At 43.4% G+C, this 111,017-nt stretch overlaps 4 protein-coding genes across 4 annotated transcripts in view; 2 read left to right on the top strand and 2 right to left on the bottom strand.

The window, feature by feature from the left end:
• The first annotated feature begins 12,344 nt into the window (after window positions 1–12,344).
• CDHR1 (cadherin related family member 1) lies at window positions 12,345–58,888 on the top strand. The gene is made up of 16 exons (XM_067299826.1): window positions 12,345–12,570; window positions 21,022–21,167; window positions 22,013–22,063; window positions 23,406–23,495; window positions 24,018–24,104; window positions 25,836–25,952; window positions 27,627–27,770; window positions 31,490–31,568; window positions 34,393–34,493; window positions 36,261–36,464; window positions 39,409–39,561; window positions 43,237–43,401; window positions 45,562–45,629; window positions 48,682–48,910; window positions 49,855–50,109; window positions 56,585–58,888. Exons 1-16 carry the CDS (start codon window positions 12,438–12,440, stop codon window positions 57,125–57,127), a joined length of 2,565 nt encoding a protein of 854 aa, XP_067155927.1. The 5' UTR covers window positions 12,345–12,437; the 3' UTR covers window positions 57,128–58,888.
• A 2,523-nt stretch (window positions 58,889–61,411) lies between these two features.
• LRIT2 (leucine rich repeat, Ig-like and transmembrane domains 2) lies at window positions 61,412–64,894 on the bottom strand. Its single transcript, XM_067299509.1, has 3 exons — window positions 64,785–64,894; window positions 63,637–64,418; window positions 61,412–62,226 (listed from the first exon to the last, which is right to left on the bottom strand). Exons 1-3 carry the CDS (start codon window positions 64,892–64,894, stop codon window positions 61,412–61,414), a joined length of 1,707 nt encoding a protein of 568 aa, XP_067155610.1.
• Window positions 64,895–73,709: 8,815 nt separating this feature from the next.
• Window positions 73,710–84,846, bottom strand: LRIT1 (leucine rich repeat, Ig-like and transmembrane domains 1). Its single transcript, XM_013961483.2, has 4 exons — window positions 84,725–84,846; window positions 81,714–82,180; window positions 77,188–77,493; window positions 73,710–74,695 (listed from the first exon to the last, which is right to left on the bottom strand). Exons 1-4 carry the CDS (start codon window positions 84,844–84,846, stop codon window positions 73,710–73,712), a joined length of 1,881 nt encoding a protein of 626 aa, XP_013816937.2.
• Window positions 84,847–99,932: 15,086 nt separating this feature from the next.
• Window positions 99,933–111,017, top strand: part of RGR (retinal G protein coupled receptor) — a 20,373-nt gene continuing 9,288 nt past the window's right edge. Inside the window, exons 1-3 of the mRNA XM_013961484.2 lie at window positions 99,933–100,011; window positions 103,851–104,007; window positions 106,076–106,197. Coding sequence (XP_013816938.2) covers window positions 99,933–100,011; window positions 103,851–104,007; window positions 106,076–106,197 — 358 coding nt within the window. The remainder of the gene's footprint in view (window positions 100,012–103,850; window positions 104,008–106,075; window positions 106,198–111,017) is intronic.

Below are 111,017 nucleotides of genomic sequence, written 5' to 3'. Positions count from 1 at the left end.
GACAATGTGGTGCAGGCGTGCCGTGTGCACTGAGAAATGCTAAAACCTATTTGCATCTTGGAAGCTTTCACAGGAGATAAATATGCCTGGGAAGGAAGATGCTTACATACAAAAAAGCATGAAGAGCTCCGTCAGCTTACAAATGCTCTTAGAGAAGCAGTGTGATGGTTTGAAACAAAACAAAGCTCCGAATGAGATGAAAGATAATGCAGTAGTGTCTGCAAGTCCCTCTATAAAATGCTTTTAACTTACTAACTCTTCAGTCAACTTTACGTTACTTGGGAGACAACAAATGATGGCAATGTCACTAGGCTCTTATCTTGAAGTTCTTCAAATTTATCAAGGTTAACAATTAAGCCCTATCCTTTGACTTAGTTAAACATGTACCAATTCCTCTTATTTCTTCCATAAAAATCTCCAGATGAGTGGAAGATGAAAAGAGATAAAAAAATCTGAAATGAAGTCATGTCTAGCAAAGCAATATGTATAAGGTTGACCTTAACCTTGTAAACTCGGTCTTTGATGATCTTTGAAAGGAACTCCCCTAGACTTCCATAGAGATAAGTCAAGACTGACCAGTTTTGAAAACAAATCCTGAAGTCTGAGAAATTAAGTCAACTGGTTCATTGTAATTTTATTTTAAAATGCGCTTTGCACTTTTTTCTGTCTATTGCACAAAACTGCTTTCTCTCTGCTCCCTTCCCCAACTTTCTTTACATGCTTTTTTCTGTTTCTTGACATGTTTTTACAATTTCTGGTTCAAGGTCTTCCTCATTGTCTATTCTCACCAACTGGAAAAGTCATCTTACATTTCTTGGCTTCACTGTCCCCCACCTATTCCTTATCTATATGGGATCCCATCTCAGAGCAATTCCTCTACTCTGAATTTCCTCAAGTTTTTCTCCTTGTGCTGAAATATTTTAATTTGACTCCAGGAATTTCAGTCTGTAAGACAGACCAGACTCCAGACTGTTAGAAAGACCAGTTATAAAATAGTGGGGCATTGTATTTGTTATTTCCAGGCATCTTTTTTGTGCTAAGGACAGTTTCAGTTACAGGATGCAAGCATCTCTGTTTAAAAGCACCATATAATCATCTCAAAGTCACAGTATGAATAGGGATTTTTCTGTCATTTAGTCTGGATTTTAGCCTTCACTGTGATAACTTCCGGATCTGCTAAATCACATAATCACAATCTGAATCCTGCAATTACCGCATGTGGAAGGCTGTTCCCTGATATTTTATCCATTCCTTAGATTAACGCATGTTGTTGGGATTCTTCCTATATAGTTCTATTGATTTATTTTATTAACAAGTTGTTGTAAAAAATGATAACAGTGCCTTGAGATAAGTACGTGAAGAGGGTGGGGAGGAGAAGGTAATGGCACGCTGCTCATAGGCAGAGCTAGTAGGCATGAAGTTGGCTTTGGGCTCTAGCCAGGTTAAACTACTTGTTTTGACAACTCTGAGAACCAATATACTTACAGACTATTGATCTTATAAAAGTCTGTCCAATCAAAGGCTAGATAGTTGCTGGAAAGTATTGGTAATAGTCCTATGTGTTTTTGAGGATTACTTCAAAACTGAATATTTAGTCCTCTTGTTATAAATTACAGTTTGTTGAAATGTACTTTGTTTCCTAGGTTAAAGACAAGCGTTACTTTGGTATAAGAGGCTCTCGAGTTACTCAGATTTCCTCTTGTTGCTGAGTTCCTAAGCAAAAGTGGAGGGTTACCTCAGCCGTTTGGACCTCCCGGTCCTCACCAGGTACGTACCTTGGTAAGTTCCCCGGGGCCCAGTCTGAGAGCTGTTGCTTGGTGGGACTCCCCGGTGAGAACGGTGGAGGCATATGCCTTGGTTCTTAGCAAGAGGGGCCATAGGCAGACCCCTCTGCAACCATGATGCCACACATTTACCTGTATAAAATCCAGGGTCTGCACATCCTTCCCTCCGCCACTGAGACTGAAGTGGTGCTTCTGTCTAGAGCTGATCCTCTGGCCAGGGCTGTAGTTCACCTGTTATCTTTGCATTTGTGCCGTTCCTGTGCTTAACTGCTGACCTTGGTTATGTGTGGCAATGAAAGGAGCATGTTTAATTTTCATACATTCTCTCATTCAGCAAATCATATTACTACCTTGTAAGCAGTGTCTGTACAGTGATGTCCATGGCACGTGCACTAGCCAGAAGACTTACAGAGATAACATAAGTTTTTTATTGCCCTGCCTTGACAAGTCCCGTTACTTTTCTCAGCTACACTGACTAAATTATAAAATCTTGATTTGTTCATTATTCATACCCCAACTGCATGGACTATGACATATATGTGCTATTTCTACAGGCAAAACAATGAGTAATAGTAGTTCTTCCATAAATACCTTGGACTGTCTGTCTGCTGTTAAATGGCCTCTTTCAAACAGGTCTGTGTCGTGCTCCGTGGCACCACATCTATCAGTGGTCATGCTGCCAGAGTGAATATGGGGCGTATAAATATACCAGCATAGTCTAGGAACTGTTCTCTGTTTATTTTCCCTGAAAAAACAAAATGAGTAGAGTCATCTTTGTCAATGATACATAGCTTCCAAAGGACCAAGGTTACTGAATTGTAAGTGGATTTTTGCAGTGGTCTTCAGTATTCTCTAAGCTAGTAAGGTGGCTTGGCAGGAACTTTCATTACTGAGCTGCTCTGGCAAATGTTCTCCCTTCCCCCATTGCCCACAGAGCCTGTTTTGCAAACTCTTTGCAACCCTTTGGCAAGCTGCAATCAGGAGGAGGCATATCTGAGATGAAGCACTGGGAGAGTTTCTTTTCCTTCCCAGGAATTCCCCCAGACCTTCTTTGTTGCCACCCACAGTAAATGATTGTATAATTCACAATAAATCATGCAGGCAAGTCTGAATCTGAGATTTTTGTTTCGCAAATTAGCATTTTTTCCAATAGAAAGAATGCAATATCTCTTTTTCCCAAATTCACCTACTTGGAAAAAAATCTGGTCTGCTGGGAAGCACTTTGATATCTGTGTCTGTGTGAAAGTCGCTAGGGTAATGCTAAGATTGCTAGGTATTTGCTGTCTGCTCTCCCTCTGTTTTCTTCCCATTGATGTTTCTTAGTTTCTTTGGAGATAGGGACATGACGTCTGTGCTTCCCTAATGACCTCCAGCAGCTCTGTCTAAAACTGTGTCATGGCCTGTAGTGCAATTTGTGAAATAGCGGGGCTATCTGACCACGCAAAATAGTGATACTGTGTTTTCAAGGTGACTGACAGTTTGCCCTAAGGAGCCTCCGGTACCTCCTGTTCCTAGACTATTACCTTGGCATGTTTGCTCTGCTACCTGGTAACTTCTGTTGGTTCCTGATGCAGTATGATGAGTCATTTCTCTCAGTTTGTGCCGAGCAGAAATGCTATCAAAAGTCCAGTAAATTGGGGCCTGCAGAGAAAGAAAATGGGTTTTACATTTAGGTATATGTGTAGAGTTTGGCCTTTGAAATATTCCCCCAGCAGGGGAACATTCTGTTCTGACCCAGCTACATCAGGCAATTTGAGGAGTTAGAAGCAGGAAAAAATAGCTTTATTTTGTGCCTTCTGAAATACTGACTGTACATACCTCCATAACCTGACCTTGATCTGTGTGTTTAAACAATAAAGCGAGTATTTCCTCCTTCAAGCTCTGGCTTGTAACCTCACGAGAACAGTTCACTGGCCGTTGTTGGAATGAGACTTCTGGCTTCCTTCTACCTTTTCATGGCAGTGGCAGCCAACACAGGTGAATGTTTTTACTGCAGGTAGACTTCCAGTTTTGGTTCTTTTTTTGTTTGCTTTTTAAACCTGTTACCCCAGAGTTCGTCATGATTATAAAGAACATTTTCACTGGGTGTGAGAGGAGCTCTATGGCTGTGTACCTTGTTGTTCTCTTAGAAAGCCTCACTATCCATTTGGAAAATATGAGAAGTTTCCTCGTATATTTTTTGCTATATCTGTCAAGCTTATATGAGATACATAAAAATAACCTGAAAGAAGTTTAAAACCTAGCACAGGAACTTTACATATCTCTAGAGCTGTGCGTGGGTATCCCACGTTTAACAGTGGGACTGCTCTGAAACAGCTGGTGGCAGGGGAACTGTGATTATTCAGGGACATGCTTTCTTTCTATTAATTTATTCCAGCAATCCTTCACAAGTGTCTGACAACGTGAAGCTTTCTCGGCGTATGGAGAGCTAGGCACGGCGCTGCTGGGGAACGCCGGCTGCGCGGGCTGGGAAAGGCACGCCTGCCCTTGCACGTCCGTGGCATGCCGGTGGTGCGAGACCTCCGCGGGGCCTCGTGAGCTGCTCCCCTCCTGCAAGAGGTTTTCGCATAATTGTGCTTGACCAGGTGTGTCCAGGCTGTAACCGTGCGTAATCGGAGGGGTAATGAGAGGTGCTTGCCAGGGGGAAAAAAGGTGAATCCCAAAGGATGAGAGAGACTAACTTTGCTCTGGATTGGATATGGGATCAGCACCGTGAGGCTGGAGGGTGTGTGTAAAGCGAAATTTGTGTGCAGCAAACAGGATTCGGTGCAGAGCTGGGAGGAGGTTTGCAATTTTGATCTCTCTGGCTTTCCTGTTTGTTCCCACCAAAGACATCCCTTTCTCTCCTTCCCCCTCTGCTTGCGTTGCGTCAGGGCTGTAAGAGAGCTGCACGAAGAGCATGCCCGCTCCTTACTAATGGCTGGAGCAGGGGCAGGGGCAGGGGCTCTCATTTTTTTAGAGTCAGTAGAGCAGGATGAAAAACAAAGTTTTTCTCCCTAGGGAGGATTGGAGGGGATCCATGTTTGCGTTTCCCCTGAAATTTTCAGTTTCTTTATGGAAAAATATTCAGCAAAATATTTATGTAAAATACCAAAATATTTCCAATCACAGTATGGTTTCAATGCAATATGAACGTTTTCCAAAGAAAGAAGACAGACATGTTTAAGGTCAAAAGGTGATTTCCATATTAGAAAAAGAAGCAAATGATGACTGGAAATTTTTGACTGGTAATAATAGTTAAGACACTTTGCCAAAGCCCAAGACAAAAGTTTTAATGTGCCAGTCTTTTTAATTTATAAGCTTTCTGGTTTATTAATAGACAGAATGGATCAAAAGTAGACCACGGTCTATGCAATTCTCAAAAACAAAGAAAAAGACAAAAAACAAAGGACTTCTGACACCAAGAATTAAGCAACTTCCAGAAAACCTGGCTTTTGAGAGGAAATTAAGCCTTCTCATGCCGTGGCTTTTGTTGCCATGATTTTCTGTATCAAGGAGGAAGGTAACAGGCTATGTCCTTTTGAAGAAATTGCAATTCAATTGTGAGTTTAATTATTTTTTTGCCCAAACTTTGTCCAAGAATTTGTAAAGGAGGCAGCCATTTTGAGTGCTCCCATTTTTGTTATCCAATCTGGGACACTTCAAGGGGGTTCAAGTAGAAATAACACTTGACCCTTGTAGTCACCTCTAAAAATCTTTTGTTTTCTTCCCAAGAATGAATAAACTTTTTCTTCTTCTGCCCTTTTTTTTCTTTTTTTTTTTGGGAGGGGGGTGGGGGGACAGGACACAGAGGAGGGAATGGCTTCCTGAATCGGTTGAGTTACCAGTTTTCTTCAGGATATGTGTTTTATTCAGGCTTTTACCTTTCTCCTGTATACTACTGAGATTTAGTGTAGTTGCCCAGTGGAACTGTAATACAAAAAAGGTGTGTAAACAACTGAGTTATGACTCCAGTTGTTCTACTTTTCAAACCAAACTGTATGTATTGCTTTCTGTGGGTTGCTGCATTCTTAATTTTTCTTTTCTTTCAGTTTTTACTGCTGAGCTGAGAGAGGTTTATAAATTTGTCCAAGATCATTAATGACAGACAGTCACTGTCTTTTGATGTCTTTAATGTGAATTTAATGATCTTGGGCTGATTATTTATAGATTGTCGGTGGTAGAGATGAAAACTGGACTTAGACCCCATGAAGTCAAAACTATCTATGAGATCATTTTACCTTTCAGATGTAAAAGTGTTAAACTCATTCAGTTAGTACCAAGAGAATAAGGTGGTGAGAGAGAGAAAGAGGTCTTTATTGGCTTACATTTGAATCTTACAGGGCTATCAAAAATTCCAAGTCATGTTAACAGTTTGGCATATTCGTGTCAGCCCTACTCATCACAACCTCACAACAACTCAGACAGAAAGCACCGCAGCGGACAACAGCGTGCTTAACGATTAGGTGTTCTGCTGATTGTGTCGATGGACCAGGCCCTTCATCTGCTGTATACATCTGTCATAAAACTTCCTCTGTTCTTCCCGCTGTAAAGAGCAGGCATTGCTTGTGCTATTTAGAGTCTAATCTAAATACAGGCAGTGCACACAGGTCCTTCACCAAGGGCTTGCCAAACAAAACAAAGAGAGCTCTAGCCTATTTCTAAATGGCTTGCATGCCAGCTAGAATCTAATGTAGTTTAGTAGATAATAATCCTCTTAAAAGGTCTGTATAGATCAGTTTGTTCTAAGTGGAAAAGCTAACAGATAGCACAAAAAGAGTGGGAGCAGACTGGAGAAATGCGTACAGTTTTGTATAGGAGGTAGCATTTTTGTTCTGGCAGCAGGAAGGATTCAGAGTTTGGTGATCATGGCCAAGGTCTCAAACTGTCAGGGTCTCGGGCTTGTGTCTGTGATTAGATTTAACCACTATAAACATGGGACTATTTCTCTTTTGCTATTCCTGCTGTGAAATTGTATTGTGAGTCTGCCTCCCTCCTATAGGTGGCAATTCAAAACATAGAGCTAGTGGCAGAAGGTGACGAGATCTAAGGGACTTTAGGCTCTGCTCTCCTGCCATCAAATTGGCGCAGCGCCTCGCTCTCAGAAGCCAGACAGAAACTGTATTTCTGTTGTGCTGTGTTAGGAAAATGCAAAGGGAAGTTTGCATAAAATTCTTCACAATTAAAATGTGAAAACAGTCATCTGAAATAGTCATTGACGGTTGTTCTTGGATTTACACCATCATTTATGCTCTGTAGTAATGGAAGTTGGTGGACAGCGATGATGCTGTGCCCCAGTACAAATCATCTCCCTGTCTTGCGGGGGGGATTTTGAGGGGGAGGGATGATGTGGGCTGGACAGGCAAGGTTTTTTAATGAGGTTTTGTTGGAAGGGAACTGCACATTTAACTTTATCTTAACTGTCTGCTTATACTGGCTCAGCTTTGCTGAAATGAAGAGCACTATTACCTGCCCAGGTCCTGGTCAAAAAGCTAACATCCAACAACAAAGTGGATTTGTTGCATTTACTGTATTTTCGTACATCCTGCTGCTGATAAAATATTTGGAGAACAGCTTGAACAATTCTCGCTTGCGCGACGCTGTGAGACTTGCTGGTGACCTGACTCCAGAGGGCAAAGAACGGCTCGGCTGCAGCTGCAGCTCCATCAAATTCGGGGCATGTGGGGCGTACATCTACCTTACCTGTTACGCATGTCTCGGGCCCACCCTTCTGCCCTGCCTTTGCCCACGTCCCATAGCAAGTAAATTCTTACTTATTCTGTTCTAAGTTCTTATTATGTTCTAAGTTACTTATTATACATAAGTAGGAACTCCCCTGTCCTATTTGAAGGAGAAGGGTCTTAAAAATGACTCCGACTCCAGTTCTCTCCTTTGTGGCTATTGCATCTAGCAATTCTGAGTAAATTGCTCTGTGCAGAGTGCCTCCAGGTATCACTGACCTCTCTTACTGCTCCTTTTAGTCAGCATGTAATTTAGAGAGGGAAAACCACAGTGTGATTTGGACTCTTTCTGCACATGCTGGTTTCCGTGAAGTGTAGAGCACTTTTTATATTGACTTTATTTACACACATACATGCACACGAAAAATGCTGAATATTCTTTTCCAGAATAACTCTTTATGTCATATGTACCCAGCAGAGGAGGAGGAGCACAGGAAGGAGAATGGCTTGAGTTGTTACTACATGAATGTAAACTTGGTTACTTATCAAAACTGTCCAGAGTCTAAAACAGAGGGGTTTTTTAACTCAAATGGAGACAGGCATAAGATCTGAAGAGCATACCTAGTAAATACAAAGCAGAGCAGGAGAGTGGAAGATAATTTAATCTCTCTGTTGTTATTCCTTTAATTTTATTCTGCTCTCTATTTTTAAATTGTGTGCATATGTAAGCGTAAGAAAACTGATTGAAATGCAACACAGTCAGAATCTGGCATTTACATGCCAGGCAGGCGCTCCCCAGGTAGGCAGCTCTAATATGATTGCTCTGAGGTGGAAGGGCCACCCACACTGTGGAAAGCACAGTTTATCGCCATGCCTGCTCTGTCCACCCGCTCTGCTCAGACTGCCAGCCTGGGTGGAAATTAGTGCCAGCTGGGATGCTGGTGACTGGATAAGGGCATTTGCAAACTGCCAGCTGTGAACAGGCCTCCTCCGACTCTCCCCGCGGAGGCACCACTGAGCTCAGTGTTGATATTGCTGTCCTAGAGGTAGATACCCTTGGGAGTGCGCCTGCCCCTTCTGCTGGCGAGAACTTCCTTGTACGTGTTGCATAGCGTGAGGGGCTGTGGTCGTACGGTACTTTTTGTTCCAGGCTAAGACTGTCAGGAGCAGCTGTTCCCAGTGTCATGTGCCGCTGTCGCCCCTTCCCAGGTCTTGCACCTCAGCACCCAACCCTGGGGGGCTGGTGCTGTACCGATGACTGTTTTAATGCTGGCATTTTATTCAAGCTTGGTAGCCTGAGTGAGGGCTGGTGTAGATAACAGCTCAAGGCCACGTGTTTATTTCTAGGGTTGGCATCTGTTGCCAGGTCTTGTTTGGCACAGATTTTGGGTTGGGCTTTGGGATTGAGCTTAAGAAGCCTTGGAGGGGCCCAGGATTCCCATATTCCTTCAGGGAGGCAGAGGCAGGAGAAGGGCAGCTGTCAGTACTGGTGGAAGCCCATTTTTTTGTCAGGTATGCTTGATTAATGGAGACTAGTTCTAGGCTCAAGTCTGGGTTTTGGATTACGAAAAGTAAACATGTTTGGGTGCAGGTTCCTCCAAGATTCTTGAAGGTGCAGGGAGGAGAGGAGGGCTGGAGCTGGCGGGGGAAAAATCATAAAAATCAGTTGGGTTTCATCAACCCTATTAGCTTTGATGAAGGAGTATTTTCTGTGAGGAAAAAAAAAAATCTGTCAGAATATTGATGCCCAGCTGTACTGGGTGTATGACTAAGTGCACAAAGGCGTACTAGCTGCATTTTCATGCTCTAGGGGGATTAAGAGCTCAAACTCATTAAAATCCAGGAGGAGTCAGACATTTTGCTTCCTTGGAGATACTGACTCTAGAGATTTAGATCCCTTGGGGCTGCAGCGAGGGGAACGGGCAGGTATTGACTTTGACTGTTGACTTTGGCTCCCCACCGCTTCTAGGAAAATACCCTGTAGAAAAATGTGTTATCAGTTCTGGCTTGGGGAGGCAGGTGGGAGGAGGTTTAGGTGCTGTTTATGGTTTTTCCTGAAGGGTAGGTGTTGCACACGCCTCATGCTTCCCAAGTGACTGATGTTTCCGCTGCCTCTTCTGGCTGATAGTAAAGCACCGTGGCTTCTTGGGCACCGTGCCGGTGTATTTCTGTGCTTTTACCAGCTGTACAACATGACTGTTGACAGCGGTGGCAGGGTTAAATCTGTATCACGGTTTATGTTTATATCTGTTTTCTATTTGTGAATCCCTCCCCACCCAGTTTTCCGCTTTGGATCGCTGTATTGTGAATTTAAAGGCGTTAACAGTAGGTTTAGTTTTGTTAGTTGCCTGCTGCAGATTCCCCTGAGGTTTCTAGGGCACTGTTGAAGTCACCGTGCTGGTAAGACATGGAGTTTTCACAAATGCTGCTGTATAAAAATAGTCAGAGAGTCACACTAAAGGCCTGGTCTTGTAGGAGATGCTTGGAAAAAGAGAAGGAGGGCAAAGACAGTGATCCTTCCCCAGGTATAACTTCCCAGCTTCCAGCAGGTAATAATTTAGTGCCTTCTTGAGCCCAGGTTTGCATCAGTATCATCATGTTCGATAGTCACTCCTGGACATAATCTTCATGAATTTGTCTAATCCCTTTTGAAGCCTTTTTAAGCTTTTGCTGTCTATGCCATCCTCTGGCAAGTTCCACTATGGATGGTGAGTTTTTTAATATTTTGCACAAAACTTCTGCATTTTCCCCTTCAGGGAGCCTTACAGTTAACTTGTTCTGCAGGCAGACGTATCCACGCAGGAGCACCGTAGATCCTGGGGGCTTACAGGGATGCGGGAAATGCGCAGGAGCATCGCAGCAGTGTGTCTGCTGCAAAGACTTCTCTCCCCATGGTCTCCTCCGTCATTCATTCACGCTGCAGTTTCGGTGACCGGTGGATAAGGTATGCTATAAATATGCACCATGTTCTGGCTGCTGAGGCCTTCTGTGCTGTGGAGCCTGGGTGTGAGCGCAGGGCTGCCGGGCAATTGCACCCATCTCGCCTGCACCCCCTGTGTGTGCATTCAGCACCAGTGTAAAGAGATTATATCTGCCAGGAGGGAAGTGTAGCTTCTATCCCATTTAAAAGCATTGCAATAGAGAACTCTTTCTTCGATTGATTTCTTGAATGTTTCTTCCGTGCACTCTGTTAATTAAAACCAGAAATGAAAACTCCATTAGCACAGCCTTAAAGGCTACTTTAAGTAGCCTGTGCTACTTTGCCTCAGATCACGTTTAAACAGCTAAAACACTGTGTATACATCTCCCTTACAGAGTCTAGTTATTACCACTGATCAGGTTCCTTTTAAGCAGCCAAAAGCTTTGTATGTGAATGTTTTCCCAGAGTGGCTGTTTTTTTAATCTTACAATTTACTGTTTTTATATATGTGTGTGTGTGTATATATATATATGTATATTTTTTTATTAGTACAGACACTTTTTATGTGCAGAAAACCAAAACAAAGCAAAGAAAAAAAGCTACTTTCTTAATTTTTTCCATGAAACACTTTGTATGTTGGTTAAAATTATGGGCTGATGTAAAAGATGCTTTGGAAGTCTATGAGAAATCCACTTATTTTAAAAATTATGTGATCAGGCCAGCTCACGAAAAGAATATTTTGACTTCTGCATTTTTATTATGCAATTTTGTGTATTTTCTGCTATCACCAATATGATGGTTTCCTTTAAAACACTAATAGTGATGCTTACTGTTACTTGTGTTAGATTTTCTTCCTTTGTAATTTCTCAATATTACCAAATCTAAAATAAAGAAAAAAAAACTCTTTTAGCTCTAAAAAAGATAGAGGACTGAGTTAGAGAATAAAAGATAGAGTTCAGAAAGAAAACAACTTTCAGCTTTACCTTCTCTCTGGCTTGTGCGTTTAGGCAACACAAATACAGTACTAACAACAGAACCTCTGAGAGTTACGCTGATTCCTCCAAATCTCGTCTCAGAAATGAGTCCCATAGCTCCCTGCAAAGTAATTGGTCTAATTAGGTGGTAGGAAGGAGCTTCTTTAAATTCCTCAGAAATTAAGACGTGTCATCCGCTTAACATCTTAACATCTGTTACTGCCTCTTGCACATTTCTCCACTACCTCAGCCTGAAGGACACTTTCCTAGTCCCTTCAGAGAAAATAAAATAAAATAAACCCTTGAAACAGAAGACTTTGGCCCCTTCTTCAGTGGGATGAAGCATGTAAGGCATTTCACCCCCTCCTTATTTCTCAGTTTGGTGCACGTTTGCCTGGGTGAGTACAATAATCACTTTGTTAATTAAAAATATAGGGGGATACAAGCATAACCTTAATTCCTGTAGTAATCCTTACTGGTGTGGTAATGTGGTCCTGAAATATTTTCCTCAGAGACTGATCCCTGTGCAAATGTTACCCACTGTGCTTATATATTTGCCGTTTTGTTTCAGATGGGCTGTTTTGAATCTCTAACAGTCAGTAGAATGACAACTAATTTGTTGTTTTTTGTTTTGTTTTGTTTTTAACTTTGCTGTTGTCTGGCAGCAAGTAAGTAACAATTTAATTATGGCTAATTGCTCATGCAGTAGGCATAATTTTAAGACAGAATATGTTTACAACGTCGGGTCAGGTTGGCGTTGGGAAAGTTTCAGACTCGTGCATAGAGTAGGGGAGAAGCGTGCAGTCATTGCAAGCTGAAAAGGTTAATTTTGCAGTGAAGCTGTCTGGAACTGAGTGGGATTTCTCAGAGACATCCTGCTGGGTGATGGTTCTTTGTTTTTTACTATACTCTCTCTGTTTGCTGCTGTGTGAATACTGGTACAGTGGCATGTACAAGTAATTTAATTCAAGTATCTGTACATATATAATTTTGAAAGTCCCTCAGAGCAACTGATGTGTTATGCACTCATGCTATTCCCAAACCAGCTTAAATTTACTGAGAGTTAGGGTAACAAAGCCAAGTAACTTCCGTCTGTAAAATGCTTTTCTGTGGCTTCTGTTTTGTTTTAATTGCAGTTCAGGCAAATTATGCCCCCTATTTCTTTGATAATGGAGACAGAAGCACAAACGGGAACATGGCACTTCTCAGCCTTTCAGAGGACACACCCATTGGTCAGTATTAAAATTAGTATGTTTAACTGAATAGAGGAACTGAAGCTACTTGCTCTTTTGATTAGCAAAGTATGTTTTGTTGCAGGTGTTATTACATACTGTGGTCTTGCATGTTTTTTTTCTCAAGCTCTTAATTGCCCTCAATTTAAAATGACATGTTTAAATTGTAGCTATAATTTAAAACATGTATTTTAGCTTTCCCATTCTTGGTCCCCTAATTTATTCACAGTACCAGAGCACGGACCTTTGGGACCAAAAATAAATTCATGGTGATAAGGGGTTTCTTACCAATTCTGCAAATGTTTATGCAAAGAAAGCAGAGTTTCTAATAATTTTATTGGACTTTGTATCACCAAACGCAAGCTGTACATTGAAAAATAACAGATGCAGGTTTTTCTTCAAAAAGTTATTATATTTTTCATGTTTGCAGTACAAATGGTAGAAAATGTTTCTACTTGGAGTGAAAATTGCTTTCTCTAAATATCTCACTTTTTTCAAAAAGTTTGGTTGTGTTATTGGAAATTCAAGAATGGATACATTTTTTAATTTTCAAACATCAAAAACATAGCTTTGGAGGGGTCTATTGAATTTGTTCTCTTTTTTTTTTAATTTAGTTGCACTAAGAAAAGTTTGCATGAAATCAAAAACCGTGGTTTGTAATCAATATTTTCCACAGGGAGCAGGAAGTGGAAGCTATAACTATAGTTTACAATTTTTTGTGTAAAATATGTCACAGTGATAAACACCTCCTTTTCTGCACGCAAATGCAGCACTGAGGTTTTGTTGTAGGGTTTGCTCCCGTTCGTTTGCGGCTAGGAGAGGCTGCATCAGAAAAGCTCTTAGCTGGTGCGGAAGGCGCCTCAGAGCAGCCGTGTGAGCTGCGTCGGGCTGAGAGGAGCCACGGCTGGGCGGAGGGGTGCGCCCAGACCCTCCGCTCCCCTCCCCGGGGCCGGCGTCCCTGGCGAGGCCGCGGTGCGGGCAGGCTCCCCGGCTCAGCAGCCTGCGGGGCGCTCCCGGACGGAGGAGCGCTTGCCGTCCCCCGGGTGAAGCCGTGCGGGACACAGCTCCGGAGGCGCCCCGCCGGTCGGACACCAAACGTGGGGGGAAGGACGGCAGAAGCGACAGTGCGGAAGTGACACATCGAGCGGACGAGCGTGACGAGAACTTGCCTATGATGCAGCCGGGCTTCGCTGTAAGCTCGGTCAAGCTCAAATGGAAAGCTCAGCTGAAGGCCGGCGGCAGCGCGGTGGCACAAGCAAAAGCCAGAGGCAGATGGGGAAGCTGTGATTTGCACAGCTGTGCTGATCGCTGGAACAAGATTAGCCAGTGGAATCACTTGTGTGCTAGTGTAGATGAGGCTTGTAATGCCGGGCAGCCCCGACACAAAATGGGACCTTGCGGCAGTGCATCTGAGGCGATGCTCGCCGACTCCAGCTCCGAGACCTCAGGCAGTGAAGCTCGCCTGCCATCAGACTCCCATTCCCTGGTGCAGCGCCGGCTCCCAGGCACTCACGGAGCGTCAGCCTCTCCCTGCCCCAGCTGGCAGCCTGCGTGGTGAGCCTCCAGCCACCTGCGTGGCCACGGCGAGCTGAAGGTGGTGCGGAGCTGCAGCGCAGTCAGAAGTGGCCTTCCTAGCAGCACCAGAGCTCCACAGGCTCTCTCACATGACCGCACTTACTGCAGCAGTGAAGTGCAGCGGGCGATTTCCTAGCACCAGGACCCAGCATGTCTGGCCTGGGGCTGCAGGCTGACAAAAAATGAAAGTGTGCATCCCTACACAGCGAAATGGTGGTGTGGCGGAGCATAGCCTGTGTTAGCGTACCTGTAAGTAGCCTGAGTAAGAACGGTGATAAATATGTGATAGCACGGGCTTTTGTAACATTAGCAACCAGACTAAGTACATAGAGGTCCCTGAAGAGTTTATGTTTTGGTTGCTATCGTGATACAGCTCAAGCTGCTCAGTCTTTAGTGCTGTTGTTTCTCACGTGTGCTGGCTTCAGCCAGAATGTGTGTTTACATTGGCTGGTCTGTACTTCAGTTTGCTGTATAAATGTGCTTTAAAAGACAAGAGGGAAGTAACTTCTGGCCTAAATCTGCGAAGGTGCCACCAGAAAGGTTTCTCTGAGGTGTTGAGTTTAGGCTGGAACTTCATAAAGGACCTAGAGAAACCCTTGGAAAGGGAGATAAGAGCTTGCTTTTGAGAAATCTCAATGTGGTGGCCTTGCCACACAACTGCCAGTGCTTCTTTGCTCTGTAATTCCTAGGCTAACCTGACTAAAATCTGGGAGTACTGCAAAGTCCTCTTATCTGAAAGCACTTTGGGAAGTTCCCTTCCAGCTCCAGCTTCTGCTAGTGGCAGAATGAGAAACAACTCAACAGCGTAGACTTACCTGTGGCCTGAGTCAGCACAGCAAGCCCTCATGGGATGCTTTGGAGGAAGGATCCCAGAGGAAGGCACACAGGACACAGCGGCTTCAGTGTTACTGTGCCTGGGTGACAAAACAGGGAAATTAAAACTTCCGTGTATTTGATTCTGGGTGGCCTCACTCAGCACTGGTTTAGGCACTGCAAGAAATGGGCGTGTAGCCATTAGGTCTTCTCTGTGCTTAGATAAAAGTTGGAATCATAGTCGGATACTTTTCTTGGCTGTGCTGCAGCAGCAGCCAGTGTCTGATCTGAGCAATGCCATGAACAGCAGCTTTAATAGACCATTAGGACTTTTACAGTCTTTGGCCCCGCTGGGATTATAAGCAGTTGGCAGTGTTGTGTGATAGGTTCCCAGGCATCTGTAGGCAGGGAACGTTCAACATTTTGGAGCACTGAGAGAGGAGAAGATGAGCTAACTATGTGATTGTAGAAAGAGCAGTTGCAGTGCTGCAGCTGCAAGAATGCATCAAATTCAGGAAAAACACAGTCTTGTGTCCATATCATCCTTAACTTGACCTTCTTTTCGCTTGTAGTATGCTGCCTATGTAAGGTAGTGGTGATCTGTCACGTTACATACCTAGTGACATAAGTTATCATAAAGACAGCAAATGCCATTTCTAGGTGAAAGTTTGAAATTGTCTGCACATTTCCAGATCCTGTTTAGAGTCCCAGAGCATGAGACCCCTTGAGATAAGAAGGGCCAGCAGAGCAGCAGGCCCTCCCAGTGCCAGATTTAGGAAGAATGGGAAAAGTTATGGACTGAAACACCAGTTGCAGTTTGTGTGGCTGTTGGGCAGGGCAGGTGGGGATATTTGGTGATTAGCTCTTTGCTAAGAGTTGCCTGTGTACGTACAAAATATACATGTGCCCCTAATCAAGGTCTTAGTGCGTGTGCAGGATGCTATTTCAGTTTGTTTGCTTCATCCTACCTCATTAATCCCTGCAAACCGTCATAGCGGGGCACTGAGAACAGCTGCAAAGCAAGGGATTGAAGCACACTTGTAAGGCTGAAGTTCATTACTTTTTCAAAGTCCAAGCATCATCTGAGCTCTGGAGATCTTTGCATGCCTCTCATCCTTGAATTTTTCCTTTCCATTTCACTCCATACCAGAAAGTACGCACTCCCTCCCCAATTCTTCTCTGTGGTCAAAGCTACAACTCCCAGCTACCTACCAGGTGGCTTATTTACCACTTGAGATCCCTCCACCCTTCAAGCTTCCCTTGTTGTTCCTACATGCTCCTGGTCTGGTTCCTTCCCACTGTCTTCTCCTGGCTGTGGAGACCCGCCTCATGCTCTTTGGTATCTGTCGTTCCTTCTCTATTTCTATCACCCTGACGCAACTGATGGTCCCCAAACTGGTAAGAGTCCCTGCTGTCAGATTTCCTGGTCCTTCCTTCAGTGCTCAGAAATCCCACCCTGGCACTCTGCTGTCTCTCCACATGTATTTCTGTATCTCTTCCATCATGGACATAGCTGAACCTGCAAGGAATTTCTTCTGCACACAATTTATTTCCAGCCCTCCTCGTCACAAAAAAAATTATTGAGTGAAAGAATTAACATGCTTCTTTTCTCAATTACAATTCCTTGCTGACTAGACACACCAGACATGGACATTTTAGCCCAAACTTTGCCTTGAAATCTGGAGACCCACCAAGACCTCACATTCAGATGACTCCAAAAAGGCTAAATTGTTTTAAGTGGCACAAAAATATTCATCTTCTTGCAGAAACAGAAGTATCTCCCCTAGGAAGATACCAAAACTGAATCGTTAAATACAGCCTGTCTTCCGCATCATTATAGCTGAGCTCACACTAGGCGAAATGGAGCACCCCCTGCAGAATAGTGTTTGACAGAGATACACTGACAACTCGCAGGTCATATGGCCTTTTCCTTTGTTTTTATGCTTTTAACAGGAACTGCAGATATATCGGGAAATCACCCTCAAATTGCTTCTCCTTGGAGTTGGTTACCACGGGTCCCACAGGGCCACCATCACGGGGTGGTGTTTTGGGCGCACCACTGAGCACTTGCCACTGTTTCCCCCACCCTGAGCTGCACAGGGTTACAACCACAGTGGCGAGATTCAGCTCATGCCGTAGCCGCTCCTGGCTTTCGTGCTGCTGCTCTGTGGCCATGTCTCTGCTTCATCAGTCAACGCAGTGTGGTGGCAGATGCAGCAGTGATGCAGGGAGGGAGCTGAAGCAGCCTGGGTGTGCTCAGGAAGCAGGATTAACTGGTAGTGAATAGGAAAGGGGTGTTTTTTGAGGCAGTCTTGGTGCGTGATCCGTGTTCTCCAGAAGCCTGAGATCCCCTTTGCTCGGGGTGAACTTGCAGCGTAAAGCAGCCATCTGTAGGCTTTGTGTTAGCAGCTGTTCATTGCCTTTCCATGTGGGGAAACGAGCAGGCTAATAACCCCTGGCTGGCTGGTATTTGCTGTGACTTTAGGAACAGAGATACTTGCACTGGGAGCATGCCTGTGGAAGTCCCTCTCAGCATCTTGTTAACAGATGTCAGCTGTGGTGGCAGAGGGGGACCAGGCGAGTCGAACATGAGTCCAAAATGTGTTTGGCCTGTTTAACTTGGCAGCGAGGGAATGATTCCCAAGCGTCAGGCAGCAGTGGGGGACAGTGTGTCTTCAGCAAGACGGCAATACTGGCTCAGAGCACATGGATAGAAGCTGGCCGTGAATAAATCTAGGCTGGAAATGAAGTAAGATGGGGCAATGCCATCATGGGGCAGCCATTCAACCTAAGTGGTTGGGCAAAGAACAAATGACTTTTAAGATGGAATAGAAAAATGGAGTGAACGTCTAATGTGGCTCCTGGGAACAAGCAGTAGCAGGGAGCAACGTGCAGCTCCCCAGGAGTTTCCCCAGTCCCATCCTGCTGTGCCATCGCAAAGGTACTCAGGGAACCTAGAGCTTCGGGTCTGGGCCTGTGCACAACATTTCCCATATCGCTGGTAAAGACTGCTTTATTTCCTTATCTTTCTGACAGGAAGAGGCTGTTTGCTTGGTACTCTCTGATAAGATTTTGGCTGGATTTTCATTTATTTTCTTTTCAGCAAGTGGAGGCAGCATACTGAGAGGAGATTTTTAATTGGCATTAACACTGTGCTGAGAAGTGTTCCCATGGTGTTAATGATATGAGGAGTATTGTGCACTGAAATTACAATTCCATCAAAATTAGGAACTCCGATAGAGCTAGAAGAGAAATTTTGATCAACAATCCAATTTAATAGGCGCACAAATGTTGTGCTTTACAAAAAATGGAGCAGTATCAGCTTTATCTAGAAAACAGAGTACGGTGTAAAGATCAATGATGCCCTCCATTACTTTCTCAGAAACCTCAGTAAACTCAGTATGTGCCAATATCAATGTTTCATCTCACTTTTCGAAACAAGAAAATTGCTGTTTTCCTTATAGGAAAACTCCTAGAAAATGTAGGAGAGAAAATTGTAAGAATAAGATTAGAATAAGCCCAGGTTCAAATGTATTCACCTAAACTTTTGTAATCCATTCTGCTCTAGCACACAGCCTGTGATTTCTGAGGACTGTTTCACAATTTTTGGAATACCAGAATTTGTTAGTTTTGGGATAGTCCCAGTCACAGGACTAGAACGTGTGACTGGTCGTCACTGGCATGCTGGGAAAACTTCAGATATAGGATCATAACACCCATCCCCTGTTTCCCCGCTGGACAGATAGCACTGCTTCAGCAGGTGCACGTGCTAGAAGCATATAACTGAGCATCTCAGAGGGACCAGGAGATCAACGGGAAGAAAGAGCAGTGGTTCCACACTTGCAGAAACAGACTGGACAGCCAGTGGTATAAAAAGTAGAAGGGATAGGAAGAGTGAACAAAAAAAGGGCAGAGAAGTGATTAAGAAGTAAAAAGTCCTCATGGCAGAAGAAGAGTGAGAAGACACGCTGTATTGACAAGAGCATCAATGAAGTTATGAGAGCTGACACCTGAGTTCTCCATCTGGTCCTAGTTAGGCTAGATATTAAGACCAAAGCTTCTGAGAAACAAGAGTAAATGCAATCAGTACTGGTGCTGCAGGACCTTCAACAGCCTTGAAATTTCAGTCTCTTTTATATGCATATATATATGACAACTATATCTGGAAGTGAATGTCTCCTTAGGACACTGTTTTGGAACAATCCCTGTTTATTCCTCTCCTTGCTTTTCTTTGTGCTTACATGGTTCCATTGTTACAGTTGGAGAAATGTCTCATCATTCTGCTCATTGCCTTTCCCTAATATATTTTGGAATCTCAATTTTAGATTTATTGTTATTTTCTACTTTGCTTTGTGGGAAAAGTCTAAGAAAAATGTGAAAATTGTTTTGCAACTTTGTAAAACTGTTCTGCAAATTTTGAGTGATCATTGGCTGCTAAGCCAGCTCATAATAGGGTCTGGTTTTTGTGCTCCTTGGGACCCGTTGGTTTTTGCAGTGTGAATTTTTTTTCTCTACAAAGTTGTCCTATTTCTGGCAATTATCACAAGGGAACTCACTCACAAGTGAGTGTAGATCCAGCATGGCTTGACAGAATCTCTCACTATGCATGTTTTCTAAGTAGCCATGTTTTCTTAGTATCCCCTCTGATGTCTGGGTGTTGCATGTCCATTAAGCCTGCTGATCTGTTGCTTCACATTTTGTATGTCAAGGAATAAGCAAATGAAGTGCTGAAGATTGTATTACAAAACTGGCAGCTTACCTGATACCTTAGCATTACTGACAGGACCTCAAGCCAAAGCATTAAACAGAAACTTATGGTCTAGTAAGTGAAAAACCCCATTGTTGCTGCAGAGATTATATGAGAAAAAGATTATGACTTTTGGTCATAGAGTTAAAATTGCTCAAACTCAGTGTGTCAGAGTAGTTTAAAACTGGAGTCTTCTGGGTTCCCTTTGACAGTGTTATGCCATAACTTTGTTAACTTTCTCAGAAAGGGTTCTGCCATGATATCTTTGTGTCCTGTGTAAAAGCAAGACTTAATGCTAACTAGTCAGTAGCTTAGCTGCAGTGGTGTGCCTTGGGTGAGTTACCTGAGATGTCTGGAACCTGGATATCTCAGGTAACTTACTCAAGGCACACCAGATTACTATGATGTAAAAGAAAACAACAGCACTGTTTTATATTTCAGACCCAGTTAACTGATTCTTGTAAAGTGCTTGAGGCTATTTGGATGAAGATATTAATGCACAGTAAAATGACAGACATGTGAGTCAAAAAAATAAATAAACCCTCGCCACATTCTCCCCCAGGACATATCACTTCTGATAAACAAAGTCGTTTTACTGCAGAAACTGGCACCAACTTCTCAAATGTTTAAAAATAGAAATAACAATCTCTTTTTTGCCAGCTTGTGAAAGAAATACATTGATGAGTTTAGAGAATTTATTCATTGGTATGTGCATGAGTGGGTGTGTTAAGTAGGGAATTTAATGAGGGGGAGCTAAGTATGAAGGAAGACTCTTGCATCTGTTTATTTCTGCAAGTGGGAAAGTCTGCAAATGTGCTTCCATCTTCCGGGCTCCAGAGCTGGGGCTCAGTCCGGTGGGAGTGCTGCCTCCAGCCTCGGGGATCCTCCGCCTGCTGGTTTGCAGCTTCATTGTTCCCGTAGAACAAAGCTGTGTGAGGGTGTTTTGGTGCTGCTGCGATTATCACCCCGTCCTTAAACAGCATAGCTTCAGACCCGCCTGGATTGAGAGCTAGTCAAGAACTCGTCATCTGTGTAAACACTATGATGGGAGCTGTATTGATCTTTGTGCAATTCTACAGTAAAGAGCCCAAAGTGATAGAAACCAGCACAGATAAACTTGATTTAACCAGTATAGTAAAAAGTGACCGTCAGAACTATTGAACTGTCTATTTATCCATATTCCCCAGAAAGCGGGTTTGATTCACAGAAGCTTTGCCTGCCATACAGGGGCTAAATTCCTAAGGAACAGATTAGTGAAAAAATTCACCAGTTGAAGCAATCACAAGGAAATGTTGTTGAATGGCCCAATTTTTCAGGTACCCACGTGTACACTCTGAATGGAACTGACCCAGAAGGAGATCCCGTGACATACAGCCTGGCCTATGAAGCTGGATCAAGACACTACTTTTCTGTTGACGAGCACCTTGGAAACGTTACACTGATTGAGGAGCTTGACAGAGAGGTAGAGTACAATGAAATGGAATATCCTTGAGTCCTTAATTTGATCAATGATTTTGAGGAACAGAGTCAACTTTTTTGCCCCTGAAACATATAATTTAATTTGCAGTTGGAGACAATATATTTCACCCATCACATTCTTTTCCAGTTCACTTGTGCCACTGACATTACTACCAAATTTTGGACAGCTGTCTGTTCAGCATTTGCCAAAATAGAAATTTACTCTTTATTTCTGTCATTCCTCCCCCATATCAAGAGTTTGGGAGCAATTGCAGTCCTCTGATCTTCAGAGAAAATCTCGATTTCTTTAGGATTCTCCTGTCATTAGGAGGAAGTGGAGATTTCTGTAAGCAGTGTTCCAGTTCACTTTTCTAGTTACATCACAGCCCTTTATGTTGGTTAAAGATGTTCCCAGCAATAGTCACCTAAAGGCAACCTTATTCTGGGAATGCAGGCATTGAACCAATCATATCTGCTTTTCAGGGAAGAGTATGCAATACTCAGTAAACCCTTCAAATTATGGTATACTAAGACAGGAGAATCTTGTACCAAAAATATCTTTTTAGGAAGTGTTTCTTAAAAGAGACAACTGATTTTCACTAGCACTTTACAGGGAAACAGGGATTCCCAGACCAACCATCTCTTGCCAATGGCCGCAGGAAGTCCAAGAAGCCCTGTAAAGAGCCGAGTGTGGAGCCTGTGAGGGGGCTTCCTTGCCGCTGCTGTGACAGCTTTGTAGTATTAGCTGTTACTTTGCTGTATCCACTGAGACCTGTTTAAATCTGCAGATCCTGTTTGAATCAGCGCAAATAACCAACTCTCTAACACAGGAATTTTCTTGGTTTGCAGAAGGAAGATGAGATTGAAGTTATAGTCAGTATTTCAGATGGCCTGAGTACAGTAAGTATTTATTTATGCCATAGCTTGTCAAACTGTCACCCCCTGCACCTCTCCCCCATTAAACTACCTTTCAGGAAATATCTCATTTTATCAGAAAGCATAATCTCATTAGAGTCTTAGCTTCTGTTTCAAGAGCCACTGAACTCCCAGTAGCACAGGTCTCATTCCAGCTCCTTGCTCAGCTATTTGAGGATAATTACAACTGCAGGGTGAGCTGAAAGCCTGACTCAAAGTGGCCTACAAAATAATAACAGCTGCCTACGACATTTCACTGTCCACTCAGTAGGGTTTACACCTAAGAAAGAGCTGGAGGCTTTTTGAAGACATTATAGGAATTAGTGTTGGACACCCAAGAGCTGACTTCCTCCTCCCACCCCCACCCCCTGCAATGTTTCTCTAGGATGGCATTAAGATTTGCTTACGCTGAGGTTGTGGGTTTTTTCTTGTCTGCTGCTGAATAAAGCTTTGATCACTTCTAATCATTCAGGGCTTATCTGGGGCGCTGCACCAGCGTCTGATCCTAGTTCTACAATTTTCCTTGTCATTTTCCGTTTACAAACAGATGCCGTCACAGTCAGGATATTAGTCTGTCAAGATGACCTGGGCTTCATCACTAGAGGTGCCACAAAAGTGGGACCCTTTTACTAGCCACAAGACTGGATTAACTACAAAGCACTTCTTCATGTCAAACAAATGTAGTGAGATTGCTACACTGAATGTTTAGGAAGTGGCCAGGTCTTACAGTCCCAACTGCCCTGGCAATCTCTGTAAATAAAGGAAATAATGGGATCACATCCACATCTCCACCTTGCAAACAACGGTGAAGTTTTTTGGTCAAAGATGTTTGCTTCTGTATTTTTAGAAAGAGAACAGAGGCTACGTTATGTTATTGTTAAATATTAATAACATGCATTTGTACATCCAAATTATGCACACTCTTAACAGTGTGATATCAAATGAGGCATTAATGAATGCTTTTGGCAGTCAGGTACCAACTTCTACACAGTCATTTATGTATTCCCATAAAATATATCATGGTATCTTGAATGCCATAAAGAAAAGGAAAGCCACTTTTGAAAATCAGCCCCATAATCTGTAATTTATAAAGTACTCTGAGATTCTTTATTTCTTTTAGAGATATCTGTGTGTTCTCCTTGAAGCCAGTTCTTGTGGATGATGTGATTGACTGCATTTTCTTTCTCATAATCAGTTTTGGTAGTGCAAGGACATTCTGTTAGAACACAGTTTTTCATTGCATTTGAATACACCTTAGTATGCAAATGAACATTTATATGTTGTAAATCAGCTTGATTCATAATATGTTCTTCATATTCCGCTCCAGGTTTCTGAAAAAGTCAGGATCCTTGTAACAGATGCTAATGATGAGAGCCCGGAGTTCATCAATACACCTTACATAGTCCAAGTCCCAGAGGTTGGTTAAATTTCTTTGTATGCTACAAGTATATTTCAATAGAGTGTAAAGAGGAACTAGTACGTTTTAATAAGATAACAAGATTTGCAGGATTAACTTGCACTCTTATGTTTCAGGGTTTTGGGTAGGTATTTAATATTCAGTGTGCACTTAGGGACCAAGTCTGGTAGGGACCAGCTGTTTTCTTGAGGTGTGCTATTTTGTGGGTAAGCTCCAAGACATGAGTCAGTGGAGTTTTTAGAACTGACTGGTGGGAATAGGTTGCACTTCTTTTTGGAAGAGATTTCCTGTCATTTTCATTCCAACAAGTTTTTTTCTATCTTCTTGTTCTTCTCCACTTTCCTCCATTTTTAATCTCTTTCTCTTCTCTGTTTTCTCTCTGCTTTTTGGTTCCCTCATTTGTTTATATTCTTTCTACCCTCACTCCCTTTCTCTTCCTCCTTGCATGCTCATTTTTCATTTCTTTTAACTCACATTGCTTTGCTGGTTCCTTCTGACTCTGATAACTCTTTCTGGTCACAGAACACCCCCTCAGGCAGCAGTATATTTAAGATCGAGGCAGTAGACAGAGACACGGGTTCTGGAGGAAGTATCACCTACTTCTTGCAGGTAAGGTGTTATCTGTGCCTTCAGAAGTAATCTCAGTAAATGAGATCTCAGAAACCAGGATAAAAAAAGGTTTTGAGGATTAAGCCTTCTAGTAGTGTCTGCGGGACCAATTTTGCATGGTGCATGAGAGAGCAGGCTCTGCCTTCAGTGACGTTGCCTGACTGCAAGCAGCTGAGCGTAGGCCAGAAGGTAGAGGGAGGGGCTGGGATTGCCACCAGCGCGCCTGTGGTTGCCAGCAGGACTTCTCGCAGCAGGGCTCCTATTGGACCCTTTTTTGGCATGACAGCCCTTAGAGATAGGGAGAGCAAGTGTATCAAAGTCTGAACAGTAATCTTGTATGTGTATGGGATTTTTAAAGCATGAAATCACTTTTCTGGGAAAACAAAGTGCTTTGGAAACCCAAATCCGCACTTGGTTGTAGCTGGCTGGTGTGTAACTGAGATCTGGATCACAGTGTAATATATGGAATACTAAGTCTTCTCACCTCCAGACAAAGCTGTGCCTGCTTGGAACCAGCCTTTCAGGTGTAGCCCACTGGTGAAGAACAGGAGAGGGCTTCATCTTTGAAGATGAGTTTCATCTTCATTACAGACCTTCTGTATGCAAAAAGTGCAGTGTTTTGCATAATGCCTTTCAAATTCCTCCTTCTTACGACCAGCTTCTCCAGATTTGCTGCAGTTTCCCTCATTCAAGAGGCAACAGAAAAAAAATCCAAAACCAGTTTGTTGCAGTATTTACTTTGGTACAAATATGGAAACAAGTTGGAAAATATTTATATAGCACTAAAGCTAATCTTGTTATGAGCTTAGGCATACTATGAAGAACACCATGAGTGCCTTGCTGAAATTTAGTTTGAATTTGACCAATTATCCTTTCAAAATACAATGTGTCCAGGATTCAGTTTTGCGCAGGGTTTTTTTCCAGTCAGCTGATAGAATATGAAGCTAAGGAACAGTTATTTCCAACACCTATGTCTAGCTAATATGTTTGTGTAGCCAGAAGGTTACTTAATATGTGTACTTGTTGAAGAAATGTTGCCACATCTTTTGGCACAATCTCTGAGAGTTCTTAAGGTGCACAGAAAAGAATCTTGTGTGGGCAGGTAGTGATGACTACCAAAAAGCCCAAGATTATCTGGCAGAAACTATTGCCTATGCTTACCAAAACTGAGATGAGTTTACAGATCTCTCCAGTCAGGAAGAATGGAGAGAGATGTTTTTAGGCCTCTTTTGGAAATAAGATATCTTTTAGGTCCTTCATCTTGGACACCCAAAAAAATCACTAAAACGTCACTGTAAAAGTCTTTGACAATTATCTCTGCATGCAACATTGCTGGTTTTCTGAAGCCAGTAGAACTCTGAAGAGCTAAGGGATAACACCTTTTCTCTTCTTCCTTTTTTTCCCCCCTAATCTTTTTTGTGTTAAGCCTTACTATTTAGTTCCATGCAATGACCTGTGCTAACCAAATTTTAAGATTTCACAATGACATACTAAAAGATTAAAAAAATCTACATTGAAGTTACCGATTTATTTGAATAATGAGACACTCGTGATAGGTTCATGAATTGTTCATAAACACACAGAGGTGAAATTCATCAAATACATTATTCGCCCAAACCATATCATTATTCTAGTCTTTCGCCTTAGCAGATGAAATAAAAGATGAATCCCTGCAGCAATCTTATTTCCATACTTATAATCTTTCACTGTTTCTCCTCTCTTTTCTTCTAGAACATCCATGCTAATAAGTTTACAATAGACCGTCACAGTGGTGTTCTGCGCATCAAAACAGGGGTTGCCCTGGACTATGAAAAATCAAGAACCCATTTTGTCATCGTAGTAGCCAAGGTATCAGGCTTCTCTTCTGAAATGGGAGGAGAGGAAGGGTTGTGTTTGAGTAGGACAGCAGAGGTCGAATAGAAGAAGGGTGACCCAAAGTGTAACTGAAACAAAGCCTAGCATTGGAGTGGGAGCAGCCTCTGTCACATATGGAGATATGGAAGGTAACATGGAAAAATGAGTGAGGAAAGGCAACCTGTGTCTAGCAGCAGAAAAAGTGCTGCTGCTGCGCAACATCTGGAGGCGTTCAGGAGTGGGTTTTCTGCATTTAGCCCAGGACCTGGTGCCAGGACATTGAGCCCCTCTGCAGAAAGTCAGCCGTGCATGTGGCGAGTCGCCTGGAAGGGAAGGTTGGTGTATGCAGCTTCACCTTTGGGAAGCACCAGTCTCAAAATGCAAATGTGAGCGCCCAGGGCTCCCCATGCTGTTGCGGGATGGCCCCGCACAGTCGTGGCAAACCGCTAGCAGCAGCCTGTGTGGATCACAGTGGTTAGCTGCAGTCAGACAGCCAGGGGTGACACACTTATTTTCTGGATCTATCTGTGGATGTTTCTTTCTTTCACTTCTCTGCTGCCTTGTGGCAGGAACTTATTCAAATCATTCAGATATTGCTGAACATCGCTCCTTGCCTCTGTCACCCTCAGCAGTGCTGAGGATTCATAACAGGCTTTAAAAGTTTATGAATTCTGAAATAAAGTCTCTCAGGATCCTTTGGGGACCTGTCACACAGACAGAAACACATGGGTGGAAAGAGGATGATTTTGCAGCTACTTTTGCTGCCTTTCTGGGTTCCTTGTGTTTTAGGAAAAGTGTATAGATCATTTTATTTATTTATTTAGCCAGGCTTCATCTGAGGAGAAGAGCAAAATGTGGATTAGTGCTGTGTTTGCTGCAGTAAGGATGAAAAACCTGAGCATCTCTCTTCAAAAAGATGGGATTTTTAGAATTGGTACAGTGGACATGCTAAACAGTTCACATTCTCTTATATACCAGCATAACTACTGACCTTCAGCTGGGGCTCTGAGACTGAAGGTGTTAAAAGCTTCTGAAATTTTGAATCATCTCTCTAATTGGCTCTGCTGTATCAGTAGCATGAGCAGAGTTGGTTGTAGTAAAGCCCCCAGAGACTGTTTATACACTGTGGCTACCTAGCAGCTTCTGGCTTTGTGCTCCTCCATGCTTTCACTTACATCACATAAGAGTCCCTAGGAGACTTTGATCACATGCATTGTGCAATTTTCCCCTAGAAATGCATTGCCTTGCTGCTGTGTATCATCTTGTTGTTTTTATGGCAAGACTGTATGGGGGATGGAAATCTGTAGGCCTTTGTGGCTAACTTTTTGCATCTGCTTCTAGCATTCTTCTTTCCTGCAAAAAGCTTGAATCCCCTGTCCTGTGTGTCATTGATACAAGATTATATATAACTGCATGCATTGGCACAACCACTTTTAATGTAAGAAATGACTCCTGAGATATTGAGGGCTGTCTGCTTAATCAGAGAGGGATTAATGGAAATGGAAGGACAAACAGAGAAGGAATAGGACAGCAGAGATGAATCTGTGTTGAGAGAGGTAAGAAATTCCTGGGACTGTGCCTGCGAAGGCTTATGAGATGCGTGCAAGGCCGTTAACTGATTTGCAGACATGTTTCAGCAGAGGTACCTGATGATGGCTTCTCTTTTAGGATGGCGGTGGGAAGCTCAGGGGACATAACAAAATGTTTTCAGCCACGACAACAGTTACTGTCAACGTGGAGGATGTTCAGGACACTCCTCCCATGTTCATCGGGACTCCCTACTATGGATATGTTTATGAAGATACCCTCGCAGTAAGTGCTGTTTTCACCTGTGGGAGAACAAGTGCAGCCTTTCATATGTTGGTCAAGTTGGCACCATGGTTTATGGCACAGGCTTTATTAATGATGGGAGCTGGGACCTAAACTCTGACTTGATTGCTAGGAGAAATGAGCTGAGCAAATCTTACACTTGTTCTTATTTACGTCCTTTGCAAATTCACCATGGAAGTCTTGCTGCTGCTGTCATTAAAGACAAAAAAGATTTTGCCCCTTCATGTTACTCTAGACCCAGACAGTGACTAAGAGCTCTTTGGTTGCTGAGATCTGTAGAGGCACTTGCCTGAGAGCTTAAACAGATTACCAGTTACCTCACCTGAACCTGAACACATCTTGCTGTAAGACTTTGTGTATGTCGGTAGTATGTGGTCTCATGGTGCTTTTGTTTCCTAGCTGATGAGTTGTGCAAGGTATGGGTCAAAGAAGAGTTCGTGATTACTGTCCTGTTGCTCAAATGCTGTAGGCTGTGTGTGTCGTCCCCTTGGAATCATCTGGGGAGTTGTAATCCTGCCATCCCCCTAACGAAGGATGCTTTCTGCTCCGTGATGGCTAGATAGACAGAAAGGGCCAAGAAGTCCTCCCAGGCCTAAAACCCAACAGAGTGTCAAGCATTAGGAGAACCATTTATAAGTGGGGACAATGCATCTGTCTGCATGTGTCTGCTGCTGAAGACAGATCATTTCTGTCGCAGACAAAGAATCCAAATAGGACACTGAGGTTCTGGCCATGCCATCCCCTAGAAACTCCTAATGGCAGATTTGCCCCAAAGAGCATATACAGCTTAGCAGATTAGTTTGTCATATCCACCATGTGGCTTCCAGCAACATAGACTTTGTGATGCTGCAAAGGAAAGAATTTTCCCTATATCTAACCAGCTTTCACCCGAATACAGAAGATTTAATTAAAATTTTCTTCATACATAGGGTAAGAAATGGTACCTACTCATAAAATTACCCAACCTTAAACTATTGATCTCTTTGGCAGTGCAACTGCATGCTGGTCACCTGAACTTCTCTCGAGTTTCAGGAAAGGTTGTGGTTTTACTTTCTGTCCAGAACCCCCATGTGTCCTGCAGCCCTTGCATAACCATATATTGCAGTGCATAGACCGTTACGTCTCAGCAGGGCGGGGAAGTCACGCTTGTGTACTTTGCAGATGTTTGCAATGAACGTTATTATGCGTACTGATTTACTCTGCAAAGTTACGTATAGATCTCGAAGTAACTGCCAGGTGCACACAGGAGTTAGTGTTTACCAAGGAAATCAGAAGTCAGTAGATATTAATGCATCCAGCCTGAGCTCGTAACTTGCACCATTGCGATATTATAGTGATGGAAGCATGAACCAGTCCTTCCCAGTGTGGGCTCAGCTGTTAGAATGAAGTCCACACAGAGATGCATAAGCTGATTTTAGTGTTATTTACACATTCAGCATTAATCTCATAAACTTGCTTCTTTTCTCCATGATGGAGTTGTTCTCCAAATGAATATTTCTAACCAAGGTCAGTATTTACAAGTACCCTGTCACCTTCAGAGGGACAGTACTGGATTTTGTCAGGTAGGCACATTTTAATGCAGCTTCCAGTATAAATGATAATAAATACAACTCTGTACTTCCACTTACTCTAACGGAATGTTCCTGCTGTTTGGAAAATTCATGCGGGGATTTTCATGAAAGTGTTACTTGTTGCCGTTTGTGATCAACTGATGATTACTTCAAAGGTCCCTCTTATTTGTGGCCCAAACCAGTAAGGTGTTAGTTCAAAGAGGCCTTAGCCGTGCAGCTCACTGCCACGTCGGTGAGCTCCCTCGCCCTGTGAATCGTCCGTCGGAGTCGATGGGAGTAGTCACGTGAGCAAGGGATCTCCAGCCCGCAAGTTCTGTGCGTGTGGCCCATAGCCTTGTTACCTGCACAGAAAGACAGACAGGCGAGATTTTAAGGACGGTTAAGCCATCGTAATTTCCATTGTAATTTTATGCCCCAAGTGTTGTGTGGGGTGAATTGCTCTGTGATCCCTGGCTTGCTCTTGCTGTCTGTCTGTCTCAGCGTAATTGGGTAGGACAAAAATGACCTGATGACACTCTCGGCAGGTGCCTGCTCCCTCGCGCATTGTGTGGCCGCCAGGCACGCTGCGAGTCCGGAGCCCGCCGAGCCCTTTCCCGCACGCGTCTGCGTGGTGTTGCAAAGAACGCCTCCGGGAGGAAATTCAGGGCCTGGTTCAGAGGCTTCGCTACCAGTGGGAAGAGAGAGGAGGCCTTGCAAGACAAGCCTGAAGAAAAGGGGATTGTTTCTCTCTTTCCTAAGGAAAGGGAGATCCCACTGTTGAGTGAATGAAACACCAGTCTGAAAATAGGAGAAATAGTAGTGGCATTTCTAGTTAAAATTTAGAGGGGTCCATGACCCAGCTTGCTGGGCTTTTGGGTGGAAACCTCTGTTCACCTCTGTTTTGTAAATGCTTCTGTCTTGGCAGTGAACCAAGCTAAACCTCAGGTCACAGATCACTTTCTCACAACCCTCTCTCCAAATCCATGGCTTGCGCCAGGTTCCTGTGGCCGCTGCTGCCTTGCACCCCGCCGCTGGCCGTCCCTGGGGACGGAGGGTGCCATGGCAGCGGGTCTGGGGGCTGGGTTTTGTGGCGGCAGCCACGGTGTCCGTGGGGAGCAGGGCAGCGTTATCCGCCAGCGGCTTGCCGAAGCTGCGCGGGGAGGAAAGGCGAGAGCAGCCGGGAGCTGGGCAAGCTGCAAACCAGCGCAGCCTGTTCGCAGGCAAAGGTGCCGCCGGGAGCCCGCGGCTCGCTGGGGGCGGCTGAGCCCGGCGCCTCGAAGCAGGTTGCTCCTGCCTGCTGCGCGGATGGCGGCATCGCGCTGGTGGCGGCTGGGGAGCGTGGGCTACGCCGCGGCTCCTCGGGGAGCGCGTGGCAGCAGCGACGTTCTCGCTTTGTAAGGAGTTACAGCACGTGGGCTGCGACGCCGCTGAAAGCAACTAAAATTAGCAGCGTAGGGACGACGCAGCGTTGACTCAAGGAGTAGCTGCAAGTGATTTCACGAGCGCACCCCGCTACGTACCAGTTAATTATTAGGACACCTCCTAGTGCTAGTCAGTTCAGGGGCTGACTTGGCTTTGGTGGGCTCCTGTGCAAAGACAGGAAAAATTCACTGAAGAATCTCAGAAAAAAATCCAGCAACCCCAAGAGAGCCCCATCCCTGTCTCCCAAGCTGGGCAACAGGGACTTGCCTGATTTAATTGCCAGATAACCAGCCTTCTTCCCTGGCAGGAATTGTCTAATCATCAATTCTGCTTTCCAGTGAGGCATAACGGAGCGTATAGGCATAGGCAGCATCTGTGTACAAAATATGATGCCGTTAACCTGAGCCTGCTGCCACAGCTGGAGAAACTAGCTCAGCACCAGAACACAAGTCTGATGGGGAGAAAGAGAAAAGTGGAGGCCAGAAGGCACCAGACCCTCCTTGTTGGGAGTGTATCCAACTCCAGGAGCCAAACCGCCTGCCTTGCAAAGCCAAGCGCTGATTTTTCTGGCTCAGAGTCAGGGGCTCTTGCTGCCTTCCCCCTGCAGCCAGAGCAGAAGTACCCACTCTTCCCCCCACACCTTACTGAAGTTAAATTTATTAATGCGCGGTGGCAATTTCGTTGCGCTTTGATCTTACTCACAGACTGCAATTCCCCATTTCTCCCCAGGGCTCCGAGGTACTTACTGTTGTTGCTCTTGATGGAGACAGAGGAAAGCCTAACAGTATTCATTACTGCATCGTGAACGGTGAGTGGACTTGGCTCCCCTGAAATCCGAAGGGGAGTCGAAACTAGATGTGACTTTAAATTAGGATGGAATGTACTGGAGTTTAATAAAGCTGAGGCAAACTCTCATGAAATAGTGTCAGGTGCCTGAAACAACTCCAGGGCCCTGTCTACCAGAAAACAGCCAAGCTACGATTCACTGCGTTTTAGTATCTGCTTCATGGAGGTATGCTGTTCATCTTGGAACTGTTAATGTTGCTTATTTGTTAAGCATCAGTAGCCTGCTTGTCATTTTAGAAAATGTAAAGAGAGATGCATCTGCTGTCACTGAGCATCTCTATCATTTAATTTAAAAACAAAAGACTGCACTAAGAGATCCAGACATGGTATTTAGAGGGATATTTTTATTAATATTGTGATTAAAGTGGCTAAATGGTCAAACCTCTTGTTTCTTGGAAGTAGTGATATTTATCAGTGAAGAGAGACTGGCTGTCCACTGCACTGAGAGATGTTATCAGAAGATTAATGTTTTCCATCAGCTATTCTGAGGTTGTCTTTAGCACATCTTTTAATAGCATAAATGTGAGGCTTAGTTGAATTGATGACTCATTAACTGGTGAAGTCAACAACTTAGCTCAAGATACAACGTTGAGTTTAGCAGTTTTGTTTGGTTCTCTCTTTCTCCAAAACGAGACTTCAGTGGCAACTGTGCACCCCAACTCCCAGGTACGAGAGAGTCTAAAATTCAGTAAGAGAAATTTGAGTTGTAGTTGCAGAGCTTTGCAGGAAGTTCTTCACTGTTACCTTATCTAAACAGCGAGGTCTAGAGAGGATGGAGAAGGCTGTCATTCAGATTTTACCTTTACTTGGGATGGGACTCATGCCAAGGTGCCTTCTCCCCTGATGCAGGGGAAGGAGAGGGTAAAAGGAAGGCAGAAACATTGAGAAAAAAGGTTGCAGAGGAGTAGATGGAAAGAAAGATGGAGAATGAGAAGTAGAAACAAAAAAGTGGGGTAGAAGATGCTAGACAAGGAAGGAAATTGAGGAAGAGAATAAATGGAGGCAAATGAAACAGGGAAAACGTCAAAGGGAAATAGGGTTAATGAGAAGAGATAGTAGATTTCCAAAGAAAATGGAGGTGGAACAGAAAGGGGCTATGAGGAAAAATGGGCTAGAGGAGGGAAGGGGTTTGGAAAGAGTGAAAGATGGAAGGGGATGATATGAATGGCATAAAATGTGACTTCTTGGGAGTGGGTTTTCCTTGTGCCCATTAACACAGGATTTTGTTAGCAGGAAATGAAAGTGGAAAGGAGAGAAAGTGAATATGCATTAGTACACAGGGTGCTGAAGAAATAGATAGGGAAGAATCAGATAAGGAAGAGACGATTGTAGCAGATTTCTGCCTCTGCTCTGCAGACCCTGGCCTTAGTCGTGACAAGCCGTTATTTCAATACTTGCAGGCTGGGTTGCAAAGGGCAAGAAAATACTAATAACAGATATGGAAGTATTTATTCTTTATAAGCATTTTTGATGCTGGGGAGCAAGGGATTGTTTTAGAAAATACTTTAATCCTCTGAACATGCTGTCCTAGGGAAGACACATAATGCTACATACTCTGAGTTACCAATTTCCGTGTGATAATTAGACAATAACATGAAGTATTGTAGCTTGAAACCACTATTGACTTCAGCTTTTTCTCAGTCAGGATGTACTTTCCAGGCCGATGTATCTTAATAATTGACTACCACATGAGTCAATATCTATTCAGCATTGTGTCTAGTGTACTTTAATGAAGTTGCAGTTATTGCAGGTATTAGCAAAAGGGGACAATACCGGATGGTTTAGTAATTATCGCTGAAGTTGAGATAAAGAAAAATGGCTAGGCTTTCATGCCATCATCCTTTATTTCTGAAGGACTGATCTCCTTCGTTTTAAGGGTTTCCCTTTCCTTTCTTTTACTTTCAACAGCAGGCTGTGCCACGCACGTGGGCTGCGGGCAAGCTCTGAGCCGAGGCGGTGTGCCTGCGCAGAGCAGGGCAGGCGCCCCGAGCTCCCGAGGCACCGTCTGCTGTTGGCAGCCGAGGTGAGGTGGGTGCCGGCATCGTGCTGAGACGCTCCTGCCTCTCTGAAAGCTGCCGCAGCCCTGTGACTGATTTTCTGCACAAATTTTTGGAAGTCAGGCGGGGGGACCAGCGTCAGCAGACGCTGCGGAGCAGACTCGGCCTCGATGCATGAAGCGTGTGTCTCACCGCAGATCCTCCAAAAGCCCTTTTCGTTCAGGACAGCCTAGCAGGAGGCTGAGAGTTTATTAACAACTGAATTTCTAAGGCCTCCAGAGATGCTGCCTGCAGAAAGAGTGACTATGTTTCTTTCAAATAGACTGTCAGACTTCTCACCTTAGCTGATATTAGTGAGAGAAATGTTCTTGTTTTCTCAGAGACTTAATTAGGCATTTGCTAATTAAAATGAGGAATGTCTATTTTTATCTGAACCAGTGCATAAAGAAGACAGCAAAATGGAAATGAATACCAAATTTGCACACCCAGCTTCAGAGGTTTAAGGGAACATGGCCACGCTGGGGGAGAGGAAAGCGAGGGCAGCTGCCTGTAAGGCCAGGGCTCCCCCAAACCATTACTTGTGGAGGAAAGCCCAGTTGCCCTTCCTTTGCACATTCAGCATACCATGACCAAGCACAGAAATGCCTCATTTTTGAAAAACGGCTGCAGATCTGCTAATAGACACCTATATAGACATAGATATGCTTAATGAAGTGTATGTTTGATTGCTTATGACTTTTCAAGACACAAGGGAAGGCATGTAATCAGAGCATCTTGGTTTTATTGCAGGAAGTGAAGGTTCTTTTGAAATCAGCAATACAACTGGAGCCATTTCTGTTATAAAAAGCCCAAATCAGCTTAAGAAAGAAGTGTATGAACTAAAAGTTCAGGTATGTTTTGTGGCCACTTGAAAGCTGATGGTCTTAAATACCGTGAGTAGTCATGGTTATCTGAAATAACTCAATTTATATCATGCTTATTTTAAGAGCTACCTCCTGTATTTGAGCAGACTGCCAGCTAGTATAAGTAAGTCAGAACAAGCTGCTTTTGTTTTCTGGGATATTTAGAATGTCTCCAATTTCTTCTTTCAAATGAAGTTGTCTTGTCATAATTTCATCCCTGAGTCTAGAGGATCAAAATCCTATATGTCTGTACATAAATGTGCTCTGTGTTTTAAAATTTTGTTGCTGTACTGGGAATCAATGACTTCTAGTCTCTATGTGCTGAGATAGGTGACTGTTAAATCTATGAGTAGTAACAGGGTTGGGGTAGATCATGCTATTATATTAATATCCACTCCTGAAGCGTAGATGAACCACATAAAAAGACGTGCTTACACCTTGATGAGTTAATAATGCTACATTATTTTAAGCAGTTTCTAAAGGCCAAGAGTTTAAAAATGCAGAGTTAAATAGTGAAAATTGTATTAGTTTTCCTCAGGCAAATGCACATTACAACCATGAGAGTTTGCCCAGGTAAGGACTGAGTTGTCTGAAGACAGCTTTGTGGCCTGGCTCACTGCTAGAGCCAGTGGAGCATCCCCAGGGCACTTGCTCACTGGTGGGCTCAAGTAGGTTGCTGAACTGGGAGAACGTAAGGTGCCTGTGGTCTGACTTAAACTCAGGCGCCGTTTCTTTCCCTGATCTCTCTGGTTTCCTACAGCCTGCTAGTGCTTCACAGATACAGGATTAGTCAGGCTCTGCTGACCTCCGAGTACAGCTGTGGCAACCCAGAGCTCAGTGCAGGCTACCAAACCTCCCTGAGGAACCAAACAGGTGTCGTACTACCCAGTGTGGGTCCCAACAGGTGCCTCAGTTACAGGACAGAAAATGATATGTGGAACTGAATTTAGCATTGCTGTAAACCTGATATCCTTTAAACAATTGAATTTGGCTCATCAGAGATATTTAGGTGTCTATTGTCTTTGGTTTTGAGCACTTTGAGCACAAAGGCTTCTGTTATGAATACCTGATGCAAACACAAGTCAGAGTTTCTGTCCTGATAGAAGAAAGATCTTAGGTTCAATCCAGTGAACCAGGTTGTGTGTTGGGATTGTTGAAACTTAGGCAGATTTGATTGTTCAGCTCAGATAAGTGCCAACAAAGTTTGCTTGTCTGTCCAAACAGTATCTAGACAGCAAAGCAGAATTGTAAATCGGAGAGTAGATCTCAACAAAAATTGTCATTTTCTGTTTCAAGTATTTTCCCATAAGTACAGTTTTCCTCACAGTGTTTTAACGCTGCTGTCCTTTCAGGAATGGGTAAATCAGCTACCTGCGGTACTTCAGCAAATTTAAAATTCCTCTTCCTTTTTTATTCTGGCAATATTTTTGGCCCACAATTATTTTATCAATATTAGATTATCTGAAGAGAACTGTTTTCACCTAGGATGAAGTACTAAGCTCATAAAGTCGGGAGAGTTTTCTCATCAGAGCTTTGTTGGGACTGTTTATTACCAAAATCTTCTAATCATCATAAACTTCAGGGGAAAATGTACTGAGATTCTAGACAAATGTAAGGCTGTTTGTGTACAAAGCTGGTGTGTTAGAGTGATTTGTGCATGCAGAACAATACCTGAACATGGAACTGAGGGAAGAGCTAAGTAAGAAGGGAAAATTCTCTCATCGTTTTTCTCTCTTTCTCTTCTTCCCTCTGCAGGCATCAGAAGTCAGTCAAGAAGGTGACATCTCAGTGTATGCTTTTGCCACAGTGACTATACGGGTGGTCGACCTCAACAACCATCCACCAACGTTCTACGGAGAAAATGGTCCCCAGAACCAATTTGAACTGACCATGTATGAGCACCCCCCTGAGGGTGAAATCTTGAGGGGACTGAAGATTACAGTCAATGATTCAGATCAGGTAAGTGGGAACTACGGGGACTTTCAGTTTCCTGCCCTATTTTCTCCAAAGACAGGAAGCAGCTGTCAGATTGTCAAATGTCACTTTAGGAACCCAGCTGTTTCACCTGAACTCCCAAACAGCTGACAGAGTAAGTAGTTGTGAGATCCATTACCATGGATAGTATGGACTCAAAAACATATTTAGTCTGGCATGTGCTGTTGTTTATGCTGTCGTGATAGCCCATGAGAAGAGTGGTCCTAAACCTGCAGTCCAGCTCTTGTGGCCGCTAAAGTTCAACAGTCCTTATCTACCTCCCCTTTCTGTTGGCTGTATTCAGTAGTTGTCAGTGTAATGTCTGAGAACTTACTATCTTTGAACATTTATTTAGGTCTTCCAAACACTTTAGTAACTTCAAGTGCAATTGCTGTCTGTATCTCCTTGGGCCCCTCTGGAAGAAATATAGTCTGTACCCTTACATTGTCTTTATTACAAGATACTATCCTTCTGGCTCTTATTTTACAGCCAGAGTCTGTAGTCCATGCTTTGATAAATAATTCCCACCGGAGTGATATTTTTAAGTAATCTTAAAATTATGCCGGAGGAGAACTAACTCTAACCAGATAAAAGAAAAGAGTAGAGGACTCCATTCATCTCAGCCTGCTACCTAACTGACCTGTGAGGCCCGTAGATACTATGGTGATGGTTGCTATAGGGATCCCTAGGCTAAATACTGTATGAATGGCATCCATCTGAGTTAGCCTGAGGTTAGGGAGTGACAGGAGAAAGCTTAATGCATCCGAGAACTGTATTACTATTGGAAGGAGTGCTCTTATATAACTGTACTCAGTATTGTGCTGTTTTGACTGTATTGTTGTATTCTATCAAACCCACCAGCTTCTTCCCCCTCCCTCCTGCTGCTCTGCAGCAAGCAGATAAATGACTGCTTTCAAAGCAGCGCTATGTCTATCCCACTGTTGTCACAGGGGCTGTTGCTGCAGAAGGAAAGAAACAAACCCCATCTCTGCTGCCTTGTCTTCCGTTTAGAGACAAAATGTATATGTATTATATAAAGGCTGACAAAATATTCAGGCTGCAAGTTAGGTAGTAAAATAAGCAGAAAACACTGCTGAATATTCTGCATAGATTTCTAAAGAAGCTTCCTAATACAGTGACACACATCACTGTAGGGGAATTGGGTTGGTTTTGTTTTAAGGTATAGAAAGTTATGGTTGACTAAATAGGGAAGGAAATTAATCATGTATCTGTTTTCATCAGAATCTTTGGTGCTTCTTCCTTTGGATGAATGGATGGTGCTGGTAGGGAGGAAGCTGTGGGAATAGCCTGTCTTAGGGCCTGCAGTCAGGTGGAAATACAATCTTTATTTGCAAGAATATCTCACAAAAACTTCTCAAACCCTCCTCATCTGACAGACCACTGCTTAGGGCTCAGTGCTGCTGTGCCCTTCCATCATCCCTGTGTCCTGTGATTGTCCCCTGGGAGTCATGCAACATGGCTTGCTCTGAGCAGATCTGGGTTCGGTTGACATCCCTGTCAGCCTTTGGGGCGGGTGGTTGTCTCCGCCCCAGTGCCACTGTCCCCACAGTCATGTACAGCGCAGAGGATTTACTGTGGTCGGAGGGTCAACCTTCCCCATCAGCACTATTCTCCACAGTCCAGCAGCACTGGCTTTACTTGTGTGTTTGGCTTTGCTGCCTTGCAAAAGGGAGCCTGTGGTCTCCTGTTTAGCTGTGGGGGTTTGTATTCCCAAGCAACCCAAACCACTGAACTTGAATCCAGGATCATTCTGGTTCCCTTGGGGGACTGCAGCTGAATGCTTTTCCCCTTGACGTGGGCTAGGGTAGAAGCAATAACTGCTCATAACAAGGCCTCCAGGGATACAGCTGAAAGTGAAAGTTATCCTGTCTGAAATTCTGGAAATTCTTCATTTAAAGATTCCTCCTAGGGGAGAACGTGGCATCGACCAGTCAGCGAATGGAGCTGGTTGTCGTAGTGTAACTGTGACATTGGGAAATTGGTGAACTGAGAGAGCTGATCAAGTGGGGTCAGCTCGTATTCCCTCCTCCCCTGTTAAGACAGTGATAAGTGAATCCCCTTTTGCCATTTCCCTTCCATGCTCCAGTATGGTTTAAAAAATTGCCTGGCCTTCTGGCTCTAGCTCGCTATTCCCGGATCGCATGCAGACAGTGTTAACTTTCTAGGTACAGCTGCTTTCCTGCTCCTCTCTGACTAGAAGATTTATCTGTATGGTGGGATTTGGCTTCTCACTTCACCTGGAGCTCTCTAATGTGTATGTCTCATTATAATTTGCATAGGTGGAGCTCTGCTCTCCTCCTAGGTTGATGAACTTCCATAAGTTTTAGTGGCTGTAACTCTGGGCTAGTTAATCTGGTCAGTGCAAACTGTTGAGTATCATCTCTGTCTGTTTTGAAACTGTACATCTTGGTGGCTCTGAGTCATTCTAGGCTGTGAGCGGTTAGGCCACAGTCTGGGTTTTTGAGAAGTCCACTGTCTTGCTTTGGCAGTTCAGTTGTCTTTCCCTGGCAGAAATCAGGAGGAGGCAGGTATGACGTGTCTGTTGATGTGCATGTGGTTTTTCTGTTTTTCAGCTGCTCCTAGCCTGCAGCGCGAGGCATGAAGCCCAAGACTCTTCGCGACAACAGTCAGTCTCTTAGCCAGTCCTGCTGCAGGGTTTTTCCATTATGATTGAGAGAATAACCAAGCTTGTCAATCTATTTTAAGAAAAGCCATGTCTGTCTTGTGACCAGAGCTGGAGAGATTATATAACTAAGCTTCTTAGCTCTCTCTTACCCAGGGGGTGGAGAATGGAGGGCTTTAAGCAGCAAGACTCACATTTTATACAGCCTGAAGAAACAGAGCCTATGTAAGCTGTAAGAAATGCAATGGTCACTTTAAACAATGCAATATCTGTTTTTCCTCACAGGGAGCCAATGCGAAATTCAACCTCCGTCTTGTTGGACCTGGTGGCATCTTCCGAGTTGTTCCCCAAACTGTCCTGAATGAAGCTCAGGTTACAATAATAGTGGAAAATTCTGCTGCTATTGACTATGAAAAATTCAAGGTGTTAACCTTCAAGGTACTTCTGTTTTCCATCTCCTCTCTGGCTGTATATATGATATGTGTATGATGGCTTATGTGTATGATGGTATTTGGCTTTGCAGTGCACCTGGAGCTGTCTGATGTTTTGTTAGTGACATTATATTCCATGTAAGTGAAACTCATCCCTCCCCCTGCTTCATCAACTTCCAAAAGGTTTAATGGATGCATCTGTGGGCTAACTTAGTCCAGACAGTGCAAACTGTTGAGTATTATCTCTGCGTGGAAATTGCATATCTTGCTGGCTCTGAATCATTCTAGACTGAACGCTAAGGGTGTTATTTCTGCTCTTATGATAAATTCACAGGATGAAATCCTAACTTCTCTGGAGCCAGGAATTTACCTGCTTAGTCTTAAGTAATTTGGTCCATGATCATGCTTTTGAATTTTAGTTGGCTGAAGATGCCAGCTGACTGGAAGATAATTTCCCAAAATTGCTCGCCACGTTTGTCAGGTGTATCTATATGACCCTTTTCAGACTGATCTGAGGCCACTTTACCCATGCTCCAAGCCAGCTATACAAGAACCAGCTTTTGTCCAAAATCTGGGAACTTGCATTAGCAGCTTCCCTGGTGGATTCATTGGCTCATCAACAAGATAACATAATTATGTAGTTTCTGGTTTGTCAGCTGCCTCTGAATATGAGTATAGAAAACTCAGTTCTGTCTGCAAAGAATGGTGTAGACAATCCCTGTGGTCATAGAAAAGACTGTCAAAACTATATAGCTAAGTACTAACATATGCTAATTTTGATTTTGTACAGAAAGTGGATTTTTCTGTACAATCCAGAAGCCAGACTTTCTGGATTTTGTCGTCACCCTTGCCACATGGTTTGCTTTGTGTCCTTAGCAAGTCATTTCACTGCAATATGCTTGATATCTCCTCTTGTAATGTTTATCAGTCGCTTTGAGCTTCAAAGGTTACAGATGCTACAAAAATATAATGCTTCATATTGTATTAAATGGAAGATTCAGAAAGGGCTATAAAGTGCTACCAAAACTAATTATAATAAGTGCACATTTATTCAGCTTCAACTATCAAAAGACCACTAAAGAAGTTACACATGGCCTCCTCATGAATACTAATAGAAATCAAGGTGGTTAATGTGGTTGCTAGGAACACTGAAAGAATTAATTATTAGGAAAAAGAATATATATATTTTTTTTAATTTAAGCCGTTACTTACTTTTTTTTTAAATGAAATTATTTCTACAGAAGAGAGACTGTAAAGGCTTTGCTACAAATGCAGAGCCTTTGTCTAGATTCCAAATGAAGAAGGTGCAGTTGGGTGATATGGTAGTAATATATGGCAGCAAATACTTTATAAAGACCTCATTGCCTTCTCCATTTCCCTGATAAGTTCAAATCACTGACTACTCCATTTTAGTTGCCAAAGTAGTCCTTCTAGTTGAAATTTTGGATGAAATATGTTCTTATTTCTATTTAGCACGTATCCCACAGCAGCTTTGAAGAGCTATTTTTTCTGTAAGCAGCGGTTCTTCCTCTCTGGTTTATTATTGACCAGTAACGATGCCAGAGAGTAATTAAAGCTAATTTGACTGGAACTGCACTGAAGAACTGGCCGAGGCAATGGCTACTTGAGAAAATCTGCCCTCCAGCTACAGCTTGCCCTTAAATGCAGTTGGTAGCCAGGACCTCCTCCCTGTTCAGCTGGCCAGGAGCTGGAGCTGGTGTCTCTGGGTATGGCAGCTGTGACCCTCTGTGCCTCTGGCCCCTCCAGTCTGGCCTCGTAGAGCAAAAGCAGGGTTCAGGCTCCGCCACGGGGGCCAGATGGTGCTGTCCTGGGGGCCAAACCTCCCATCTCCTTGCATCGTCCCTCCTCAGCCGTAGCTGGGGCCTGTCCCTCGTCTTCTGCAGGTGCTGGCGGCTCCTACAGACCAGACCCAAATGAGGCCGGGGTTGTCTTCAGTTACCAAAGTCAGAATCTGTTTTAAAAGTTCATCTGCCACTTTGAAGATGATACCTCAGTGTGTTGTTCAAGCATTTGTATTAACTGCTGCTGTGTAGTCTTGGGAAGCAACAGCTCTATGCTGTTTTTTCCTCTCCCTGTGTATAACATCATAGCTCTGCACAGTGCATCGCAGGCAAGTGAACCGACAAAGACCCTGCCTTGAAGGAGGGTGTCATTAACCTGTTGACATAGCTGGACTATGGTTGCTAGAAGGAGAGAAAATAAAAATGAATGTAGAAAACGAAGTCAAAATACTAAACCCTCCTAATATATTCTAAGACAGGGGCTGCTTCCATCAGCAAAGATGATTTCTCTGCAGACACTGTAGTTGTTTAGTTCTAAATCCACATACATGTTAAGCAATGAGGATTTTATCTGTGTGCTGCTTTAGGAGCTGAGATTGCTCATGAGGAGGTTTTTTTGGTTTTTTATGACTGTGCCTTTAAAAAATTTTGTTGCTGAAACACCATTCATAGACTCCCAAGCACAGTAGTTATCGAAGAGGTGTAATAACCAAATTCCCCTCTTAGAACAGATTTACCCTGTATAAGTCCAAGCAATCCTTACAACTGAATTTCTCCAAGATCCTTTCACTGTTTATTTCTAATGTTTTAAAATATTTACACAATGGGAACAGCTCCAGCAGATAATATTTGAGATAGCCTTATCCCTGCCTACTTAAACTGAGCCTCCTCTGCCCCCCAAAAAACCTGTCACCTCGAGGTGGTATGTGGGTACGAATGTCTCTGAAGCGGGCAGCGCAAGGACCCGAAGGCTGTGTGTGCCCCAGCGCCCAGTAAGTGGTGTCACTGCTGGTGTGAAGTGAAGTGTCTGCAGCAGGAGAGAGACCACACACCCAGCGAAGGGGAAGAAGAGCTTCAGCAACCCGTTATCTCAGCCAGGTGCAGAGGGGCTTTAGCAGGATATGCAGAGGGGAGCAGGGGACACTGCAAGAGCCCTACTCTACCGCCTGAAGCTCAGCATTCAGTTAGTCATTCATCTCGTTTGGGGGAACCACTGCAACTTCTGTCTGCTGGGGATTAAAACCCATCCAGCTAGATTTTCAGTCGAGCCTCTTGTATCTCAGTTAAGTGCCCTGCCTCTTTTTTGCTCAGTCTCACACCGCACGAGTGATAGGGTTGCTGTCAGGCTTTCTGTTGATGTTCCCCTAATCTGCTGAGAAATAAACAGAGACACAGTAGACACTCTGCTAGTGTTTTGTGTTAGACCAAGAATAAGAGAGAAAACAGACAGTGCTAAGTCCTGTGGAAAAATGCTAGTCCAAGACTTTGGGCGTGAATTATCAAATATGTGCTCAGGCCAGTTTCCAGGCAAGTTGCCTATTGAGAACCCTTCCTCACCAGAGCTGCCCGGGGTGGGCCTTTGCAGGTGTTTGTTATGTCCTCTCTGAGCCATGTTGGTTAGTTGTGACTGGTCACATCTGTTGTGTAAAGTCTAATATGTATACACAGGTTTGAAATCTTCTTTACACAGCTTGATTGCCCATTGCAAGCAGGCACAAATGGTCATATGTTGCTCACTCATGTAGCTCATATTCTCCCTGTTTCTGGCTTGTCTGATCCAACCGGGCTAAAATGCACCAATGTGGGTAGTGGAAGGAAGCTGCTTTAAGAGGTGATAATAGCTACTTTGTAGTAATAAATTCTGTATGTCCTCTTCTTAGCTTCTCGCGATAGAGGTGAACACACCTGAGAAGTTCAGCTCAACAGCTGATGTAGGGATACGCTTACTGGATACCAACGACAATGTCCCGAAGTTCTCCTCCGACTACTACGTTGCCAGGATCCCTGAGAACTCCCCAGGGGGCTCAAACGTAGTCGCTGTAACAGTAAGTTTTATTCAACTCTTAAGAGATTCATCTGTCTTGACCAGCTATTTGTTGAGGCAGTCAAAATCAGTATACTAGCAAGTACCTTAAAAATAGTTGACAATGGCAACTGGCAAATCTTACTCACTGTTCAACTTCTGGACTAAGCTCCAGCTTTCCAGAATCAACAACAAAAAAAAACCAGTTCTGATAAAATAAAGTTTTATTCAAATATTTTTCAGAACAACAATTTTACTTCAGTTTTTAATTAAAGGCCACCTGCTTTTAAGACAAATCACATGGTCAGTGAGTACTAAGAAAGACCCAGTCAAATCAGTGTCTAGCAGGAGGATCAGTTGTGACTAAGTGGAATTGGATTTACTGGATTTGCTTGCTTAAGTATGGGTAAAAAGAAAACAAAATGGCTGCTAAGTAGAGTATTAGCCTCCTCCTCCTGGGAGGAACCTGGCTGCTAAATACATAATTAGACAGTTAACGAAGGCAAGAATATAACACTAAAAATCCCTGTGTAAGGATCTTCTCACAGTGGGGAGAATATGCTTACATATTTTCTAGTATCTCCCATTGTCCTAGGAAGAAAATCAGGATATTACAAGGGCTGGAGAAGTGCTGGAGAAGCATTTCCAGTCATTGTACCCAAGCTGTGTCTATTTAATACAGCAGCTGGAGGCAGATCTCATGCCGCAAAGCCGAGAAAGCTCCTAGCCACGTGGGAATCGGGGGGGTGACACAAGTCACCTCGCAGAGACCTTGGAGATAAGGGTGACGGAGGCAAGTTGCCAGAGATCCCCAACATAGGGTGGCCTCAATTCACAAAGAAAATGAAATGGCCAGAACTAAGGGCAGATTTTAAGGACAGAAGAATGAAAGAGGAAATGAAACAAAAACAATACAAAAAAAAGGAATATTAGAGGAAACTAAAAGGAAAGCTGTAGAAAATGGAGACTCCCAAATACCACTATCTTTGCAGCAAGAGGAAGAAAAAATTCCAGGAGGTGGCCAGCAAAAAAAGGAAATTAAAAAAAAGTTGCCAAAGCAGCAAAACTAGCCCTTCTGAGCCAAGGTGAAGAGGAGAGCACAGCTGAAGAGTCCATGTGGAAGTTACTGTCATGTGGTACCAACCCACTGCTTGACCCATATTCACTGAGTGGGGTACTCCAAGTACTCAGCATGACTATTCTGGCAGGAGTCCCAGCTGTGCAAGATGTTTTAGGCAAAGTTAGGCATTTCCAGAAGAACAGACTGCGGTCAGACTTCGGGGCCGAGGGAAGCTGCCCAGCTCATGTTGAAGAACCAAAAGCACATGTCAGCAAGGCTGCAGGTGTGTTGCACCAGCCATGCAGGAATCAAAGACATTGCTCCAGGTTTCCAAAGAAGCACCAAATACTTAAACAGGAAGATGAATGGGCTGTCCGCCGCCACTGTGAATTTTGATGGCCGAGTACAATGCAATAATATAACGCCTCCTCAGATGCATCAAAGAAGGAGGGGCTTACAGCAGTAGCTGTCACCAAATCAGTGGCTTTCCTAATCCCGAGCTAAGAGAGGAAGCCAGCAAGAGTTCAGAACAAAGATGGCATCCAATATAGTATCTGCATTACTAAAAGTCCCACAGACACAAGAGTGATTAAAACATAAGCACAGCTAAAATATTATGTATAGATTGAAATAATTGCTATGCATTAATTTCATTTAAACCAATTAAACAAGCAGAGACTTAGAAAAAATCCTCTATTTAAAGTAAATAATTTTGGCCAGGGAGCATATATTAATATTTAACTGATAATGAGGGAGACTTAAGAATGGGCAGTTTATTTGTGTCATTGAGATTAGTTTCGTTTCTGTTAAAGGAAGGATCTGTTAAATGTCAATATATGGAGCCATCTAGTGGCTTCCTCCCAGTTACGGCCTCTGGGCACCAGCCTGGCAGAAAGACAGGCATCTCAGCAGCTTTCTTGGGACACCCAGTGACATTTGCTTGTGTTAGATTTTGCAGTTGTATACCTGCATGTTTGTTTGTGTGATTTCCCCCTAAAAACATTCTGGCAAAAAGGAGGGAAAAGCATTTGGATTTTGAAGTAGCCTGTTGTTGAGAGAAACATGAATATATTTCTTTTTGCAATTTAGTGAAGGATGACCCTATTATTTTCTTTTCTTAAGGCTACAGATCCAGATTCAGGACTTTGGGGAGAAGTCAAGTATTCTATCTATGGAACAGGAGCAGATTTGTAAGTAAAAAAAATAAATAAATAAATAAGAAAAACACACAACACCACTATATTTGAGCAGAGTTTTAAAAGAATTTTTTAAAAAAAGAACAGGCAGGCAAAAACAACAGCTGATGTCTTGACCTGCTCATTTCCAAGGACATTTATGCCATGTTCTTTATGAGTTCTGTGAAAACAACAGAAGAACTAGTGCAATCATTAAACATCTGCTTCATAAATCCATGGAGTTTTACCCAGAGAATATTCACCCCCCAAAGAGACATAAGACAGCTGAAGTACCACTGCACAGGATCTGTTCAAATCACCATTTGAAAAATGCTTGTAATAGGAAGAGGAGTTTTTGGTCTGGTTGTTATGAAAAGTCAATTCTGGGAAAAAGAAAATCCTTTACTCTTTCCCCCTCCCTTTCCCTATAGCTGTACAAATAGTTCCGTTTCAACTCTTGTCAAAATAAATCAAAGATGACAAGACTTTCAAGGATATAACCTTTAGCTTTGGAGGCCAGCTGCATTGGGTGTTTAAAGCATTTCTTGTATTTAAACCTAATAGCTCTAGGTCAGAAAAGAAGGGAATCTTATGCTTATTTGATTTCGTAATGATGCCTAGCTCCATCTCCCTGTCTTTGAACAAAGTGTGTGGGGAAAAGCACATGAGGCATCAGTTTCTCCCACACTGCTTTCATCCCAGCAGTTGCCCTGGCCAGTTGGTTGGGGCTCCTCTGGCTTTACCAGCCACCATAGATATTGCTGCTGGAAGCTGCAGCTCCTGGACGTGGGGGGCTGCAGGGAAGAACTTACAAGTGAACAAGCTGCTCAGGCACTCCTGCCCAGAGTCTGTTTTTCTCTGTACATTATCCGTCTGGACTAAAAGCTGAACTCCTCTTGTTAAGGTGAATGCTATTTAGGATGCACAATCAAAGTCCAAAATCCAAGATGTTAAGGGTGAACCTCTTCTGTAGCCAGAAGGATATACATATGGGAGCATTTCCAGGATGAATTATTTTGAGCTTCTCACTAAGTCCTTAAGCTAGCTGCTAACTGGGTAGAGGCAAGCAGGCAAAGGTCATGTCTTACAGTCAGACCTCTCAGGTTTAAAATATAACAGCTGGTGCAAAGAAGCTTGTAAAGGTTGTTGACAAAGGATTTAGAAAAAAATGTGAGTGTAAGTTTATTCTGATTGGTGTTATAGGGATGTTCTGACTCACTGTTCTCATGCTGTTAAATGAGTAAATTAAGCTGTGTGGACATTTTTCCCCTTAAGTATGACTTTCCCCCCCCCCCTTTGCTTGTGCCAGGCTGGCATGGCTCTCCAAAGCTGGACTGATTTCCTGGCTCTTGGATCTCCAGATCTGCTAACAGACAGTTCATATGCAGATTTAAGAGTTTCAGTTAGGAGCATGATTCTTGTGTCTCAGGGGCTACATCAGTACATTGGCAAAAAGATGAGTTTTACTAGAATAAGAGGAATAGTGCTAGCTTTTGAAGATATAGCCATTACTTCAGTAATCCTACATCCAAGCTGCCAGCGGGAATGGAGTACATTGCTGTAATCTCTTTACATCTCAGTACTTCTGTTCTTCATCTCTAAAATGAGGATGAAGAGAGTCCTCTCTGCATGGTTAGGCTGGACTGGGCTGTAAGGAGGCACTCAGCACAGGCACTGTCTTCTACCCTGAGCTGGACAGTACTTTCCACCTCAGCATCTTGGCTTTCATCAGGACTTGTATTTGTATTTAACAGGGTAATGCAAACAGCTGATGTTTCTGGATTAAGTGCCTCTTTATAATCATTCTCAATTGAGCTCTCAGTTGGAATACAGAAATATTTTGTTATCCTTTACATTAATTAAAGGATATATAAAACCTTCCATTTGTTAAAAACCCCACTGTTTGGAGCCTATGCTGACAGTCCATTTAAAAAAGGCATTGTGTTAGTATCTTCTCTATAAATGCAAGCTTTTGCCTGTCACTCTTGACAGTGTCTCATTAATTACAAATGCGTAGAATTGAACTTGCTACAGATAAATCTGAACATTCACTCCACCCCATTGCCGGTCTGTGGAAACGTGATATTTCTGGGGGGGGATATTTTGCCCTGCACTTTCTGGGATTTGAGAGCAGCCATTTTTCTTATCCATTCTGAGAAGCTAAGAGCTTAAATATGACATGCAGCACGCTTCCTTCAGCTATTGAGGGGATATCCGTCAATCTTAATTTATTAGGACATGATCTAATACATTGTCTTTATAAACTGAACAAATAGGCAGTTCTTTAATGTTTTAACACAAAGAAATCACTGTGGGAGAAGGCCATCACACTGAACATTTCAATAGGACATAGGCTTTAACAAAAAATTCAGCTAAAATGGCTAATGCACAATGAATAAAAAAGCTTCACTGATCATTCTCTAGTTTTCAAGCCTAAAGGAACGAGCCAAAAATAGATAGAATGATTTGTGAACTGGCAACTTTTTAGGTCCGTTTTCAGCACGATGCACAAAGATCTCAGCTACTTCCCAGCCCAGATCCTCAGAACAGCTCATCTACATTAAACCATCTGGGCTCAGTTCAGCTCTCAGCACAGCTGAGGCAGTAGTGAGAGAAAGGCATCTCCAAGTTCTTTTCCTTTACCCCAGCCTTGCCTTGATGAGGCTGTTTGTTATTGTGTAGAGGAGAGACCAAAGATCTAGTGAGCTGTATCCTTCCAGTTCTGGACATGCACCTGCTCCTCTGAGCCCTCCCGGTTTCCATGCCACTTCGTTAGGCAGGGAAAGCCGGGCACAGAAACAGCAAAGGCTGCCTCAGGCCTGAGGACTTCCAGCTTGCACAGGCTTTTTTTTTTTTTTTTTTTTAAGGGGGGTGCATATGGCTATTTTGACTTGCAGTGAAAGCCACAGAACACCACTAAGCGTACAGTCCATCAGTCAGCCATGAGTTAGGTGTAGAATACCAATTTTGGGGCAAATTCAAGATTTAGAACCCACCTACACTCCAGGTTATAAACACAGATTAAGTGTCCAAGAATTCCAAAAGTCTTTCCATGCTTCTTTTCCAGGTTCTTAATCCACCCATCAACAGGTATAATTTACACCCAGCCCTGGGCTACGTTAGATGCTGAAGTGAACTCCAAGTACAATTTCTACGTGAAGGCAGAGGACACAGATGGGAAGTACAGCTTGGCTGAAGTGTTTATCACTGTGCTAGATGTCAATGACCACTCTCCAGAGTTCAACGAGAACATCCAGGAAAAGACGATGATCATCGGGTCACCAGTGAAGATAGAGGTGAGACACAACACCATGCGTCACAAAGCAGAGTGCTTTGGAGAACCTCCAGCTCTGCCATTTATTGCTCTGGGATCATGATGAATGGCTGAAAGTTGGCTTTTTCTGGATCTTTATTTTGCACGTATGTAACAAATGGATTAAAACATGGAATTATAGTATTGACAAACTGCTGAGAAGAGAAATATAGTTCTATAGGCAAAAGATAAAATTCAGTTACAGTATTTGAACAGTCTGCTGCAGGATGCTGGATTATACAGTCTTTGATCAGAAGCAGCCCAAATAAGTTGACCAAATAAAAGTACAGAATTTTGAATACTTGACTTTCCTGCCATGCCACTGACCTCAACCTCACAAGTTCCTTTCCCTTCCTTTTGCAGAATGGTATGTAGTGATCCACTACAGTGATCTGTGGAACAGGAGTTGTTTTTTTAAAAAAACAAACAAACAAAAAAACAATTCATAGGCAAAGGAGCAAACCACCCTACATTGCACATATTTGAATGCATATAATCAAGCCTGATTACACAACACCTAAAGCTGCATAAAATAACTACCACAGCATAAAGATTAAGGTAGCTCTACTTTGAAGAGAGTGGAGCTGATCGCATTGCTCTCTATTTACTTAATATTTGTCCCCATTCTGTATAGGAAACTCCCCAGTAATGGGCAATTTGCATTCTACAGATAGGTTATGATTCAGTTTTTCCACTGCTTTAATCTCAAATAGAAATCATTTATACAAAAAGAGCTCTAGTCCTGCTGTTTTTCACTAGAAAATGTAGCATGGGAAAGGCAAAATTGTTTCCAAGACCACACAATAACAGCCCAGTAATCTCAAAGCAGGGATATTATCTGAAGTGAATGCTCAGAAACCTTTCGAGTGTTGTCTTCAGGCAAGATACAAACAGTAACATCTTTGTTCTGTACCCTTCCTCTATCAGGCTATAGACCAAGATGCAGAAGAACCCAACAACATTGTGGACTATTCCATCATGCAAGCAGATCCAGCCAATGTATTTGATATAGACCAAAGCACTGGGGAGATCAAGCTGAAATCCTACATCCGTTCTCTGGACATCATCCACAACATCACAAAGAACAAGGACTGCATATGGTCGCTGGTGGTGCAGGCCAAAGACCGAGGCTCCCCCTCCTTCAGTACCACAGCAGTTCTGAAGATTGATATCACAGAGGAGGTAAGCAAGTATCTTAGAAAAATCCTCATGAGGGATAATCCTCGAGCAGCATCAAAGAGAAGTCACTTTTTGCTTCATTTCTGAGAGCACTTTAAAAATGCTTCAGGATTTGAAGTTAACAGACAAAAGGTTGCCAGCCATCACTACCCCTTTTTTTGGTAGATCTGTAACACGTGGTATTTCTAGATCCTTGTAGTAAAACTAGATTCTACAGCCACAAATGTAAAAGCCATCTTGGTCAGAGAGATTGCAAAGATAGGAGCATAATGTAGTTCAGAGATGACTTCCTTGCATCTGTTTGTTAGAGCTAAATGCAGAGTAGGGTCTGCAGACTCCTGAGAGTAAAGGTAAATCCCAACTGCTGAATTTCTGATATTTTTTTTATTTCAGTTGGGGGTGGGGGGAGTCTTTTCCCCCTACAAAAAGGGAGTGGAAAGTAGCTGTGGACAGCATGAAATACACCAGACCAGTTTTGCAAGTCAGTCTAGGTGAAATGGGAGAAGTGAGCCACCTTTATAGAAATGTTTTAAAGTGCATAGAAATTTGGATGCAAGTTTAATAACTGCAGTATTATCAGCAGACAACACAAGATGACTTTGAAAGACTGTGCACATGGGATGAGTTTCCTGTTATTCAACTTTTACATCCACCAAAGAATAAGTAGCAATTTATGGTGAGCAGTGCATGCTTGCATGATTTTTATTTATTGTAACTGCCTTGCCATGCCTTTAAGTGTGTACCAGCAGGAAGAAATGGGCTTTAATGTGAGGGAGAAACACATCACTAGCCTGACAGTCTCTGGACCACATGCACAGTGGGCAAAGATGCAAATCTCTTCCTGCAGGCAGCAGTTGGCTTTCTTGTTGGTTGGTCAAAATGAGCCCAATGCTTCTTTATATATTACAAGCTCTGTCTTCTGTCTCCTCGTATCCCACTGACATCCCTTATCAGGAGCATTTATGTGACACTACAGCACCTGATAAAGAGGCATCTCCTGCAGAGTGCCCCTCCTGCCTCCTTCCTCCCTCTCCAGGGGTGCCGATTTGGCACGAGGTGTGGGAGGCCCCTTCGCCCCTGCACTCCCGGCAGGGTGTGAAAGGGAAGCAGGCCAGGCCCCAGAGACATGGGTTCCTCTCGGACACAGCTATTCCCGCCTTCCCATTCTTTTCTCCGTGCCAAGTCCCATCACATAAGCTGACGTAGCAACAGCATCTTCCTTCTCCATTTGAGTAGGTCTCTTCAGCAGGACCTGCAGTACTGATCTCATACCATGTCCTCCGTAAGTTTTTGTACTGTTCTCCATTACGTCTTTCATTGCTTGTAGTTATTTGCCTTTTTTTTTTTAATCCAAGAGCATCACAGCAAAATAAACACTCTGTGCTCTGGCAGTCTGCAGTTTAAGTTAGCAGTTTGGTGGGCATTTTTGTATTACTGATTTTGGATAAGGAGGATTTTTTTGAAGGCATCCTCTGGAGGTTTCCTGCAGTGTTAATCACACCAAGTAATTAAACAGGCATATTTTCTGATTAACATTTACCATTGCAATTAGCACAAGACTGCACCCTTCAAGATAGATGCCTTGCAGCTAAGTTCAGCAGTATTGCACATCAAAAGGACCTTTTGCTCTTGGAATAATACAGCAATAAAAAGTTCCAGGGGCTGTTTAATTTAACAGAGTCTGTTTTTATGGAAATTGGTATTGAGTGCTCAATGATTCTGTTTCTCAACAGAATAAGAAAGATATGCTGAAAAACACTCTTTTTTACCATTATGTCTCACTGAAAAATCTATTCCTGCAGAGATTTCAGTGATACCTGATCCCTCCTCTTGATCCTGAAGTTTGGTCTGGTCGAGGGGGATCCCTGTCTCTTCATGGCTCCCCTGAGGTTCTGCAAGGATGTGGGGGCATTTATTTACAGCTCTTCACTGAGGTTTAAGTCCATGTTTAGACAGCATAATCTGTGATATCTTTGGTTCTTAATAGCTTTGGCCACTCCTTTAGACTTGTAAATGTAACTGGTGAGTCTTAGTTTTAGATTGCTGCAACTGTAAAGTACGAACAGTATCTTCTGGGAGTTAATTTGGATCTTTCCTCCTCTCCCTTACCAGCTCCGCAGCCATGGGAATTGTGGCGTGCTGATGGCACTCGACATCCTTTGCTGCATTTGCAGGGCAGTTAGCCTGCTCTCTCCACAGTTACATGGACGTTAGGAAGAATTGGGCAGAGAAGGTTTATGCAATTTAAGAAGTCCTGCCCCGGGCTCATTTTCATATTGCAAAGTGATGTAGATGCAGCCTTCGTGCACACGCTGCCCTTTGGGATGGGCGCCGGAGGGGGCAGCTCGTGTTTTACTGCAGATGGGGAGTGCGCGTCTGCCGCGCGTCCCTTCGCTCCCGTCGCCCTGCGCTCGTGTCGACGCGGCCTGCGTCGTCTGTGATCGGTGCTAGCTTGGCTGCTCAGCCGCTTCGCCCACTCACTTAGGCTGCTAAACATAGCTGGGGAGCCTTAGCTGGAGGCGCTCGTGGTTGAACAGCTCAACCGAACGCATCTGCCCAGTCCCGGTCCGGGACGTGCCACCCACTCGAGCTGCCCAGGGAAGCCCACACGCCTGAAAGGCTCTTGGAGAGCTACCAGGAGGGGGATGCCGGCACGCTGCAAACTGCTGCGGCGGGAGAGAGAAAGGCAGCGGCAATCGGTCAGCGTTTCAGGAGCAAAAAGAGCCCTGGGAATCCTCTTCGGCAAACTCAGGGTTTGAGGCGGCAGCGGCTGTGGGGGAAGGATGGTGGGGATAAGCCCCACGTGTTGCGGAGGGGTGGTCTCCCCCGCCTGCCCCTCGGATACGCAGCCCAAAAGCATCCTGAGAGCCCTCGAACTGCAGCGCTGAGGGCAGCGCAAGGGCGCGTGTCGGTGTTGGGCGGCCCCTCGCGGGCTGCTGAGCCCCGGCGGCAGCCGGGCACCTCCGCACCCATCAGGGGGCAGGTTTAGGAGCTTTGCTGTAGGGGACAGGGCAGCTGCAAGGACAAGAGCAGGGCGACCCCAGATCCAGCAGTGTGTTAGGTAGAAAACAGCTGATAACATCTTTTAATCCAAAATGTTGATTTAGTTTTTTTTAATTGTGTTCTTGTCCCCACCTTGGACTTTTCCTTTCTCAAAGTTGATACGAACGGCTTAGCTATATCCAAACTTCTGCCACAGTTCTTTAAACCCTCTAAATGTTCCCAACTCTTCTCTGGGCCAGTTTTCATTATAACTGAAGTCACAGCAAAAAGCCATCAGAGTATTATCTTTCATGAGCAGTGGTATTTTAACTCCTCTGACAGCTATTAAAACAGAATTTTTCTTCCAGTTTCTGTCCCTCAGAGAGATGATAGCACTTCTCATACCAGCTTTCATTTCACTGTGTATCTGCCCTTGTTTAATGTTTACAAGAAAAATCAGCACTCTTCAAAATGCAATATGCCTCTTAGAAAAAAATAACAGCAAAGTGGTGCTATTTGGTGACCCAGTTCTGATGTGCTGTCACTAACCAATACAAAGACTTGCAGGTGTGCTGAGGGTGCAGGGCTTAGAGCCAAAGTGCTTAAATTTAGATGTCCAAATGCCCCAGACTTTCACTGTAGCAGGATGCTCAGAACACTCTCCAACCCAGGCCATGTGTTAATCAACTGGGCCACAGCAATTACACAGACAAGCTTTTTAGTGACACACACGCTTACCGTAAGCCTCCCTGCAGGCTGGCTAAGATGATGCCACTCCAGGGTGACTTTGCAAGTCTCTGCTCCTGGTTGTCCTGCAGCAAGCTTTCCACTGTAAGCTTGCAAAATGCCTAATGTTTTTACACAAACATCACAAGAGACTCATCATCCAAGGATGAGTCAATACCATCCTTTATATAGTGCAGACCCAGTAACTAGCGTATAGGCGGAACCATCTACCTGTTAATGGTTTTTAGCTTTGATGTTAATCACCTGTTTGTAACTAGAAACTCCAAACAGGTGCTGAGCTTGGTGAGACCTGTGGCACCGAATGAAGCTGAGTTCTGAAACTCTCCATATGATTCCCCATCAAAACATCCCTGGAACTGTTTTACTCTGACAACATAGACAGGTAGTTATATCTAATCCCATTTATTCATGATTTTCAAGTAGCTAGTCAAATAATTGCTACTGATACATAGCATCTTCTTAAGTATATGTCATCTCCTTGTGTTGGTCCTGTACTATTTAGCCTTCAGTGCCATGCTGCAGAATAGCTCTTGACAACAGTTATAATAAATGGACTCATCTCAGGTCATGTACTACTTAGCAGGATTTATCTGACACTTAATTCATCAGACTTTCTCACAGAGTTAAGTGAGCTAGGGTAGAATTTCTGTCATCTGATGGGATTTAAGTGCACAAAATCCATCTAATGCAGAACAACAAAGCTGATCTGAATCCAGTCTCCCCCAAAGTTGTGGGCTGCTCAGCTTTGGGCTTCTAGCTCAGGTCCATCGCTAATTAAATAATGGAAAAACTCTTTGCACAGCAAAATGGTGAAGATTGGTCTTTATCAGTAAGGTAAGGTCATCCATGAATTTCAATAACATCTCTTTGCCCATTTCTCTTTGGTAATAGGAAACATTCAGAATATGGGAGCAGTGGTCTTGGAAAAGGTGTTATAGGTAGGTTGTGAAAATAAATAAGTGAAGTGAAGACAACAGGGGGTGTGCATTAATGAATTTAATTGTCGGACTTCAGGGATCTGATTTCAAGCAAGTAGCTAGTCCTCCTGTGTAAAAAATGAGGAGAGGTGCTCTGAAGCATCCTGTGGGGTACTCTTAGTCGTCTCCCTCCAGAGATGAGGGAGGCTGAGGAGATGAGTCTCCTAGTTTAAAGGCATGCAGTGAGAGCCATCTCATCTCGCTTTAAACATCTAAAAGCCAGATGTTCAAGTTCAAGCTGGTCCCAAGGCTCCCTGTATAGTCACTGTCTTTGACACCTATTTTGTCAAAGACAGACCAGTGACAGCTTGTCTGCTGGAGGTGCCTATTTCTCCTCATTGACCGAATGCTGGGAGCCTAGACCACTAACTAAGATATAGACTACCTGTTGTTAGACATGCAGAGTTTGGGCGAGGATTCCCTCCTGGAGGGTGCCATTTTCTGAAGGATATTCCGGCCTTTCCCGACTCTAGCGTCCGTCTAGGTAACGTTGCAGGAGTGTGTATTTGTCATGAACTCCTCCGGAAACCTATTCTGAGGAAGTCTCCATGCATTAGGGGTGCTCTGTGTGTCTCACTGCTATCCCTCAGTCTCTGATCAGCCAGGTGTTTGTAAGTTTTTCCTATCTTCTGTTTTTTTTAGTGTTTCTGGATTTAGTTTCACATCATTACAACTGTCTCATCTCCTGTGACTAATTTAAACACTTAGCTCCCCTTATTTTACATACTATCTATTCCATACATGTTCTACTCTAGTTCCCTGGTTCTATTTATAATAAATACCGACCTCTTTCAAATGTAATCATGCCTGGGTTGGCCATTTCTCTTATTTTTGATATTTCCAGATCAAGTCCAGGGTAAAATCCTATATTTTAGGCCTCAAGATGCGTCCATGGACAATATTTGGAATTTGCACAAGTGGCGTCCTTTCCGCCATTTCTGTAACAATGGTGATCTCTGCCATCATGTACTGGAAAAGTGTGAAAAGATCCAGGCTCCACCCGCAGGGCAAAATCCGCAAAATTATACGGGGACCTTCAAGATGCACAGTGTGCTCAGCTGCATAGTGAACTGGTCATTCATTTGTCCTTAATATGCCATACGTAGCTTACGTTAGTGCTTGTTTATTTTATTATAAAAACAAAGCTCTTCAGCTCTACTCACATCCGCCACCTCGAAGAGTTTTGATACATCTGTAAAAGAGTACTTGAAAACAGAATGCAGCACAGACCTGCTACTTGTTTGTACAATGTAATTTAAAAAGCAGAGTTTTCTCAAAATCTTTTCAGTGCTGTATTCAGTAGCAGTCCTATAAACTGCATCTCTGTATCACCTACAGCTGGTTTTGAAAGATCATTTTCTATTCATAAAATTCTATTTCAACACAATGGTTCAGCACTATTGTTCTTTGGAAATTAATTCTGAAATGTATTATAACAATGCAGCTGGAGATCCTAGCGCCAATTATTTTCTTGCTCAGGCAATTTAAACAAATACTATGGTGATATGCCGCAATCTGTCCTAATTTGGCGGTAAGACGCCTGTAAGCTTTCGTGTTTGACAGTCATCTGACAATACTGCAGTGTTTGCCCAGGCTGCTGCTATATCTAAATCATCCAAAACGAAATTGGTGATTTGACTCTCACTTTTTTTTAGAGACAACTTCTATTAGCCAACCCTGCTTGTTACATATTTTGGACAAATGAAATTTCTGGGTCGCTGTCTGTCCCATAGTGTAAGTAAGTCACGTGTTTTCTTTGTACTCTTTTACAGACTCCTCACAAAGGGCCTATGGCCGCCTTTTTGATGCAAACTAAAGATAACCCCATGAAAGCCTTAGGGGTGCTAGCTGGCGTCATGGGCATCATGGTGATGATAACGGTCATGATCTCCACTGCCATGTTCTGGCGCAATAAGCGGTCCAACAAAATCATGCCGGTGAGAAGGATCATAAAAAAGAGGCAGACGCACCCGCCCAGGACGGTCCGGATGGAGTGGCTGAAGCTCAGGAGGCCCAACAGCGCCGCTGAGAAGTTCATCGTCAAGGAGGACACCAGGAATGAGAACAGCAACAACAATGCCCAGGCTGGGGCCGCGCTGCCGCCCACCCCCAGCCCACCACCGCCACCTGCCCTCACCTCCGCAGCAGCCGCCCCAACCTGGCATGTGCCCACCGTCTCCGGCTCCCTCACCCCCACGTTCATCAACAAGCAGCTGAAGAAGAAAGGCCTGGGCGGCGCACACAGCGCCCTGGTCTCTGAGCTCAAAATGAAGTTTGAGAAGAGGAACACGGCTCTTGGGGACCTGCACATTTAGGAGATGTGGTCAGTGGTGGCCGTGCGTGAGTGTATTCGTGTGCTGTGGTCTTCCCCATGTTGTCCAACACCCAGCGAGCTGTGAGTGGCTCCTCGCCGTGATGACTGCCCTTCACCTTGTGCAAGTACTGCGTGCCGCGGACCCATCCCACCATGGCCAGCACCACTGCTAGTGCCCCATTGCGACCACGGTTCTTGCAGGTTGTGTGTCCTCCCCATGGCCATCTCACCAGGGCGCCAACCACCAGGGTTTCACCCAGAGCGTCCTAAAGTGACCGGTGGTTTAGGTTGCCTCCGTTTTGGAGTCCTGGATTTTGGACGGCTGTGCCCTGCTGCCAGGGTGCTTCCTGGTGCCAGATCTCACCTGGTCCAGCAGACCGGCTTGAGGTGCCTAAAAACCAATCACTTCCAGTGACCAACCTGCTGGCCTGACTGTGGTGAACGCATTGCGTCCGTGCGGGGGCACCCGTCGGAGCAGGTACACTCTTTTTTGTGTGTAGATAGCTCGTTGGTGGGTTGCTCTTATTGGTTGTCCTAGGTGCGCTGCGTCCTTCGCAACAGCCAGCAGTGCAGCATGCTTGTGGCTGAAGCCCCCTCAATCCTGGAGGTGAGCCGGCGCTGAGAAATCTCTCATTCCCTGCAGCTTTTGCTGGATTTTTCCAGCATATGTTGACATGATATCCTCTGCTTCGGTGCTAGACATGCCCGCTAATAAGGGAGCGGGAAGGCCGCCCCAGTCTTTTATAGCCCAGCTGGGGCAGGATGCAAGTGCGGAAATTCAATAACGGCACTCGCGTGATGCTGCCTCTTTCCCATGCCTCAGCCCCTAACGAGGGGGAGGCCAGCGGGAAAAAGGCATGATTAAAGCAGCAGGGAAGGCAAGGTAAAACTGCGAGAAAAAGTGGTAAGTGAAAAATATAGACAAGTGCTGGAGACTCGCGTATGTTGGTCGGGAAAGTGTCTGGGAAGATTATTTGGTTTTGTACACTCCTGGCAGAAGGTGTTGGGGATGGTATTTCATTGCCTCTCCTGGCTTGCCCCAGGGACTGGTGAATCCAAAATGAGATTCCCTTAAAATATTCTGGTTTGTCTTCTCAACACTTTTGGCTGAATTACGCAACAGTTAGTTAAGCAGAGGGAGGGCAGCTGGTTTTTACAGACCATTTTTTCCCTGTTACATGACAGTAAAAAGACACTGGAGGCAGAGCGTCTTTTTCACTGGATCTAGTCCACAGTTGTGCTCACATTCCTTTCTGGGGACATCTTTCCTCGGACTGGGAGGGCCATCTAGACACTTTGGCACACTGGAGAGGAGAGGGGGAGTAAAACGTCAGCCTGGTTTTTGGCTGAAAAGTGGAAGCATGTGAGAGCTTGACTCGGTGGTTGGGTCCGGCTGTTCCCATCACCGGCAGAGGCGGCGAGCAGCGGCCGGCTGGGAGCGCCCACAGCCCAGGAGCTGTGTTAATTCAAGAGTGTCATCAAGACCCTTCTTCAGCTGCTTTTTGTTGTCATTTCAGCCAGACCAGCAGCTCCCTGCAGGGCTTCTCTCTCCTTAACCCATTACCCAGTTAATGGACACCCTCCCTCCGCCCCAGCTGCCCTTTTGCAGCAGCTTCTTCCCGGCTTCTCCTGCACCGCTCTCCTGAAGCCATCGCAGCAGTGCTGGGAGCTGTCGTGCCCTCCCGGGGCTTCACAGTTGCCTCCTGGCAGATGCAGGAGTTAGGAACAAGCCGTGGCCCTCCAGTTGGCTTCATCCTTTCCCCTTAAGGCATATATATATATATATATATATATATATATATATATATATCAGGCCTGGCTTCCCTTCATTTGCACCATGACTTCATCAGCTTAGGGGACAGCTGGTTGAAAGAGAAATTAGCCATATTAACAGGAAAAATCCTGTATTTTTTTTACTTAATTCAATGTTATTTGTCAGTTTCCTAGAAGGCAGAGGGTGACCGTGGTTGGCGCCTCACCTGTAGGCCGAGATGCACTGTGTTTCCAAGCGGTGCTGGCAGGCAGGGGCAGGCGCTGGTGCCACGGGAGACTTGGGCCCCAACCGCATCTGCCAAAGACGGGGCAACGATCCGGGTGTTTTTGGGGGGGGGGGGGGGGGGAACAAAGTGCCCGGTGCACAAGCTTCCCTCAGTTTAGGACTGTGCAGGGGACTTCTTTGAGTGAGGAAACAGCTATAAAATTCGTCTTTAAAGACAGTTTAAATGGAGTATGATGCCCTGAACTGGGCTGAACGGCAGCAGTTTCCTGGCAGGGTCGTAGGGGAGCGGCTGAGCAGGGCGGCGTGCCAAGGCGCGGGCAGCGCCAGGCACCGATGGCAAATGGGGCAAGTTCCTGCTTGTGCCCCTTGCCCGCTGCACCCGTGCTGGTGATCTGCTTGTGTGCCGCCGACACTTCTCCTGCTGCTTCCTTCCTTTCCTCCGCTGGGTTTTACCGCCTTGCCCCCGGCAGCGCAGTGCGTATTCCCGCTCTTCGGGCCAACCAGCCCGCAACGCAAGGTGCCCACGTCGCCGCCGCCGGCTCCGGCCCTTCGCCCAAGCACCTCCTGGCACTGGTCGGGTCCGAATCGGTTTCTACCAAGTTTCATGAGGAATCAAAAGCTTGTCATAAATCTCTGTGCTACTGTTTTCCTGATGTTGTATCAAAGCCAGTATTTAATGTTCATTCTCAAATGAGGAAAGCCTATAAGGACTGTTCAATTAAGTGAGCTTTAACCAGAATTATAGGCTCATAGTCTTAGAGGTGTATTTAAGAGGGAATAAAGACATTTTACTACTATGTTGAGAGAGAGAGACTTTTTTCCAGTTACTCTGTGTTTCAACTTTGGGGGGGGGGGTTAATAAATTAAAAAAAAAAAAAAAAAATCTGTAAAAGTTGCTTACGCTCGTGGTATATTTCTGCTGACTGGGATATCTTTCCGGTTGCTTTAAGCGGATGGGACACCCGGGGGGGGGGGGGGGCCAGTGGCAGGAGAGGAGGGAGCAAAAAAAAAAAAAAAAAAAAACCACTCTCTTGAGACAGCAATTTACATTTACAAATTACATTTACAATTGTAAAAAAGTGTGATATAGATCTATTTTTTTTGCGCTGCTAATACTCTCAGAATCTGTTATTTATCACCTACTGACTTTCTACGCATGCTCGTCAGGTATTTTTGGTGTGTGTGTGTGTGTGTGTGTCTGTGTGTGTCTGTGTGTCTGTCTGTCTGTCTGTCTGTCACTGCGGGGATGCCACGGCTGAGGCGGGACAAGGCCAGTCGGTCGGTGCAGACCCCGGTTTGGGGCTCGCTCTGCCCCCTGCGCAGCCCCTCTGTGAGTCCCCAGCCCATCGCCCCGACCAGCGCTGGCTCCTCGGCAGCAGCTGGGAGTCAGCATCGATGCTGGGGCAGTTTCGGCATCTCGGAGCTGGCTGCGGTGTGCCCATCTGTGCTGCGCGCTGAGTGCGGTTCGGCGCGACACTGGGGACACCCGCGCTGAGCCCTGCCCGGCCAGCGCAGATGCACTCCCACAGTCAGATTCGTGTGTGATTTTTGACTACAGAAGAATAAGCATAAAGGAACAGCTGCATATTCTGTAAACCGGTTGTTTATTATTTTAACACTAAGAATAACAAGACTGCAAAGTCCCTGGAAGTGTAACAGTGAAAGTCAGCACTGACAAAACGCGCAGCTCATTTAGAGCTGTGCACGAAGGGAGGGACGCAGGGAGCGCTGGAGAGGGAATCATGGGCCGTAAGAAAGAGAGACAGCACAAAAACACACAGGGAGGTCTATCCGCTATCACCAAACACGCCTAGCAAGCCAAAGTGCCACAGAGCAAAAAGTCTCACATTGGGCTTTATCTCTGCTTAAAGCTGAGGCGTCTGCTCCCGTTGTTTGTTGGTGACGGCAGCACAGGGTGACCAGGCTGCGGGGCCCTTGGCCGCCTGCTCTGGTCGCGCTGCAGAGCACGAGGCCAAGCATGAGATGCTCTGGGAGTGGGGGCCAGGCACTGGCACGTGCTTTTTCCCCCCACTTTTTCTAATTCTTTTTTTTTTTTTTTTTTTTTTTGCCTCTAGAGAGAGCTATAGAAATTCTTTTACTCAGTGACTGTGAGTATAAAAAAAAAAAAATGCACGTGCACACACGCACACATGCATGCACACTCATGACATCCCTCCCCGTGCGGGTGCTGTCTTGGGGGGGGGGGTCCTAAAAAAAAAAAGAGCCCAAATCAGCATGAATATGGGCACGCTCTCTCCGGCCATGGGTGCGCAGGGCCGGCGGGGGCTAGTAGAGGTCAGCGCTGTTCCTGGGGCCAGGCTGGGCCTTGCCGGGGTGCTCGGGCTCCTCAGGCGGCCGCGTGCCGGTGCCGGTGCCGGGGCGGCAGAGCCCCTCCTCGCTGCCGCTGGGCAGGCTGTTGAGGCTGCTGTCGCAGCCGCCCCGCGGCGCCCGGTCCCCGCGGCGGCCCCGGCGGCAGGGCAGCAGCCCGCGGGCCAGGCAGTCGGGCCGGGCCTCGGCGGTGCAGGCGTACATGCCGGCAGGCACCGCCAGCACCACGGCGCAGATGATGACCACGATGTGGATGAGCTTCTCCCGCTGCTCCAGCTGGCTGACGTCGCTGCCGGTGACGAAGACGACGCACTGGCCCTCGCGGGGGGCCTGGTCACGCACGGCCACGCACACCTCGTACTTGGTGGCGGGCAGCAGGTCGCCCACGGAGTAGGTGTGGACGCCAGGGCCCACGGAGACGGTGTCCTTGCGGGCGGCATCGTAGCGGCCCAGGTGCAGGGTGTACCAGGTGTCGCTGGCCTCGGCGGCCGCCGCGCACCACTCCAGCGTGATCCCGTACACCGTCTGCTGGGCGATGCGCACCTCCACGCGGGCGCCGCCGGCCCCCGGGGGCACTGCCGTGGCGGCGGTGGCGGCAGCCGTGGCGGCGGCGGGGGTGGCTGGCGGCGCCCCGACCCGCAGGGCGATGGCGACCGAGGCGGTGCCCAGGAAGTTGGCGGCGGCGCAGGTGTAGCTGCCAGCGTCGGCGGGCCGGGCGGCCGGGATGCGCAGCTCCGAGCGCACCGTCTCCTCGCCCGCCAGCTGCGTGGACACTGCGGCAGGAGCGGGGCAGAGGGGTCACCGCCACGCTGCCGCCGGCAAGCCCGCATCGCCCATGAGGCCGCGGCCTCCCTCCTCCTCCTCCGCGACCAGCGCGTTTAATGCAAAACAACTCGTCAAGAGCCAGGGCGAAGCCTGGAGGCACAGGCACGTTTTGGACACCAACCCTGCCCTCCGCTAGACCGGCGCACCGGCAATATTTCATTCTCAGCAGGCTCCGGTCCGAGGGGGGGGGGACACAGTGACAAGGAGCTGCTGGCCGGAGACGAACCGCGATGCCAAGACCGGTATGACGCATCCTGCCGGCTCCCCCCCTCAGGACGCAGGGCCACGGTCAGAAAAAGCCTGCATGTTATCAGCTCAGCGTGCGTTACGGACATGTGCGCAAGGGCCGCTAAAACGCTGGCCGTAACGCACGTGCGAGCCCAGGCTGAATGGCTGAAGCTACTGAGTTTAGGGAGCACGCTGTTAGGCGCACAGAGCGCGTGGGCGCGCGCACGGCGTGCCTCGGTCACGCTGCCCCTACGGAAACCGCAGCTCGCCCTGTGGGAGGCGCTCGGTGAAAACGAGCGCGAGGGAGGGCAGGTGACGGCCTGGCGGAGGGAGAAGGACTGACACTGCGAGGACCTCAACAAAATAGATGGATAAATGCATGGATTTTTTTATGGAGAATAGTATCTATCAGTGGTGGCAGGGGACCGGATGTGGTCAGGCCCCAGGACTTTTGGGGATCCTGTGGTTTGGGTTTTTCTTGAGAAAACATAGGGGAATAGTACAGCAGCACACATGCATTGGGGTGCACACGCTTATGCTCGCACGGTACATTCATAAAGGTATATACATACTTTTTTTTATATATATATATACACACACACACACACACACACACACACCCTGTATGGTGCAATTTTATATATATGTATATACACACACACACACACACACAGATAGATATATACTGAGATGCACATAAATAAATATTTACATATAATACATATTTACACACATACCCATGTGTCTATATATATATATATATATATACAAACACACACCCTTATTTATTATAACACACACACACACACACACACACACACACATGATTGATGTATTATTAATAGTTCTTACATCATATATCATGTTGAAAGAGCTACTAATAAAAATCTACACATAACAGCATAAAAAGGAGGCCCTGCTCCTTTCGTCTTTGACCGAGCTCTTTCCTGAAGCAGCTCTTCCCAGGGGAGCTGCTCAGACAGGCAGTGTGGTAAAGGTTATTTGGGTTATTGCAACACTTAAAAACTATGATGCTCCAAACAGGGTGGGAGCTCGTGTGGTGACTAGCTGGCCTGAAGGCCTGCATACTTTGAATAGCAAAACATAAATAAAAAAATGGTTGCACTTACCGTTAAATGCCCTTAAAAGTTTGAGTGCATAGGTCCACCAGACAGCCGGAGAAGGGCTGGCTTGCACATAGCAGGTCAGGGTGACGTTCAGCCCCACCGGGACCGTCAGGTTGGTGTCAAGGGCAGAGATGAGTGGCTTCATGCAGCTGTTGAGCTCCACTTCATGGAAAAACTTCCCCGCCCTGAATTTCGGGCTTGAACAAGTTAAATAAGAATTCATCAGAATAATAGGTGGGCCAACGGATCTGATAAACTGGACAAATCCCCTCAGGCGACAGTCACAAATCCATGGGTTGCCGTGAAGGGCCAGGACGGCATTGGCAGTATGGTTCATTCCCCCTTCTGCCTGCTGGCTCCTCTGGTAGACAGGCCAGCTGGAGAAGACATCCTTGGAAATGACAGTAAGCTGATTTGAGGATAGATCTAAATAGATCAGGTTGGGCAGATACTTGAGTGCATGTTCAGGAAGGACATCCAGCTGGTTGTGCTTCAGATCCAGGATTTTCAGAGCTGGAGTATCTTGAAATGCTGTCCATGGCACTGAGCTTAATTTGTTCCCCTGCAACCGCAGCTCCTTCAAGGCCTGCAGGTCTTCTAGGCTCTTCAGGTGCATAACCGTGATGTTGTTAAAATTGAGCCAAAGGTACTCCAAGGCACTGACATTTGAAAATGAACCATGAGGCAATTCTGTCAGGTGAGCATTTTCTATCCTAATTTTTCTGATGTCTTGAGGGATGTTTTCAGGGATCTTCGTCAGCAGCGCAGACATACAGAGTAAACTCCTGAAGAGGAAACCAGAAAATTCACCAGGTCACACACTGTGTTCGTGGCTAACAAACCAGTTCTCCGTACAGTTCAACTGGAATTCGAAGAATTATAAGGTACTACATGCAGGGCATGCATAAGCAATATATCCTTCAGTTTGGTTTTACGCCCATTTTCCCACAAAGAATGCAATTAATGCATAAAAATTAGTACATATGCAACTACATATCTGAGAAATGCTCAAGCTAATAATATACAGGTATTAGAGGCAGCATACCATGCAGCCATCTGCTTGGTTTTAGTTCTCACAACAGCAGTGAATCTGTATGTGTCATTTCCGAGGGGCTTCATTGATGCTAGGACTAGGTATCTAGCTTTCTTACCTTCCAAAACGGTCTTTAGAACAAGAGCATCCTGTGACACAAGATGAAAGCGATGGGTTTGTCTTGTGAAAGGCCAGAAGAAGAAGAAAAATGTGAAAAATAGGGGCCATATTCTCCTTTAAGCAAGCACTGTGCAGGGATTGCACCAAACATGCCCACAGCCTCCAAGGAGCAAATCCTATTAGCTGTAATCTTCCTTGACACAGAAATAAATCCTGCCAGGGACCAGACCCTATAGAAGACTTGTAATATGGTTCATAGCCTGTGCCAAAGTGCTAAAAAAAAAAAAAAAAATCACCTCTGGGACCACTTTGCATTTATTCTTTAGCCATGGAGGTTTTGATGAAAGTATTCATTTGGATGGTAATATTAAAAGGAAATCTCAATGGATACCTGTAGCCGAAAGGGCTTCTGTTCCCAAGTGCACACAAGTAGTTAGCACGTCTACATGCTATTTTTTTTTTAAGGGGGAGATCTCACTCAAGCACCAATGTTTTAATGGCATTCATAAAAGTAGAAAACCACAGTAAGGGCCAGACTTCGCAGCTGTAATTTGGCTTTTCGCAGTGCCTTATTTCATCATCAGTCCCAAAAACATGACCACAGACATTTGCCAGGTGTATTATTAATTACACATGGTGAGCGAGAAACCTACTCCTAAAACTTAGTCAATGCAGTTGAGAAGACTTTTTCCAAAAAAAACCCCCAAACAAACAAACCTTTTTAGCTATCCCCACTCTCACACAATGGTACAAAAACAACAACACGGTTGTAGCCAGTTCTGTAGCTAGCCTTCTCTAGGAAAAGGATAATTTTTGATGTTCATATCTATGGGTTAAATATAAAATATCATCAGTGCTATTTCATGCTTTTAAGTAAGTTCACTGGATTCCGCTGTAAGATGTGTGCCTAATGCCTTTCAGCCTCTTTGAAAAACTCAGTTTAAATCTCTAATTTCAGGAGAAGGGATTTGGAGTACCCAGATTTTTTTTTTTTCCTCCCCAGAAATAGCAGTTTTCACTTACAATTTCGGGTGACAGGTGTTCTCCTGGGGCCATCTAGTGTGCATGAGCTTTATTACAGCTTGCCAAAGGCATGACGCTGTTGGAAAAAGGTCTTCTTAACCTCACTGCCAATAAGCATGAAGCTAGGTCACAAATCAAGATTAGCCTGAACCTACTTAACCTCTAACCTACAGCACCAGGAAAGAAAAATATTTATAGTGTCCCGGTGACAGCTTAGCACTATACATGGCTCCCAGGCACGGGGCAATAACGTGGCCAGTGTAATTACCCAAGACGTAGGATGGTGGCTGGGGCTTTTCAGTCAGCGGGTGCTCCGATTTCAGCAGCGGCAGGGTCATCAACAAAACGAACCGGTGGAGACACCCCTGCGGACATTTCTTGATTGCCTCCAGGATCCGGGCAATAGGCTGGGATTTGTGGGCCGGGTCGCCTGCCATTCACGTCCCTCCTACAAGGCCTGGAGAGAGGGTCCAAAAGTACATTGCAGTTAATTCATGTGTTCAGAAAGTCTTTCTTGAAAAAGAGCAGAGTATCATTATGTACTAAGGGTTTATAGCCAGAGTACAAACTACTGGAAGGGCTTTTTTTTTACCCCATGTGCATTTTTGGCCACAGTACAGGGGTATCATAATGCCCGATGGCCTGATAGGCAGCAAGTAAAATTTTAACCACACTTTTCTGATAGAAAGAAATACATTAAACTGAATAAGTGAGTCAGTTAACAGAAAAGAGAATTGCAGTTGTTTTGGTCTCATCTCCCACATGAGCTCTACTCCCAGTCCCACCCATCTTCCACAAGGCTGGAAAAGGCCCTTACAACGAGTGGTATCAGTTGGTACCATGGGCCGATGCCACTGCTGTTTTCAGGCTATTATTTATTTGCTCTTTGACAGGCCATTTCTCAAAATACTCCCAAATCCCATGTGTACTCATAAGATTCAGTGTTAACCTGAGAAATTAATGGTGAATTGCATATCAAAATCAGATGAATTAGTGGGTAGAGAGTCTGAAAAGAAAGAAAAAAAAAAAATCCTCCAAACAGCGTTAGCTACAGCCTTGCTGGTTACGCTCCACACCTACAGGACTGGGGGGTTGTTGTTGCTTTAATTCAGCCCAGTTTATGCCTGCTTGTAAATTTAATGGTCACTTTTGTGACAGCAGATGTCCACTCAGCTCAGCTGCTCTTTAATGTCAAGTGGCATCCTGGTCGAAGCCAAAACGCAGAACAAGCTGTCTAAAATCCAAGCTGTCAAAAATAAATTTCCATAGAGATATTGTCCGCTAATCTATGGGAAGTGGAATTTAAAAGATCACAGTTACTGCCAAAGCCAACGCTGAAAGGGAGCAGCACACTGCGTGCTCCGAGCAACGGCGAGAGAGTCGAACTCCAGCTTGAAACGACGAGCACACACAGGTCTGTAAGAAATCAAGTCCAAGCTGCCCATTGAGACTTGCAGCCCATACACCAGGGCTATCACCACCTGAAATTCTTGCTACGGAGGCTATGTGAGGTGAAGGCTGGAGTAGGGCCTGATAGTTCAGATGTGATGCATGTAAAACCAAACAGTGCAGGACTGAAAAAGCAGCTTTGATAAAGAATAAGGTGAAGTGAAAAGGAAAGGAAAATTAGCTACAGAGGCTGTGACTTATCCAGGAAAGACTGCTCAGGACAACAGTAGGTGATGCAACACGATATCATCGTGAAGGCTTAAAGCATGACGTGTGCTTAAAAGCTGCTCACAACACCAACACCCAGAAAAGCACGAGGTGAAGGAAACAAAACCTTTCCCAGCAAAGCAACACATCAGCTACACAAATGTCTTCAGCAGTCCTCAAACCTGCAGGTTGCTCGTGTCGAACGGCCCTCACCAAGAGGAGGCTGTTAGTGGTTGTGCGTGTGGGTTTCGGCCGAGCGCTGCTGTCAAGGGAGGCGCTGACACACGAGACCTGCTGACGTGCGGCACAGCTTGACCCGCAGGTTGTGCAAACACGCGCAGCCTCGGGGCCCACACCAGGCTCAGTCTCCGACGGCCGCCGCTCCTGGCCTCTCCAACGGGTTAGAGCAAGGCCTGCAAGGCTTCTCTTTCGCAACAGCAGCCGTACCAGCCTGCCGCTCTCTTCCCATCGCCCCCGCCGGCTGCCTCGGGGGCCCTGCAGCTCCAGCCGGCGTCTGTTCGGCCGTGGCGAGGCCTGGAGGGCGTCAGCAAGCAACATATAAAACTGGGTGCGGGCACACCACCTTCCTCCCTGGCCACTGCTGAGGGGTCAGTGCTCACCCCGGGGGGTCTCCCACGCCCTGGGGCCTGCACGCTTATTCCTCAACAGTTTGACTTCTGTCGGCAATTTTAAAATTCTTTTTTCACTTTGACTCGTAGGAAAGTAAATTGGGGGCAATTCTTTTGCTCTGTTCTGGGCAACAATCTGTGTTTTCTTCTCACAGACTTTGAAGCTGCTGCAGCTCCCACTGAGCCACATTACTTTAGCACTGAATGGTGCTTAAAGACACCCTGATAGTTTGCTAGATATTCCCAGAGCCCTGTTGATGTTGAGGCACTTTGATGTCAGGTTTTCAGGGGCTTTTTAACCTTTAGGTTTTATTTTACCATTTGAATACTTTCAAAAATCATTCTTCAATGTCAATTCATTTTTGAAAATATATTGACTCCCTTTTTTGTTTTACTCTCCTTTCTTGACATTTTTCAGTTCCTCTCTGTTTTCTTTTCACAAGTTTTTATACATATGCACATGAACACTTTTATGATGTCCTGCATTTTTCAACCATTTAAAGACCTTTTAGACCAGTCTCTCTGGGCAGACAGAAATAAATGTGAGAGTGATCCCATTTAACATTACAGCTCTTCCAACATGTTTAAATCACATTTTGGAAATAAAGTGTTTATCAACCTGGACAATATTTTGCATCCATGGAATTTGTTTTATACATATATTCAGTTAAAGATATTTGGAAAACCTTTACAATTTAGAGTCCCTATTAGCCTATATTTGAATCTATTTACCAGATAATCTGGATACTTTTTTAGGATGTTTAGAAAACCAGTTTTCAAAGCCTTAACCTTTTCTTTTTTCTACATTCCTTCTTGCACTTCAGCTACTTGCAATACATATTTTTAATCACTTTGGGCACATTATTTCATTTATATTCTGCTCTCTTTCCCCGTTTTGATAGCTGCCTTTCTCCAGAGCCTTTTTAACACATAGCTCTAAAAGAAAAACAAAATCAGCACAGTTCAGAGAGCTATTTGGACGCATTTTTAAAACTCTACTACCTTCTGTTTTGACAATTTATCCTTAATTTTTCAATTTTATACTAATCTGACTTTCCCAGTATCAAAAGATACTTGTCTTTGCCATACCCCTTCAAATCAGCAGCAGCCCATCGAGGCACCTCTGATTCCGCTTGCTGACGCGCTCGGCCAGGCCCCGCTGGCCGTGGCGGGCAGCCAGCACAACCTCCTGCCTAATGCAGGCTGACAGTACCTGTGTTCTGGAGTATAATTAAAGTGGTTCAAACCTAACCTGAGAAGAAATTGAAAAATGGTTTTAAAGTGAGAAAGTAGGGAACACTGTACCCCACGAGCTTCCAAAATATTCTTCTTTTCTTAAGTAGTGTCAACATATTTGAAATAAACCTGAAAAGGCAATAAATTGATCAAAACCTTACGTAAAGGGCTTATTAACAGATGAAATATTATACAAGCAGAAAGAAACCAAAGATAACCAAATGTCAAAAGACAGAGAAAAAATAAAAACAAAGGGCTACTAATGTAGTAATTCCAAAAGATGTTCAAGATTTTAAAAATATGTTTAAGAATAATTTTGGTTTTCCAGGAATGAATATTCTCCTTGCCTGAACTCTGAACCTGCTCCATTCAAATGCCTTATGACCAGAGAGCAGAGCTTATCAGAGTTAACTCTGCTGAAATAGGTGCCTAACTGCCCTTAGATTAAAAAAAAAGAAAGAAGAAAGAAGAAAAAGAAAAAAGAAAGAAGAAAAAGAAAGAAGAAAAATATGGAAAAAGAAGAAGAAAAAAGAAAAAGAAGAAAAAAGAAAAGAAAGAAGAAGGAAGAAAAGAAAGAAAAGGAGAGAAAAAGGAAAGAAGAAAAATAAAAAAGAAGGAAGAAAGAAAGATATATAAAAAAAGAAAAAAAAGAAAAAATAAGGAAGAAAAGAAAGAGGAGAGAAAAAAGAAAAAGAAAGAAAGAAGAAAAAGGAAAAAAGAAAAGAAAAAAGAAAGAAAGAAGAAAAATATAGAAAAAAGAAAGAAGAAGGAAGAAGGAAGAAAAGAAAGAAGAAAGAAAAGAAGAAAAAAGAAGAAGCAAAAAAAAGGAAGAAAATAAAACAGAAAGAAGAAAAAAGAAGCAAAAAAAGAAAGAAGGAAGAAAAGAAAAGAAAAGAAAAGAAAAGAAAAGAAAAGAAAAAAGAAAAGAAAAGAAAAGAAAAGAAAAAAGAAAGAAGAAAAGGGAAAATGAAAGAAGGAAATGGAAAAAATGAAGATGAAAGAAGAGAGACAAAAGGCAAGATGAAAAAAGAAAAGAAAGAAAAGAAAATGAAAGAAGAAAAAAGAAAGAAAGGGAAAATGAAAGAAGAAAAGAAGAAAAGACAAAAGAAAGAAGAAAGAAAAGATGACAAGAGAAAAGAAAAAAGAAGGAACAAGAAAGAAGAAAAATGAGAAAAAAGGAAAAATGAAAGAGGAAAAAGGAAAAAAGAAAATGAAGAAGGAAAGAAGAAAAAGGAAAGAAAGGTAAAGAAATAAGAAAAAAGAAAAAAGAAAGACAAGAGTAAAGAAAAGACAAAGAAAAGAAGAAAGAAGAAAAAAGGAAGAATGAAAAGAAAAAAGAAAAAAGGAAAGAAGAAAAGAGATGAAGAAAAAAGAAAAAAGAAAAGAGAAGAAGAAAAAGTGAAAGAAGAAAAGGAAGAAAAAGAAAAGATGAAAGCAGATAAAGAAAGAAGACAAAAGGAAATAAGAAAAGAAAAAAGAAAAAGAAAGAAGAAAAGACAAGGGAATAGAAAAAAGAAAAAAAGAAGAAGAAAAAAGGAAAGAAAAAAAAGGATAAAAAAAGAAAATAAGTATCTATCTGCCTTTTTACATTCCTTATACCACTGAAAATCTGACCCAGAGCCTCAAATTTCACATTCCATCAGTTCAGCAGAAAAACAGTTTACTTTAAGGCTTGAAATTTCACCCACAGTTTAGCAAGGATGGGGTTTCTCTTCTGCCTGCTACCACACAGCCCAGAGCTCACACAGGCTTGTACCTATTGCCCGCTGTGCGACTCACCAGTCCAGTAGAGAGAGAGGTTGTTTTTGAGCAGCGACAGCAGTTCGGATGCTAAAACCCTATGCCTCTCCTATGCGTGAGTGAGAATCACCACAGGAAATTGAAAAGAAAAATCGCATTTGTTCTATTTGGGATCACTATTCACAGCGCAAAAAGTATTCACTAAAGTTTGTAAAACTTTACGCATTCGTGAACACGACAGGAGGACGCGTTCCTCTCCGCTCCCGGCAAGCGCAGAGCAGCGTTGGCGTTGGCCCGGCCGGTGACTTTGCCCCTCGCCGAGTTACGGGCGGGCGGCAGTCTGTCGGGGCGCCCGCGGGCTCGGAGGGGAAGGGACCCCTGACAGGGACACGCTCAGTCACCCGGCTCATGACTCCAGGCAGCTGAACAGTAAATACCTCTTGCTCGCAGTCAGGGCCCGCAGACCTCATTTACGGGACGGCCCTTGGCTCTGTTCGCTAATTAACTCCCTCCACCCCTGGAGAGCTTACAGCACAGTCTTGATTCTCCTGCATTATATTACACGTCCCGCACCACGTCCGCCTGGACTCCTGCTGCTGATTTCAGTACAGCCCAGAGTGGCACTGCTGCAAATGAGAGCAGAATCAGACCCAGGAAAACAGCGATCCTTGCAACCCATCCCAAAGCATGCTACTGGAAGGATGTTTTTGTTCTACCTTGAAGACACTCTAAAAATCACCACAGGGAATGCAATTGTATAAATAAATAATAGATCTATTACATGCTATGTATTTCATCAGATAATCTATTGTGTTAAAACACAGCATATTGGAAAACGTTATTTATAAACCTAGCAATCTATGCAGTCCAGTGAGGGAAGTAGCATTAACTATTATATATAAGAATTGACAAATTATTCCAGTACAGGATAATTCCCTTATCATTATTGTAAGGAACAAAGGGATTACAGACAGAAACTATTTTAATGTACCCCATGTAGCTAGTAGTTAGGCTGAGATCAAATGACTCATTTTTTCCATCAGGCCCAGTAACATGACATAACTGAAATCCTTCTGGATGAAGAGGACTTGCAAAATCTGTACAGGGATCCATTCCAGCCGGCGGATTTTGTTAACCCACATTGTACATACATATCCAGAATATGCATGTAGATCCTTCCAATACATTTACAAATACACATTTCAAAACAGTTCAAAAAGACTGAGGCTTCATCAGTTATCATTTCAACTTGGCTGGATTCCTCCCTTTCAACATTTGTTAGAACACGTGTATTTTCTTCATGAAGATATTTATTACAAAGAGAAAAACATTATATTCAGTATTCCTACATAGGGGACTGGAGTGGAAAATTATACAACTGGAAAGTGCTTCATGATAAGCACTCACATCCAAATTCCAGTAGATTTGCAGGACTTTAAACTTATCAGTTTATCCTGCTTATGAAAGCACATTCAGATGAATATAGGATGTCTTTTTAGGGTTCTTGAACTTGCAAAATGCTTGAAACCTGTCCATCACCACTGAGACTATGCCATCGCTGGTGCCCTGGTGGACGTACGCTGAAGTCTAACCAGGCAGAGGCCTTACCATTGCATCGCATGCACCAGCTTTGCACAGAGCAGAGGTATTTTGATGCCTAAAGCACAAGCAGCCAGCTGGGCTCTTTTGTCTTCACTACTGGTTTCATCAGGAGAGCTGGCAGCAATGATGGGGCTGCTCTGGGAATTTTTTGCAGAATAGTCTAATGCAACTTTGTCAGACATGGTTACAAACCACTATAATACCCACACGCAATTTGCAGAGTAGGCTACTGTATGGTTTTAACTAGCACAGCTGATACAAAACATACACTGCAGCAAATGACAGCTAGGCCTGATACTGAAAGACCTGTGCGATACTGTTGTTCAGGTAAACCACAACAAAAAAAGCATGGTTAGGGCCAAAATGTCGTCACAAAACACTCCCTGTTATGCATTCTTGGGAGTGGATTGTTTTTTGTCTCTTGATTTGTATCTTTGCACTTTTCTCTGAATTCAGAGCACAAAGCTGTTATTACATTGGACATAATATAAAGAGTTGCTGTACGTCTGCATTTAGTGATCTATTAGGCATCAAGCTGCATGTATCATGTAAGGGTGGTGGGTGTAACAGATAAGACTATCAATCTTCACATTAGTAGATACACTTATATTAAAATTATTAAATGCTCTCCAGGCTGTCAACCTAAAGAACTTCAAAAAATCTGAGAATAAAATAGTTAGCATACTGCAGAGCAGGTACTAAACACCACTGAACATCATGCGCTCAGAAATGTTGCTTAATGTTCTCACACTCAGTGAGTGCACACCTCATTTTGCAAAATTAAGAATCATCCAGGAGAACATGGCTGTTATCACAGAAGTTTTTGATCAGGTACAAAACAGCAAACCCCAAGTGGGGAGAGTAATACGTTCCTGTAAAGCTTGGGCACCATCAGCCTCTTGCATCCTCCTCCAGAGCACGTCAGGAGACATTAGCATTGACACAACAACCTGCAACTTTCGGTCTGTAGAACAGAGTCGTATATACAGCCATGTGTGCTTTCACATCTAACAAGGTGACAATTAGCCTAATTACAATCAGCAAAAGTATTCATTAGGTTGTCCTTCTGTCTTTGGTATTGCTTCTGAGTCCACACTGGAGCGGGCAGACAGCAGCCTGTTAGACTCATCAGGGGTATGTCTAGTCAAGTATTCTCCTTCGATCCCTTTCGCCTTGGCCCCGGGAGACAGGCTTTCAAAGGTGACATAGGAGTCCTGAATTTCCTTGGGTTTCCGCACTAGGCACTTTTTGCAGCGCCTTTTCAGTGCTCCACAGCAGACCACCAGAGTCAGAGGAACGGCAATGACACAGGCCACACTGATCACAACCACATTGATGAGCTTCTGGGTTCCCCCTGCGCTGGCAACTTCTTCTGTGGAAAATATGATGCATTGCTCCTTCCTGGGGATCAGCCCTTTCACGCAGACACACATGATGTATTTGGTCTTTGGCAGCAGCCCATAAATGGTGACCTTGGTCTTCCCTGGCTCCACATTGATCCGCCGCATATCTCTCTCTCCAAAAATGGCATAGAGGACACTGAATACTGTCGTATTCTTCGCCAGGGGCGCCTTCCAGGCCAGGGTGACGCTTTGGTCAGTGTCCCCTATCACCCTGACTGACCTCACGATTCGCTCCAGCTCCTGCTGACCGGTGGGCAGACTCGCCAGGAGGTTTTGTGAGTTGCCGTTCTGTGCTGCATTTTGGAGGACGAGGTTCTCTTCAGAGCCTGCTCTGGCTCCCAGGGTAGGTACAGTCGAGGTGGTGATAACGTACCTAGCCACTAGCTTGTCATTGTAGGCAGCCGCCTCCATCCCGCTTGCCTTTCCACTCCAAACACCTTTAGCATTAGAGCTGGGGTCATCCGTGCTCTCTGAATCAGTGATGATGAGGGATATGAACGCCTCTGTTGCCCCCAGGAAATTCTTTGCTTTACAGATGTACTCTCCAGAATCAAGATAAGAGACCACAGGCAAGCTCAGAATAGACCAGCTCATACCATCACTAGAAATTTCTTGGTGCACTGTAAGGAAAAGTGCAAAATAAATAGACAATCAACAATAAAATTAATAGCATTTTTTGTAAACTATTAAGATTCAATCAGCCAAATGTCTGCTTGATACAGCAGAATCACTATTTCTTTTTGCCAGCAGGTAGGTTACAAAATCAAAGTAAACCCAAGGAAAGGACATTAACACTGAAATTAGGGTACGTTGCAATTTACACTGCTTCAAAGCAAATGGTTGTGAAGTATTTCATACTTTTTTCCTCCAAACAGACATACAGCTTGGAAACAAAACAGAAAAGGTTCTTCCATTTTCAAGAAAAAAAAGTTTAAAAGCTCTTACATAGGTACAGTACTTAAAACAGCGGAGAGAGTGGGATGCAACACAACCTAGTTGAACAGTAAATGCACTTTTCTCTATCACAGAAAAGAAAAACAGTAAAGATTTTCTTCTAAAAGAATCATATGTGGACAAGCCCCTAAGAATCACATGTGAAATATAAGGAGAAAAGTGACCGAAAAATAATATCCTTTTTACTCTGAAATTAGGCTTTATATCAAGCCAAACACATGAAAGTGTGATCTCTTACCAAATTAGACAGCTCCATCGAGCAGTATGTACACAGTTGAATGTTGATTTTCTCTCCTGGTTTACCAGGAGGCTAAAACAAGCTTTTCTCGCCTTTTTGTATTGGGGGGGGGGGGGCATGGGGGGAGCTGGGGTTATGCAGGAGGGAATACCTTCTTTATTTAACCAGCCTCTTTTGGGTGAGCACATACCACCTCTGCCCTTTCCTATTGAAAGGTAAACCAGGGAGAAGTCTGAAAGGCGAAGATAAGATAGGATGCAAACTTCCTCAGGGCCCGAGTGAGGTCAAGTTCGAGCCTTATGAATCAGGACTTGTTCTAATAGAAGTGAAATACAAGAGCAGCAGATGCTATCTTTTGAGTACAATTATTATCTGAACAGGAATATTAAAAAAATATATAAAGCTTCCAATCTTCCCAGGGCACTTCCCCTTTACATGGAGACCGTAGGCTGTTTCTCACTTCTTTCTATCCAGAACACCACCATTTCAAACAGTTGCATTACAGCACTGGCACAGACGCTGCTGTTGCTCAGAAATTGTGTATATTTTCAGGGAACTTTTTATGGAAAAGTACTAAAGTCAGATTTAATGAGGCACAAAATACATCAGTCTCGATGGTAGCTGAAAGTAAACTCAACACACGCTTTCAGGAAAGCATTCTCTATTTTATTTTTTGTGGCTCTCTTTCAAGTCTAGAAGGTATCTTAGCAGCATAATAGGGGACATTATCATTACAAGGAGCTGCTCCACTACATCCTGCACATTGAGTGCAAAAGACCAACAACTTATAAAGATTCCCCAAAAAGATGTTTATTACAAGTGGTTATTACAAGTAGTTCCACTACTGTGAAAGAAAAACGCTCTCTCCCCTGTTTTTGCTGCAGCAAGGAACCCAGTAGCCCTTTGAAGACCCGACATTTGGCGATCTATCAGCTGGGTTTAGACCTTCTGTGAAAGACATGGCTGGACCCATGAGACCATAGCATTTGGCGGGTGAGACTTCAGGTCTTGATCTAAGACCTCTAGGGCAAAAAATCAACAATGACTGACTTGAATGCAGCAAAGATTTCTTCCCTAAACTCCCCATACATTGAAGGACTAACTCACCTTGCCATTTTGTGCCCAGTCATTCTTGTGAATGGAAACGAAAATATGATTGGTCACAAAGACAGCAGTATTCAAAGGCTTCTCCCACAAGAGGGGAAAGCACAAAAGGGGGAGCTGGTCAGCATTTTTTCCTCCAGAGTATTTCCCAAGAGAGCTTGTCAATCCATCAAAAATGAACCATTTCATGGACTCGTGGCATTTTTTACTGAAGTGTTATATCCTTTGGCAGTTCAGTGGCTTTCTTCTCTTTTAATATGTCTGTGCCTTAATGTTGCGTGTTTGCCACGCTTCCTTTTTTGCTACAGCAGATTTGAAGCCCAATTGAATTCACATCAGACAACTCTCTGCCAGAGATATTCACTAACTGATTAATAGTAGCTCTCACAAACCCATAAAATGGTTAAACAGGAGCCTTTTCAGGGACTAAATAACTAACTTTAGACAGCCTCTCACTACAGCTGGACATATTTCCTTTTTCCAGCTCAAACAGATTTACTGAAAACCACCTAAGTCATCTCACCACCATGTAACTGTTGTGAAACAAAACTAAAAAAACTCTTTCACATGTTAGTTCAACTATATTTATCTGATGACATTTACATCAACATGTGAGTAATTTTATAGTCTGGAAAAAATCACAATACTATAGTGAATTATAATCTTAATTTTGCACCACTTTTTTTGGTCTTTTTTCAGTGGGAAGGATCTATTGTCATTTTATCTCTTTGGAAGCTCCCATGTGCTGCACAGTCAATAGGAATTACAGGTGCAGGCCTCACTCAATCAACATGAAAAAAATTAAACAAAACCCACCTGTGCCATTCAGTTGAGCACTGCCAGCCCTTCTCCAGCTGAGCTCGGGAATGGGCACCCCTGTTGTTCCACATCGCAGTAAGACGGTGCTGCCCAGGATGGTCTTTACTTTGGCTACAGACGTATGTACAACTGGGCTTTGACACTTCCTTAGCTCAACTTGGCTGAAGAAGATTCCTGCAAGACTCCGGGGGGTGAAGCATTTCAGCCTGGGCTCTATAAATGCTATGTTAGGCGACTGGAAATTTAGGAAATGAACCATTTCATATAGACTGCAGTCACACACCCAAGGATTGTCTTGCAAACCTGTCAAAAGAAACCAGAGCATTAAGTCACTCCAACAGCACAGGATGGCAAAATCAGCTAGCTGTGGGGGAGGGTTGGGTTGCTTTGTTTTTTGTTTTTTGGGTTTTTTGCTGTACCATCCAGCATGGCAAAGAACTGGAATCTCTTGCTTAGACAGGCTAGGAATTTCCTGTCACTGGAGATTTTTAAAATATTAGCCAGATTGTCAGGCCAGTCGTCGGGCCTGCAATAGGTATAGGTGATCCTACTTGACTGTATGAAGCCTCTTCAAGTCCTGTTACTCTGTTTCTTTCATTATTTTAGGATTCAGTTGTTTTTCCTGAAATGTTAGTTTACATTATATAAGATTAAAAAAAATGGTTTAGGGAATAAATTAAAGAACATACATGTTATGCTATATTAAAAACCATAAATAGACAAAAATTATATTAGGAATGCACACATATAAGGGAGTATATTGAAGTATACACTTCTTTTCAGAGTTCCACAATGTTTCTCATTTTTCCTGCTGTCTCAGTGCATACCTATAGAACTCATATTCCACAAAAAATGAGATATTATTAAAAACAGACCTATGAAGACGGTAGTGAAAAAGCAAAATCAGAACTAGAGCATTGCACGTCCATGAACAGGGGTTGCTGCATTCTGATAAAATTTCTATGCTATCAATCATACTTTAAAATATCCACATTCACCTATGATATGGACAGTTGAGGGTTTCTAATGATTTGGCAGCATTAGCACAGGGGATGTTTGCATCATCTAACTCCAGACAACTATTTGAAGCCTAAGCACGGAGCACAGTTATCTTTGGCATCCGTCCTGCCAAGGGAGTGAGCTGTGCTCCTTCACAGGGGGCTTCGCTCCACCTTCTTCACAGGGAGCCTTGGGACACCCCTCCAGGCAGGCGACTGCCCCAAGTTAAGCAGTATAGCTACTCCCCCTTAATTACCATCAGGAAAACAGAAAGGTTGCCCACACTCATGTGCCCACTCTTGTTTCCGCCTGAAGCCCTACAGCAGTAGTTATGCAAGCGGTAGGTCTTCACACAAGAAGTGAGTTTTGACACAAGTATGGGGATACACCACAAGGCTCCCTGAACATCAAGGGGCTGCTTGAATTTGCTAGAGTCAGCAGAAATGCAGAGTAGATCAAAAGCCACTAATGCCTTAAAGAAACTGGTCTAAAGACACTGCTAGAAAAACCCTCTTGCTTATATCCTTCCTACTATCCTCTCTGGGCTTGCAAAGGGGTTTGAAAGTGGCAGACTTTCTTATAAATGAATATATTAATGTTAAGGAGACTAAATAAAGACTGAAAGTTCAGAGCGTGGCTTTGTTGTTTTATGGCACTTTTGCTCACAGCATACTTCCGACTTCACACACTAGATAACACCGTAATTTATTCCAGATATGCTGGTGAAATAATTGCTTTAACTTTCTTTGCTGGTGCTTTAGCCACTGTGCTGAAATCATCATGGACTAAATAACCAGTAGGGCCATTCTTCGTGGCACTTTACATTATTACCTCTGAGATCTGCTTTTTCTCTCCCCTTCGCAGTTTGAACGAGGATCTCAGGCGGGTTGGGGGAAACCCTTTGAGTGTCCTGCCAGTGCCCTGACACATCCTCTTTTGCTACCCTTGTCTGAAAAAAAGGCTAATTTCTGCCTCTCCTGCACCCATCGTCCTGCCATTCCCCCCTTTCCCATGCTAGTAAACTTTGTCCTCTCTGGCTGCCTCTTTGCGTAAGAGAATAAAATGTGCTTTTAGCCAGCCAGGAGTGGAAGCACCAGGGTGGAGAGCGGCTGGGGCTGTGCTGGGCACACACTTGCTCTCACCCTGTCCCCATTCCCTCCGCCCTGGCAGCCTGGAGGCTGCAGCTCCAGCGCTGGGGAGCCCCTGCTCTGCCCCGCGCGCCCAGGGGGGGACCCCGATGCACAGCTGTGCACAGTGCCCTTCCGGCGCAGGGGGGCAGGAATCGTTCCTCTGCTCACCCCCACGCCGGGCACACCTCTTACGGTTGGGAAACCTCTTACAGAACGAACTTTGCAGGGCACTGAGAAGCCTTTCACGCAGCTGGAAACAGCAACCAAAATCAGCAGCGACCAGAAATCTGAGCACCTGCCTCTTCCCAAACTCGATTCAGCCCTTTCCCTGGTCTCCCAGCAAGATCTCCTGAGGGTTAGCACATCCATTTCTACAGGGGTCTGGGAGCCATTACAGTCACCGCCTGCCTTTCGCGCACATGCAGGCCGTCCGCAGAGCCCTGCCCTTGAAGGCGACGCAGAGCTGCAACTGCTGCTGTGGCCCCCCGAAGTGCAGGTGACCCCCTCTCCCCCAAATGACAGAGCCCGTCGTCTGGCAGCTCACGCAGGCAATCCTCACACACACGCAACCTTGCAGCCTTGGCGCACACCATCAGCTGCCAAGCTATTGCTGAAACTACTTTTTCTTGTAGTAAACTACAAACAAGGGCTCTGAAGAGGATTCATAATGATGCGCTTTAGAGAACTGAAGGGACTGGGCTGACTCTTTATTATTCACGAATTTTTTATGCCTCCATGAGAAACAGTCATGAGCTGAAAGAAACCGAAACATGCAGCTGTGTTCTCCAGGTCTGCTCCTCCAAGAGATGTGCGTTTCACGCACGTGGGTGCCTAGGGGTGTCAGCAGGATAGGACTTAGGAGCAGGAGTGTCTATAACTTATAATGTGAATCTTAGCATTATACTCATTTACCTGCGTGATTTTTTTTAAGATCCTGGTGCAAGCAGCCTATGTGCAGCTGGCTATGCAAACACTCAGGTTGGCCAGAGCATCAGGACATGATCTGTCCTTCCTGGCAAAATAATATCATAATCCATATTGAATGTAATAACATTATTACCCGTAACTTGGCTCTGCAAAATAAATAAAGAGTAGGACCTAGGCAGTGTCTTGTCATGCCACAAACAAAATGGGCAACCTTGAAGCTTTGTCTTAAAGAACCAGACACTGCACCTGGCACCTGCTCCTGTTCTAATGCTAATCAATCCTTAAAAACGTCTGCTAAGGACACTAAAAGCTTTGTAGACAGCAGTTTGTTTCTTTTTAAAGTACTGGATCTCTCTCCACTGCAACCTGGTTTTAAAAACTTTGCCTCCCCTAAGTTTATCCAGAGAACAAGAGCAGCAGCAGCAGCAGGTATTTCTGAGCTATGGATAGCACTTCCCAGAGTAAGAAAAAACTTGTGACATCTCTGCTGAGATAATCAGCAAGTGCATGAATTCCCATCCAACCTGTGGTGGCTGAGGATGCGATACACACAGACACGCACACCCCATGGGTAAAACAGAATTAACAGAGCTGGGTCAGTTTATATCAAATGAGGACAGCAGATGGCAACTACTCTGGACCACCAGCAACCTGACATGGATTTGATCCAGTGTACTGTGGCTAAAAGGCTCAGTAGTAATCCCCTGAACTGCTAAATGTGCTCAAAACTTCATTTGGGGATATTGCAACTCGGAGAATTCAAGACAGCCATCTGTACCATACTCTTTGACACAAAAATTGACAATTCCTTCACAGTCATACTTCTGAAGAGCCCAGAATTATCACCATTAAGTGGATTCACATAACTTTATGCCTCTCCTTGGAGGCAGTACTATCTTGGCGGCTTTAGGGAGACTACTGTTTAATTCTTCCTGAACAGATAAACAAGATTCTGGAAAGATGCACACTTTGGGGCAAACTGGTTCTCCTGGCCCAGATTTTATGCTCAGCAGCAGTTTTCTTCTGCCTGAATTTGGACATAATGTGTCCATCTTTTTATTTAATGCTGCTTAAAAGCGATCAACTCTAACAGTTACTGTTAGAAAATAGCACATTAATGATTTGTGTTTCTGTCAAAAATGGCAGTGTCAGTAAATAAACAAGGGCTTGAGGAAGCGTCGCTAGTTTTGTGTTACAAAGATTTAAGCAAGTGACCAAGTTTTTGGTGTAACAAGCTGGGTGTGGGGTGCCTGAGGTGAGATTGTTAAGATGTAAATGGATTTCCACTAAAGATATGCTTTATTCAGAGTGGGAAGGAGTTCTGAGGCACTGCTAATGCATGCTTTATATGGGATATTAAATTAGCCCTGCATGTGGTATACAGTAACCACTGTCGGTAAAAATTCTACAATAAGATTTGGATCTCTTGCCATTTCTGCCCCAGGCAAAATCAATTATTTCTCTTACCTAAAATGATCTTGGAATTGTCATTGGGAAAGTAAGGAACTGCCTGGAGGTTGGCCCAGGTGGAAATAAGAGCTTGAGGAAGAGTCGTCAGTTTATTGCTAGACAGGTCCAGGTAGGTGATATTCTTGACATAACGAGCAGCATCTGGGGGGACTGAGGTGAGTTCGTTATTGTGTAAATCCAGAAGCCTTAGCTGGGGCATGTCAGCAAGGGCTTCCCAGGGGAACGATATTAAGTCATTTCCATCCAGCCTCAGCTCCTGTAAGCAATGGAGGCCCTTGAAGGTGATCACGCTGAGGCTGGCCAAGGAATTATAGGGCATCCAGAGGTACTCCAGGTTGTGAAGTGAATGCAAGGCTTCCCCTGGCACCCTCCTGATGGCCGTCTTTTCTATCCGAAGCTTGGACGTATCTACAGGAATATTCACAGGCGTGAGAGTCATCTCAGGGTCATTACACAGCACAGTCCTGGTGGGGAAATGCAAACACAGACATGACTTCCTTATATTTTGAAACATTTTTACTTTAATACAAGATTTTGATCTGCCTTTCTTTTTTCATGAGCCTTATTCTCTTCATATCTTACTTGCTGCCAATCTATACATCACCACTACAATTACATTAACTTGCAGTAATTTGCACATACATGGACCTTTGGGAAGTGACTGCAGTGTTCTGCCTCTGTTGGAGTGGCATGGGTCTGAGTCCAGCCTGTACACTGTTCCTTCTTTCTTTCTTTCAAAAATTTTTAGGGTATTTATGACAGACAGTAATGACATTCATATACAACAGAGGATACTAGTTCATGTTAAAACAAAATGATCCATAAACTGGGCAATAAAAGACATTAAAAAAAGCCTCACTGAAGTGTGGGATGGGAGGAAGTAACGCAGATTAAATACAGCACAAGATCTCTGGTTCATGAAAGAAGGATGAGAAAGTCAACTAACAACTCACTGGAAATACACTACAGCAAGCACTGCTTTACTATGAGATAGTCTGGAAGTTGTGCAGAGGCGGGGTAGTTCATTTCACTGCACGCATGTACAATAAAGAGAGTGAAAGCACAGAAAATTAACTCTTTGGAAAATGCTATGCTAAAAGCAGGGCAGATTTGTGTTACTAAATTGGTCCTTCCAATTTCTGATCTCTAGATGTCAAATCCTGAAATTCCCATGCTGTATTTTTTGCAGCCTTCATACGCAAAAATATGACTTGACTTTGCCAAGATGTGGAATTGTAGATAACCATGGCGAGTGAAGGGAGACAAAATAGACCTCTCAGACTGCACTTAAATTTGCCTATCCGCAAAGAGAGAAAGGCAAATTCTTAACAAAATACGAAGCTACCTTGCAAAAGGTAACAGGGTCAAATAGGCATGTTCCACCCCACATGCTAAAGAAGGTACCGCAAGGAATGTAATGTGATCAGTCAAGTACCATTTTCTTATCATACTGCTTTGCTGGTAAATAGAATATTGCAAAGCTGCCAAAACCAGATGGGGTTTGGCTGAAAGCAATTACTCCTCTACTATCAGCAAAAATAAATAACATCACTGAACTGCTCATGCAAGTTTCCTGGAGTTAAATGCTTTTTGAGCCTTCAGTTAAAACTGCTAATTTATAATCAAAATACAGTACATTACTTTCATCCAGCACTTTTATTGTGGCTTTAAGTCCTGCCCCCCTCAGGTGAAGGTTGAGATATTGAGGAAGAACAAAAGGTATAAAATAAGAAAAACCCAGAAATCTTCTTTCAATGTCACATTTTTTGTGTAGACATGACACAGAAATTTCAATAGAGACACTATTACAGTAAAGCAGTGTGCTCTAACGCTTCTCATCATGTCACTAAACTATGTCAGTGAGCACTAAACAATTAATCTATGAGATAATCTCCCTCTGCTAGTGAGAAATATGAATCATAATGCAGAAAAAATAGTGACATTATGTTCCTTAGGGGACCTATGGGCATTAGCTTTTTTATGTATCTTCTAAAATGGACTACAGCTTTTTCCAGTCACTGAAAGGAAATTTCACCGAGAACTATGACATTTACGGAGTAATAATAGGCTGTCTCACTACTGCACTCCTTTTTAACAATTACAGACCACCAGTGTCTCTACCAAGCTTCTGGCTGGGAACGCTTTTGGTATTAAATCTATAGCACCACAGAAGAGATAAGAAAGCAAATCCATTTCATGAGGATCCAAAACAGAGGGGACAGCCTTTCATTCCTGTACTGTGATCTTCTCTGGAAAAAAATATTTCTTCCAAAGGAGTTTGCAAATACTGTCTCTCACAAAACCTGTTCTACTGCGAATTGCACATTATAAAAATTTAACCTATATTGCATTAGATCACAGCATTACTTTGCAATTATACTTCAGAAAGATTTTTTCATTAAAGTCCTCCACAGCACTGTCTGTGTAATGGCGCTGCATTCCAAAACTGATGCCCTTCTGGTCTTGCCATCTGTTTTACCTGAAAGTTTCCAGTCTGTGAATTGCCTTTTCTTCTTCTTCTTCTTATCTGCCTTTTTGCTTCATTCTCATCTAGGATCTATTTTAACTGTAAAACCTCCAACTGAAGATTTTTTAAAGTAAACAGAACGGACTTCAGTTTTTGATACCACAATTTAAGTCACCCCTAGTTACACTTAGAAACAAACCAGCAGAGCAGAATAAAGTCTTAACCAGCGCTTTCAGCACGAACATATAAAAAGAAAATTTTGTTTAAATTGTATTCCTCTTTGCCATTGCACCACTGGTAATTATGGTGGTTCTGTTCTTGCAGAGGAGATGCCCAAATGCTGTCTCTTAAATCAGCTTACTGTGTTTTCAAAAGCTAATCCTCTGCAAATAAAGCTAGAGTGCAAAGCGACTGGAAAAATAACAAACATGAAGTCTGGCCACAGTATTTTCTCCTCCAAGCATCCTCACAGAGGAGAACAAATAAAAACCCAGCAATAAAAGGAACAACAACAACCCCCCTCCGGAGATTATCAGCATACCTGGCTTTTGTTCCTTCGCTGAGACTATGGAAGGTGCAGCTACACTGAGACGGACAAGAGCCGCCAGCCCGAGGCAGCCCTCCAAAGACTAAGCAGCAGACCAAACCCACCGTGATCCACATCGTTGTACCTGCACATGAGAAGGACACCTAGATACTAGACAAAGTAAACGGTTTTGCCTTTTGTTTTATCCATTGACCGGCCACATCTTGTTAACTCCCTTTCGTTTTCAGCCGCACAGTGATCTTCCAGCCCTCGCTGAGTCCATCAGATAAAAAAGGATAAGCAGGGATTAAGGATGAGGACTTGAGTTATTTTCATGAAGGTGCTTATTGCTTCCTGGAATCATACTGACAGCATTTCTTCCCTTAGGGAGCCACATCAAACCGGGCTCCTCAGGAAATCTGTGGCTCTTGTGTGAGAAAAAAACAAACACACTTTTGGGGGACCTGCATCAGAGGCAAGATAAATGTTATCTGACCAGGAATTAGAAATAATTTACTTTCTTACAGTGACTTTGGGAATACTTAAAAAGGGTTTCTCACATTACAGGAACCTAAGCCTCCTATATAAGAATATTGAAAATATATAGCAATATTACTCAAAGATTTTCTTTTCTTTTCTTTCAAAACTCCTGGTTTAGTCAAGTATTTATTTAACTGCTAGCAACATGCCTATATTAATAAATGATGAATAACCCAGAAAATACACATATATTCCAGTTTGTATCAGGGCTAGCACATGCCTGAAGGACTGACCACTGTGGTCTCACTTGCTGATATAGCAAAGCCCAGATGAGGGACCACTTTCCAGGACCACCACCTTATCTAAGATACTGGAGAGCTTCAGGAACACTGAGTAAAACTCAGTTCTGTCTTTATAACAGTTCAGTTCTGGTTGTCAAACTATTTTTATCCACACCTCTTGAGATAATGGTTTCCTATTTATTAGCAAAGACAGCCATAACAGAAAAGCTGACTCAGAAGACATGTGTTTTCAACAGTCTTCAGCTAACTCCAGAGAACACAATACATGTCAGAGAAGTAGAGTCCAAATATGCACAAATATAACACTTGAGAGGTTGCTATTTTAGATGGGAGCAGAATCAAATTCATACTAGCAAGGCTATCTCATCCTTATAAAAGCTATTATTTTCTGTTGAGTGGTAAAGTATATAAACCACTCTCACAGCAGTTGGGCAACACTCCTCTAAAAGTCAAAATCTTTGGAGAAGCTAATAGCCAATTACTTTCAACCTGATCAGACTGCTTCTCCCCCACTTCACAGCTATACTACATTATAGGTTTGGCAGAAAAAATGACCCCTATATTGGACATGAAACAGAAAAGGTAAAAGGTAATGGAAATGAGGAGTGACTGAATGGACTTGAACAGCTAACAATAAAGCACTAACCAGAAACTACTCCTTCAGAGATTTTTTAGCAAAATGTTTCTCTTCTAGTTCTGTAACACCAGAAAACCTCAGTGCCTGGCACAGTTACATGGGTGAGCCTAAGATGCCTTACTATGTTTCAAAACAGGAGCAATTCTACTAAACTCCTGGACCCCGTTAACTCAGTAGGAACTTTGCCATCAACTTCACCCAGAATAATGGGGTGTGGGATAAAAGGTAGCTGATTGCAGCAGAAACCACCTGGCATTCCTGTGCTGCGCTCCCATTTGCCTTTCAGCACCAGGCACTTCCATCTCATTTCCCACCTTCCCTTTTCTTTGCCTAAGGTCAGAGGAGAAGGGGGAAAAACACAAAGTACAACCACAACCACAAAGTACAACCACAAAGATTTTTTCTAAAAATTAGCTTTTCTTGGCTCTTAATTATAGTCACACTGGTCAGAAAAAGTGCCCTCACAGTTTCTTCTGACAATGTTTTGAAGAAGCCATGGCTCTTCTCACCTCTTGTGGGTAACCATCCAAATTCACATTTTCCTGGGAGCTCTTCCACTGGGAGAGAACTACAACTCTGTATTTTTTTGGATGCCTGGTTGTACTATAGCTGCCCCATCTGCAGAGATGCTAATCATAAGAACCACTACAAAGTCAAGGAGGAAATAGGAACAATCTAGGCCAGAAAGCCTTTGGAGTTTAGGGGAAAAAAAACAACAAAAACCAGACATTTCAACATACAAAGCTTCCACCTCAAAACGGTATGAGAGACAGATATGTTCTGAAGAGCTCCTATGGATATTACTCCTTAAAACTCAAATCTTCTCCATGTTTTCCTGCACGTGGAGAAATCATGAAAGGCCAGCGCCAGCCATGCACATGCCTGGATCTCTGTATAGCTTTAAGGTTCTTCTAGTCCTCAAATCTTTGCGGGTCCTATGGAGACAAAGTAAGGCATTCATGCCATCCAACCATACACAGCCAACTCAGATCCCTAACAAAAGACTAGTCTCCCTAGGCTTCCTAGGTAGTTGTAGAGACAGAGAAGATCTTCCAGAATAAGTGTAACATGGACAATCTGAGTTGCCTTTTGCTAAAGTTTGTCTCTCTTCCCATTGACAATAGAATTTAGGGACCCCTGTTTTCAAGCTAAGTTGGATGCAGAAGGTAAAGTGGTGTGAATACCCTCATATTTCCATGTTTTCCCACTCTCACCTGCTCTCCTGCCAGGGTTGAGGACCAGCGTGTGTGAGAAGGATTCCCTGTGGGCTAAATTGCTAGCTGAAGTAGCTTCAACTCTAGAATACATCTGCCACCTCTCCTTTCCTACAACGCTTCCTGTTGCAGATTTGTTGCTTTTGTTTTTCCTTTCAAACAAAGAATCAGAAGTTACAAATCAGAAGTGCATGAATAGCATAATAGTCCTATGTACAAATTACCTGAAGGTTAATTATGTTACAGGAACAGTATAGGCATTGTTTCTAATAAAGAATGCTTACCAGGATTTCTGGTGTATAATTGTTTTCACACAAAATTCATCCTGTGTTCTTCAGCAGAATGAAATTTCACTGGCAATTTTTCTATAATTCTGAGTAACAAACTCTTAGAATTTCAAGGTAATTTAGATGTGGCTTGGGGCTAACTATTAAACAGATACTTTATGGTGTCATAGTTTTGCATAAGCTTGTTTCACTAGTAACGCTGGTAATTAAGGCTTGTAGAAATCACTTACTGAGAGGATGGCCCAAAGGACTATTTTTCCCCATGCTATTTTCACATCCTACATTTATTGTTGTTCAAAGAGAAATTCAAGTATCTCATTATTTATTTCTGAAGAGATAAGAACATGATGCAATGCCGCTCATTAAATGCCCATAGTCATTTTCTCTTTGACTTCCATTAGGTCCCATTTCTAGTTTTAATGATTTCTCAGTTCCCTTAATGATCTCCAAGCTAAGACCAAGATCATTGTTTTGTTTAGTGCACTCATTGCTCAACATGTGCTGCTGCCCAGATGCTCTGCCTCAGCTCAACATTTGCAGCATTGACTGAAACACCTCACTCCCCACTGAAGTTAAATTCTAGTCGAAAAAGCAATTCAATGTAATTAACCTTCTTTCTCTATTTTCTTCAATGCATCTGACAAAGTGGTTTCCCTCAGAGCTCTGGAATAATAAACTTGTAGAAATTAGGCAGTTACTATATAGTAGGATTCGCTTTCATGAACCTTAATTTTGCCTCACAAATGGAACATCTAAGTTACAGCTAAATGCCAGAAGCAGTGGAAGCAAACTTAAGTTATAAAAAACAAGAGCAAGCAAAAAAGCATTCCTTAGCAGCTGTTAATCCTATGCACTCTGTCATGAAAGTTGTTATTAGTTTGCATGACAGATTCACCCTGAACAAGAGAGAGAAAGACCTGATGGCAGGCTGTTGAATTAATAAAGCAAGATAAATATAAGTGGTAACTTCTAAATGTTTTTCACTTTGGAGGATATGCTTAAGTACGTCAGGCCAAAGATCAATAGAAGAGAGAGTGACACATGGCCAAGGGAGAGGGAGCGGCCTCACTCTGAAGAAACTCCCCGAAGACCCATCAGGAGGTGAAGAGATCAGCTCTGGAGGGCTGCGTATGGGCGGAGAGGGAGCAATGCCCTCGGTGCCCCGGGTGGGCAGCTGCCACCAGCACCACAGAGAAGCGGGGGGAGAAGAAAGAGAGAACAAATGGGAATGGCAAGAAACGCCTAAAAATGTAAGAGCAGATGCTAATGCTCCTGCACCTCAGGGACTGTGTAATAGGTGCTCAAGCCACGCACGAGGCGGCTGTGGGTGAGCGAGCTACAAGTTGTTTCTCCTCCTGGTTATATCCACACTCCTGCCCTAATTCATTGAGATGGCAGAGGCAAAACTGAACTAAAAGTCTGGCTACTGTTTTCAAGAGGCCCTGCTGCCACGTATTCACTTTTTCCACACGGTTCTGCTTGGTTGCACAGCATTTCTTTGCAGTGTAAGAACGTTCTAGGTCGTCATGATATTTATGATGGTAAGTGTATTATTTCTTCCCAATACTTTACAGTTATTCACACATTATGCTACATAATTTAAAATGAACACTCATTGGCTAATTCCCTTCAGGTTGCAGGTGATATTTATATGAAACTTTTTAAAATCAATGTGACATTAATTTAAATTTATATTCAATTTAAAAGAATGTGACATTTTCCAATCGCCAAAGGTAGCAGTGCAGAATAAAAACATTTATTTCCAGGACACCAAATTCTGCTCCAAAATGAAACTAGGGGGAGTTAGGACCTTAACTTCCATGGGCACAATTCTGGGCTCCAAATCACAAAAATTGTGCTACTTGTTGCTACTTAGGAAGTAAAGTGTTTCTTCTCTGTATTAAACTAAAAATATGAGATAGAGGAAAAAGCATAATAAGAAACAGTGAGTGTCACTCGGTAGAACTGTAAGAATTTGTTTTGCATTCTCTGAGAATAGCCAGGTCCCCTGCTTATATTTTTGGTGCAAATGCATGCAGAGCAAATGGGGACAAATTCTACTGTCAGTAACAAAGTCAACAGCATTCAGCACGTGGCAATCTTCCCTACAGCTTAACAGTTTTAGGCGGGGTATAATTTAGAGAAAAGTTAATAAGATTAAGTTAATTATTTGACACTACAGTTCCCACTTTTTTTTTCCAGATAGACTTTTTGAACCTAGAAATGTTCTTTTATCAGTAGACTCTGCTCACTCACCAACTCAAAAGCAAGATTCAAGTGATAAATTCATAGCATGTTCTACTGAGTCATTTTTTTTAATACGGCCGTTGGACAGGATTTATTTTTACTTCTTTTCCCCTTATACTTAGAGAAAGATGGCATAGAGCAAATAAAGCACCATATTTTATCATAAATGAAAGCTATAAAATGCCTTATTATCACGATTTTGTCTGAAAGGTTTTATTAGCTGGCAACACAAGCCAGACACTAAATCAATTTCATTAGGTAAATGCATCTTCAAGAAGCTTCTGGCAGGCCACATCTCATAAAATGGAAAATCCTTCCCACTGATGCAAGTTGAGAGCATGTCAATGCATTATGTCGCTCTAAATTAGATCTTGCACTTAATACCGATGAAGAAAGCTCCTCCAGACATGTAGGACTTAAGTCATTAAGTAGACCTCTAGGTGTGTTGAAGAAATAAAAGAAACTTAAATGGTTTTTGCCATGGACATTAAAAGTCTATCAGTAGTGTTTCTTTTGGATATGTTTACTGTGGTTGTTATAAACAGTACTGAATAGCAGAAGTCAGTGCAGACCTCTATCCCAAGTGGGAAAGATATGTATGCAGCTCCCTTGTGAAAGAGCAGCATTTGACCCATTTCCGTTTGACCAGCACCAGCAGCAGCTTCCCAACTCCACATCCCAACCCACAGCTCTCAGCGAAGCGAAGTCTAGCAAAGCGCACAGAGGAGCACTTGGCTGCCTGCGCCCACCCTCCACGGCCTGGAGCCACTGCCCAAGGCAGGACTCTTCCTGACTGACACAGATTAAAACGCCGGGGAGACATTGCTCCACGTGTCCCTGGCACCATTGGACCCCAGAAGCACTGGGCACTCAAAGCAGCGATTTATTCTCCTTAAGCCCTCGGGTCATCAGTGAGGTGACCTTTGGCCCCAGGATTGAGCAGGTGACATGAATTCCTGTCCTACAAATCTAAGGGAGGAGAGGGGTAGCCACCATGACCATGACTGCACTTAGCACTTCAACATCCTGACTTTTTTTCCCCCCTGAGATTTAGGTACAGCATAGCTCTTTTCTCTTACTCTAGAAGACTCTAGAGTGGGCTACCCTTTTCTTCCTATGCTGCACCCTCCTTGAGGACAGGTGAACTTAGTCCCCTTTGTAATTCAGCCTAAAGACTGGGGAAAATTGTGAATTGAGGGCACAGGGCAGGAGGAGTTACCTACCGGGTGCTTACTGAAATGCACCTATTCCTCTTTCAAGTCCCCCTGCAGTGGCAGGTAAACAGCTGCTGGAGGTCAGAAGTACAAGATTACAGAGCAAAATTCTCCAAGACAAACTCTCAGTTAACTCCCCTGCATGGGAAAAGCACCAGATGAACTAACCATTTCTTTCTTAGAGATCTTCTGCAGCCTTTCTTCAGGGCTATTACTCTTGAGCACTAGTATGAAAGTGAACACATTGTCCATTAGATGGAAGCTGGAAGATATTTCCACCCACAACCTATAAACACTCATAAAATGTGTATAATTCCATGTCAATGAATGCCTTAACCATCATAATTGTTGACTGATTTCTGACCAGAATAGTATCTAAGGTATATTCTTACAAGTCTCTGAAAGAGCAAAACCAAATAAAGTGGATAAGAGTGGAGAATTATTTAGGTGTCTGTACACATGCACACACCTATAGCGTTACCAAAACATACTGCTAGAACGGTATAAATGTGATGTTTAGTGGCATCACTGTCTCTCACAGAACGAATTGGAATTCTTCTTTGAAGTGCCACAACCACTTACCACTCCACATTCGACCATTTTGACTACTGGACATACCTTAATCATATCTGATATGTGTAAAAAAAATTAAAATGGGTAAAAAAAATTTAGGTTTATGTTCCTGGCCCCTCATCTCTTGCTTGCTCCTTCATTCTCTAAAATCCACCAAGGGTCCTGCAATTTAACAAAAACAGCTAACTTCGGGCTTAGCATCCTTAGCTGCTTGACAGAGGGGGTCATGCAATAATATTGCTGACTGCAACAACCTTTTCTGATTTGGACTTTAATAGTATTACTCTAAGCCCTGCAGAGTCACCTCTGCTTAGAGAACAGTGCTTGTTTTATTTTGCTTCCTCAGGCATGCAAGAAGAATTAAACTTTCTGCACAGTTTATCTGGCTTCTGGATGCAGATGGAGCATAATATGTTTTACCCAGCAACCCTCTACCCTCTTCCCAGTCCGATAATCATCTGCTTTCCTTTCCTGGCTTACCTGCCTACAGCCTTCGGATTTCACAGGCCAAATACATGGGCTTGGGGCAGCTCTAATAAATCTCTTGGAATCTGCAAAACAAGTCTTACACACAGGGACCAAGAAAAATAGAAAAATTAAAGAAGAAAACAGAAGAAGGGAAAAAGGTAGGAGGAAAGGGAAAAGGAACATTTTTGCTCTGGTGTATTTTATTTTTTAATGTTTTTTTTCTCAGAGCAATAAGTTCTTCTTAATCTATTATCTTCAGTGATGTAATGTATGTATATATATGCATGTGGTGGGGTCATAATATAAGAATTATACTTCCTGTGTAATTACACTACTGTGATTATTCTTTGACTAATCCGTGATTATATATATTTTTTTCAAATATGATCATTTGACTGCTTACCACAGTTATGAGATATAAGAGAGGGGAGTCTTCTGGGGTAATACCGGAATTCAGGCCATGCCTCAGGTAGCCCCTCAGCACTAGAACTGTCCTCTTGAACCAGGCGAGATTCCCACTGTGAGGTACAATTCCCCCCCCCCCCCCCCCAAAAAAAAAAAGCATCAGACTTTGGCTCTTCTGTTTCTTTCTACGGCCCATTTTTCCACCCTTATTGCCCATTTGTTAAACCCTCTAAGATATATAACTGGCCTAATTTTGATGACTTTTCCTTAACAAAATAAGAGAGAGAAAGAAACCTGAGATGATGAGGCAAGCATATGATGGTTAGGACCTTCCTCTCAGCACTGATTCTCCTAGCCCGACACTGGCTGCAGACCGGGAAGTGCAGTAAGATTATACCAGTGCAGAGCCACCTTCAGAGAAACTCCATTTACTCTGCAGGATCTTTGCTAGGGCAAAGTGATTCCTACAGTCCCACTCAAACCAAAAGAAACATCAGGAAAGCTGATTCTCCAAGGACAATACCTGGAAGTAGTTCTAGTTCTGCAGCCCGCATGAAATGCATCAGGAGTCAAAGTTTTGGTGAGGGCTTTCCATAAGGAATTCAGACAGGAACAAAGAGTTACGTGAGGTCTTGTGCACGTTCTGTCCGCTGTGGAGGACTCAGTCATCTATAATAATGGACATTAAGCTGTTTTATCAATATATTGGAAATAAATATAAAGCTTCTCTTGTCTTCTTGCTAGTTTATTCCTCAGTACCTGTATTTAAACTCAGTAATTATGGGCATTTCTACACTATTAAATAAATGCATCCATTAAAGTATTAAAATTACCATTTATATTTGCTTTAATGTCTTACATAAAGTGCTTGACAGGTTACTTAATTTTGCTGGAGGAACATAAACAAAACAATTTCGTTCCTGGGCATTCTCTCTTACTCCAACTTGGTAGATTAACTGTAAGATACCTATGTAACATATAATTCATTTTTTTTCAGTCTGAAAAGCACTTTTCTAATCATGATTTGCACTTTATGGTGAGAGTCTACCTACCAAAGATTCTATTCAGGAACTGATTGCTTTTTTGTAAAAGGAAGAAAAAGTCCTCAGGAATGAAGTAACTGAAAGAATAAGAGGGCCTGGAACTCCCATTTTGAGATGATACATTAAGAAAGCTCCTCTCCTCCTTTATTAGCTAGCCACAAAACAACAGAGAATTCAGCAACATTCCCAGATTAGAAATGTCAGCAAAAGATCTGCCTTCACCACAATTAATTCAGTTTTGTGAAGTAACAAAACCCAGTTTTTACAAGTCTTATTTGACTCTGTTATAAAAGGCAACTCAGCTTGAAAAAATTGCTTATTACACTGAGCTCAAAGAATTGGATAACAGAAGTTAGGCAATCTTTAAAAAAAGGTAACTTTTTAAATAGAAATGTGAGGGAAAGCCCTGGTTATTTCACAGGTGTGGTTTATAAATAATTCTATTGATTCTCCCTATTGTGCATTAAAATTTGCACTTGGATAACACAAAAGGCCTTGATACATCTATTGTAAACAAGTATTTGGTCAGGTTTCTATAAGAGCCTCCAGGAGAAGAAAGAAGCCTAAGGAAGAGAGGAGCTGGCAGTGACTGAAGTTAATCTCAAACTTCAAGAAGTGGAAAGCCCCAAATCTTTCATAATCTGACACAAATGATGGGATTGCTCCTTAAGCGTAGCTATTTAAAAGGCAGACATCTAATATGAACTAGCCCCTAGGCTCTTTCAACAGCCAGTAAAAAGGAAGAGGTGTCTCCAGATCATGATCTGTCATGCTGTAAGACAGGTGATACTTGGGAGCCGCCTGACTCTGTCCAGTAACTGTAGAGGAAGCCTAGCTTAGCCTAGATAATTTACACCTTTGTTTTTTATGAAAAAAATTTAGATATGATGAATCCCTCTCAATGTAAACATGAAATCAAGAAAAGCTACACAAAATTCAGGCTAAAACGATGTTTGCAAGGGAAGTATCAGCAGAAAGTTTGGGGAAATCCTTACAGAGAGACACTGGCAGTAAGACTACTAAGACAAGTATGCTGAAAAATATCACAGCGACAGGAAGAATGAGATGATATTGTCACACATGGCCTAGAAGGTCATTTACATATACTGTAAGTAGCATAATTTCATTAAGGAATTATACGGATAGATCCCTCTTGTTTTTTTTACAAGAGAAATAGTAAACAAGAGGAGAGCTGGTGTGCAAATCCTGTCTTAATATAACTAAGGCCTCTCCTGAAAGCAGACTTTCTTTTGAGAACTGGACACTGGTCTTTGAACTGTAATTCCTGACAGAATTATTCTTCTTCTTGCTGCTTCAAGGCCTGAACTCTGCAGGGTAAACTAAACGAACAGTATTAAGTATATCCTATATTCTGTAGGACTGGTTTCTCCTCCAAAATCCTGAAATATGCCATTACTCAGCAGAGAGTAATAGTATATTTCATTATACTGTAAATATGTAAATGACCCTAATGGTAGGATACTAACTAACAATAAAATACATTATTTACAGTTATCTAAAATGCATCTAAAAGCAACAATTATACAGATTTGATAATGATCATAGATGATGTATCCAAAAAGTAATAATTCTAGGATGTAATCATTATTTATTAACTTTATTAATTTTCTACTCTAAGTGGATATACACATATTTATCAAATACATATTAAAATTAATATGAATCAAGCTACCTATCTCTAGAGAGATAACTCAGACTGTAAGAATGAATGGTGATGCTTCTTAACTCTACGCTAAGTTTCTTCTCACTGATGTCTAAAGCACATATGTGTCCAGGAGAGCTGACTCCAGCAGCAGTCCCATTCTCTAGGCAGCTATGAAGTGTGCAGACCGGGCCATGGAAGACTGGGCGTGAATAAATGCCTGTATCCCTAGCAGGGTCATATTCCTCCAAAATTCTTGCACAGCTAAGTACACGGTTAATGCATGCCAGTTTTGTGGAGAGATGAGGGAGCTGCATGCTTTTACGAATGGATTTCCTCACAGCATCATTCTAGCTAGTGGTTTTCCCCAGCGTCGAAGATGCCCCTCCTTCTGTCTTATTCGCCACCAGAATTTACAGCTTATTCACTTCAGCTCCACAAGGCCGAGCAGCTTTCCCTTGCTATCACTGCCCAAGGTATGCTCTCCACGCTCGCAGAGCAAGCCCCTTCCTTTCTGACGCAGGCAGGGTTGGACGAAGGCAGGCCGAGAGCCTCGGCGGGGGGACGGGGGTGAGCCGGTGTGTTGGTGGCCGGCATGACGGGCGGTGAGGTGGCAGGGGAGCCACCACCTCTCTGCTACAGACAGACTGTACTTCCCTTTCCCAGAGCCTCACGGCCTCTCTCAGGGCCGGGTGCGAAAGCACAAAACCCCAGCTCTCGAGCTGCTCGTGCCTTGCCAGCAAGGCCTTTGCAGGGGCCAGCCAAGCCGATGGCCCTCGCAGCCGCCGGGGAGACACGGCGAGGCTGCACGCGCTCAGCAGGGCACCGACCGCTGTTTCCGCCAAGCATCCTTTGCCATCCCGAAACCTTCACCACTACTTCGTTCTCCAAATAGTGTTGGAGGTAACCTCAGAGAAAATTAGATTAGACAGGTGTTTTACACTGTCTGCTTATTTTTAGTAGAATGATTACCAAGTGGCTGCAAATAAGTCCAGAAGGTCGACACAGTTAACCTTCCCGCACTCTGCACCGCAGGACCATCTCCTGCATCTTTCCTCACACAGCCAAAACCACAAACCTATTCACTGTCTGAAACATATTCCCAATCGCTGCTACCAAATCAAAACAAATTTAAACAACTTAAACTAGCAGGTCTCCAGACAATGTGCTTTCTTGTTTCCTTCCCTTCATGAGAAGCATTTCCAGTGAGACCCAAGGCTACCACTCACCTAGGTGATATGGAGCTGAAGTCCCCTGTGTCTGTATTCCCAGACTGCCTCTGCTAAAATGCTGCCGTTTGCCATTTAAAGGCATTTTTCAATATAAAAAGTCAAAGACAATTTGGCTAAACCTGCATCAGAAGAACAGATTAGGAAGACAGAGGAATAATAATACATCAATTTAGCAAAGTTCTTGCTGTGAATATAAAAAAGTATGTCAGCAATCTGTATTGATTGCTTGGAGAAAATTCAGAAATGCGTGTGTTCTGTTATCTCTGCACTGCACCTTTTTTGCTGTGCTTGTACCGCTGCATATTTTACAAAGATTAATCTGCTCCCACCAAATCCGTTCTGTCTTATGAAATCCATGGGGGGATCTGGCAACAACATATCAGATCTGTTTCCTGCATGTTCCTTGCAAACAGATTAGTAACCAGAGAAGCATCCTTAAGTGAGAGGGTAAATTGAAATGGATGTTTTATTGATGCAGTGAGGAGATCACTGGGCGTGCAAAATACAAGGTTGTAAGGTAACATCAGATTAAGTGAAGTACCTTTTCCCCTGAATTTTGAAACAACGAATAGCTATTGAAAGATTGCATAAAGTAAAAACCATCACTAAAAGACTTCATAAATTACGGAGCTAATAAATACCTTTGGTAAACCTGTTATCCTTTGCATGGTTTCACTGACTACACATGAATACATAACATGAGGTTGTCTTGCATAAGCAGGGAAAGCAAAGTAATACAGCTTTGTTTTACCAAGTGGAAAAAGAAATGAATACCATTATTAGATTCTGTCAAACTCATTAATTTATTCCACATTTACACATCCTCTTTGCTGGAGAAAACCCTTTATAACTAACTGGATATAGCAGCTGTGTTGGAACATACGTCAACACATACTACACCAATGAACTATAACAAAGTCAACTTGACGCATCACCAGAAGTGGATATTGGAAGCCTGATACTTAACTATTCTATCGATATCAATTGCACTTGAATCAGATGCTGAAGAAGCAAAGGAAAGTTTGCCTGTGACTGACTTGTGTTATTTTACTCAGCACTGATAATGCAAATAAGCTTTAGACATGGAAATATATAAGACTCTTAAAGGAGAAACAGCCAAAAAGTTCACGATATTCTTTCTAAATCAGACCTGTTAAATCCAAAGGTGTTGGATTTGTAGCCCAGTTTCTGGAAAAAATCATTTTGGAATGAGCAAAGGGTGCAGCGAGCTTTCACATGCACTGCAGAAAGTACCAGCAGTGTAATGCGCTTGGGATGTTTGCTTGGGAGGGATGGTAGGTGAGAGTGGCAGGCAACCAAAAGTGCCTGACAGTCCTCATGAGGGCAGTTCACGCAATATCTGTGTCCTTTATCTCTGATCTAGAAGAACTGTCTAGCTTTATATTGACAAGCATTATAATGAGCCATATATTCTCAAAATCAGTACACTAAAAAGATTTACAGCACATTCACAAGATCTAGTACTAATTTTTTGCAAGAACACACAATGAATCGCTATTAAAAACATAGGCTTAGATGAGTCATTTGGCCTGCTAGGAGTCAGGGCTATTGCCATCTTCTTGATCAAGACACACAGGTGAGTGAAACACAAAGATAAGGATGGATTTATATGTGCAATGTAATTTTGCTTTACTTAAACCAAACACCTGTATAGCCTAACAAATACCATGCCCCCTGAATCTTACTTCGAAGTCCAAGAGCATATCCATCACGGCAATTACCCACACTGAAAACAGCTGTAAGTTGAATACAAGCGATCACACAGTGATCTTACTGACACAAAGACAGTAAGATGGCTTCACAAGAGCCTTGAAGCCCCTATCAGTCCTCCTGGGCATCACAGCCTGTAAGCATGAATTTCAGGAAAACTAAAAAAAATTCCGATACCACTGGCTTCAACCAGGAACCCTGGATGGGAATGCGCCTCTGCTGCACAGTCAGGAAAGCCATGAGCAGGCACTGGCCACATCAGGTGCAATTTCACTCTGCCTGACCTCTGAATCAACCAAGAGCCACGGTAGCATGGCGCAGAGCTGGAGTGAGTACACTTTGGCTGGAGGAAGCCAATGTGCCTTGTGCTTCAACTCCCTTTTTGTTCCCATTGCACAGGATTATGAGGACAAAGAAGGTTGTGTGTCAAAATAGCAACTATCCTGCTAGCAGTATCTTCTTATCAGTTAGGACAACGGGAAGGTCCACGGAACAGTAGCAGTTAATCTACAATAAAGAATGAGAAGGGAGGAAAAAGAAAATGAATGCACTAAAAAGGATGGAGTGAAATACCATTTAAAAGAAAAAAAGAGCCATATCCAGTTGGTATTCTAGGTATTGCTACACTAAACGTAGGCTAAAAATTGAGAAGTATGGCTGAGTTGCTCCCTTTTCATGGACAAGCATTGAAAATGACATGAAAAATAGTTTCACAGCTAAAAAGTACCATTTGTTTCAACTAGACTCCGGGAGCTGCTGGCTTCTATTCTGCAGGATTCAAGTGTTCAAATTCCCAAAGCTTTAATCAGTCAATAGTACCAGAAAGGAAGAGAAAATCAGTGACTTTGGCAGGGCACGACAAAGGTGCGTGGTGACCAGGTGCTACGTATTGGATGGACCATGTGGGTTTGCTCGTGGCGGGGGAAGAGGGCTGTCATGTGCGGATCCGCAGGCTGGGCAGCCCGCACATCACCCATACTCCAGAGACGCACTGCACCAGGAGCCCAGCCCTGGAAAGGACAGTAAGGTATTCCTTTGAGCACTCACCACCAGGCAACTCGCACACATCCCTGTATGTCCGGGGTCCAAAATCAGTAATTAGCACGGGCTTGCCTGTAGTCAGGCCGTGCAAGTGTGCATCTTAAATTAAGCCCGAGTTATTAAGGAGTGATGCTATTATACAGAACAGTTATTGCCACAAAAATACACTGCCCAGTTTCTAAAAAATGAGTGAGGGGAAAACCTATATGCTGCAGAAATTCTTGGTTCATACTTTTCCCCTAATTACCAATTGAATGAGGGCCCCTTTGTTTTTCAGGTCACTCCCCAATTATACATGACGTGTTTCCTTCATTCCAAAAGCTTTAATTCTTTTTCAGTGTTGCAAAATTAACTGGACAGAGTTCTTAATCTTGTCTCTACAAAGACTTCCTGTAATTGCAATGAATGCTTTCATTTTGCTGGTGTCTGAAATACGATTTGCAGGGGAAGGGGGCGTGCGGGTTGATGCTAGCCCCATCATTAATGACATTCTTGCAGGGATTGTAGTGGTGGGAGTAAAAAACCCAAAGCTTTTATATAATAGTGAGCATGTGTCTGCACGTGAGCCGGTCCTTTAAGAAGGAAGCTGCCTTGGGCTAGTGGAAGAAGGGGGATCCAGGGAAAAGGCAGCCCCACAGCTAAAACAGAGTGCAGAGGTTAAATTTATTGGCATTTTGATTGCAAGTATGGTCACTTCATACCTTCTCCCTGAAGGCTTCACTGAATTAGAGGTGTTTGCCATTGGCACTGCCTTGCTGGTGGAAGGTAAGCTCGGTGTGGGACTTCAGCGGAAATAGGATTCTTTTCCCCTTATTATCCAGGGGGAGGTGTTGGGGGGCAGACAAGGAAAATTGGAGAAAATAGCAGCATCTGTGATACACTGACCCAGACCTGTTGTGGTTACTATGGCTACATCAGCAGTACTTCTGGTGAGTAAATCAGGGTGGGCTGCAAGTTGCTTGCAATGAAGATCTGCTCTGTATATAGAGCTGCACTGTGGAGGGGAAATACTTGCTACTTAGGTTTCTTAGCAAGAATTTGGGATGTAAGATTTTGTTGTTGACTTCTAAATGCAATTTTATTTTCTTCAGAGGAAGGATGCTGAACTGACTGATGATCCCTTAATAATATTTGGCTGCTTATTTTGTTGGCTGTGATGGCCGTCTTATAATCAAAGATGATCGGTCCAAAATAGCCTGTTAACTGTTAGCATACATTCAGATTGTTTCGGTAGAGTTGCAATTAATGGCTGCTTGGTAACAGTAAGGAACAGAAATGTACTTGCATGAGATTCGAAAGCTTTCACAGTGTTAAGAAGTGAAATTAGAAGTAGGAGATAGAATTCGTTTAATTTAACCAGTACGGGCTTTTCAATCCATGTGCCACTTTATCGGGACACTGTAACAAAATTGTGCATCTGTATCTACCTGGCAGCTAGCAAAGGCTATGCTTGTAGCCATGAATACATCAGTGTCAGTCACTGGCCTCTGTTCTGGTCCCTTTCATGGACTGGGACCCCATCTCTGCACAACACCACTCAGTCGGGGATGTTGGCATCGCAGGGCTTGACAGCAGAGGAGGAGAAGCCCTAAGTGCTGTCTGAATGGAAACAGTGCTCGTTAGCTCACCCTGTCAGTGCCGAGCATGGGGAGAAAGAAGCCCTCTCCCTACAGGTGAGCACCTCTACTCACTGAAACGGTCCAGCACAAATGAGGGACAGGAGAGCTCTGCTGGGAAGCAGCACCATATCTGCCTGCAGAGCACAGCTGGAGATCTGTGTCAGAAACCCTTCCTTGGAGAAAGGAAAGAAGAAAAAGCTTTTACGTCTGGAAAAAAGGAGAAGAAACAGCTTTTATGGCTGGAAGAAAGTGGCCCAAGAGCCAGTTGCTGCACCGTGGCCTAAAGAGATTGAGAGTTTAGGGCTAAAACTGGCCAAAAGCCATCCAGCCATCTGTAAGGCCTGGTGGGTGGGTCACTGTGTGACTTTGCTCTTCATAATCGGAAAGGGAAGAAGTGGCAGGAGGATGGACACTGGTGGGGATGGTGTCAGCGGAGGGTGACAGCCGAGTTTCTGCATGGGGAATAGCTCGTCTGCAGGCAGCTCACGACCGCCGCCTGGCCCAGCCCCAAGCACCGTGCACCTGCCAGGGCACTGGCGTCTGCCGGTGACTTGTCAGCTGGAAATGAGCACACAGCTCGGCTGCTTTTTTCTCTGGCTGGGAAATAATAACGCTTACTTTTTAATCACACTTCAGTGGCTAGTCGCGGGGCATATCTGCCTTCTAGCTACTGCCAGACAAAACACACATTCCTTACTTTAGTCTTTTCAGAGTTTGTTTTTTCAGCCTAGCCTAGCTTAATACCTGCTTAGAGATGACAAGGATACATAAAATACATTTTATAAACTTTTCAGCTGAACTTTCCAAATCTCAGAGCTGTTTTTGGTATTAATTTTTATGGAGACTTGAGTTAGCTCGTGCTATTTCAACTTGGTTTTCCCTATTTACTGCATAGATACCTAATATCCTTACACTACTGCTAAATTTGCCAGATGGACAGGCGTCCAGTGAACATTTAGAGATACCTTAATCCTGAAGCCCAGTCTATACTTTTTTGGATGACTTAGATGCAGGTTTGTCACTCTTGGCCCTGCTTAAAATGGTGGCTTTACCACAGTAGATAGTGAAGCAACATCAGAGTTCTTGACTGCAAAACTGTTAAGGCAAATTCTCGTAAGCCAGCCTACAGGGCATATTTACAGAAATACGTAAGAAAGTACGTGCACACAGAGACACACAGCATGTTGTGCCACAAGCTGTCAGAAGACAAAAGGATTCAGCTGTTGATGTCCAAGCAAATTACCTGCTGGTAACAGACCTTCGCCTAAAACTATATAAGGTCTAACCTATTTATGTTTTATTAAACAAAGCTAACAGTATGATTGTCGAGTATTTTCTGTAGGGTTTTAGACAGAATGTGCTCAACGGTTTGGCAGTAATACATTATCTTTGTCATCTGACTAGACAGAAGATCAAACTAAATAATTAAAGACTAATTCACCTTCTTAGAGGCTCTGAGGCAAAGGCAATGAACACTTTCTTTTTGCTGCAGTTTGTAAGTGCAGCTTGCAAAAAAGCACGGGGAAGGAAGAAAACCTTTTGGCATTCACTTCATTAAGTGGACACATTTGCTGTGTTAGAAATGGAAATGTGAAGCTTTTTTTTTTTTTAATTTAATAATTTGTCCGCATGCACACTCATGCCAGCCTTTAAGACAGAGGTGTGCAGGGAAGCCTGGACCTTCTAAAAAGAGGGAAAAGCCAGAAAAAAAGTTGATGTAGTAATAACACTTCAGCTCTGCTCTAAATATTGTCACTCCCCCAAAAGGCTTGACTGGATTTGGGAGAGTTGGCAGCAGCTTTATCCTGCAGATGGGAGGTAAGCTGGCATGGAAGAAATAAGAACAGCACATCTCAAATGGCTCCAAATATTCCTCCTGAAAACATTTTGTTATCTGTTGTGTAATGAAAGAAGCACTTCAGCTGTTACTATGGTTATGCCATCAGCCATTAATGCAATTAAAGTGGGCACAGGATTTCTTACTATACAAAATCATCCATCTTATGCAACTGCAGAATTAAGACAACGAGCATAAGTAACTATGCTATTTTACAGAATCAGGAAATATGGATTTTCTTCTCTGCTACATAATTTCTATTTCCAAGAAGAACACAAAGAAAAAGATGTACTGCCTCTCATCTAAGTTAGATTTGGAGATGTGATGTTGAGTCAGAGCCTCATCAGAGCTAAAATAATCCAGGTCATCTTGAAAAGGACATTAAAGGACAAAGCTCGAGTTTAAACCTGTGAAGGATAGGGTTCAGGATAGCATAGCTCCATGCTGGATGAATAAGTGGGGTTATTTGAATGCTCCTCTCTGAGGACTAACATTAACTTACTTTATAAAATCTATCAGGGACTGCTTTTTATAATTAGATTGTTCCTTTCCATGTATAGTCTATTGACGAAGCGCAGTAATAAGATTGAGCTGCTGTGATTGAAGTGCTGTCTAGGTTAACCTTAGGCAGAAGCCTGAAGGGAGGCAGGCTGACTGAAACACGGCTGAGGAATTTCTCTGCTTAACCACAAAAAGCACATTACAACGGATACTAAACACGACCCATTTCTCTACCAAAGACACAGCACAAGAGGTGTGGGCCGGCAGTGCCTGCTGGTTGCTGGCCCCTCTGAAACTGCCTCCTTTGCATCCACCTTGCTCCAACTCATGAGTCCTTCGATGGAACCTGGCAAACAGGTTTCTCTGTCAAGTAAAATACAGAATTAAAAATAAAATAAAACCATTTCTGCTCCACAAGTGGCCACATCCCTGATGCCCTGATGCAGTTCAAAGCTTTGGCTTCAGCTGCCACCCATGACTTTTCCCCTGAAAGTCTTTTATTTACTTGGGTGCAGACACCAGCAACCACTACATGGTAGCTATAAGTTTCCATAGTAATTATTGCTATTTCATTAAAGAAAACAGCAGAACCATTGTCGGTATTTCCCATTTCCAATTGAATCATGCCAAACAATTCTGTTTTTCAGCCCTGCTTGGGTTCTGTCTGAATGGCTTGACAATTATTTCTTTCCGAAAAATCAAAGAACTCCGAACACCCAGTAATCTGCTGGTTCTCAGCATTGCACTGGCTGACTGTGGGATCTGCATCAATGCGTTCATTGCTGCCTTTTCCAGCTTCCTAAGGTATATCTTCTTTTTCCTAAAGGATGCTCAACAGAACCACATAAAATGAACAACTAAAGCCTTAAAGGGTCAAAATTAATTAAGTGATTCTAGCATACCAGCTAACCAACCTTCTCATTCTTTCAATCTTAAAGTGCAAAATAAAACTCTAAACATACATTTCTACCAGGCAGATAAAAAAGTAGACTTTACTACCACTGCCTAGAAGATTAATTATAGGAAATATTTAACCACAGTTTTATCAGTAATTACAGTAAAGCTAGCTGAATAATGTAATACCCACACATTTTCTTTCAGCTAAACCTCCAGATTGACCCCAAAGTTATTTGCAAGCCTTCCTGTTCTTTGTAAACTTTTCCATTAAAGCATTTATTTCAGAAATTTGTGGAAAATGAAAATGCAGACCTATTCTCAAGAGGTTCACATTAGTTATGACACATTTGATTTTCCACATTTTCACAGATGTCAGTCATTTAATCAGGGGACAGAAACAATATGAAGCATTTAAATGAATAATTACAACAAACAACTCAAAAGCAAACCAAATTGCAAAAAACCACACTCTATAAGACAGCTGATGAATAATTCCACCTAAGTAGCATATTTTAAACCTTGAAAATAGCTTTACTAGACAAGAGAAAAACATTTCAAGCCGGAAAGTGACAATTTGCTTCTCTCTTAACAGATATAAAAACATTTTTGCAAGTTAACAAGTCAATAGTCAGCTACAATGAGGCCCTATGCAAGAACTGCTTTACCACAGGTATAGGTCATTCCTGTTCCAGATACTCATGTCTCACTGAAGTCAATAAAGATGCTTTTTCTGAGCTGGAGCTAAGAAGCTAAGGTCAATACATCAAAAATGAACTTGGTTCTAACCTTTCAGAAATTCAGTTTAGCTTCATAGTATATCAGCACCATAATTGCAAAGGGAATAGGAAGTGCAGTAATAATTGTTGGGAAACTTGAACTACCTTTTTCTGTTTTGTATCTTATGCTGCAGTAAGACCCTAGTTCATGACTGGGAACCCCAGGGACATTAGCAATACAGCAGGTCAGTGAAACCATGATAAGACTTCATGTTATCTATCTGAAAGCTGGTGTCCCCCTTTCTAGCCACCAGCTGCTAACATAAATAGCTGCAGATTGTTTGGTATCTGCGATATTGTGGCCATCCACAGGATTGATTTGGTGGGCTCCAAAGGCACTGCAATAGAAATGGGCTCTACAAGACGAGGAGCCTTTGCAGGCCCTTTTCTTTTAAATGGGAGCAGAAGTTACGCAGCCTCCCGGGAAGTCAGCTATCTCCTGTTCAAAGGGATTTCCAGAGATAGTCTCATAATGAATTACACTGGTGTAGTATAAATACATAAAAAAGGAGATTGCTGAAGATTTCTACTTCACAGATAGTCAGCAGCAGTTTACAAACAGAAGAATCATGTTAGACAAAGGCAAAAAGAAAAAAAAAGGCCAAGGCTCTTTGCCATGGGTGACCATGATATTGAAGGTACACGTCAGCAGATGCCTGCTGTGTGAGATCATCTCATATTTCTTTCCATTCTAGGTCTGCAAATACATTTGGAGGCATCAGTCTTGCTATCTGGAGTAATTTTTATTTGTTGTGAGCTTTTGTACTGTGCTCCATGGTGTGCAAAAAAGTGGAACTGTATTCCACTGACTTTGAAAAAGTTTATTACACATTTGCTACTTTCACGTTGACAAATTGGCTACTCCTAGTGGGTGAAGATTTTGAAGGTACAGGTACCTGGAAGAAATGGACCTGGAAGATTTCAATTTAAAAGCCAGCCTTCCCTAACAGATAAATACAGGGTTGTTTTCTTCTCTCCGCAAAAATAGAGCTGTTGTACTATATCAGACACCTTAGCAAGCTAAGTACTGGCAAATACCTGAAGGTGACCACAGTAATGCCTTTCACAGTGGAAACGTTCCTCAGACTGGCAAAGCACATGCACAGGCTATCATTTTTTCCCCCTCCATTAACACAATTTCCAAACAGGTCTTCAGCCGTTTTTACCACTTTCTTAATGCATTCCTTGTTCATTGACAGGTACTGGCCTTATGGCTCTGACGGCTGTCAAATTCATGGATTCCAGGGCTTCCTGACAGCACTAGCCAGCATCAGCTCCAGCGCTGCAGTTGCCTGGGACCGGTACCATCACTATTGCACGAGTAAGCGCTATCGTTTACCTAGCAGCGTTACCCACATCCTGCTAAAAGGCAGCATGCTTAGATTTCAAAGAATCCCAGCAAACACATACTTTATTATCTGCATATTTTATACATATGTCTATATTTGTTCTATCTCTAGTTTGTGAGATAAATAAACTTTCTCTTCAAGGGACCCCTTCCCATACAGGGAACACTAACCAACCCCCCTCAGGATGTTTCCTCTTCCAGAACACCTCCACATCCTGATCCTATTCCAAAGCTTCTGCCTTCTCCGTAAGTAATCATCAGTGTCCCAAACAACATCCGACACCTCATATTAAAGAAAAATCTATGCTCCCTGGGCTTCCATCCAACACCCTGCTTTGTACCAAACAGATCTTCATGCCCATGCAGAGTTTATTGATTCCAGATAAATTCTACGTGGGTGCAGAGTCTGCCTCTACAGACTGTGCAGCTGGATCCGAGCCGAGAGCGCAGCACATCTGCAGCAGTGCTAGAGGGCAGGGAGAAGGCAACAGCCCTGTTACGCAGCATGCAGGTGCTCTGGGGCACAAGCACCACTTCCGAGGGCCAAATTACATCCCAGGCTCCCTTTGGAGACTGGGGTTTAGTACAGTTGTTCCAAAGCAAGGAACAAATTATCTGGAAGCTTCAATAAAAGTGGTGGAGCTTTCTTCAAGCACTGATAGAGGAGGAATATGTTATTTTTCTTCTCTTAGTGAAGGCTGCTTTTTGTTTTTCTTGCAATTTCTGACACCTTAGCTGAACTTAATGAAAATTTAATGTTTGAAAGGGAGATAGACCCAGGAAAATAAATTTCTCTTTTTTATGGCCTTATGAAAACAGATTTTTGAATTAGATGAAAGATAAGGATTTATAGAAATGTTAAAGTACATGGATTTGTAGAGATAGATATGTACTGTCTTTTGTCAGAGAACTATGTCCCAAACTTTGGCGGTGCTGGATTTGTACATGCACTTAAGTGAGTAGGAATTTCTACCAACCTAGACTTCTGAGTTGGATTGGGTGTTTGCAGGGACACGGTTATCCTGAGGCTGTTAGAATTTGTGCTGGGAGCCAAACTGCACACCAACCAGTGCTGTGGCTGGAGAGAACAGGAGAATAACTGTATCCCATTATGGCGGAAGTTAGGAAGCGCAAAAAGAGATGTTGTTATTTGCTGTAAAACAAACTAGCAGTCTTGTAAGCACTGGAACTGGCAAAACCTGCTTTCCTATGAATTTGGTGCACAGGGATGATGCTTTCTTGTGTCTAATTAGATAGGCTCATGCTGCCTGCCGTAAGAGTGCGTTCATGGTGTCTTGCCTCTCCCCAAACACCTTTTTTCACAGTAATTGCAGCTATTTCATATCTGTAAGCTCCCACTTCCCTTTCCAGTTTAGTTCAAAACAGCCAATATTTTCAAAAGTTATTAGGAAAGCACCGAGTGACAAACACATTATTAGGCCCTCATTAGGAATAGGGGAAGAGACAAAACATGCAACAAACTTATTTTGCTGGACTTCCTAGCAGGAAATCTCAGGCAGTAAATGAACATACCATAATCTGAACTGTTTGGCCATTTTCAGCAGTCATGCTGGAGCTCTCCCAGCTGAAGCTGGCAAAGTCCAGGTTCCCAGGAGGATCTGCATCTTTCATGTTTCCTGCTAAAGCCAGGCTCTTTCCAGGGAACCTTGTGTGACAGCACCACTCCCAAAAAACATTTTTTCCTCTTTGCTAGATGTTGACAGATGAATGTGGCCTTCCTTTTCTTGTGCTAAAGCACAAATGCTCAAACCGCTTCACAGAATATTTTCTAAGAAAAAGCATAAAAATTGGCTGGGGAAGAAATTGTTGAGCTGCAGTGTTTCGATCCCATCCTCCCTTAGCATTCACACACATGGCCTTTTAGACTTTGCTTCTGTATGATTAAAGCAGCAAGTGGTAAAACAGACCCAGAGCACACAGAGAACATGTTCAGTCTGATGAACCCATCGAGCACAGAAAGGTTGCCAACGTTTTATTCTGAAACTTTTGTCAAGAATTCAGCTCAGGCAAGGAAATGCTTTTTTCATGCCCATACAAAGGCTCCAAATAACGCAGCCTGCAAGCTCCATCCATACCAAAACCCCTTGGACACTGAAGTACATTTAGAGCTAGAAGAGTATCTACATTTCACAAGACAGCCTGAAAATAAGCATGTCTTTGGAAAGACATTCTGCTCTCTGCAGCATTGACTTTAATGTTTTTGTGTCATGCACTCCTCCAGTCAAGAATGTATTACATTAAAAGCATTGGCAGATGGGCCCTAAGGGCACAAACTTCTCTATTTTGCTCAAATTATTACTTAGTGATAACCAAACAGTACTGCTATTACTGCTATTATCAAACAAAAAGCTAAACAAGAACAGAAGGTTTTAAAAGCTCAAGCTCTGTGGCTATTCCAGTAAGACCAGGGAGTTTCTCATTTCATCCTTCACATGCTGATTGCAAGGAAGATTAAGTTGTATTTCATAGATCTGATATACCATGCCTGCAGGCTACAGTGTGTTCTCAATCCATACATTAAAATCCTGTTACCACAGGTGCGAGCTGCATGCCTATACAGACAGTATGAAACTCCCTTCCCTACAAACAGAGGCATCTATCTTTTATCTTCATCCCAGGAACCTGTACTCTTCCTAGACTCAATTGCATCATCCTCTATAATATTTTCATTATGTTCTACTAGTTTCTGAGAAAGCTTTTGTTGTGGCATTCCTTAACTGATGTTTGATTATCAAGTATCAAGAGATATTTTTGAAAAAGAAAGAGCTGATGAGAATGTGAGGAATTACTATGATGATTAGAAAAAAAAATGGGACTTTTCAACCATTCTGGATGCTAATAACACAAATAATACATTCAGCAACATCCTGAAAATTGACCAAATTCTTGAATTTGGAGGTCAACACAACTCTCAGTGAAGAAGCACTAGCCTAAGGTATATTGATAACAAGACAAGTCACTCATCAAAGAACAGGCTGCTATTGACTGACACATGGAAAAAAACCAATATGACCATCACACATGACAGAAGCTAGAGTTTTAAGACATTTTATTCTTCTCCCTCTACCTTTCTTTCTCCCAGACAATAATTTCATCCCCTTAATGTGGCTTTGATTTAAAATATATATTATGTTAAAACATTACATAGATAGATAGGCATAACATATTATGAAACCTTACTTCAATATGCCACCAGTAAAGAGAGAATGGCTAAAAATCTGAAGTAATCCCATGTTGGTAACCTCACACTGAAATATGTTCAGAATCAGAACAGCAGCATCTGCATTGTACGAGACAGCCTGAACACAGGAATGTCCTACTGGTCATGCCAATTATTTTCTTCCAAAAGCCTGCAAGACCCTACTTTTATAGCAAGGAGGAGAGGACTACAAAAACCTGAGAACATTTACTAGAAGTATGCAATAGGAAGAGAAAAGGCAGGGGAATCTGAGGGGGCTGAATAACTATTTCAATCAACAACAACACAGGAAAACAGATGTTTTTATTTCAAAATTTGATCATTAGGGAGAAAAAAGAGAAAACAGAAGCAGTTTTGACAGCTAATGAAATAAGGGCAAACTCTGAGGGACCTGTCTATCAATAGCCAAGCATTTAGGGCAAAAGATGACATTTCACATCAAAGTACAGACACTGCTAGCTCTGCCTCCCTAGTTATTCACATGGGGAGCAGGGGACGCCCTGGATTATGCCCTTAACGTACCAAGGGAGGAAGGAACCAGTAGTTATAAGAGACTTGGCTGGAGCTTGGGCTTAGACGGCAAGCAGCCGGTGGGAAGAGCAGTGCGGCCAGCTGCCTCGAAGCAGGCAGCCATGTACGAAGGAGACGTCTTTGCTGAAGTTACTTGGATCTAACGAGTGGCTCGTTTTGGCTGAGAGGGGCACGCTGGAGTGAGCGGGCGGTGGGGGGAAGGAGCCAGGTCAGCTGTTTCCTTTCACAACCAAGGTATATGGTTGCAGTTTAAAAAGGAAAGAAAAATTTAGGGGATTTTATACCTGCATCTAAGGATTAGGGGGAAATGGCAAATCTGAAGAGATTTATGTCAGTACTTTTCTCAATATTAGGAAAGGAAAGATGAACAAAACCAGCAGGGATTTCATACGAGCATTCAGTTACAAGAAGTAGAACTGCAGTGAGTTTTATATAACCCTTACCACTCAGGGAAATCTAGGTTGTTTTATCAATATTCACCGACAGAAAACTACCATTTGCTCCAGTTGTAGCTGTCAGCTCTGTCAAATGAGGAATAAGCGCGTACGTCCTGTCACCCTGAGTGCAGCCGTCCTGTCATGCCTTGCACCCACATCGGCGCCTCCCTGCAGAAATGCCAATGTTTATTCAGACCTTTCTGCATTTTCACTGAAGCAGGAGGTAATTGCCAAGACAGTTTTATGACTGCGGAGAACCACAGCAAAAAATTAATAGAGTAAAAAAAAATCCCTTTCTATAGGCATTTTAAAGAGCTGTTTCTAATAACATGCACAAAAGAAGCCATTATGCAGTGCAGCTTTCTTATTCCTACAAAAAATGAACATTTCTGAGCACCAGTGACCGGTGCCTTTAGCACTGCAGATGAAGAAGGTACCAACATGTATTTTAGTTATGACTGATATTTCCCCTTATATAACTTTTTCAGATATTTCCATCTTTGCCAGAATTTGCCAGTTTTAAGTGCTATTTGCCATGCATCATGTCCAGCATGAGCCAGAATGTTCTGGAAAGTTTCAGCTATTACCATTTATCTACTTGCAGG

This window comes from Apteryx mantelli, chromosome 7 (assembly GCF_036417845.1).
Source record: "Apteryx mantelli isolate bAptMan1 chromosome 7, bAptMan1.hap1, whole genome shotgun sequence".
NCBI classification, from domain to species: Eukaryota; Metazoa; Chordata; class Aves; order Apterygiformes; family Apterygidae; genus Apteryx; species Apteryx mantelli.
This window is presented reverse-complemented; position numbering and strand designations above follow the sequence as displayed.

Excerpts from the sequence above, each read along its gene's own strand:
- CDHR1 (XM_067299826.1), top strand. The coding sequence starts at position 12,438 with ATGCTTTTCTGTGGCTTCTGTTTTGTTTTAATTGCAGTTCAGGCAAAT. Across the intron at positions 23,496-24,017 it reads ACATAGTCCAAGTCCCAGAG|AACACCCCCTCAGGCAGCAG; the intron begins GTTGGTTAAATT and ends TTCTGGTCACAG. Across the intron at positions 50,110-56,584 it reads AGATTGATATCACAGAGGAG|ACTCCTCACAAAGGGCCTAT; the intron begins GTAAGCAAGTAT and ends ACTCTTTTACAG.
- LRIT2 (XM_067299509.1), bottom strand. The coding sequence starts at position 64,894 with ATGGCCCCTATTTTTCACATTTTTCTTCTTCTTCTGGCCTTTCACAAG. Across the intron at positions 64,419-64,784 it reads TCTAAAGACCGTTTTGGAAG|GAGTTTACTCTGTATGTCTG; the intron begins GTAAGAAAGCTA and ends TTTCCTCTTCAG. Across the intron at positions 62,227-63,636 it reads ACTTTTAAGGGCATTTAACG|TGTCCACGCAGCTGGCGGGC; the intron begins GTAAGTGCAACC and ends CTCCTGCCGCAG.
- LRIT1 (XM_013961483.2), bottom strand. The coding sequence starts at position 84,846 with ATGTGGATCACGGTGGGTTTGGTCTGCTGCTTAGTCTTTGGAGGGCTG. Across the intron at positions 77,494-81,713 it reads CAATTCCAAGATCATTTTAG|GTTTGCAAGACAATCCTTGG; the intron begins GTAAGAGAAATA and ends TTCTTTTGACAG. Across the intron at positions 74,696-77,187 it reads TGCTCAACTGAATGGCACAG|TGCACCAAGAAATTTCTAGT; the intron begins GTGGGTTTTGTT and ends TTTTCCTTACAG.